The 144,179-nt window shown below is 39.6% G+C and overlaps 2 protein-coding genes across 4 annotated transcripts; one reads left to right on the top strand and one right to left on the bottom strand.

Annotated features, from left to right (window-relative positions):
* Window positions 1-29,933: 29,933 nt before the first annotated feature.
* Window positions 29,934-96,224, bottom strand: LOC121855325. 2 transcript variants are annotated; one of them, XM_042350218.1, is made up of 15 exons: window positions 96,090-96,223; window positions 90,983-91,104; window positions 82,094-82,199; window positions 79,524-79,669; window positions 67,829-68,458; window positions 65,402-65,636; window positions 61,128-61,312; window positions 59,924-60,096; window positions 56,573-57,725; window positions 54,272-54,403; window positions 52,786-52,936; window positions 49,065-49,267; window positions 46,910-47,077; window positions 36,415-36,575; window positions 29,934-32,189 (listed from the first exon to the last, which is right to left on the bottom strand). In XM_042350218.1, the coding sequence occupies exons 2-15, from the start codon at window positions 91,082-91,084 to the stop codon at window positions 30,134-30,136; spliced, it is 5,601 nt and encodes a 1,866-aa protein (XP_042206152.1). In that variant the 5' UTR covers window positions 91,085-91,104; window positions 96,090-96,223; the 3' UTR covers window positions 29,934-30,133. The 2 variants fall into 2 exon arrangements, 1 of the variants encoding a protein (XP_042206152.1); XR_006086772.1 differs by lacking the exon at window positions 29,934-32,189 and adding an exon at window positions 48,505-48,716 and having other exon boundaries at window positions 36,441-36,575; window positions 96,090-96,224.
* Window positions 96,225-115,478: 19,254 nt separating this feature from the next.
* Window positions 115,479-134,797, top strand: LOC121855326. 2 transcript variants are annotated; one of them, XM_042350219.1, is made up of 2 exons: window positions 115,479-115,595; window positions 129,957-134,797. In XM_042350219.1, exon 2 carries the CDS (start codon window positions 130,133-130,135, stop codon window positions 133,925-133,927), a length of 3,795 nt encoding a protein of 1,264 aa, XP_042206153.1. In that variant the 5' UTR covers window positions 115,479-115,595; window positions 129,957-130,132; the 3' UTR covers window positions 133,928-134,797. The 2 variants fall into 2 exon arrangements, with proteins under 2 accessions (XP_042206153.1, XP_042206154.1); XM_042350220.1 differs by lacking the exon at window positions 115,479-115,595 and adding an exon at window positions 128,338-128,379.
* Window positions 134,798-144,179: the final 9,382 nt, after the last annotated feature.

Genomic DNA, 144,179 nt, shown 5'->3' with positions numbered 1-144,179 from the left:
ACGTATCTAACTGACTGACTTAATGCCGAGAAACATAGTTGGTTGCTCATAAAATACAGAAATTGGATTGAAAAAAAAACACTGCAACTTAGTTATGTTCTCTTATCCCACACCGTTAGTGCAAAGGACTGACTCTTAAGAATCGTCGAAATAATTAGATCCACCGCCTCGATTCTCAGACTTTTTAGATATTCTTACTAGCGAAGACATTTAATTAGGGAAGATTATGGTTAAGATTAGGTTATTTTACGCTGGGTTGGGTTGGGTTGGGTTGGAGTTGGGTTGGGTTGGGTTGGGTTGGGTTGAGTTGGGTTGGAGTTGGGTTTGGGTTAGGTTGGGTTAGGTTGGGTTGGGTTAGGTTAGGTTGGGTTGGTTGGGTTGGGGTTGGGTTAAGGTTGGGTTGGGTTGGATTAGAGTAGGTTAGGCTAGCTTAGGTTAATATTAGGGTGATTGATCTTAAGGTGTAGTAAGCTGGAATGATCCTCGGGTGGCTCGAGTAAGACTGTTGGATAAGGCCTCAGATGGTCAGTTTGAGAGAGACCTTAATATAAGGTTCATGAAAAACCCTAAACCGAATCACACTGGGGGAGGAGCGACCACTGAAGGATGAGCAAAAATGGGCACTGTACACTGGAGGATCACACACAGGAGTGTACACTGGAGGATCACACACAGGAGTGTACACTGGAGGATCACACACAGGAGTGTACACTGGAGGATCACACACAGGAGTGTACACTGGAGGATCACACACAGGAATCACACACACAGTGAGGACACACACAGGAGTGTACAGGATCACACAGGAGTGTACACAGGAGGATCACACACAGGAGTGTACACTGGAGGATCACACACAGGAGTGTGGAGATCACACAGGAGGTACACTGGAGGATCACACACAGGAGTGTACACTGAGGATCACACACACAGGAGGATCACACACACACTGGAGGATCACACACAGGAGTGTACATTGGAGGATCACACAGAGGAGGTACACTGGAGGATCACACACAGGAGTGTACTGGAGGATCACAGCACAGCAGTGTACACTGGAGGATCACAGAGGAGTGTACATTGGAGGATCACACACAGGAGTGTACACTGGAGGATCACACACAGGAGTGTACATTGGAGGATCACACAGAGGAGTGTACACTGGAGGATCACACACAGGAGTGTACACTGAGGATCACACACAGCAGTGTACACTGGAGGATCCACAGAGGAGTGTACATTGGAGGATCACACACAGGAGTGTACACTGGAGGATCACACACATGAGTGTACACTGGAGGATCACACAAGAGTACACTGGAGGAGGATCACACACAGGAGTGTACACTGGAGGATCACACAGAGGAGTGTACACTGAGGATCACACACACATAGTGCACTGGAGAGTGTACTAGAGGTCACACACACTGGAGGATCACACACAGGAGAGGTGTACACTGGAGGATCACACACAGGAGTGGTACACTGGAGGATCACACACACAGGAGTGTACACTGGAGGATCATCACAGAGGATCACACACAGTGTACACTGGACTTCACACACAGGAGGTAAGTACACTGGAGGATCACACAGGAGTGTACACTGGAGGATCACACAGAGGAGTGTACACTGAGGATCACACACACAGTGTACACTGGAGGATCACACACACAGGAGTGTACACTGGAGGATCACACACAGTGCAGGTCACACACATGAGTGTACACTGGAGGATCACACACAAGTGTACACTGGAGGCACTGGAGGATCACAGGGATCACACAGACAGTACACGCAGGATCACACACACATAGGGCACACTGGAGGATCACACAGAGGAGTGTACACTGGAGGATCACACACACACATAGGAGTGTACACTGAGGATCACACACAGGAGTGTACACTGGAGGATCACACACATGGGTGTACACTAGAGGATCACACACAGGAGTGTACACTGGAGGATCACACACACAGGGAGTACACTGGAGGATCACACACAGGAGTGTACACTGGAGGATCACACACACAGGAGTGTGGAGGATCACACTGGAGGATCACACACACAGGAGTGTACACTGGAGGATCACACAGGGGGTGTACACTCAGAGGATCCACCCCAGGAGTGTACACTGGAGGATCACACACTGCAGGGTGTACACTGGAGGATCCACACACAGGGAATTGTACACTGGGGTCCCCACAGGAGTGTACACTGGAGGATCACACACAGGAGTGTACACTGGGAGGATCACACACGGGAGTGTACAGGAGGATCACACACAGGAGTGTACACTGGAGGATCACACACAGAATTGTACACTGGAGGATCACACACTGGTGTACACTGGAGATCACACACAGGAGTGTGACACTGGAGGATCACACACAGGGTGGAGGGAGTGTACACTGGAGGATCACACAGGAGTGACACTGGAGGATACACTGGAGGATCACACACTGGGTATGCACTGGAGGATCACACACAGGAGTGTACACTGAGGATCACACATCGGGAGTGTACACTGACAGGAGTGTACACAGGAGTGTACACTGGAGGATCACACACTGGAGTGTACACTGGAGGATCACACACTGGGTGCACTGGGATCACACAGGAGTGCTGGAGGATCACACACAGGAGTGTACACTGGAGGATCACACACAGGAGTACACTGAGGATCACACACAGGAGTGTACTGGAGGGAGTGTACACTGAAGATCACACACAGGTCCCAGTACACTGGAGGATCACACACAGGACACTGGAGGATCACACACAGGAGTGTACACTGGAGGATCACACAGGAGTGTACACTGGAGGAGTGTACACTGGAGGATCACACACAGGAGTGTACACTGGATCACACACAGGAGTGTACACTGGAGGGAGGATCACACACAGGAGTGTACACTGGAGGATCACACACAGGAGTGTACTGGAGATCACACACAGGGTACACTGAGGATCACACACAGAGTACACTGGAGGATCACACAGGAGTGTACACTGAGGATCACACACAGAGTGCCACAGGACACTCCCACAGGAGTGTACACTGGAGGATCACACAGGAGTGTGCACTGGAGGATCACACACTGGAGTGTACACTGGAGGATCACACAGGAGTGTACACTGGAGGATCACACACAGGAGTGTACACTGGAGGATCACACAGGAGTGTACACTGGAGGATCACACAGAGTGTATACTGGAGGATCACACAGAGGAGTGTACACTGAGGATCACAGAGGGGCATTGGAGATCTACTAGATGGGTGAGGAGGATCACAGAGGGGTGTACACTGGAGGAGGGTGCACACTGGAGGACACAGAGGGGTGTACACTGGAGGATCACACAGAGGGTGTACACTGGAGGATCACACAGGAGTGTACACTGGAGGATCACACACAGGAGTGTGTACACTGGAGGAGGATCCACACAGGAGTGTACACTGGGAGGATCACACAGAGTGTATACTGGAGGATCACACAGAGGAGTACACTGGAGGAGGTATCACAGAGAGGGGTGTACATTGAGGATCCACAGATGGGTGTACTGGAGGATCACACAGAGGGGTGTACACTGGAGGATCACAGAGAGGGTGTACACTGGAGGATCACACAGATGGGTGTACACTGGAGGACCACACAGAGGGGTGTACACTGGAGGATCACACAGAGGGGTGTACACTGGAGGAGTGGACATTGGACACAAGACAACCAACAACCCCATATAACAGTGACTCTATAAAACACTTCTAAGAACTAACATACAATCTCCTTGACACGTCCTCCCATCTCCCTCACACCAACACCAACAGCTTCCTTCCTCCTTCCCTCACCGCAATACAGAACGACATAAACAATTTAATTCACACGCACAAGTACCTATTGTTAAACGCATTACATGTCGCCTGAAGATTCCCCCACCCCCTATTCTCCAGATTATTTCATCTTAAGTTTCACCACCATAATAATATTCAGAGGGTTAGGTGAGGTCCGATGATTAGATTAGGTTTGGTTAGGTCGTGTTAGGTATAAGTAATCGTAGGGTTAGATTAGCTTTAGGAGGTTGTAATCTTCAGGTTGTCCACTTATGTACAGCTACCACGAACTGCGTGTGTGTGTGTGTGTGTGTGTAATAATAATAATAATAATAATAATAATAATAATAATAATAATAATAATAATAATAATAAAATAATTACCGGTTTATTGAAAGAGCATAGCAGCCGAAAGGTTGAATATATACAGTTAATAATAATAATAATAATAATAATAATAATAATAATTAACGGTTTATTGAAAGAGCTTGGCAGCCAGAAGGCTGAAAATATACAGTTACATATTTGGGGAATGGGTTTCGATTTACAAATAATATACAAATAACATAAATGATACAAATAAGATATATAATAACTAGATGGGGAAAAACTCAAACTACAGGGCATTTCAACATAGTGACAGTGCAAGAAGTAATATTAACTGGGAGTGAATACACTGGCTTATTACAAGTTATTGATAATTTTTACAATGGTTGGGACTGGGCTGTTCTTATAGCGATCAGTTCGTGCACGTATTGGCTGGATGCGGTTGTGGTGTCGAACAGCAATTCTCGGGCTAGGGATCTCAGGTGGTAGTAGGAGTCGGTGTCGAGGATGGTGCAGAAGCTTCTTACCAAATTTGCAGATGAGGTCGTGGTGGTGGTCAATGAGAGTCGAAAGGGTCAGTATGTTGAGCGCTTCTTGATATGCGGAGTAGGAAGGGGAGAGAATAATCTTGCATGCCCTCTTTTGCACTTTTTCTAGTTGTTTACGTTGTGTGGCATTTAGGGAGGAAGACCAGGTAGGGGAGGCATAGGTGAGCTTGGGAAGTATGAATGTTGAGTAAATACTGAGGAGCTCGGGTGCAGGAACTCCGAGGGACTCGAGTCGGCGGAGGAGGTGGAGACGGAAACTGGAGGATTTGACAACTTCACTGACGTGTGGTTTCCAATTTAGTTTGTTGTCTATGGTGACGCCGAGGAGCTTAGTGGAATCTACAACCTGGAGTGTGTTGGAACCTAAAGTAATGGAAGGGGGTGGGACAACGTCGGAGGAGAGGTTGATGTGCATAACCATGGTCTTGGTATGGTTGATGGTGACGTGGTTGTTGGTGGCCCAGTTTTGGAGACTGTTCAATAAATCCTGAAGGGCGGTATAGTTGGGAGCAGAATTGTTGACGCTGATCCCAATGGTGGAGTCGTCGACATATTTCCAGCGAGCAGGGGTTTATCTTAGGGCATCATTGATAAGCATAAGGAAGCATAGTGGCCCCATCTTGGTGCCTTGGGGGACGCCACAGGTGAGTGACTGAAAGGTGGAGACAGCCCCTAGGAAGCGTACAGCTTGGCGTCGGTCACTGAGGAAGTCTGTAAGCCATGGTATAAGACTTCTTCGAAACCCGAGGTCAATAGCTTTGTTGATGATTAGATTGTGGTCGACTAGATCGAATGCTTTAGTGAAGTCAATGAAGGCGACAGCTACAGATGTTTTTCGTTTCTCGAGATGGCGGTATATCTTGTCGAGAAAGCTGACAAGACAGTGAGTGGTGAAAGAAGTTTTCATATTACCAAATTGCTGAGTGTCTACGGCTCCTGCAATATCAGCATAAGCCCAGTCGAACACAAAACTTTCACAGATTAGGCTGGGTATTGGGGTGATTGCAATAGGTCGTAGCTGATTTAAGGATTGTAGGCTGGTTGACTTGGGCACTGGTGATACATAAGAAGTCTTCCAGTCAGCTGGGCATCTGGCTTGACTGAGAGAAGCATTGATGGTGGAGCAGAGGGGTTTAGCAAGCTCCGGGGAGAACTCCTTGAAGAGTTTCATTGGTAAATCAATGAGGGTGATGGAGCGTTTTAACTTTAGTTTGTCCAGACATTTGCTACTTCAAATTCTTCTACTAAGTCAGTGGGAAAGGTGGCTGGTAGGTAAGCAGGGAGATTGGTTGTGTCAAGCCGGGGGAGCGTCTGGCATATGGTAGTGAAATGGTTATTTGATTGCTCAGCTGCGTCAACATTAGTGAGATGGCTAAGAAAGGGGACGGGGTGTGTCTTATTGTTTAGTCCACAGAGCTCTTTAAGCTTATCATACCATTGACTGATGTTGGTCTGCTTCAGGTGTTGCAATTTGGTTGGGTAGTGAGACTTCTTTGCAGTGCGCATTTGCAGTGTGTGTGTGTGTGTGTGTGTGTGTGTGTGTGTGAACTTACCCGAGCCTCCTGATGAACGATGACCGCGATTTTATTTTACACTTATGTCTTTATTATTGACCACTATGTAATTCAATTCCTAGTGTACGTTTCTAACGGCTGCGGTTAAAACCAAGTATCAAATTTGTTAAAGAAAATAATGTCCATTATCAGTAGTCCTGTAGAGAGTGTACCAGAAGAGTTTACTTCCTTCAGAGCGACTCAGGTTATATACTTCACATCCACAAGTTATTATGTTTTGATAAAAAAAAAGTAATCCATAGCAGGGAGGACCACTGCACGCGGAAGATAGAGCGATTATGTGTATTAAATCCCATTTTCTTTTTCCACCCGAGGGGGGAAACTATAAATTGTGTCGACACCCTGGCCTAAACTGGCCATTATTTGGGTAATTTTTCCAGTATTTCGGTATTACGGTCAGTATTTTTGGTATTGTGTGGCGGCGGTAGCAGCTAAGCGTGGCTGTTTCCCTCAGCTTTTCGGACATTACCATATTTATATATACAGGAGGGGGCCACACAGTACCCGGAGTGTCCTGGCTGCTGTAATGTCAGTCTCGTGTTGTAAATTATCGGCAAGATGATTAAAAGATGAGACAAACAGAGACAGACAAACAATTTGATGGACACTTTCAGAGTCGTGTCAACCTGATGGAAGAAATTATTCCTGTGATGAATTAGATAGAGAATACAAAACACTAAGTGTGTGTGTGTGTGTGTGTGTGTGTGTGTGTGTGTGTGTGTGTGTGTGTGTGTGTGTGTGTGTGTGTGTGTCCCGCGATACACCAAGAGACAACCTACGGAATCATCCAACTTGCGGTTGAGTCTCACAGCCCTCCATCACACAGTAATAACAGGTTCGCCTTCCTTGCACTCCTGTCAAGACTTTTCCTCGCAAACTTGTGCACCAATCACAAACTTAGATGCCCATCTGGACGACTGATTTTCCTGGTCAAGATGAAAATTGTCGACGACTGCTTTTACCGACAAAAAAAATCGACAATTAATGTTACTGGCAGAAATAAAAATCGTTGACGAATAACTTTCAGTCCTGAAGAACTTAGATAGAAATGAGAAAAGCAAATATAGAGATTAATTACACTTTTTTTTGCGGGGCTGCTAAAGTCAGCTCAGAAGTTTAACAATATAATTATTTGGATCCGCTTCGAGGAAAATTCCTTATATACTGTATTATCACAGGTGCGTTGTCCGCCTAGTCAACATACACTGCTAACTTAAATCCCCGACTACAGTGCTGTATTTAACCCTCGTCCACGATGCGTATTTGCAATCCAATGTGTACGTTATTTTTCCGTGTGCGTGCTTTTCCATTATGTAGTTGACTTTTCACGCGCGACAATGTGTGTGTGTGTGTGTGTGTGTGCGTGTGTAGTACGTCAAATTTGTGCGGTTTTCCGCTGGTGTACTTGAGTTTTGTGTGCTTCAGGTTTCCTGCTTCTTGCATTTTTTGTGGTTTAACCATGGTGTACATGATCTTTTTCGTTTTTCATACATTTTCCCCAGTTACTTAAGTCAATTTTGTATTGTTTCCCAGCTAATGTACGTGATTTCTTTCGTGTCCGTAGTTTTTCCTTTGTGAATCAGATTTCTTTTTTTCGTTTGTACTTTTTACAGTATATATGTATATATATATATATATATATATATATATATATATATATATATATATATATATATATATATATATATATATATATATATATATATATATATACCTTTTCTCATGCTACTTTACGTCTATGCTGTGTCTGTGTGTGTATTTTTTTTCCGCAAGTGTACGTGATATATTTCCGCTGAGTTTGGTTTACTCGTTATTTCACGGCCTGCGAACTCCACAACAACCCGGCTCTTTCCAATCTGAGAACCCCTGATGGGATTCCGGCCACCAAAATGAAAGAAATGAAACTTGTTATTGGTGGAAAGTGTGCAATAAACCTGGCAAAAAATATAAAAAAGGCGAAGGAATAAAAACACACCCGAGAAAGATGATGGTAGTGTGAGGAAGGAGAGATGAGTGAGGAAGGAGAGAGGTGAGTGAGGGAGGGAGGGAGGGAGGGAGGGAGGGTAGAGGCTGAGGGATGATTTGTAAGGGAGGGTATACAAGAGGAAATGGGTGAGGGAGAACTGGGGAGTGAGGGAGGGTTAGTGAGGGGGTGGGATGATATGAAGGGGGGCTGAGGGGTGAATTAACGTGTGTGGAAGTGCGCAGTGAGGGAAGACTGAGGGAGGAATGTAAGAGGGCCGAGGAGGTATGAGGGGTTAATTGTGATGAAAGAGTGAAGGAGGGTAGTTAGGGGTGAGTGATGAGAGGGTAAGGGAATAAGGGTGGGAGTAAGGGAGGCTGGGAGTAAGGGAAAACAGGGAGCAATAACGAGTGAACGTGAGGAAGAGTAAGGATATAAATGATGTTGTGAAGGAGAAAGAGAGAGAGGGTGGGAGAGAGAAAGAAAGAAAATAATAATCCACTGGCAAGTTATTCCGTGGTAAGGAAATTAATGAATAGAAACGTTTTATCTATCGATCTATCTATTTATCTACGTGTTTAACTTGTAAGGTATATTTTACTTTCAAACAATGTGTCCCCATACGTACTTCCAAATACCTCAAATCTACTCTACTGAAAAAAAAAACAACCTAGGAATGTATTTTACCTGTGAACGTTTAAGACGCTTTCTCCTTTCACCTGTGGATTAGCCCCCTCCCCCACAGCTCATTTTCCCTGAAGAATAACCACCCTAACGCTAACCTAATATAACCTAGCTTTACTCTACCTAACCTAACCAAACCAAACCTAACCAAACCTAACCTAACCTTTTTTTTAATTACATTACACAACCTAACTTAACCTTTCTTAAAATTACATTACATAACCTAACTTAACCTTTCTTAAAATTACATTACATAACCTAACTTAACCTAACCTATTTTTTTAATTACATTACATAACCTAACCTAACCTGATGTATCCTAACTTCATCTAATCTATCCTAACTTTTCTTAAAATTACATTACATAACCTAACCTAATCTCCCTAATTAGTGTTAGGGTGATAAATCTTTATTTACAGACACAGAAGATGTGTTTTACTTCCGTATATCTTCCGTCAACAGTGTTCGTTCCATTCAAGATCTTTGACTCAAGTTTCAAGTCTTCATTAAGCCCGGGTTCCTCTCCCCATTAAGCTCTTCGTCGACCAGTATTACACTTACTCACTAATGTTATAACGCGTGAAATAATAAGATAAATATACGTATGTCATTGGTGCACACTTAAATAACAAGTTATATTCACTCCACTGGTTGAGAATATCTGAAGACAATCTCCTCGCTGTGAACTGGAAGGAATAAGCAAGCTATCAAACGACAGCAGTGACTTAGTGCTATGAACTATTTAGAGCTAGTCTCAGTATATCATCACAGTCAATAGATTTTAAATAATATGTTTCCATAGTTTGTAGTCCATGTTTTAAAATAATTACATGATATGACGTAGATTTAACATAACGAAACAAATATCAATCATTTACGACGTTGTGCCTCAGCCATCTATCAGGTAAACACACTGGCAGAATTACCTCGAAGCCGGACACTATACACCTTGTTTGTACCGGGAACCTCAAAAGCCCTTCGCTAAATTGTATTCCTTAAAAAATGTTTAGACTTTAGAGTGAATTCAGTGATTGCAGCCTGAGTGGGTTTTTAATATTGTTTGCGGTTTAACTAAGCTAGTTTGATATGTGCACATCTTCAGTTGGGAATATCACTGAACGGATTCTGATGGGTGGTCTCCACTGTGTTCCTTGGGGCACGGTGGCGCTCCAGGCCATTGGATGGCCGATAACACCACTTTAACTTCATGGACTCTTTAGATCAAGAAATTTTCCAGATATAATCGACCAGACTGTGGCAGGGATTATGGTCGGGGGAAAATCGGAGATTGAAGATAATGTTTAAGCACCGGGATATAGAATTATGGTCCCGGATTTTGAATGTTTCATAAGTTTCTTTTTTCACTAACGAGTGACCGGATCATACTTTAGCTACTGCAGAAGCATGGCGGCATTAGTGGCGTTCTACTGTACCTAGATGACAACTATTAACGAAAAAGTCTCAATGTAACAACGCCGCCATTTATGCTACCTCTTGATACAGTAATGCAAACTGATCACTTAAATACTCTATAAAATCGTCAGATAGGGATAGGAGAAAGATATCGCAGGATACTTCAAGAATCCGGGCACATATGAAATGGTTTGTGAAATTCGTTTTGAATAAGGCCAGCCATCGCGTGGTATGGACGATGGCGGGTGGCGGGTAATCCCATTTTTGGCGGGCGTGAGGGGAGAGTGTCATTAGTGTCATGTGACATTGGTAGGGACGGTATTAATGGTCATATCGTTGCCTCCCATACTTATATAGTGCATTCATAAATGTTAATATAAGCTAAATACCTTCCCAATTGTGTATTTTGTTTTACTGTATAATAATGGTGTTCGTGTGCTTCTGATGTTTACATGAAGAATATTCTACAGCCATTTGCTTTTGTTTATTTCAAAGAACGTGTTTAGGAATTTATAAATTCTAACAAAAACGTAATCATTTCGGAAATCTATAAACATACATGTCAACTAAATTATTTTGACATTCATGTCTAAATGGACTAAATTTGCTTTTTAGTACCACATGAAGATTAGGCACCCGGATTTATTTCATCCGATGATAAAACGTCTAATACTATCTGGGAGGGGTAGGTTAAAGTTAGGAATAAGTTTGATTAGATCAGGTTAGGTTACGCAACGGTGTTTAATCATCTGGTGAAATATTTTTTTTAACATTTATGGCTACTAAATGTCTAAGAGCATGAATAACGTTTAACCTCAAACAACTATTTTAACACATAAGAAAAGTGATGCCAACTTTTTTTCTTCAGAATTTCGTAGTCGTATTTAAGTACAAGACGCCTCGAGCTGACATGACGAGGTTCTGCATTAATGTCCATCTTGACGTAGATAATATAAACAATGACCTGATGGCAATGGTCCAGTTCTCGTAGATCATTCATTTTTAGAACTTATGTTTTTTACGGTATTATTCCACTTTTCGTAAACAATTCATTTATAATGTTCTTAGAAATTATAGTTTAGCCAAATTACTAATGCCCTCACTTGTCAGAACACATGGTAAGAATATAAATAGGCTTGCGATACTGAAGGAGGAATCAAATCAGATATTTTTTTCGGGGAGGGGCTGGTGAGCTTACATGAAAATTATCCCCCAGCTTATTTCACCCGATTAAACACCCTGGGAGGGTAGGTTAGGTTAAATTATGTTGGATAGGTTAGGTTAAAATAGGCTGCGTAGGTAAGGTTAAATTATGTTGGATAGGTTAGGTCAAAATAAGTTGCGTAGGTTAGGTTAAATTAGGTTGCGTAGGTTTGGTTAAATTAGGTTGCGTAGGTTTGGTTAAATTAGGTTGCGTAGGTTAGGTTAAATAAGGTTGCGTAGGTTAGGTTAAATTAGGTTGGGTGAGGTTAACGTTAGGGTGAATTAGGTTAGGGCGGGTTAAGGTAGGTTAAGTTAGGTTAGGATATATTAAGGTGTTTAACCATCAGGTGAAATAAGCTAGGGGACTAATCTTCACCTGATCCAAAACACATTTTGATAATGGACACGAGGCGGTTCCAATACATTCTGGTCACTCTTGTCAACCAATTCTGTCAACACAACCCCCCTGCCAGGCCGTCACATACACCTGACGGAGGGGAGGGAAGGTATTGTACCGGATGTGTGGAACTGACAGAATACCTACAACTGAAAAGGACAAATGCCACTCACACCTGTCCACCTAAAATTGACAGAGGCTACCTGAGTGGAACACGGGAACCAGTGGATGGATGGCCAGTCACCAGACCTACTAGTCGCCAGGTCTCATTAATTCGTAAGTCAGCTTTTCACTCCTATCTAGGAACAAAAGAACACATCTAGTTACGGTAAAGTTTCTATATAATTTCGACGCCATTCTCTCAGCCATCTGTGTATCGAAGCTTAAGTGAGCCAGTACGATGCGGTCACTAGGTGTTAAGAGGAAAAAATTTACCTTACAAACTTTTGAGAATCCTCAGCACTGAGACGGCCGAGTTCTGGATACTGATTTCATCTACAGGCTGGTTATAAATTTGTTCGCGGGCAAAACATTTGATTTTGAGAAGTCGAAATAGCTTGAAAAAAAATAAGACTCGAAGCTAAACCTCCTACACTTGTAATGAGACAACATCTCTAATAATATTTTTTTAAATACATAAATAAAATAATCTGATTACAACCTCAACTAAAAATGCTCTTCTAGGAACGATGACCTAGATTCGAAGATCATACTATCTCGAAACCAGAAAAGTATGATGTTTAAAAGTATGCTTTATTAGGATCCTGATACAAACTACAGTACCTAAAAAAATAATACTTTATGGGGACTTGAACTCTGGTGACCTCCATTCAGATTCTCTGGTAATCCTATTCTGAGAACGCTGATTCGCATTCGACCTCTGATTCAGAAGCTCGCCAACCAAGAATGTGCTTGAGCAGAGGGAGGGTGAGAGAGGGCAGGGACGACGTTGTGACAGTTCCATTAGCCTGACCAACACCGCCAGCAGCCTCCTCCTTGTGCTTAGTTTCTATATTCATATTGCTAACAGTTCCAGACTGGAAATCCTTCAACCCCTTTAAACTAATTTGAAAGACAGAGGTTCTTCACTTTAGAGATGATTATCACAATTCAAACATGCGATAATTTAAGCTAAAGCAGAACTGTTTACATATCTCCGATACATACAAGTAAATAAAGTGTAACTGGCGCAGACCATCCTAACACCGTGTCATGATAGTGTTACCTGCTGCCACCGAGACACACTACATGATATAGCAAGGTTCATTATGATTACACGGCTGTGTTATGGTTCATCATACCTCCGAGATATATCAGTGATGGTATGATACTCTGGCTTATAACTTAGCTCATAAATGAAATATATCAGTGGTGAAAAGATAACGTGGTATATCGTGCCTCCGTTGTGGTTCATAACTACTGTATATGAGTACAGAATTCAACAGGGTAGTTAACGATCAATTGGTAGTTTGTTTTTCAGTTTTATATACAGACAGACTCTCCTTGCTCTGGTTTATTCTCATGGACATATATAACTTACTCGTTTAGGAACTTCGATACCCGAGTCACACTCACGCAGTGGAATATTCTAATTACCATATGATGGAATAAGTTTAATCTAATTGATATTTGCGAGTAAAATGATACTAATATTCTCCTCAGTCACACGCACCAACAACCTCGAGGACAGGTTTTAAAATTATTCTATTAATTTCTAAAGACATTATCAAAGGTTATTTATTATTCCAACTTAGTGGAGCTTTATTTAAGCCCTTGATTTTTGCCGCTTTTGAATTAATATTTTGCTCTGGTATTATAATAATAGTTAATAACTCCATAGACCTTTGGCCAGTTTTGTTACTTTATGATTTTTATTGTCCAGAATTAATACAAGAGGAAACCGGAGTACCCGAAGAAAACCTCCGAAGTTTGGCTGGGTTACACTGTATAACAGCCTTGACATCTTTCCTGCACTGGAGACTGAAACCAGGACGAAGTAGTGTGAGATGATCGCGTTGCCGCTGTACCACCAACTGATGGACAATTTTAATGTTTTCATGCCTTTTAAGTGTTTGGTATCCATGTGATCGAGTACTCTAGTATAAATATAGCACGAAACTGAGGGAAGTTGAGTTGCACAATTTAGGCTTAACTGTAAAATAGGATCTTATGTTCAGTTTCTTATAACGTGAAGCTCTAGCTTGGGGATCCTCAAAAATGCCTCAAGAAACCAGCTTACTCCGTGAACCCCGAGAGCCTTTAAGAGATGAAACAACTCAAAAGACTGCTAAACATGTTCAAAGATAAGTTAATAATAAAAGCCTCTCTCAAAGGCTTGACTAACGCATATTTACATGTTGCCAAACTATTAGCAAATAATACGTGAGTACGAAAAATTTTTAATCTCCGTAGGGGAGTCCTGCTTGGAGGCAGGATTATACAATGGGGAGACGACTCTCCTGCATCCAATGTGGCATCCTAACACCACTACACTAACCATTCTTATGGTGTTTACCTTTGAGGTGCTGAGATTGGTCGACCAAAAATATATTGCAAACGTGTATCTTAAAATAAATAAATTAATTAATAGTTCACAGTCCCCAGTAAACAGAACGCACGAACCTTTGAGAATTCTGACTCGGGATATGATATCGGGGGTGTCACCTGAGAAGGATAAGACAGACAGCCAGAGACCACATTCATATTCCAGTGGCATATTGCAGGGTGGATTTTCCCTCCCAAATATCAATAACTGGACGTGAAGCAGTGGAATATGTGTGGCAATATTGTGACCTCTACAAGAATCACATAGATAAGCGAGTGTTATCTAATAATGAGGAATCTTACAACAGTGTCCTTAGGAATCTAAGTTAGAATTCATACTTACAACTTGTCCCAAATGACAATACTGGATTTGTTCGAAAAATTTTGAAATTTTTTATAATTTTATTTGTCAATACTGGCAAGAAACTGCGCACTCAGACTTCAAAACTATTAAAGGCTAACTTAAGCTATTTTAATATATTAGACAATAGAAACCACAAAAGAACGCTTACATAAAGTCCTTAAACTTATTGCCCTAGAAACTGACAAATCCGATAACGCAAGGAAACTATTGTATATACTGTAGTTCGCGACTTCTCCAAGAGACGTGTCTTGTGCGACCCACTAGTCACGGCAGTTTAGAGGAGGCAGTGAAGGTTTCCGAAAATTAAGAGTGGTTTATAGGTAGTAAAGGAGGTTTCCAGGAACTAATATCTTCCAGGAGGTAATAAGAGTTTTCAGAAAATCATATCTTCCAGGAGGTAATAAAGACTTCCTGGAACTAATGTCTTTCATGAGGAAATAAGGGATGTCCAGGTAGCAGCTTTTAGGTTGGAGTGCAGTTTTCCTCAACTATTGGTTTATAAGTGACAGTAGCGGAAATTCCAGTATATACATATATGTATACGGTTTTTTGCGGTATCGGTTATTTTGCAAAATGACCGGCATGCATATTGGTAATTTTTCAAAATAACTTACAAACAGAACAACCGAAACTAACCTATCCTTATGGCAAGGACAGCACGTAGTCCAAAGTAAAAAAAAAAAAAACTGGACCACTTAACTGTGTATCAAGCTACACGAGCCATCGTAACCTGACCTAACATAACCTTATTCAACCATAAGGTGAGGTTAGTTTAAGTTGTCTGTTTGCAAGTTATTTTGCAAAATGACCAATATGCCTGCCAGTCATTTTGCAAAATAACAGATACCGCAAAAAAACGTGTATATATATATATATATATATATATATATATATATATATATATATATATATATATATATATATATATATATATATATCCAAAACAGTATTACGAGAGGAGACATTTAGGCCCACCTTTCGTCCCCCCCCCCCCTCACTGCTCTACCTCTGGTTGCCAGTGGTCAAGATCGTATGTACAGAAACAGTAGCTATCACAAGTGTCGTCAAATTACCACTGGCTGTCTCGCCAGTCTCCGATAATTTCCTGACAATCGGTATCAGTGTACAGATAAACAACATGCAGATCACAGAAACAAACTTGTGCATAGTAGTCTCCTTTAATAGACACTGATTCTTCACAACACTCTTCCCAGGGTAATGTCTTCACAGCTGGGCTCCTCACTTCGACTATAGTATAATCAGCACACTACCAGTGTACAATTCATTAGTCCTTTCACTTTATATTGATCACAACAATTCCACAACACTTGCACAACAATTATCTCCAGTTGTCTTACTAGGCTTGTAGGCTTCTTCTTGACACTGAGCAGAAACGATCGACTGACTCAACTACTGTAGTCTTGACTTGTTTGGAGATTACTGGCCTCTTCGCCTTTCGGCTATTTCGGCCGAAGCTGCTTTTTTTCTGAGTCGTTTTCTTTGGAGCTTTTCCTTTTGTTCTTTTTGCTTTTCAATTTCCATTTTTCTTCTTGGTCATGTTGTGGTATATAATCGTAACAGTCTAAAAACTCTTGATAATTTTAATATTACAAATTCTGGCTTTTTTGGGTTGTTTGTCTTTTCTTCGGTCTTGTTTAATTCTGGCTTCTTTTCTGTGGTCTTGTTCGGGTTTTGATTCTTCTTTTCCTCGGTCTTCACTATAAGGAGAGCCTCCTTGTAGCTCAGTTTTTCCTTGCTTCGCAGCTTAACCACCCTACACACCTCCCTCCGCTTGGGACACTCCCGGGCGGAGGAGTAAGGGCCACCAGAAGCTGCGCATTTCTTGGCGTCCGCCGAGCAGTTGAAGTGCTGGTGTCCGGGTGTCCCGCAACTGCAACAGACCTCCCGAGCTCGACACTTCCCTGCCAGATGGCCATACCTCTAGCATTTGTAGCACCTTGTAGGTCTTCTTTCATACGGTCTAACTGGGATGTTTTCCCATCCCAGCAATACGGTGCTTGGTAGCAGTGTGTGGTGATTAATGGCACGAAGTCATCATCCGTACCTGTCACAAGCGGGGTACCACAGGGCAGTGTATTGGGCCCGCTGTTGTTTGTTTGTTTCATAAATGACATGCCTGACGTTGTACACTCCTCCATACAAATGTTTGCCGATGACGCAAAGTTGTTTCGGGAAATCAAGAACCAAGCTGACTGTGAAGATCTGCAGAAGGACCTCAAAGAATGGTCGAAGAAATGGCTGCTGAGATTCAATGTCACGAAGTGTAAGAGGATGCACCTAGGGCGTACCAACGGTAAGGAGGCGTATAATATGTCCCAACGGGATGAAGAAACTGCACTATTTGAGACAATGTGAGAAGGACCTAGGTGTGTATTTTGACAATGAGCTGAAGTTCTCGGGCCATTGCGAAAAGGAAAATCAGGCAAACAAATTATTGGGTCTTATAAGAAGGTCGTTCAGATATCTAGACGGTCCGTCCCTCGTAACGATCTTCAATAGTAAAGTGCTTCCCCATCTGGAGTACTGTCACCACGTCTGGTCCCCGAGATATGCTCGGGACTGTCAGTTGGTTGAAAATGTTCAAAGGAAGGCCACCAGACTGGTGCCTGCCCTTCGGCACCTCAGCTACCCTGAGAGATTGGAGCGCCTGAACTTGCCTAGTTTATACTACAGACGGGCAAGGGGTGACCTAATAGAGGTGTATAAGCACCTCAAGGGGCACTACTCAGTCTAGTGTCCTTACTTGGAACTGGCGGACGCTCGCCCCACACGGGGGCACAGCTCAAGATTGAAGAAGCCGCAAGTCCGGAAAACTGTGAGGGCAAACTTTTTCGGAGTGAGAGTTGTGAACTCTTGGAACAATCTACCAAGAGTGTTGTGACGGCACCGAGTGTGAGTTCTTTCAAGACAAGACTTGACCAACACTGGAGCGGGTTCAGGTACATTCAGGAGCCGGTGCATGCCCAGTACTTGCTAACAGTGTGTAACAGAGACGTGACCGATCGCCCAAGCGGCTAACGAGCCGATCAGTGGTGAAGAGAATAAAAGTAAAAGTAAAGTGCAGTTACGCTGGTCAGCTCCCGTACTATTGAGAGCTGATCTCCGATCAGCTCGGCCAGTTCTTTTTCAAGGTGTTTATCTCGGTGTGGGAGATGACTCCTAACACCAAGTTATCCTCTGTGTGAGCTTCCACTTATATCTTGATCCCATTAATCTCTGTTATGTTGGCTATTTGCTGGGCCTGTCCCCATTCCGCGAAGGTGACCATAAGGCCACTACTCACTGGTCTGCGGACGGCCCTTGTCACCCCCCGATTCCAAAGGAGCTAAAAAACTTCCTTAGGACATAGAGGTGTAGTTGCTTGGACGAAGGGCATGTGATTGGATTGGATACAGTCTTACGATCATCGCCTGGTCACAGGTCAGCCTCATCGTTAGGTCGGGAGCAGAGAAGATCTTGCCTCGCCGAGGTGCAGTTCTGGCTGTTGTTGTTGTTGTTGAGATTGTCGGACCGCAGTCCGACACGGGCCTTTGCCTATAGGCGGCCCGTTTGGTGGTTCCGGCTGGAGCTCCAGGAGCAGCCAGACCGGATTGGGATTAGAGGTGGTCCCACCTGCAGATTGGAAGGATACTGCAGGTTGCAAGTGTGAGCGGACCCCCGATCAGTGGAAGCTTACCACCAACCCCCACTCTTGGACGTGGTCAGTTTCGGAGTGGCGCGCCCCCCGAACTGGGGTCCGCACTTGCTGGGAGAGGATGCTTTCTAAGCTATCTGGGTGGTGGGTATCGTGTGATGACCCGGAGTAGGTGGTGAATGTGGTCTGTATGGGCCTTTCGGGTTAGAGTGGCCGCTGGTGTTGTGTGTGTTTCTTGGGAGATTTGAGTTCTGTTTCCACAGTTCTGGCAAACCGTTGCCGCTTATATACCTCAGCAGACGTCTCTCGAACATCCTAGCGCCACCCAGAGATGCCTGGATGGTTCTAGAATGTTCTACTCTGACCGAGGCTTGCAATAGTAAATAAAAATAAAAATGATGCAATACATTCTAGAATAATCTTACATGAGTAATACATCAATATATACATGAAAATCTCCCTCAATTTGCCTCGGCATAACAATATCCATATGACATGTACTGTACAGTAAGAAAATCATAAAAATCATTTGTATAATACACAATACGCAAAATAAACCCCCACAAGGACTGTGTTATTCAGTGAAATTTTAATAATCGAATGAATGGTGTGAGTTTCATCATATTGAGTGGCGTAAATGTGTAAGGGTACGAGACGGTGAGGGAGGGCGGGGCGGCCTCTCACAGCTACCAAACCTTACCCACTTAAACCACTCTATGTGATGACAATTATACCAATTATTTGTTTAATACAGTTTCACAGAACAACATATATATTAGGGGTGCAATGTAAAGTTACAAGTTTTATTTTTTATTCATTAAAAATGCAGAATTTATAGCTAAGTAACCTGGGCGCATTTGATGACATTCAATGCATAGGCTCACGGTGTTCTCGTTTCATCAGTAAAGTATCCAAATCAGTACCGTGTAAATCGTCTAAAATAAACAGCTCTGTAAGTGGTTAGAATATCACAGTTCCAAGATACAATTCGGCAGCACTAATTCTTACACATGAGCAATATATGAAGGCTTCGCTGAGTATCGGTAATACAGTAATTCTATAATAATGTATGTACTGAGGACATTCGTACATATTATCTATAATATAGGATGATCCATATTACGCTCGATAGTAAAATTAGTGAAAATTTACATGACAAGTACCGTCATGCTTTTTTATTGATGTTCAGTTGTCAGCTGTCAGTTTAATATTAGAAATACATTTATTTAACCTAGAGAAATCAGAGTACCATAGATGCACTGAAGCATGTGAAATTTTTGAATTGAATTGAATAGAATTGGAACAGTTTATTTAGCCAGAAAAACACAGATACAAAGTGGATAATAATAACGATATTAACATGGCTGAGCCAGTTGAGAACCTGAGCTCTCTTTTAGGCACCTGATATATACTATACATTTATCTCAAGGAAGTATTATGTAACATTTAGTATCATCTGGAATAGTACAATAGCATGATGTTGAAATTAATCAATCGTAATTAATGACTGAATGTGAAAAAGTGCTTGTAAACGCTTATGTTCTGGGTTTCGTTCTATCAGTCAAGGTGGTCTCAGTTGTGCTCCGTGGAGTGATGATGATTCAGATGAGGAAATTCTACTGCCGACACCCAGAGTATCCAAGAAAAAGAGCAACTGGGTACACGAAACGAATGACAAAAAAAAATTGGTGAGTACCATCATCTAGTACAGGAGCTTTTCCTGTGCAAGGACAAATTCAAACAATATTTTAATTATACCACACTCAGTTCATTGACGTTTTGTTGTTAATTGATAATTATATCAAGAAACTGGATACACACTACAGGGAATCCATATCACCTCAAGAAAGGCTGGCAATTTGCCCAGGTAAAAACCGAACATACACGGCTATAAAAACTTTATTAAATCTAGATTGGTATATGTTTTTCATTATGGAAATAATTAAGTAATTACAGTATTAACAAAACATAAAAATGTATGAAACGTTAGTATAACCAGATTTCTTTTTCATTATGAAAATAATTCTCAACATTACACAACCTAATATATAATTATACTAAATCTTTGTGCATATTAAATTTACATGTTTTCATCGTGAATCATTCACTAAATTATATACTGGTACCCAGATATACATTGATACGGCAATATTATTTAACCTAAATTGGTGTAATATATTTGTTCATTATGGATACCATTCATCACATTTTGAGGAACTCTGGATCCCTGTGCAATGTCAAATGATGATCTGAGTCGTTAGATGCAATCACATACAACTGCGCTATAAAGCTGGAAAGGTGCTCCTCCAACTGCCACCAACGCTTGGGAGGAAACGTTCTACTGAGCATGCGCGATCAAAGCTATGCTGAAAAAGTCACTCGTCAGACAATCTGAAGGGATATGGCGGCCCCAGTCACAGAACGCGTGGCTAAGCCGCATAGAAACCCTTAGAAAGATGTTATTTGCAATACAGAACAGCGTGTATACGAGTCAAAGTAATAACTCTGAAATAACTTTTATAAATAGAATGAGTATTTAATAATAATTGGTTCCATCTTAGAAGGATTTAATCTACCAGGAGAGGTTAAAAGAAATTCTTACCTGAAGAAAACTTCAAATCAAGTGCAGCAATTGCCATTTTCGTAAATTTGTTTTTCCATCATGTCTCTCCTTGAAAATAATCTACGTCCGACTGCCACAACCACCCGAACCAATGTAATTTTTGCCAATTCCGTTTGATGTAGCCATTGCAAACGCTTCCAGCGATCGTTATATTACTCGTATATCATTTACTTTTGGTTTTATCCTCTTCACCACTGATCGGCTCGTTAGTTGTTTGGGCGGTTGGTCACGTCCAAGGAAAGTATATAGGAGGAAGCGCGTCTTAAATCTACACACTGTAGATCCCTTAAGTGCGCGCACCTAGTCACTAGATGGCACTGATTAAATGACGGGTAAAGTTGTGTCGGCTGTTTGTTTTCACTTGGCCGCTGGGGCCTGGGCATGATGACTGACATGACAGTGACACAAACATAGAAAGAAGGAAGAGGCTTCACCGGTGTTGTGTGCGGCACAAATAAAAACAATAAAGACCTGAGGTTTCATTATTTCTCAAAGGACAAGAAAGATTAGAATGCGTGACACAAGTTTAAAGCATAATTGAAAAGCAAGCAGAGATGTGAGAAAAGCTCACGAACCAAGGCTCATTTTCAAAAGTACACAATATGGTAATGTTATAGGAGACAGTAAGCACCAGAAGGACTTTATGGAATTGTACCAAATTTTTAGGAGAACTTGTTTGGATGATATTAGGAAGAAATGTTATGACTGCACAGAACCTATTAGAACCTGACCTAACCTTATCTAACCTACCTAACCTTATCTAACCTACCTAACCTTACCTAACCTGTGAAAAAAAGTAAACAAACCCAGCACATACTTTTTACTTTACTTTTATCCTCTTCGCCACTGATCGGCTCGCTAGCCGCCCGGGCGATCGGTCACGTCTCTTTTCCTTTATATTCTTCACCAAAAGGTCGGCTCGCTAGCCGCCCGGGCGATCGGTCACGTCTCTGTCACGCACTGTTGGCAAATACTGGGCATGCACCGGCTCCTGAATGTACCTGAACCCGCTCCAGTGTTGGTCAAGTCTTCTCTTGAAAGAGCTCACACTCGGTGCCGTCACAACACTCTGGTAGATTGTTCCAAGAGTTTACAACCCTCACTCCGAAAAAGTTTGCCCTCACGGTTTTCTGGACTTGCGGCTTCTTCAATCTTGAGCTATGACCCCTTGTGGGGCGAGCGTCCGCCAGCTCCAAGTAAGGACACTCAACTGAGTAGTGCCCCCTGAGATGCTTATAAACCTCAACTAGGTCCCCCCTTGCCCGTCTGTAGTATAAGCTAGGCAAGTTCAGGCGCTCCAATCTCTCAGGGTAGCTGAGGTGCCGAAGTGCAGGCACCAGTTTGGTGGCCCTCCTTTGAACATTTTCAACCAACTGACAGTCCCTAGCATATCTCGGGGACCAGATGGGGTGACAGTACTCCAGATGGGGAAGCACTTCACTCCTGAAGATCGTCACGAGGGACGGACCGTCTAGATATCTGAACGACCATTAGCCCACCCCGGCACAAGTCATTTTTAATGACCCCCATCAAGGTCGGGGGCGAAAATGTAATAATAATAATAATAATAATAATAATAATAATAATAATAATAATAATAATAATAATAATAATAATAATAATAATAATAATAATAATAATAATAAATAACAATTATAATAAAAGAAAATATTAATACTAATAAAATGTATAAATAATAATAATAACAATGAGCCAGTAACATTTTCCTATATGTTTCTGACAATTTTATTTTCATACTGTATTTGGAAATGAGAAATATAACTGGGTTAGGTTACGTAGTTAAATCGAGATTAGTTTTCGTTAGGTTAGGTAAGATTTGGTCGAGTTAATGGCACACATTTCTCTATCACATTCATTATTCAGTATCATCAATAAAACAAATGTGAAAAATGAACAAAATCAATAAGGTCCTTCAGGTGTTAGAATGTACAATAAAGAGCTTAAAAATCCCAATAAAAATAGTCATCTTGACTTAGATTTATTCCCAGCACACTTCAGCTATCAAAATCATGAACATGAATTAACCCAATAATTTAGCAATAAATTAACAAATACGTGTTACAAGTGAATACCTTCATTTATACAATGCTAAATATTTAAATTTTACTGCAGTACACATACCACTCAATATGTCCACTAGTGAGAAATCAGCACCAGGTAGTGATAAATGTTTCACCGAATAATGTAGACATTTATGATTTGGACATCTAACAATACTAACCTTATCTCACACAGCATACTGTTGTATTTGCTTGCCTTTAGCAATTTTGCTTTGCATGACTGCTTTTTGCTTTTGCTACAGTAGTAGTTATTTTCCTCGGCATATTATGCATGAATGCCTTTTTTTTTATTTTGGGTATTTAAGAATGTGTTAGTAATCGTTGTGCACTTATTAGTGTTATGCTTTAATTGTTGCTGCTTCTGGTTGTCATGAGTATGCTTATATTTTGCACGTACAGTATGTCATATTAATTTGGTGATGTTCATTCATATTCTCTGTAAATGGTTCTTACATTTGCTGCCTGAACTGATGAAAAATATGTAACAAGTAAATATAATTGTTTGACAAGAAAGGAGGATAGCTATTCAATTTAATGTAATTAATTACTGTAAAACATGAAGCGCATTTAAGTAAAAGTAAGGTGTTTTGTAGTCTGTAAGACCATTTATAAATATTGAATAAAATACTTATAAAGAACACAATAAAAGTTTCTCTTCAACTAATCCTTCCCTGAATAGAATACCTACGATATATGTAATTATAACGTGTATACAAATCAAATCCAATGGCATGCAATGTTGTGATTGAAGAGGAGAATGACTTGAGACTTCTAGAAATGTGCCTTTGAACATAAGCATAACAAAAAAACATTATTTTTTTCTTGTGACTTTGTTTCTGATCACAAATAGGTTGACCTTAGCAGAACTTGATCATAGGGGGAGGCATCCCCCAGGATCTATGCTCTTGTGTACAATAACAAAGAAATTAATCTAAAGGAAAATTTGGGATCATTGATATATCGCGGTTTTCGCTGAATGTTCATTTTCTATCATAGTATACCCTTAAAGGATAAAGAAAATCGTTCTCCTTGTACTAGATGGCGGACCAATCGGAGGCCTCAAAGTAAAGTATGGGAGACGTGCTTCCTTTAATATACTTTCCTTGGTCGCGTCTTTGTTACGCACCATTGGCTCGTACTGGCTCCAGGATGTACCTGCGATTGGCCAGTGTTGGTCAGGCACCTCGGTTATTCGGTTCAGTTCTGGTGCCCTTATTATAGAATGGATATAAATTCACTGGAGTCGGTGCAGGGAAGAATGACGAAAATGATTCCGGGACTTAGAAACCTTCCATATCAGGATAGTTTAAAGAAACTAAACTAACATTCCCTAGAAAGACGAAGAGTGCGGGGAGATATGATAGAAGTATTAAAGTGGGTGAAAGGAATCAATAAAGGAGATGTAGATAAAGTTCTTATAATTTCCGAGCAGGATAGGACACGTAGCAACGGATTTAAGTTGGATAAGTTTAGGTTTAGGAGGGAGATAGGAAGGAACTGGTTCACAAATAGGGTGGTGGACGAGTGAACAAGCTAAGCAACTTTGTAGTGAGTGCTGGAACGCTGGAAAGTTTTAAAAGGAGGCTAGATAGATTCATGGATGATAGAGAGTGGTAGTAACTCTTGACAGGGGCTGCCATGCATAAGCCAACCGGCCTATTGCAGACTCCTTATTTTCTTATGCTCTTAAGCTGGTTTTAAATGAGCTCGCTCTCTGTGCCGTCACAACACTAACAGATTGTTCTTAAGAGTTGTAAATGGGACTGCCTAGTATGGGCCAATAGGCCCGCTGCAGTTTCCTCCATTCTTATGTTCTTTCGTTCTTTACAATTCTCACTCCTAAAAAGTTTAACCAAGACGAATCAACCAAACCTAACTCAGATAACCTGACTTAAATATGACATTACATCATTAGGTTTGGTTAGGTTAGTTCATGTTATCTTGGATTAATGATCTAATGTAGCAACCGCTGGATGCGTTGTATGACAAAGCATCAAACGCAAAAATGGCGTCGGGTGGACGAACTTAAATTATTTCAAGAAACACGACGGAATACCAAATATACGAATATTGCAATTCCGGCACATACTTTGTGGTTTCCTCGAGGCAGGAAACTGGTCCTCAATAAAAAAAATGAAAATGGGTGATTTAAGAGCTAAAGAAATGCAAGGCAATACCAAAAATTCGGTATTGTTGCATTTTCAGCAGGTTAGGTTAGAAACGAGGATTTCCAACAAAAATCAATGTCAGAAGCGAATAAAACAAAAAAACCATCGGAAAAACACATTGCTCACCTCGATAGCCATGTTCGTTGAAAATGCAAATTTATCAAAAATTCTAAATTATGTACTCACCAGTGGTCAGAAAATGGGAAATAAGACCACCGCAGATCTTGCTCTCCTGCAAGGAGCCTAATTAGTTCTCTATCTTTTCCAGCAAGACACTCCTTAGACAGGTTTCCTTAGTTTCTGTTAATGAAGTGGTGGGTTGGGCAGAAACCCTCATCTTGTTTGTATTTTTGACAGTGACTCAAACGAGTGATGTAGCCAAACATGACCAACCACCTGGAGGTCCGACTAATTACTCAAATGTAGCCGCAATTAAGTCAAATGATGGTCCTACAAGCGTAAATCAGGCTGTGAATCACTTCTCGATTATTATTTGGTGTCATAAAGTCACAAAAAATTGGTAAACTTAATTTAATCTGAGTTAGGCTAGGTTGGGTTAGGTACATGCACTCGATCTATTAACTCAGATTAAATTAAGTTTACCTTTTTTTTTTTGACTTCGTGACACCAAATACCAGTCGAGAAGTGATTGGCAGTCCGATTTATTCTTGTAGGACCATCATTTGACTTCATTGCGGCTACATTTGGGTAATTAGTCGGACCCCCCACCTGGGGCTTACTAGCCTCCAAGGTTGACCACCAATGTTACATTCGTACACTGATGTTTTTCCTCGACTGCTCGCCCACATTGCCAACAAAATCACTTGCAGGCCTTTAGCACGTTATCCGCTTGGGCAATCGGTCAGTGACGGTCACGTCAAAAATCAAGATTACTGTAGTGGATTTCTCCCCTACAAACGCTGTTTGTCGCTGAGTAGCCGACCCCGCGAATTCCCCAGTGTATGCCTCGTGGTCTAGGTCAACCAGCGCCGCCATACATCACGGAGGTCAACTATTAAGCCACGCCTACCTCCGCTATATAAGACCTGACCTCGTGGTTACCTACCTCTCTTCTAGCTACAGCCGCAGCAAGCAACACCACCTTCTCCGCCGCTGCCTGGTGGTCCTCGCTCCCGCCGGCGAGCATGGCGACCCACAAGCTGTCCTCCTCTGAGCACCCTCACCAACCAGCTCTCTCTACTCAACGCTTGTAACCACGCTGCCACTTCCCAGCACCAAGCTGCATTGTACATCCAATACAACATGTATACAGAGAGCACATTGTGAGTTTCCTTTCTCCATCCCATCCTGAGTGTGAACCCAAACATCCCATACCCCACAGTATCACACTAATCAGAGAGTAAACACACGGTTGCATGGAGCGTTCAAAATTAGTGGAGGCATCGGGGAACCACTGCGTTACTGACTGGCTAAGAGCAAGAATTGAATAAGGAAGTGTAACTCCCTCTTATAACCAATATTTTGACAGTTGCCACAGCCAGCGCCAAAGAGCCACAGCGAGACCATGGCGTCACCTGTTGGCCAAGCTAATAACTTTCCAAGGGAAACATTACAGAATGGTAAAGGGTAAATGTAGGATTTCATGTATGCGTTTGCAGCAAGTTTGCTGTATACGTTTGCAGTATGCATTTGTATTAAATTGCCCTGAGAAACAGGACAAAAAATGACGCCTGGTGCAATGAAGTTTCGACGCTATTTTTATGAACAGGATGATTTGCTGTGAAATATCCTGAGTTTGTATGAGATCATGAGTAAGTCAAAGGAAAACGGACAAAGAAACATAATGGTGTATTCATAGATTGCTGCTGAATCAGAACAAATATGGAGCCTTCAGTACTCTGGTAAAAGACCTAAGCTTGGATGAAGAAAATTCAAAGACTATTTTCGTCTGAGCAGACAACAGTTCGCACATGTTCTTTCCCGCACCCTTATCCACTACCTCAGAAGATGCCCCCACACACAACGCTTCCACGACTCCCTGACGGAGACACAATGATCCTCCCCATACTGGCCCGATATTATGTAAATAACATTGATTATGTGTTAAAGGAGTATCCTTCCTTCCTTAGGCTTTAGTAAGCCCCTTTATAATATTTATTAATACTGTATATACTTGTGACACTTGACAGATGCTTCTGGTGTTATTGTACAGGGGTACCTAGTGACAGCACTAGGATCCCGCTTCCTCTATCAAGGAATAAACAATTGAAATTGATGACTAAATGATCATATTGTCAATTCTCAATAGTTTCGAAGTTACAGAACATGTTAGGTTTGGTAGGAATGTGATGAAACCTATATGGGGTGTGAATGAAACCTCCACTGTTGCGTGTGACGTTTATTAACAATAATAATGCCCTATTATTTGTACTGGTATTAACATTTAGAGTAAATGTTCAGAGTTCTGTCCCTCTTGCTCAATGCAGGCTTCAGCCCGTCGCACAGTGGCACACGTTCAGACACCCCAGGAGTGTTGCGAATGTTTGTCACAATGTCCTGCATTCGGTGTCACAATTCTTAACGGTTTGGGACCCCTGTAACATACACCTCGCTTATTATGTGACCCCACAGGCAAAAATCAAGGGGATACATTTACTCCCCATATAAGTTTCATTACATTCCTACCAAACCTGTCATGAGCTGTAACTCCAAAACTATTGAGAATTGACAATTTGGTCATTTAGTCATTCATCTTTATTTATGTTTCAGGAATACACCCCTTGATTTATGAAAGGTATTTGCAGAGCACCCTGTATATATAGTATCGTTTTTGAGTGCCCAGAACTCGATCTGCATTGAAGGGGTTGTAGTGGACGTCTCCCCTACAACTGTGTAGCTGCATTCCAATGCCACAGTATCCTAGCAACCAGCCACCTGCTACGTCTTCCCTAGCAACCACACGAGCGGCCCAGGGGGGGGGGGGGCGTCACCAGATACCACAGTATCCTAGTAACCAGCCACGTCTTCCCTAGCAACGGAGTCAAGAAACCGGCGACTTCCCACGGGTTTACTTCCGGCTGCTGTGTATATAAGCTCTGTCTCTCCATTGAGATTCATTCTGGCCTCGGTTCCTGAACACGCAACACCTCCTCCAAGCAAGCTCCTCGCTGTCCAGCTCTCATTCTACCTGGAGGCCAGCAACAGGCAACATCTCCTCTAACGAAGCTCCTGCACATCTACCTCCTTCAGCACGCTACTCACCGAATGTGTCTACTGAGCAGCTCCTCACCACATGGCATCTCCAGCACCAGACTGTCTTTCATATAACTTATATTATATAAGAAAACCACCACCTTAGAGTTTCCATCCATCCAACCTGAGTGCTAGACAATATAATACCACGAAACCCTACAGGGTCCTTAAAGCTCTAGCCCTTCTCATCACGTAGCATAAGGGTGTTTAATCATCATGCAAAGTAAGTTAGTGAGATTAATCTTCAGATGATCCATCTTTTGTCATAAATGTAGCAAATTTACCTCAATTGCCTTGAGGTGGCCATACTGAGGGAAAGAGGCCAGTGGCCTATGTAGGATTCCTGCATTGTTCTTGATAACTCTGTCAAGGATAATTTTGAAGCCCAGTGCTGTTCTTCATTCTACAACTTGGGCTGGTAGACCTCTCCATAGGTATACCACCTTGTGTGTGTGAAAATTATTTCCTTATATACATTCTGCATAACTTGGCAAGCTTGGCGTTGTGTCCTCTCCTGTTGGAGGCGCAGGACATCACAAAAAAATGTCCCAGGTTTACATTTTCCATCCCTTTCAGGATTTTGAATGTTTCAGTGAGATCTGTCCTATTGTGCCTTGTCTGTAGGGTTGTTAGTTCTAAGGCCCTTAGTCTACTTGGATAATGAAGATAATATAGTTCTGGAATCATCTAGGTTGCCGTGTTGAACCTTTCTTGGGTTTTTGGAGATAGGGTTTTCATGCCTGTATACAGTTATCCAGACTGGGATGTACTTGAGATTTGTACAGTTGAAGGAGCATTTTCCTATCTTTGTATTCAAAGGTATGCTTTATAATTACCGCCACCCCCCCCCAAAAAAAAAAAAAACCACTTGATTTGCTTTACCCCATTTGTTGATTTGTTGTGCCGCCTTCGGTGAATGATCTTTCACAAGGCCTAAATCTTTCTCCTTATCTAGAGTTTCCAGGAAAATGTTAATAACAGAATAATTGTGCTTTAGCTTATTGTATCCTATGTGTCAGGTCTTGCATTTCGCAATTTTAAAGAGCATTTGCCATGCGCAGGCCAACCGGCCTATTGCAGACTCCTTATTTTCTTATGCTCTTATGTACACAGCTCATTCAGGTCTTTCTGCATTGTTGCAACATTATCTTGATTTGCTTTCTTCCCAAATATCTGCATGGCATCTGCAAACTTCACAATGTGGCTTGATATATTTTCATCTCTGCTGTTTAATGTTTTATTTATCTTGACATATGTATGCTGTATTGTTTTCTTGTTTAGTAAACTTGAAGATTTTTCACTTTTTCACATCAATTACTTTATCCGGTGAAAAAGCACTAAGATTACGAAGAAAATAATTTGCTTTATTCAACAAAATTATACACCATTTATAAATTAAAGCACTCCACTCAGTAATTTGTACATGTCAGACAAGCTATATTTCTATCACACAGAAAAGTTTTTAAAATATGAGTCACAACCACAATACAGTAATCCATGTATGGTACCTAACCTTGCTATTCTCCAACAGGTTTCACTGCTGTTATCGAACATCCACAGAACAATAATGAGATGAATTCCATGAGAGATTATGGGTAATATTAATTGGTATATTGAATATATCGCTAAGGGAAAGCAAAGTCTTGGATGCCACTATATAAGTACTAGTGACAGAGAGTAGTTGTTTGTGAATGAACAAGTGAGGCTGTTGAGAAATTAGCTTGGAAAGAACCTCTCCTTGTTCATTCAGAATTTCACTTTCTTGTTGGAGCCAATCAGGAACATTGTTCAGGTCTACAGCTCTTGTAGTTCCCTTGACTGCATCTAACATTGCTTCAGCCATTCTAAGACTGAGTTGTTTTGGTTCTTTATATAAGTTCATTGTGTGAGAGTGAAAAAGGTAAGAGCTAGAATTAAAAAATGACTTGTGTAAGGATGAGAAATCATCAATGTGTTGACCAGAACATATCTTCCAGATTACTCTGAAGGATGACCAATCATTAGTACAAATACTTTGATGAGTGATAATTTTAGCCAATTCTAGTATAGCAAGATTTGGATGAAATAATTCCAAAGTGTGTGACTGTAGATTGAAGTTGTCTGGAATTAAATCCTTTGAGAATGATTGTGTATCAAACCCTTTCTCTAATAGCTTTTCCTTTGACATAGTTTTTGTGTAGTGGTCAGAGTCTGAAAGTGAAAATACTACATAACACACGGAATTTCTTATGTCTGAATCCTCATCTTGAAGGAGTTCAGTGCATACAAAAATCAAATTTTCTTTACAAACTTGGCTAACATCTTGCTCAGAGAACAGCAGTGATTTCATGGAAGCCTTGAGAGCCTTGCTGGCAGCCAGACGGTAATCTTCTGTGGATGTAGGATCAGAGTATGATCTGATGACTCCAGTGAAGGTGGACAGTATATTACACTTCATCTCTCTTCCAGGCCACTGATTGTCATCAAGTTTTCCAAATATATGAGCTATAATAACCAAAGCCAATGATGCAGCTTTGGCTCCATGACATCCCTTCAGTAATGTCAAAAGATTTTCCATACATTTTACTGAAGGTAAAGAATGCAGTTCATCATTTTCTTCTAAAATAGTACATAACAGCTTCATAACTGCTAAAGCAGTCTTATGTATTGAAGGTTTCTGTTCAAGTCTTTGCCACATTAATCTTTCAATCATGCCTATCCAAGAACTGTGATTGTATATTTTGAAGTGATCTGCTAAGTAATCAATACAGAGCTGTTCCTCTAAGTCATGGGTATGTGATAAGTTACTTGTCAATATCTTTACAATTTCACTTTGAGAATTATGGTAAATTTTCCTCATAGTAAGAGTCTGTATGAACTCAGCAGCACCTGGCTGAAATGAATCTATGGGCTTCACATCTGTCCTGATATAATCCACTTGCAGAAAAATAAAGAGTTTCAAAGCAAGGGCAGCAGTGATGAGACATTTATTGTTTGGTTCCAAGAGCCAGTTAACTGAGGTAACAATGTTATTCTTTAGTTCCTGGTCATTTCTGAGATTAGGATATGTTTGTACAAAATTTACTAATGCACATAGACTACCATGAATCAGATTTGTGTTGGCAAGTTTTGGTGGCCTTAACAGCTGAAGTAAATTGCTAATGCATATATGAACCTTTTTAGTTAGTGTTAGTGCAACAAGTGCAAGAGATGCAAGTCTACGGACAGTGTGTACAGGAGAACCCAACAGTGTGTTCGTGACTTGACAAAATTTTTCGAGCGTGTCATTAAGCCCTCTATTCTGTTGTAGCCCAGTTCCAGGTGAAAGTCTTGCCACAAAACTCAGCGCTGGAACTAAACTAGAAGCCACTTTTATGGATAGATGATCTTTTGTAGCTCCAGTTCTATCTTTTGTGGCTGTATTATGTGCAAGTCCGTTATGTACCTCTTTCCCACTTCCACAACCTGAAAGTAACTGAAGGAGAAATTCAGCGAGGGTTGGGTGTCGAGAAAGGAATTCAGGAGCGGTGAGACTATTGAGTGTGGAGGAATCATCACGAACTTTCTTCTGACCCACCATCCTTGGCACCACTGCTCCATACAGTTGCAGAGCTGCATTCCTGAAAATGATAATAAAGGCAAATTTCTTTATAAGCTGAATAAGACTAATATACATACAGTATTCATACATCAATACAGCTCCTTCCCGACTTACGACCACCCGCACTTATGACCTGCCTCAGTCGTACCAAAATTTTGTCAAATTACGTATTTTCGAGTCCTAACGTCAGTACACAAACAAAATTTTCGTTTGTAATTCACTTTAAAATGGCTGGCAAGCTTAAAAGTGAGAGTTTTGTGGTGCTGAGAAGAAAAAGAGACACCCATTTTAGAATTTCTATGTAGTATTTAAGCATTTTCGACTTACAACCATTTCGACTTACGACCTGGATTTGGGTCCCTAACCCCATCGTAAGTCTGGGAGGAGCTGTATATATAGTATGATTAAATTTAAAGGAGAATATAATTTCCCACTGTGTGTTGGCCATGACTTAAATTCTTTAGGCTTCCCCATCTTAATACATGATTCTAAGCTGCTGCATTTGGTGAAACTGTAGCTTCATGGAACTCTTATGCACTACTTCACTTTTCTCTACTACACAGCTCGTTGTCTTCCTACCATCCTAGGCCATTTTACCTTGTTCATCTATAATCATTGTAAAATTCTATTATCCTTCATCTCCACATCCTTACCTTTGCCTTTACTAGTAATCCTGTCACTGATACACTTCACTAATGCACATTCCCTCCCATCCACTGATGCATGTACTATACATAGTACACAAATAGTTCATTTTCACATCCTTAATTCCAAAGCTATCTACTCTATTCCACATGCAAGTGTCACTCCCACACACCGGGATTAGAAAGGGTTATGTCGTCTTTCTATTCTTTACATCTGTTATTACAGTAGTAGGTAGTAAGCAGCTACCAAACAGGGAGGTACTACTGCCTGGGAAGATATTGGAAGCATAATGTGTTGTCTAATGGTAGACCCTGCTGTCATATGGCACCACGAAAATTGTGACCAAGTCCCAGGTTGCTGATCTGACATTCTGCCTCATTTACAGACAATTTCAGGGTCTTTTACACAAAATTGCAGGGTCTCAATTGTTTCTCTTACTATTGACAACACAACATACATACAGTATATTGTTTCTTACTTTTGATCTTTTTTTTAATTTTTGTATTTCTTTAAATGGTTCTTTACTATTATTATTATTATTATTATTATTATTACAGTGTTGTTTTTATTATTACCGTATATACTTGTGTATAGTTCGAGTTTTTAAGATCAAATTTTTAGGCAAAAAATTGGAGGTCGTCCTATACATGCGTAATAGTTTGTTAGGTTGAACCCGTGCATGATGGGAAGGGCGAGGAGCAACTTTTAGCTTCAGACATGAAAAATATTTACCATTTACTGCCAGTAAACAATGGAAACGTAAAATATGTACCAATTAGTAATGAAAAGTTGTGCAGTTCCTTCAGCAAATGAAGCTCACCAACTTACAATTGGCTAAATTACCTTACAACGTGCTTTCAGTAGTCTATGTTGAAGTTCTTAGCACAGGCTACCTTATCATATCATATACGGTATCACAGTTCTCATTGATCTACAAAAAATACCAGAAATAAAAACCTTTTCGATATTTCACACTTAATGTAATACCTGGTAATCTACTTCAACCTCCTATTGTTTACAACGACACATGATGCATCACGCACCACCAGCTGTTGCGTGTATCAGCTAGACGGTACACATGTTTTTCGAATAGTTTTCAGTTAAAAAACTGTTACATCACATGTATATTTTACCTTAACTGTGCCTGAATGAATATATTCTCAGAAATAAATAGTAGTTTTGCTGAAATGTGATGTATTTTAATGTGAAATAGGATAAAATACATGACGAAAACAAAAGATTTTACCTAACCTTCCGATGTTCAAGAGAAGTTACTCGTTTTTTTAATAGTTTTTGTTTAAAATGTTGTTATATTACAATTCATACTGTGCTTGATATAATGCATTCATGGAAATGTAATATTTTTGCTGAAATAACGTACATATTACAGTGGAAAGTGGGATAAAATCGTGACGAAAACAATGACTTTCGCTTTCTTTCGTTCAAAAGATGTTACCGTAATCGCTTTTCAAATGGTTTTCAGTTAAAAAACTGTTGTATTACAATAATATTCTATCTTAATTGACTAGAATAAATACTATGATACCATATTTCTGAATATTTTCATTAAAATCCATCAAAATCATTTTCCTTGTCATCGTCTGCAGCACCAAACAGCTTCTACCAGTCCTCTCCTTGAACAGGGCTAGAGGGTACGTGTTTTTCGAATCGTTTTCAGTTAAAAAACTATTACATCACACGTATATTTCACCTAAACTGTGCCTGAATGAATATATCCTCGGAAATAAATAGTAGTTTTGCTGAAATGTGATGTATTTCAATGTAAAATAGGATAAAATACATGACGAAAACAAAAGACTTTACCTAAGCTTCCGATGTTCTTGAGATGTTACTCGTTTTTTTAATAGTTTTTGGTTAAAATTCTGTTATATTACAATGATATTGTATTCATACTGTGCTTGATATAATGCATTCACGGAAATGTAATATTTTTGCTGAAACTACGTACGTATTACAGTGGAAAGTGGGATAAAATCGTGACGAAAACAATGACTTTCGCTTTCTTTCGTTCAAAAAATGTTACCGTAATCGCTTTTCGAATGGTTTAGTTAAAAAACTGTTGTATTACAATAATATTCCCTCCTAATTGACTTGAGTAAATACTTGAATGGAAATATACAATATTTTTGTTGAAACTACCCGCGTTTCAGTGTAAAGTGTCGTAATAATAAATGGTAAACAATTTGCCTTCGGCACTCGGTGTTTCAGGCACGGCGAGCCTCAGTTTATAGGACGTAGAGTGTTTTTACTGAAGGTTTTGTTGTTCCATTACCCTCAAAAACGTGGGTCGACCTATAAACGAGGAATATCATAAATTAACGATTTCTTGGTCAAAAAATCAGGGTTGACCTATAAACGATGGGGGGTTATAGATGAGTATATACGGTATTATTATTATTATTATTATTACAGTGTTGTATTTATTATTATTATTATTATTTTATTTTAAAATTTGTATCTTTTTATTAAAAAATTTATTTACCATGAATTATTACTATTATTATTACATTTTTGCCCCCTAGGCCCCAATTATTATTATTATTACATTTTCGGCCCCTAGGCCCCGATGTGGGTCAGTGACCTGTGCCTGGGTGGGCTAATCCCCATAAGAAAAAAAAATCATCTTTATCCTAAGCATTGTTCTCTATGCTAGTTCTCCCTTCATTGTGTCATGGTTGCATAATATTGATTCCATGTACAGTCAGCCAAAGATGCATTGACCCCACCCTGGGTCTCGTGCTCGCAATTTTACCTGGCAATACTTGGTACAGGAAGGCTGTATGTAAAGGTGATTGGTGGATCTGTTTTCGGCTGTATCACTGTCAGGATAAATATTAAACAAACCAAAGGTAACATATTTATAATAAACTATTCATTGTTATTTAAGGTCAGGAGAAGATTCCAAATGTTCGTATGATTGTTTAATAATGAAGAAAATTTGATGTGAGAATCTTGTGGCAGCTGTGGTTGTAGTTGAGTTACCAATTCATTAATATAATTTTCTTCATTATTTAAGCAAATATGTGAAAATTTTTAAACTTCTAATGACCTTAAATAACAATGAATACTGTAGTTTATTATCATCAAAATTCTATCTTTGGTTTGTTTAATAATTATCCTGACAGTGATACAGCCGAAAACAAATCCACCAATCACAATCACCTTTACATACAGCCTTACTTTATCAAGTATTGCCAGGTAAAATTGCGAGCACAAGACCCAGGGTGGGGTCGGTGCATCTTTGGCTGACTGTATAAGCCTAACATATTCTACAGTATAAGACACTTAACTCTCTCTCCTTCTCAAAATGTATCCAAGTCTTTCTTACAGCATTTATCTTAACCTTAATTTCTGATACACATTATACAGATAAACAGGAGAAATAAATGAGAGGCAAAAGATGGTAAACTTAGGAGGTACTGCAACAAGTTTAATAGAAGCTAAAAAATATTACAGTATTTCAGATTTATTCCTTTCATTTCACAATAATAGTACATACCATAACATATTATCTTCCAAAATTGGAAGTTCATTTTAATTTTATAAGAGTAGTACACAAGTGTAAATACTGTATTTACCTGAGAGCCCATGACTCACTAGTGAAGGCTTCTAGACACGTGGCAGTAATGGCTGGCATATGGTGAATCATATGATGGGCCAATGGAGCATGGATGACCACAGAGTGCAGAACATGGAGTGCCAAGACTGGAGGCGAGTCCAAGGTACTCTGTTCTGCATACTAAAGACAGAAATTCATCATCAAAATAAATACAACTAAAACATTAATTTGTATTTTTTTTTATTAGCCACAACAAACAGAGCTCAAGTACACTATATGTATAGTGTTTCCACTTTGTGTGTTTCAAATCTCTTTGTATAAATAAAAAGTTCAGAGAGTTTGATTTGATGAAGCATGGCAAATGAATGAAGTGAAAACCAATGTTTTAATTAATTCTTGGGGAAGGAATTGAAAGGTCAAGGTCACAAATCAAGGATAAAGTACATTATGTATGAATATAGGCCTTGTAACTGGTGAATTGAATTTATTGTTTTATGAAACAAACTATAGGCGTTTATTGTAAGGCGTTTTAGATGCACAAAATAGCTAACGTGTTAACTATTCTGTCTGCGCAGACGCTGCTGCTGAGTTGTGTGCATGACACCTTCAGAGGGAAAAGCTAACGACTCAATCAGGTGTTAGCCTTGTGCAGCGCCCAAGCGGCCCAAATAGCTAACAACCAATCAGCTATTTCTCCCACTGAAAATACGCGGATCACAGCCAGTTATGGAGAATATTTTTATTAATATTGAAAAGTTGGGGGCATGCAAGGCAATAAAAAACTGTGATTTAATAATAAAAATAATTCTATATGCGGTAGTATAATGGATAGAACCTAAAACAAAGCGTATGGCGTGAAAGAATTGAAAAGGATTGCACCTAGTTGAACCAGTTTTGGCTCTGCCCATTTTTAAGTGGGCACTGTCCGATTTCATTAGCAGTTGGTGACTTTGGTGTAACAATATTTATAATTACTCAAATATGATTAAACTTTAATATCATTACTCATAAGATACAGGTACACCACCGATTTTCCGGCACACTTGGCTCCAAAGCCTTGTCGAATTATCCGTTTTGCCGGACCAACCGAGGTCAGGTAATAATAATTCAACAATACACCTCTGAACCACTAATTATACACCTCCTGTGTCTCTAAAGCACCATGGACTGCTAGAAACTTAAATTAAACTATGTGATGTTTATAGTACTCAAATTAATCACTATATTACAAGGGTTCCAGCAATGTAATTTATATTCTGCTAATTCTAGTCTGCGACATTTTATAAGATAAAAACTTTTTAAGTCTAAACTGCCTTCACCCTGGCTGTGAGGAAGGGGAGGGGCCGGTTGACGTGTTGAAAGCTGTCAGGAAGGGGAGATAACAAAGTGCTTAGTTATCAAAACAGAAGGAGTTTTAGATTTCCCTTGTAAAATGTCACTGAATTGACTTGGCAGTATATAATTTGCATTGATGTAATTCTTGTAAGATAGTGATTAATTTGAGTATAATCATCACATAGTTTGCACTAGCCATAAAATTTTTAGTAATTACCTTATTACAGGTTTACCCTTAGGACAATTATTTCTTTTACTTTTTTCACAATATATATTTAGGATGGTGTGTGCATGTAAATGAATAAAAATAAATGAAGACAGTTACATATATCTTCCCAAAAATATGAGTTAAAAAACTTGTACACAAATGTACTACACTAGACTAAAATGTCTATCTCTTGTGCAAACTATGTGATGTTTATACTCAAATTAATTAATATCTTACAAGGATTCCAGCAATACAATTTATATTCAGCTACGTCTAGTCAGCTACATTTTATAAGATAAAAACTTTAAGCCTAAAACTAGCTTCACCCAGGCTGGGGTGGAGGGGGGGAAGTTAAGTGCCCCCTCATAATTTTGTCCGGAGTAAAGGAAGTGCCGGACCATCAGTTCTCGGATAATCGGTGGTGTACCTGTACTTTAAATAAAGATGAACAAGTTGATTACAGTTCTGTAAGTGCAAAAATTAAGACTTAAACGATCTGAAATTTGTCGTATTTCGTGTGTAAAAATGTGAACACCTAGCCGCGAGAGACAGTAGAGTGGTTTCAGAGTTCGGGAGAAATTACCTTTACAACTGGCCCGAATTTTTTGTTATATTCTTATTTATTGTTGACTGATGGACTTTTTTTTCCTTTTTTTGTCTTTCTTTCCATAATTTTCTATATAGTTTCTTCACTATTTATTTCCTTATTGTATCCAAATAACATTTCTCCTAATTCTATTGCTTTCTGAAGACTGTGGTGTACAACAGTTATTTCCAAGACGCGGTACAATGTCGTATTTTTTAATGACAGTCCGGGAAAGCTAACGTGTTAGTTATTCCGTGCATCTTAAAATGCCTTACAATAAACGCCTTACTTACTGTATATGTGGTGAAAATCAAGAATAACCCTTTACCTCTGAGGGAATACCACAAAATAATGTCCTGACATACAGTTGGAAAAGAAGTGCAGTATCACATACAGTACGTCTAATTGTGTATACCCTGTATTATTTTTGTTCCCCAGTTTGGGGAAATATGATGCAAACCACCCCAAATCTAACAGGGTTAATGTCAGAGATATGAACAACAATCCTTTAAGTATCTTACAAGTGAGAGAATTAATTATGATGAAATGTAACAAGTTGGTTGGATGTTTGTCCAAGAAAAAATAATTTGTTTAATTTTGGAAAACTAATGTCAGTGTTACAGTAATGATCAAATTTCCAAATATAGTACCTGTACTGTATTGTACTGTAAGCTGGTATTCATGCTGTGATGAGAAAATTTTTAGTTATTGAAACTTCTTGGTGAAATATATAGTTTAATTTTGTTCCATGTATATTATCTGTGCAGTACTGTACAGTATATGAATAAAAAATATCTTGCATGTACAGGGTATGTAGAAGTTATATACAGTACAGTACAGTACAGTACTGTGGTGAATGCATCATTCTAAGTACAGTATCCATTTACAGTGATATTCCCATTAGCCGGAACAATTGGTGCAGAGCACTTCCGGGAATGAGAGATTTCCGGGTAACGAGACGACTCTCTCAAACCCAGAAAAAGTCCTCCCCTCACCAAAAATTTTCCGGGTACACTAGTACCTCAACATTTGCGAAGGACAGGTTCCTGGAACACCCACGAATGTAAAATTTCAAGAAAAAATTTCTTTAATATCCTATCTTTACATTAGTGTACTGTACCATAAATTAGGGACAAAAAAAGAAAAAAGAAAAACTTTATTTAAGCCCTCTAAATACAACACAGGTGTGTACAGTTACTATATACTATATGTGTTAATCAAAATAAATTAAATGAGAAGGAAGTACAGTAAATGTGGGAAATCAACTGGTTTGCAGTAATGGTTAAGCGTCATCTGCTGTCTGCCTCACACGGCCTGTACAGGTACCACCAGCACTTCATAAAGACTCACAACTGTATAACGAATAACCTTTGGGTCAACTGGCACATTTTTCTGACTCATATCCTCAATCCATACACTATATTATATGCCTTCTCCATCTTCTCCATACCTTTATCACATATCTGATGTGTAACTTTAGCACTGTGTGGTACAGTATGAGGAACACTACTTCTAATTTCCTTGCCTATCATCTTTATGGAACGAACAGCTGAGTCACTCACTTCAAATGGACAGCCAACCACTGATGCATGCATGCCACTATCAAGTTTATCTAACACTTAAATTTTCTGTGTCAGAGTCATGACTTTCTGCACTCTCTTTGCACCAAATACACTACCACTATGGGAGCCAAGACAGTTATAATTAGTATTAGAATTGCTCTCAGATGAGACTGGCGAGAGAGAACAGCTGCGAGGGATGCAGCATGACACCATGATGTGACATCATGGTACATGCCCACGGTTTTTAAAATAAGCACCTTACCTTTTTATGTTATTTTAATAGATAAAAATCTCTGAGGCTCATTTCATGGATACCGGTAGTCAAATTTGCAGGAGTTGAACTAGCATATGTTCAGGGACTGGTGTACACTGGACCCTTGCTTTATGCACATTCACTACAGGTATATGCGAATTCGCACTTATGCAGCGACCCTATTTGTACCCACAATTCATTTTATGTGGAAAAGATCCCTATTATGCATTCTGCAGAATATTTTGCATACTAGTTTTATATTATCTTTATTTCTAAGCCACATTAGAGTATTTTAATGGTTTTCTACAACTTTTATAGCATTAATGCCTCACGAATGATTGTGAAACATCGCACAGTGTGTGGGTGTGTCCACTGCGCTGTATCTGACATCACAGGACGCGGCTGGAGTGGTCAGTCAGCCACTCCACACACTTTCACTTTCCACACAAACACCAATGCTCTTCATATGTCTTGGTTTATAGATTTATATTATATTTTATAATTTTATATCATATTATCTTTATTTCTAACCCACATTAGAGTACTGTATATTGTAATGATTTTTCCACAACTTTTATAGCATTACTGTTGACTTTAAGTAGTTGTGGAACATATCCTAATTTTCCCCATAAGATTAAGCATTCACTATATGCAGATTCCCATTATGCTGTGCTGTTGCAGAATACGACCATAGCATAAAGTGAGGGTCAGGTGTACTGGAAAAAGTTTCTAGGAATTTTCCAGAAATTGTGCATTATTTCATCCTTCGAATTTGCTCACAGACCCGGAGAAACAATGAGGAAATTTTGTGGAATTTTCTCGAAATTTCCAGAATGATGCATTATTTAATTCTTGGAATTCACTCCCAGACCTGGGAAAAAATTGGAGAGAGTTTCCAGAATTTTTCTCAGAATTTTCAGAAAATACTCCTGATTTTCATTCTCAATTTTTTTTCCAGACCCGAAAAAACAGAAAAACAAAAATGGAGAGATTCCAGAATTTTACAGAGAATGATCCTGATTTTCAACTTTGGAAAATTGTCCCCAAACCCGGAATTGAAAGAAATTTTCCAGAACAATTCTGAGCAAATTTCAATTCTGGTTATTGGAGAGTTTTCATTTATTCTGAATTATCAGTATACTGTACTGTACAGTAAGATCTCATATTTCGCACGATTTCATTTCGCGAGCACTACCTAATGTAACCAAGCCTTATTATTTGGCGTAAAATATCGTGAGTTTTGCGAGATCCAGCTAGCTAAACACGAGATCCAGCGAGCTAAACACGAGATCCAGCTAGCTAAACACGAGATCCAGCTAGCTAAACACGAGATCCAGCCAGCTGAACGCGACATCCAGCCAGCTGAATGCTGGCCACCATCTTGAATGATGTCACAGCCCTCATACCAGTTACAGTCATTTCTGCTACAAAGCGTGTTTTGTCAATGCGAATTGGTTGTAACGCGATTGATGAATAGGGGAACGCTGTTTGTAAAATGCAAACTTTTGCATACAAATGTTGGCTATAACGTGATTCCATCCTCAATGTTTTGATTCCATCTTCAACGTCTTAAGCGTGGTGCGGGGTTATGCAATGTTTACAGTTCACGTTCGACATCACATGTTCAATTGATTCGTGTCTTTTGTTTGTGAAGTGTTTTTTGAGAGGTACTCTGTAAATTTTTATTTTTTTTCCATAAATACTGTATGAAAAGAATAAGTAAAAAGAATGTTTCGCAGTGAGGACTAATAACGGTTTACACCAGCGTTCTCTGTTTACATCATGTGATCAGTTGAATCGCGCGGTTTCTGTCGATTGCTCCGTGATTTTCGCTGTTTTCTTCAATTTTGTTGTGTTAGCGATGAATATGGAAAGACAAGGTAAGAAAAATGTTTCCAAGAAGCGTTCTGATGATAGAATTGCTGGTGGTGAACGTAAAAGAGGTTTACAAGAATGCAACTATCGCATTGTAGCCCGCGCCATCCTAGCGACCGCCCAGGCTGTTATTGTGTGCTTCTTTGGGTGGTGCTACCACCTGTCGAGTCAAAATAATGGCCTCTACCTCTACTGGAGGTCCTACTGGTGCTGGTAGGGCTGGGACAGACCCACCTAAGTGGCCAAATAAGGAAAAGGAGAAGCTGGACTATCATAACGAAATGAAGTTTACCAAGTACTCAATGTAGGATAAGCAGCGTGTGATTAAATTACTTGAGGAAGGCCTACAAACTAGTTTCCGGAAAGCACAATCAGGTCAATAAAGGCAGAATTTGTATCATTTGGAAGTTATAAATGGGAAAATCAAAGGTTGATGTAGAGTGGCCAGTCTATATTGTTATTTTTCCCATTAGTTTATGCATTTGCATTTGGCGAATTTGAATTTGGCGCAATTATTTCAGTCTATATTACTCGCGAAATACAAGATCTTACTGTATTTAACTTTACAAGAGATCCAGTAGTTATGCAAATTAGAAAATGCTAAAATTCTACATTATTATTTAATATGTACTCACACAGGGTAGTACAGTACAGTCGGCCTTTCACATACGCGGGTTTAGCATTCACGGATTCGCAAATACACGGATTGCCCCGCCAGAGGAATATTCTGTACATTGAAGTAATTGAAGTACATTCAAATTGCCACGGGCAATCGAACACGTGACACCAACACACACACGCATAGCTCTCCTCTCTTCAGTCAGTCTCTACTAAAACCACACTTGTGTTGACATCAGCATTGTAGTTGCAAAACATATACATTTCCATGAATGTATTATATCAAGCACAGTATGAATAGAATACTAATATAAGTATTTAACCGAAAACTACTAAAAAACGAGTAACATCTCTGAACATCGGAAGGTTAGGTAAAGTCTCTTGTTTGATCATGTATTTTATCCTAATTTACATTGAATACATCACATTTCAGCAAAAGTACTATTTATTTCTGAGAATATGGAAATGAAATATTTTGCTGAAATGACGACGTATTATGTGGGTGACGAAAGTAATACTGCTTTCGCTCAAAAGATGTTACCGTAATCGCTGGAATGGTTTCAGTTAAAACTGTTGTATTACAATAATATTCTATCCTAATTCACTTGTGATGCAACAGTTTTTAACTGAAAACCATTTGAAAAAGCGATAACGGACTAAAGAAAAGCGACGTTTTCGCCGATTTTGTCCCACATTCCACTGTTTACGCCATTTCAGCAAAAATATTTCATTTCTGTGAATGTAGTATATCAAGCACGTATGAATATAATATCATTGTACATAGAACTCAAAACGCGATAATTGTGTTCTTGTAAAATATCGTGTATAGAAAATCGCGAATAGAAATAACAGGGCTTATGGAGAAAATAGGTTAGGTGCAGATTACTCGAAATCGAAAAAATTTAGTAGTTAGCCTAACACAAAGGATAGCACAGTCTAAATAAATGTTACATTCATATCTAATAATGAAATCATAAGTAAATGTAACACTTTACCTTGAAAATATGAATGTAACTTGATGGGGAGAAGGGTGATTTTGAGGTTGATAACATCGAGTCAAGTGTTATATCCTTTCTTTACGATCATCACCGAATTTATCACCAGAACGCTTTTGGAGATATTCTTCTTTACCATATTCACAATTAATACCACAAAATTGGAGAAATAGTAAGCAAATCGTTTATAGCAATAAGCATTCGCTGTTATACAAATATCGCTCCTAATTCATAAACGCGTTAGAGGAAATTAGCGTATCAAAACACGCTATAGCAGAACTCACTGTAATATAACAGTATTTTAACCTAAAAAACTATAAAACGAAAAACATCTCTTGAACATCGGAAGCTTAGGTAAAGTCTTTTGTTTTCGTCATGTATTTCATCCTATTTTACATTGAAATACATCAAGCCAGCAAAATTACTATTTATTTCCAAGAATTTATTCATTCAGGCACAGTTTAGGTAAAATATAATGTGATGTAACATTTTTTAATTGAAAACGATTCAAAAACACGCACTTCTAGCCCTGTTCAAGGAGAGGACTGGGAGAAGTTGTTTGGTGCTGCCGATGGCAAGGAAAATGATTTGGATGGATTTTAATAAAATATTCAGAAATATGGTATCAGTATTTATTCAAGTCAATTAGGATAGAATATTATTGTAATACAACAGTAGACGATGTGGAGGAGGCGGAGGGATAGAGCGGAGGATGATCGCGGAACAGGACGAGTGGAGATGCCAGCCAATACATTACGGGTGTATTAATTGTTTTTATAGCTATTTTTATTTTAATGTTAAATACTGTACATTACGCTTTCAACAAAACTACCATTTATTTCTGAGAACATGGAAATGTAATATTTTTGAGGAAATGATGTACGATATAGGAAAGATGATAATGATTTCGCTGCTCAAAAGATGTTACCGTAATCGCCGAATGGTTTTGCAGGGATTATACAATGATAGGATAGAATATTAATACAGTACGAAAGTCAACAGTTTTTAACTGAAAACCATTCAAAGCGGACATGTAAAATATTTTGAACAACGAAAGAAAAGCGAAATTCGCATGATTTTAACCCACTCCACTATAATATGTAATGTCTTTCCAGCAAAAATATTACATTTCCATATTTATTTCGAGAATATATTCATTCAGTCACAGTTAAGGTAAAATATACTTGTGATAGCATTAGTCTAAATAAATGTTATATCTATATAATGAAATCATAAGTAAATGTAACACTTTACCTTGAAAAAATATGAATGTAACTTGATGGGGGAGAAGGGTGATTTTGAGGTTGATAACATCGAAAGCCATGTTATATCCTTTTACGAACTCACCAATTCTATCACCAGAACGCTTCTTGAGATATTCTTCTATATACCACAATTAATACCACAAAATTGGAGAAATAGTAAGCAAAATCGCGTTATAGCAAACAAGCATTCATATACAAATATCGCTCCTAATTCATAAATCGCGTTAGAGGAAATTGCTATCAAAACACGTTATAGCAGAACTCACTGTAATATAACAGTATTTAACCTAAACTATTAAAAAACGAAGTAACATCTCTTGAACATCGGAAGCTTAGTAAAGTCTTTTTGTTTCGTTATGTATTTCATCCTATTTTACATTGAAATACATCACGCTTCAGCAAAATTACTATTTATTTCAAGAATTTATTCATTCAGGCACAGTTTAGGTAAAATATACTAGATAAACATTTTTAATTGAAAACGATTCAAAACACGCACTTTCTAGCCCTGTTCAAGGAGAGGACTGGGAGAAGTTGTTGGTGCTGCCGATGGCAAGGAAAATGATTTGGATGGATTTTAATGAAAATATTCAGAAATATGGTATCGTAGTATTTATTCAAGTCAATTAGATAGAATATTATTGTAATACAACAGTAGTGACGATGTGGGAGGAGGCGGAGGGATAGAGCGGAGGAGGTGATCATGGAACAGGGACGAGTGGAGATGCCAGCCAATACATTACGGTGTATTAATTGTTTTATAGCTATTTTTGCATTTTATGTTAAATACTGACATTACGCTTCAACAAAACTACCATTTATTTCTGAGAACATGGAAATGTAATATGCTGAAATGATGTAATGATAGTGGAAAGACGAAGCAATGACTTTCGCTTTCGCTCAAAAGATGTTACCGTAATCGCCAATGGTTTTCAGTTGTGATTATAAGGCTAATGATAGGATAGAATATTATTGTAATACAGTGAGTACAACAGTTTTTAACTGAAAACCATTCAAAAGCTTATTACGGTAAATATTTGAACAACGAAGAAAGCGAAAGTCTTTCGCGATTTTAACCCACTCCCACTATAATATGTACGCTCTTTCCAGCAAAAATATTACATTTCCATATTTATTCTTGGAGAATATTCATTCAGTCACAGTTAAGGTAAAATATACTTGTGATGTAATATTTTAATGAAAATCCAGTATCGTAGTTTTCTTGTTTCAAATTTAATTAACAAAGATTGATGTTTCAAATGTAATGAACAAAAATTTATGTCCAGTATCTATAAATTAACTTAATAAATGATACTTTGTTTTACATTGTCCTGTGCTACCATACCATGGATTTGGCTACTTTGGGCTCGAGAAGAGATCTGCCCTGAACTTAAAACTTAATAATTCCAGCTGGTGATGTGTTGGTGCATCGCTTCATTGTTTACTGGTAGTTACTGGTAAATATTTTCAACCTAACTAAACTATTACCCATTTAGAGGTTGACCCCAATTTTGCCAAATAATTTGGTCTTAAAAACTCGAACTACACACAGGTATATACGTAAATAAGGACATGGGGGGCCAGATTTTTAGGGGGAGCAATAGCAATACTTATATCAAATTCACGGTATCCTGTTACCTAACCCCCCGCGAATGTTAAGGGCCGACTGTACAGTGTATACAATAAATGGTAAACATTAATGCAATTTGTCCATGGATAGCCGACAAAGCTGTCAGATGCTTATTTCCAATCAACAGTAGAGCCCAACTGAATATTGTATATAAATTAATGTGATACTGATGTGAGTAACAACTACCCTCTGTCTGAGTGATTTTTAAAAGTTTGGTGATTGTGTTATTGATGAGGGAAGCATTAGTTGGTGGTGCAGCACCACAAGCAACCTGTATCATCATAGCCATCCCTGCTGCTTCACGAGTTACTGAGGTCTGAGCACCAACCTCCAGCTGATCCAAGATTTCTTCAACCTGCACACAGAAATGTCCATATTGGTGGGTTGTTTGAAGTGGTGGAGTAAATCAGAAATAAATATCTTAGAACTACATTGTGAAAGAACACCACAACAGAGCACATCAGTGATTGCTGTAAAATTCATGAATGACACTAAATGAAGAGAAAGACTGTGTTTCTCACAATTCTGGCCACCTGAGTTATATTGGGAAGAGGTAACAAAAGGATGATGTATATATAAAAGTTATTCCCTTGTAAATACAATGATTATAGTATATTTCAGCACAAGAAATTCTACAGTTTGCTCACATTTATGCCAGAGGCAGTGTTTCTAGAAGAAGCTGGTAAGCAAGATCAGTAAAAACAACAAAAGGTTTCCAAAGCAAAATCCATCTTTTGATGATAATTCTGTACTGTATTAAGTTTTCATTCATACAATAATTACTAAACTGATAATGAAATAATATAAATTTTATAGAATGAACATTATAAATTAATATACTTTACTGTATTCATTAATACATTCTACTGTTTTCTGCATAGGGAGTGGGTAACATTAGAGAATTACATACTGTACATGGTCCATCATCAAAGTTTTACAGCCACTTTCCTTGCTTGCAATGGGTTAGTTTATAACAATTGAGTTGATGACCCCCATTAATTCATTTTAAGGGTTGCTATCACATCCTGATCCAATTGATTGAATTAAGGAAGTTGTATTGAGTGGCATAAACATGATTTGAATATTATGGTGGAAATTATTTGTGTAAGATGACCTGGGGGATTATCAAGATGTACGAGTAAGGCCTTCTTGAAGCTGAGGTTAGAGTCACAGTAGTAGTGCTCCACCTCCAAATAAAAACAGTTCACGGTTTCAAAGCTCTTATTGGCTCAACAGTGAACAAGTACGGAATGATGGCTAAGACCTTTTAAAGCCCAGGGATTCAGAGAATGATACACAAGTAATGGCCTCCATTTTGGTAGCATCCTAGAGACATTTTCCCATGGAGCCTTTTGTATGGGGAAGATGAAAAATGAAGTGTACAGCTACATATAGGTAAACCTCAGCTTGCTACATACAAATATGGTTCCTGTGAAGCTGGTATAAATGGCAGCAACCAATATTTTCTTGTTGACAGTAAGTCAGTAGCAAGGAAAATGTGAGATTTTCAAGCATGGAACTCATGTGTATGGCTGATCAGTATGACTCAAGATTAATATCTAGTGTATTGTGTGGCTCATGGAATAGAATCCATCTAACTACCTGAGTTCAACTGAGTATGTTGTTTATATATCAATTTACATCAAACAAAGTACATTTAAACTAAAATTGTGTATCCAAAAAGAAAAAGAACTGGAGAACAATTATTAATAACAGATAGAAGTAGACTTTATATAAGATATAATTTAAGGATTATGAGAAACTAAACAAGTATAACCACACCTGTCTATATACAAGCTGGCCAATATTAGAGTTGGTAGTAAGTAGAACATAACACAGTTGGTTGTATGCACTTCGAGCAGCCTCCATTGCTCCTTTGTGACGTAGCCTGTTAATACACGAACAACAACACAACGCAAAAGTTTCTCAATTACAGTCTCACTGAGACAATCTAACCAGCGTGACAAACACATGCTGGACACCATACAGCAGGTCTGAAAACGAAACACAAAAAGCAGTGAAATCAGTTCACAAATTATATTCAGAATACTGTATCTGAAACTAGATTCAAACACTGGAAAAAGCAGCACATAATACACTAAACTTCAATTCAGCCAAACATAAGGCCCATACGAGTCTGAACTCACAGATCATTTCACAAAAATAAATTCTGTTAAATACAGAACCCAACTGACATATTTTCTCCCCATCTCTTACCATTCAACTTTTGGCCACAAATACTGTACAATATACACAATCCAATAAATATGTTTATCAAAGTATTTACTGTTTTATTTTTGGAAAATTGAGACAGGATAAAATTAAAGATAAATATAAATAACCTTCATAGTTTGCCAGCAACACGCTAAAACTAGCTGGTGGTCCCCAGAGATGGCATTATCCTCATCATCAGCTTCTTCATCTCTCTCTTCTATGTCTTCTCCACATTCACTGTGGTAAAATTCAGCAGGTGCAGTGCTTCCCCCACACTCTTTGATGATGAGCTCCACAGAATCTCCCATCTCAGCAAATGATGGAGCAACAGCTGGGAGCATATGTTGACATTTAGTTTGGTTACAGTAAAAAAAAAAATTAACCCATTAAACCCTTCTGCACGATGCCAACCCCCAGGTATAATGGTTTAGTCCAATGATTAAAATAGCTTAACCCCTTTAGTACAGTATGACAACTTTGCCTTGAATACAATGTCTTCACTTTTTGAATACTCAGAGACTCAAGGAATATATATATATATGGGAATTAGAATGAGGGAGGAGAAGGGAGAAGAGAAGGCATTGGGGTGGAAGAGAAGTCACCCCATGGCGCCATTTCACCCATAAAATTTTAGCTCTCTTGGTGTAATTCAAGATTATTTTCTTTAAATCAACACTGCACTGCATTATATATTGTCAATATGTAAAATATATTTCAAAATGACCAATAATTTGCATGGAAACACAGAAAAAGCGTTTAGTTGAAGAGAGTCTCACAAGATGTTACCTCCAGTGAAAACAGAGAAAGACTAACTCCTGTTTGCTGTGTTAAGAGGCTGGATGCACGCATTAAACTAGTCACTTTTACTCAATTATGTTCAATAATTGTTAAAATGACTAAAAAATTGAATATTAAACTTTTAAAATTATTGAATAGTATAAACTTCTTCATATTTGCTAAAATGGTAAGGAATTTAAGCCCTAGAACCGATAAATATTATGACTGATATTAAAGCTGGTTGCCCGGTCAGTGTACGAAAACATGTTGAGGAAGGTTCGTAAGAACCTTGTAACCAATTTTTTTTTTAAGAACTGATGAAGATCCTTATGGAAGGCAGTTCGTTAATCGAAATTACGTAACCGAGGTGTTCAAACGAGGGCTACTGTATATATATATATATATATATATATATATATATATATATATATATATATATATATATATATATATATACACTATATATATAATCAACACCTCAACCCGCCAGGATTCAACCCACGGCCCACAAGCCTATGATCAGACCGGGAACGCTAACCGGACCACCAGGATACTAAAAGCAGTCCTAGACTTTGTTATATTTCACACAAAGCCTGTTCAACGAGCTTATGCGCATGAACTCCTAATGGGGACCACCAGATCACGAGGGTGGTCAGAGTAACGTTTACCAAATCCGCTCAAACACGAGGATCCATATATATTTCATTAGCCCAATAAAGCACGCGGACTTCTACATACAATCAACACCTCAACCCGCCAGGATTCAACCCACGGCCCACAAGCCTATGACTGTGACCGGGAGGCACGCTAACCGCTGGACCACCAGGATACTAAAAGCAGTCCTAGACTTTGTTATATTTCACACAAAGCCTGTTCAACGAGCTTATGGCGCATGAACCTCTAATATATATATATATATATATATATATATATATATATATATATATATATATATATATATATATATATATATATATATATATATATATATATATATATATATATATATATATATATATATATATATATATATATATATATATATATATATATATATATATATATATATATATATATATATATATATATATATATATATATATATATATATATATATATATATATATATATATATATATATATATATATATATATATATATATATATATATATATATACAGTGACCCGTTTACTTGAACACCTGGTTACGTAATTTGATTAACGAACTGCCTTCCATAAGGATCTTCAATGGGTTATGAAAAAATTAGCTTGAACTTCTTGAACCGACCTCAACATGTTTTTGCTTGCACTGACCGGGCAACCAGCTTTAGTATCAGTCCGCCAATACATTAATCGGTTCTGAGGCTTAAATTCCTTACTATTTTGTAAATATCAAGTTTATACTATTCAATAATTTTAAAAGTTTAATATTCAATTTTTAGTCATTTTAACAATTATTGAACAATTGAAAGTAAAGTGACTAGTTTAATCTGCATCCAGCCTCTTAACACAGCAAACAGGCGTCAGTCTCTCTCTGTTTTCACTGGAGGTAACATCTTGCTTGAGACTCTCTTCAACTAAATGCTTTTGTCTGTGTTTCCAAGCAAATTATTGGTCATTTTGAAATATATTTTATATATTGACAATATATAATGCAGTGCAGCATTGATTTAAAGAAAATAATCTTGAATTAAACCAGAGAGCTAAATTTTATGGGTGAAAACATCATCATCATCATCATCCAGGAGCCTTCTACATACACCTCAAAGTAAGTGAACTTTTCTACCATTTTGTTGAATTTAGGAAATTTTCGGTGAGCTGGAACCAATACCAAAAACCCATTGAAACAATGGTTTCGGTTAACGAACGTTTAGGTTAACGAACGACCTTCTGGAAGCGGGATTGAGTTCGATTGACAGAACCACTATATATATACATACATACATACATACATACAATACATACATACATACATACATACATACATACATACATACATACATACATACATACATACATACATACATACATACATACACATACATACATACACATACATACATACATACATACATACATACATACATACATACATACATACATACATATATATATATATATATATATATATATATATATATATATATATATATATATATATATATGCAAGTAAATACTGTATGAGTCTTGTGATCTAGGTATATGCTGATAACCACAAGGAAAAAGAAAACACAGAAGTTCCCAAAGCTTAAGTGTAATTCACATCTTCAGGGGTGAGTACAGACTAGAAGATAATACAAATCAAGGTGTATATATACAGAGGAGGGTGAGACCAGGTCCACAATGGTCAGGTATTAGGTAATGACCCTACTAATCTTTAAATAGCACACAACGGTTGGTGGTCAGGTCAGATGGTCAAGTGACCCGGCCTTCTCACCCTGATCACAAATCTTCTTAATTACAAATTGTCCAGCTTGTACATGCCGTTACTCAAATTCATGTTGAATGCTTCGGTATGTTTAATAAGACTAGATTCTATGATGTTCCTACTATCAATTGAATTACATGGTAATATTGAGGAGGCATTATCCCAGTCAATGCAATGCTTGTTATCCCTCAAATGAACACAATTGGTTGCATTTATAAAGTTCCTTTACAGGAATGTAATATGTTTTACTTAGGCCAGACAGGTAAAGATCTTGCAACTAGAATTAAACAACACAAATACAGTGTTAGGACAGGCCAGGAATCCAATGCTCTGTTTGTTCATTTGAGGGATAACAAAGGTGTGAAATTATATATATATATATATATATATATATATATATATATATATTATTTTCTCTTTATTCATAAATGTTTCTTACAGTTATGATGTAGACACACAGGTCTGTCTCATTTCTTAGCATTCAGCAGCTTGTGGGTAACATGAAACCCTAACCCCCATTTTCATTTTCACTATAAGTCCAACTGGTTTACTATCAGTGGGGTTTGTAGCAATAAAGCCCTGTGAATTGGTTGGGATCAGCTGTAATAAAATTTTGTTATAAGGGAAAATATACATCTTCTTACCTGAGCCATTTTGTGAGGCACAGGCCAGTTTGGATAACATAAATTCTACCATCTTCACCATCAGACTTGCTAGCTTGTGAACAAAGTCCTGCACATCTTCAGGCAACAAGGGTGCAACATGTGCTTCTTCGAACACACATCGACCTAAAGCCTTGAATTAGAATAGGAAGGCTTAAAATGTTATGTGACATATATTATGGAAAGATATAAAATTTTAATCAATCAACAATGGAATGTGACTTATTGCAAATATCTTATAAACTAAAACTGGTTACTATGCGGTTCTAAAGTTATCTCCAACTGAGAAGAGTTTTCAGGAAGATTGAAAGTAAAAGTGAGTTCTGGAGGTCTGACATCCAGCTAGGAGCTGTGTAGATACAGCACAATGAACAATATGCCTCAGCACACAAGGAGAATGATTGAAATTGACTTCACTTCCATAACTGCAGAATTAGGTACCCATTCACAACTGGGTGAAATAGGTGCATTCTCGGTGTGAAACAGCGATCAAAGGACAAGAGGCAATTGCTGTAATCCAATTGGCCATCACAGCTCATTATGTTATGTCACCAAATCAATTGAATTAATAAAGTGATAGACCAGAGATAGGTTATGGATGGCATTACAGATGTTGTATATACCGTAAATGTACAATGAAAGACAAAAGTCATGTCGTGGAATTTGATGAAAACATATGCCAAAGAGCTACACTTTTGGTGCACTCTGCCTTCTGGTAGGGGGCTCTCATAATGTTTCATGAGTTATATTTAAATTTCGGACAAAACCGCGACACGACTTTTGTCTTTGATTGTACATTAATAGCATGATTTTTATTAAATGTACATCTTAGTGAATTCTTCACTGTGGATAAAAACTTACCAGCATTAATCACAAAGTACTGAGTCTGATTCATACAGGAATGTAGGTGTGATGAGTCTTGTTTCTTGTCAGATACCCTACCACTATTATCAAAATACAGTAATGAATATTACATGTACAGTATATTAATCCAGTTTGTTTCTTACAGGTTTAGAATTTTTGACATGCAGTACCCTCAGAACAATACACAAGGAGGTAGCATGGCCAGTACTGCACTCGATCACCTTCAGTTTTCTAACTGTAAAGTTAAGTACAGTACTGTATCCATTTACAGCTGGATGGACTGAAAATGCCCAAGACATAAACTAGCAATCCTTAGGACAGGGGATAAGTGTTATACAAGAATGAATGGCTGCCAGCACATAATGAAACTCAGAATTGGCTCTTTGTTGGGACCACCATACAAAGTAGTGAGAGAAGGCTAGCAAGAGTGAAAAAAAACCCTGGCATTGACATTTCCATTTGTCTTATATTCCACCTCACCTTTAGCCACCTTGTGTATGGAGTTTGCTCTGAGCTGAATAAAATCATCCGGTGTTAGCCAAACGAAATATCAAAAGTGGCATCCCCATGGTGAATGGGTTAATCTTCACCCAACACAACTTACCAACAAGGAACCATGAATAGGGGTTCTTCTGGCAGCTTCTAGAAGATTATTCTGTGCCATCTTAAACTGACCCTCCACACAGTCAAATAAGAAACTGATCAAGCTGTGTGACTCACTGCTCCTTTCCATATTCTGGAGGTAAATGAAAAAGATGATTACATTAAGTCCCCGTTGAACAAAAGGGTTAGGTTCCACTAAAATGCTTTCGTTAGGTGATTTATGTTCATCGAAACAATTTTTCCCATATAAACTAATGCAATAAGGGGGTATGTGTTCCTGCACTAAGCTCTGTGATAGATTAATATACTGGACTAAGCTCTGTGACAAAATAATTGCAACACATCAAAATACTGAAGATAAAAACAATAAAATATGTTAAACATAAAGGTACATAAACAGAGTTGTCAATTGTTGTTTGTGGGAACATTAATTCATTCACTCTAGTAAGGAGACAATGATTCTTATTATGTTATCGCAGGAAAATGCATGGTTTATATGATTTGTTTATCAAGACTACATACAAGATATCCATTTCCCCCATATGTACGCCTGGCTGCGCCTGGCAACGGGAGCGGGAAAAGGAGTGAGTGACCCTCAGTTGAGCGTTACCTGCAGTTGTAACTCTCATTACTCCCTGCCATATTTCACTGGATTTACAGTTATTATCAGTGTTTACTGATAGAATAGTGCTTAATAGTGATTAATCATGGCACTGTAGCTAGGTTAGACTCATCATTGTAAACTCCAAACTAATGGGCCAAGCTGTGAGTTGTTAGCTGGCTCAATGAGGGAGTAGGGTGCCGAGTGTAGCAGGGGGGGGGGGGCATTGCCAGGGAGATGGAGGAGGTACCTCCCAGTTCATGTCTGTTACTATGGTGAAGCAGGGAGTGTCTGCAAATGGCGACTGTGTTAAACTTTCATTTGGCTTTTATTTACTGGTTTAGCAATACAGTAATTTTTGTTCTACAATATTGCATCATGAATGACAGTCATAGTAAAATGAGAGAGAGGCAGAGTGTCGGTGAGATGCAGTGGGTGGAACGGAGGAAGGAAGGTGGTAGGTGGTGAGGAGGTGATGCGACAGTCGGTTTAAACGGTAACACTGGCTGCAGGACTGCCAGACAATTGAACAGATGATGTCTACCAACAAAATTAAGTGTAAGTGAAAATGAACAACGTTGTATTCTTTCTATATTACGTTACATAAATTTTAAATTAAGGATTGAAAATAACAAATTAACAATGTATAGTATTGTACAATATTGTACCACAGTAATATCTCCGTTAACCGGAACAATTGGTGCAGAGCACTTCCAGGAATGAGAGATTTACGGGTAACGACACGAATCTCTCAAAGCCGGATAAAATCCCTCGTCCCAAAATTTTTCGTGGGTAACGGAAAAATGTTCTTGGAAGCTTCAGAAATTGCTCATTATATCATCTCTCGAACCCGGAAAAATATCCCTCATCCCTGGAATTTTCCGGGTTACGGAAAAATGTTCTCGGAAGTTCCAGAAATTGACAATTACATCATCTCTCGAACCCGGAAAAATATCCCTCATCCCCGGAATTTTCCGGGTATTGGGAAAATTTTCTCGTAATTTTCCGGAAAATGTGTCCCTTGGAAAATCGTTCCCAAAGTCGGAATTTTCCTGAAAATTCGGGCTTTGGGAACAATTTTCCGAGAAAATTTCAATTCTGGCTATCGGAAAGTTATGGGTTTGAGGGATTCCGGCTAATGAATATATTACTGTATCATGAATGAATATCATAGTAGAATGAGTGAGACAGGCAGTGCCAATGAGAGAGGCAGAGTGTCGGTGAGATGCAGTGGGTGGGAGGAAGGTGACATTATGATTTAGGTGGTGATAATAGAGGTAGTGGTGATGATGGCGGTGATCGTGGAGCTGGTGGTGAGGAAGCAGAAAGGTGAAGGTGACTTACCTTTCGTAATAGTAGAACAATCTTTCATTAATCAGCACATAGGTAGTAAAAACTTGCTTTCGCTATAGTGTGGATTCGTTCAAAGGATTAACGTTCAATGGGGACTTACTGTACAGTAATTAGACAAAAGTTACATATACATTTCTAGTCTCCGCTTCTGCTGCAACGATTCTCAAAATTTTCTTAAATTCTACTGTAGTACTCTGTTGCTAATCTTTCCTTTGGTTGAATCTTTGCAAATGTCCTGTACAAAAGCAATTCAGTTTCTATCAATTTTATCAATTTTTCTCAATGATATTCATAGTTATATGTTACATATGGACTTACACTTACAAAATTTAACAGCAAGTTGTTTACCTTTAGAAGAGTAGAGATGTCATGACCACCATTGTAGTAAGATGATGATACCACCTTCACCAAGGTTGCTCCACTCTCAGCATCACTAGCCTTAGGGGAGTTACAAAGTGTCAGACCTCGCTGCAGCCACTCTTCTGCCTTGTAGTAGCATACAGCATTCTTAGATGACTCCATAATCTTTAAAATGTTCTCTGCTTCATCTCTAATGTTATTCATTTCATCCAAACAGGAACAGAGTAGCATTTCCAGAGTCCAAGGTAAGGACAGGTCTGTGATAGGTTGACTTTCCTCATCACAGACTTCTTTACTATTGGTGAGATTAATATATGCACACACTGTCATGTACCTTGGAGGTACTGAATATGTCATAAAAGTTTTCTTTTCATAAAATGCTAAAAGGGTTTCCTTGTAGAGCAGAAGGGAGAGTATCCTTCGCTGGTAGTTACCATCTGGTGCTAAGTTACTGTGAAACAACTTTATAAACCATACCAGAAGTTCAGTGTTGGTCTGAAGAACAGGATTGGCTTTAAGATTTCTAACAAATTCTGAAGAATAATCTTTTGAATTTAAAACTCTGAAAGACAACTTTTTTAGTTCAGTAGCAGAGGCATCACGTAACCTGGCCACTAGAGCCTTGTAGCATTTTATCATACCTTGTCTGAAAGGTGCTGAATCAATGTTCATGTTATACTTGAAAAACCATTTTAGGTAAGATGATTCTTCAAGTGAGACAGGTTCTGAGGCCTTCCGGGTATGGCAGAGAAAAGACAGAGCTTCTCCTCGTACTGTCTCATCCAAGTGGCTAAGCGCTGGCTTGAGGTATGATAGTACACAAAGATTAATCACTTGTTTCTTTATATAATATTCATTTTCAACACTCACAGAAGAACTACTTCCCTTGATTTCACTGTAAGCATTTAATGAACTAAATGATTTCTGCACATGCAAATTACTTAATTCTTCATGATCAAGAGCTGTATCATGTTCCTTTAAACTTAAAGAACCAAGGGAGCGAGCAACCCTTAAAATTGCCATTCGTGCCACCCATCCACCAGTAGTGTCTTCACAGCCACTGAGGAGCTCAAGATATATCCTTGGATACTGTCGCAGTGTTGGTGGTAACCATAATGACCTCACATTCTGCTGGGTCAGCCTGTAAATAACAAAATCACATGAACAAAAGTCAAGTATGTGACCACTAGCTATGAAATAATCTACAGTGCATACACTACAGTACATTATGTACTATGGTGTTTTCAACTGGCATCACTCACTACAATTAGAGTAACATCTGTAAATTCTGCCCTACTCTTGTCTTGCTAGGACATGTGTCTCCTTCCTCATTTCTTCTTTACTGTACAGTATTATATTTTATGTTCCTTTGCAGCTACTGTATTTCCATGATTCTCATTTATATTATATTTGCAAGGATTTTTTTGTTCTCATTCCAGTGTTTTCTAGCATTCTACTTTATAGCCATTTATTGTGAATAATACATTGGGGAATCTCTCACAAAATGCTTTCTCTGCACATTTTTCTACTATAGTTTCTATATAATATGCAAATAATTTATCAAGACTACAATTATTAAAGTTTTTTTGAACAATGTGAATATGGATTCCTACATTCAAATTAGCCTACAAGATACATTTATTGAAAAACTAAACTCCTTAGGAATGTAAAGAATAAGTGATGCCTTCGAAATATCAAACGAGCAGATGGTTCAACATCATCACAAACCGTAAATTTGATAAACAAAAGTGCATCTTTTGATTTTGCCAGAAATATAAGTCAACAGAGACTCTCCCTTCATTCACTCCAACTGCTGTGATCTCCCCATAAACTACTTGATACCATGTTCTCCCTTCATTAACACAAACTGCTGCTTCCAGGATGAAAATTTCCCTACCTCCTAATTGTCTTTCAATTTCTCAACAACTACCTTTCTCATTCCTACACTCTTTTGACCAAGCGCTTGTTGCAGTTTCTGGTTACCCGTGGAACTGCTAATTAGAGATGAACAAGAAGCAACATTCATAAATGTTTATGAATTAAGTTTTGAAACCCAAATGGTCTTTTCTCCATTTATTAAGAAAATAAACTATTGCACAATAACTGGAATATCACAGTAATTAAAACTATAAGCTGTGAGCGTTAATAATGGACGAAGCTTGGGTATAGTATCTAGCTTCTTAGAGCACACGTCTCAGTGGTTCCGAGACGGAAGTTGAACTGGTGATAGTCGGCTACTTAACCCTTAAGCCCCAGGTTAGGGTGTTGCTGGCAGTAACACCCCCCCCCCCGGATAAATAAAGAAAAAATCAACTTAAAAAAAAAAGTGGCGGGAATAGGTGGACGTTCCGGAACGTCACCCGGGGCGGGCTGGTCTGGAATGTCACCCGGGGCCTAAGGGTTAATTAATGACTCTGTGGTCAAGGTATGAGGGCACAGTGGGAATACACTGTCCCATGTCCAGTTGATGACTACTCACGGCTCATAGGAAAGTTACCGTGGGTGATGTAATTATATAAACTTAATGTATGTAACCCACATTTCTATAGGTATTCCTGTCTGTTAGACAGGGGTTAATACACTCATTTCCTGTCACTCAATATGTCCATAAAATCCCCCCCAAAATTTTACTTCTTATTACAGTATCTGCAACCATTTTACCCCACATACTGGTCTCAAGTACATCTTTCTGTTGGTTTTAATCTGCCCCTTCCTCTTGCATTCAGAGTTCCTTAGCCATAGCCTATAAAACAATGTCAACTCGGTGATTCCCCAGTAGCCCCTCATCTCACCTCCTTTGATTCATATCTTAATCAATAAATTTCTCAATATACAATAACATATTCTTTCCCTCTGTTCCTTTGTGCACTAAGCATCTGAAACAACACACTTCTTCTGATCTATCTCTATTCAATGTAACATTCTTTCTTAGCAATTCAATACCACACCGTATAAGCTTCTTACATTTTAAAAAACACTAATGGCAAAGATATGGAAACAAGTTTCTTTATAAATAAGGTGATCTTTAATACGATCCCACTACAGTTGAAAAGGTTTAACACTACACAGCTTTGTTTCCAGTGTAATCATAAGCAGACGTAGTGAATGGGCTCAGTTCTAACACTCTTGTTGGGCACTCCAGTACATTAAGTCTTTGTGCTCAATTCCTAAAGCTTCCTCCAACATGGAGTGTCTGACTGGATAACAACAATGGCGATAAATATTTTGACTGAATGAGGGTAACAGAAATATTTTGTGACATGTAATAAGGTTAGGTTAGCAATGAGTTATGTTTATAATTTTTGCCCCCTTAAACCTTACAGTATAAATTGCTCTAACCTGTCATCACTGTGCAGGGCTTCACACACAATGGTGAAGAAATATTCAGACCACAGGCATGAAGTCAGCCCCTCTACCATGATCTTGTACACCTTTGTACCAGCAGGAGCCAGGTGGTTTACACTTAAAGATGTCATTAATCCAGTTGGTAATCTTGGGCAAAGCATAACTGCCTGAAGAGAGTACAGTAAAATGGCAATGAATCCCTTACCCAGTCACCTCCTTTTCCAAACTTCCTAAACTTTCCCAAAACATGGTATTTTTCATTTCAACTCTTATTAAGTACAGGAGGCCCCCCCAAGTTCACGGTCCTCTATCATTTGAGGATGACACCGTGGATGTACCCAAGAATGTCTATGGGTAGTTTTAAAGTTGCCGGCATTTTCGTGGCTGGGACAGGGAGCCATTCGTTTAACTGTATTGTAAACATGTGTACGTGTGTAGACACATACAAATAAATAACAATTGCAAAATCCTCTCACAAATAATGAGAAAAAATTTATTAAAAATGAAACCGTCTAACCCTCAAGTCCGTGCTTCATTACTTTATTAATAGAGCACGGACTTGAGGGTAGACTGTCACATTTTAAATAAATTTGTTTCTGACTATTTGTAAGAGCATTTTTCCATTATTAACTATTTGTATGTGTTTTGTGCACACACACACACACACTACAGGTAAAAGAAATAATTGTTCTAAGGGCAAACACACAAAGGGAATATACACTTCTTTGTACACAAGTAAAAATGTAACCCCCCCCCCCTACCCCTGGTACGCAAATGTTATTCGCGGATTTGGCGATTCGCAGCCATTTTGAGAACCTAACCCCCGCAAATTTGGGGGGCCCCCTGTATTACAAATTTATACATCTGCAGTAACATATCATTCATATAGATTGTATCCCTACTATCTCTCACTGCACCTCTTACAGGCATTGAAAGGCTCTGATTTTGGTATGCCTGGCAGAGGAGCATTTCACAGGGTCTCATACAGATACTTACTAGTGCTACAAAATGTTTTTTAAATTTTTGGCACTTTTAATAAAGTGCTTGATCAACTAAGTGATGGAAAGTGTGAGCTGATCTGAACAAGCACTAAAAATAAATTTGTTAGGTATGGCTAAAGACTGTGAGAAAGGCAAGAAGAAGGAATTACAAAGGAACGACACTAATATTAATGTGTAGCTGACAAATGATAACTTACTTTTTGAGCCCCAATATAGGATACTGCAAGAGCAAGAGGTGGGTAAGTACTCTTTGACGTCCAGGCATCAGAAGATGAAAGTGACATGACCATAGAACTAGCCACGCTCTTTGCCTGGTCTGGAGCATCATCTTCATGTAGTTCTAGCAGCTCAACCATGCAGACATATACAACATCACTAACTCCTGATTTTATTAAAATAAAAATGACAAACATTATAATATATATATATATATATATATATATATATATATATATATATATATATATATATATATATATATATATATATATATATATATATATATATATATATGGATTTACATGAAATATATATATACATATATACTATATGCAAGTAAATCACTGTAGGTGGGCGTGATCTAGGTATATGCTGATAACCACAAGGAAAGAAGAAAACACGAAGTTCCCAAGCGCTTTCGTGTAATTCACATCTTCAGGAGTGGGTACAGACTGTACCCACCCCTGAAGATGTGAATTACACGAAAGCGCTTGGGAACTTCGTGTTTTCTTCTTTCCTTGTGGTTATAAGCATATATATATATACATATATATATAGTAGTACCCCGATTTACGCGGTCAATTGAACCCACAGGGTACCGCGGAAAGTGAAAACTGCGTAAAGTGAACAACAGAACATATGGGATTAATTCCAATAGAGACTGGCCTGAACCCCAAACTCCACTTTTTCCGACACAATACCTATGTTGTAGTAAAAATAACATCTAAATTTTATGATGGTATGCTCACACAATTAATATTTAAGAGAAATACAGTCGCCAGGTTAATGTCCATTCAAATAATGGACTCAAATCCCCCCCTCTTCCCAGCTCACTAACTCCTACCCCTCTGATTAATGTTTGGGTGAAAACTCTAGATTTTAACGTTTAGTAATAAATAATACCTCAGACTAAAGTTAGGATAATATAATTGACATTTCTGGATTCCTTGCAGGTCAGGGAATACAGTTGTACCCCACTTAACGCGGTCAATAAAACCCAGAGACTAAAGTTAGGATAATATAATTGACATTTCTGGATTCCTTGCAGGTCAGGGAATACAGTTGTACCCCACTTAACGCGGTCAATAAAACCCAGAGGGTACCATGTTAAGTGAAAACCGCGCTAAGTGAACAACAGAACATATGGGATTAATTCCAATAGAAACCGGCCCATCCCCAAACCCCACTTTTTCCGACACAATACCTATGTTCTAGTAAAAATAACATCTTAATTTTATGATGGTACATGCACACAATTAATACTTAAGAGAAATAGAGAAATACAGTCGCCAAGTTAATGTCCATTCGAATAATGGACTCAACTCCCTCCCCCTCTTCTCACACAACACTGCTGGCTCTTCCCTCTCTGAGAAATTTTGGGGGGAAAACCACTAAATTTTAATAAATAATACCTCAAACTAAAGTTAGGATAATGCAATTGACATTGCTGGATTCCATGTAAGACCAGGAATATTTTGAATACAAATGTCATATATTTTGCACAAAAAATAACATATTTACTCAGAGTAAACTTTATATCTAAAATTTGTATGTCTAATGCAAAATCTATGATGTTTATATTCAAAATGATCACCAAATTGTAAGAATTCCAGCAATGTAAATTATATTCTGGCCAGGTAATTTTAATGAATTTTATGAGCTAAAACAAATATCTTCAGTTAATAAAAAAAAAAAATATTCTTCACAGGGTAACAGATGGTCGGTCGGTCCCTCCCTCCCCCCTACCCCCCACCAACCGTCCCACCAGATGTGCGGGAAAACCAGAATATTTACCTTTTTAGTAATAAATAATACCTCAAACTAAAGTTAGGATAATATAATTGACATTGCTGGATTCCTTGTAAGACCAGGAATATTTTGAATACAAATGTCGTATATTTTGCACAAAAAATAACATATTTACTCAGAATAAACTTTATATCTAAAATTTGTATGTCTAATGCAAAATCTATGATGTTTATATTCAAAATGATCATCATATTGTAAGAATTCCAGCAATGTAAATTATATTCTGGCTGGGTAATTTGCATGAATTTTATGAGCTAAAACAGGCAGTCAGGCAGGGTGGCGGGTGGTGGGTGGGGCGAATCTAAAAATAGCTCTCGAGCCGGACACTCACCGCGTATACGTGGAAAAAAACGTGAAAGTTCAGCTCTGGCGAGGCACCGCGTATACGGTAAAACGCGCTAAGTGAAACCGCGTCAGGCGGGGTAATACTGTATTTTGAATGTAAACTTCATATATTTTGCACAAAAGATAAAATATTTGCTTTGTGTAAACCAAATTATTACTTTAGATCTAAAATTTGTATGTCAAATGCAAAATCCATGATGTTTATATTCAAAATGATCATCATATTGTAAGAATTCCAGCAATGTAAATTATATTCTGGCCGGGTAATTTGTATGAATTTTATGAGCTAAAACATACCGTATATCTTCAGTAAATAAACAAAGAAATATTCTTCAAGGACACTATCAGTCAATCAAAATACTCCGCCCTAGCTGGGTTGGTCCCTCCCTCCCTCCCTCCCTACCAGAGTAGCGATTGGGAGAAAATAGTATATTTACATTTTTAGTAATAAATAATAACTCAGACTAAAGTTGGAATAATATAATTGACATTTCTGGATTCCTTGCAGGTCAGGGAATATTTTGAATGTAAACTTCATATATTCTGCACAAAAGATAAAATATTTGCTTTGTGTAAACCAAATTATTACATTAGATCTAAAATTTGTACGTCTAATGCAAAATCCATGATGTTTTTATTCAAAATGATCATCATATTGTAAGAATTCCAGCAATGTAAATTATATTCTGGCCGGGTAATTTGCATGAATTTTATGAGCTAAATAAAAAAATAAAATAAAAAATTATACTTCACTGTGTATATGAGTAGATGCACCGCGGAAAGTGAAAGTCTGGTTCTGGCAAGGTACCGAGTAAATGAGAAATCGCGGAAAGTGAAACCGTGTAAAGCGTGAAACCGTGTAAAGCGAGGTAATACTGTATATATATATATATACACGCTGTAGTGATATCCCTGTTAGCCGGAGCAATTGGTGCTGAGCACTTCCGAGAATGAGAGATTTCCAGGTAACGAGACGACTCTCTCAAAGCCGGAAAAAATTCCTCATCCCCGGAATTTTCCGGGTACCTAATGGAAAATGTTCTCTTAAGTTCCAGATATTGTCCAACACATCATCTCTTGAACCCAGAAAAATATCCCTCATCCCCAGAATTTTCAAGGTAACAGAAAATTTTTCTCAGAATTTCCAGAAGATGCAGCTGATTTTCATCTCTTAAACCCGGAAACACTCTCCCATCCCCGAAATTTTCCGGGTATCGGGAAAATTTGCCCCTCGTAAAATCATTCCCAAAGCCAGAATTTTCCAGAAAATTCCGGCGTTGGGAACGATTTTCTGAGAAAATTTCAATTCCGACTATCGTAGAGTTCCGGGTTTGAGGGATTCCGGCTAACGGAAATATTAGCTGTCGAGGAGTGCTTGGCAACACTCCTTTCCACTCTATCTCTCTAATCACCCACACCTTTCTGCTTTCTCACTCCATTTTTTAAAATGTTATGTAATGTAATGTTGAAGGGATACAACTTTGCTCATTTAAACTTATACTTATCACAATCTCCCTAAAAATACTTAGGTTTTATGTTTGTTCAAGACATCTTCAGGTCATGAGACTCACTAATCCCCACCCAAAAAGGGCGACCTGACATTCCTCAGGAGGTCAGTAATATGAGACCACTAATCCCTCACCCTACCTCCACCTGACATTGAGGACAGGTCCCCCCCCAGAAAATACTTTAACTTTCATCTTTATTCAAGACATTTTCAGAAAATTCTCTCGATTTTCAACCTCGGAAAATTTATTCCTAAAGCCGTAAATTTTTGGAAAATTCCAGCTTTGGGAATGATTTTCTAAGCAAATTTCAATTCCGGCTATCAGAGATTTCCGGGTTTGAGGGATTCCGGCTAACGGAGATATTACTGTGTGTGTGTGTGTGTGTGTAGTACAGTACAGTATATAACAATACTATTGTGATTTTAAAATTGTTAAAGAAACCAGATAAAATATCTTCATCATCAATAAAGTGTTAAGCCTACTTGAAGTTGTAAATAGGCAATACAGTACTTATCAAAATATAAATCAGAGGTGATGAGTAAATAAAAATATAAAACAACGAACTGGTACAGTAGTCTCATTATTCATACCCTTTGAGGGATTCTCCCAATTAGAATTCAACAGATGAAACACAGTATCCTGATTGGACAGAGTAGTAAATATCCATTTTCCAGATGGTAGATTTTTTTTATAGTGATACAGATTATAATCATTACACCCTTCAGACACTGAACACTCTTGGAAATGTTGTGTTAGCACTTCATCATAGTCTTTCCGCATCCTGTTGCCCAACTCCCTCACGCAAGTCAGCCACAAACGCAGCACCTGACAAAATCAAGGATTGAGATATAAAATCCAATTCTATGGCCAACAAGACAACAATTGACCTATGTATGACCAAACATCACAAAGCAGGCAAAGGCTGTCAGTGCCTAAGATGCATGTAAACTCCAGATAAGCTATCAAAACAGATATTGTTTTCCTACAAATAAAACACCTATAACCTTTATCATTTCGTTGAAACAACACCAAATCTGGATTTCAATCTAGTTTCAGCTGTTGTCTATATAATCAATGAAGCACTAGATCAGGAATTATTCTAACTCTCAGGTTTACCCACCATAAACCTCAGCATGACTAAATGGGATTTCACACCCCAGCCCTCAATTCCCTTCTAGTTCATGAATTTTTTCTAGGGTGGAGGGTGATAATATACATCTCTTGTTCATGTCCTCAGCATAAAAAAGAAAATTTTGTTCATCAACCTACAGTTTATGTCCTACGACAGTTCACATAAGACCTATGACATTTAAACCAGCTTAAGATAAGGAGTCATAATTGGGAAAAATGTTCTGAATGCATTGCAAATTAGCAAAAATCCCTCCCCATGAGTGCAAACTTCATTCTTATGGCTAAAAAGGTTTTGAACAATTAAGTACAGTACAGTATGTATACTGTCGGATGTATCCTTCAATCCCTGATCTGAAGAAATTCTTGACTTTGAGTGTAACATGATCTACCCTTAAACATACCCAGACCCTCTGGCAAAGGCAGCTTCTGCCATGTGATTGAACAGCATGGAACTCACAGATCACTTTCAAGTACAGTACGTGTACAGTCACAAACAAAAGTCCTGCCGCCTCTCCTGCTGCTCCACGATCCCTGAGATTCAGACTTGTGAACCTGAAGTATTAGACACAGGTGCATTATTCTGTCAATGGTTGATTTGGGTTCATGAGTCTGAATTTCGGGGTTCGTGGAGCAGCAAAAGAGGCGACAGGACTTTTGTTCATGACTGTTTGTACCTGTAAATCATAAAATAAAAAAAACTCATATGCAACCACTAATTAGTTTGACAATCTTTTTAACTCTGTAGACCAGGAGCAGTGCCTTCTGAAGGGCAATGTATTACCTTCGTACAAAAGATCATTACCCTTAATTATCTCAATAAATTATGTAAATTAGATTTGAACAAACCAATATGTATTCTTTTTTACACCTCTCCTGTAATTATGACTTAAAAAATTGCCAAAAATAATAATGTGATTGAAGCAACATTCTACTTCACATTAACAATCTAGGTAAAAAATAAATCCTTAAATATCTACTAAATATCTATGAAAGTCTTTTTAGATATATTATTTTTCATTCAACTACACATTACTGCTGCTACAGGTTGACAATCCCTTATCCGAAATCCTTGGGACCAGATGCATTTTGGATTTCGGAATTTTTCGGATTTCGGAATGGTTATTTTTTTTTTTTTTTTTTATACAGTGATCAGCCCACCCGGGCACAGGTCACTGACCCATATTGGGGCATAGGAGGTGAAAATATAATAATATTATATAATAATAGTAATAATAATAATAATAATTATTCATAGGTTTAGGTCGTGTTTCTCACTTTTGATCTGTTTTTCATTCTTGTATTTCTTTATTATTATTATTATTATTATTATTATTATTACCTGTATTATTATTATTATTTTATTATAGTATTATTGTTATTATTTTTATTATAATTAATTGTATTATTATTATTTTATTATTATTATTGTTATCATTATTATTTTATTTTAGTTATTTTTATTATAAATTATATTTACTATGAATAATAATTATTATTATTATTATTATTATTATTATTATTATTATTATTATAATTATTATTAAATTTTCGCCCCCCAGGCCCCGATGTGGGTCAGTGACCTGTGCCCGGGTGGGCTAATCACTGTTTAAAAAAAAAAAAAAAAAAAATCGGTTTTCAGAGGTTTTCGTAATTTCAAATAAGGGGTTGTCAACCTGTACTCCCACCGATACTTATTCCCATGACATTTTCAGGAGATTCACTATATAAAAAAAGATAAAAAAAATTTTTTTTAGTTATGCTCCACTTACTCAGTAATTGTGTATATATATTTATTATTGAAGAAGTTTTAATATACCCGTAGTATAAACCAACCTATTTTGTCAACTAGGGGTATCTCTTCCCTTATGAGTGAGTTTCTTCCTTACCTGAAAAGCCTGAAATGTATAACTGGTAGCACCTTTACACAGCTTTCTGATGACTATGTAAATCTCATATAAGAAAATGCCTCCAACTTCACCAACATTGCTGTCTTGTGGGTGAGGTTGTTTATCACACTGCCTTGAGCTTGGGTTGTAATCCAAATAAGAGTCATTACCATGCTCTTTCCCTGGTGCTGATTGTAATTTCAAGAATATATCACTCCAGTTTCCATAATTATATATCCATTGCACATCTGAATTGAAAAGACCATGAAGCAGCAATGCAACTGGGTATGCTGGTTTAATATCTCCAAGCCTCTCTCTCAAGGGTTTATCACCTTTTTTAAAAGACTCTAATACCCCTTCGACTGAACATTCAGAATGTTTTCCAGTATCATTCAACTGCAATTCATGGAGGGTTGATAACATATGCAGAAATTCAACTTCAAAATTCTCTGTTTTTAGACAAGAAACAGTGAGACAGAGGGATGTTGCAGTTATCAAAGCACAATCAGATGGTAATTTTTCACTTGTCAAGGCAACAAATAATGATAAATAAATTCTTTCTAACAGCGGTGTTACTTCAGTCTGCAGAGACACTTGAGGAATAACATACTGCAGAATGCTGTACAAAGCCTGAAAAAAAAAATTAAGGATTTTTCACAGCAGAAATATAAAAAATTATTGAAAAACAGACAGACAGGCAGACAGACAGAGGGAGGGGAGGGAGGGAGGAGGAGGGAGGGAGGGAGGGAGGGAGGAGGGAGGGAGGGAGGAGGGGGGAGGGAGGGAGGGAGGGGAGGGAGGGAGGGAGGGGGAGGGAGGAGGAGGAGGGGAGGGGAGGGAGGGAGGGAGGGAGGAGGGAGGGAGAGAGGGGAGGGAGGGAGGGAGTAGGGGAGGGAGGAGGTAGGTAGGTAGGTAGGTAGGTAGGTAGGTAGGTAGGTAGGTAGGTAGGTAGGTAGGTAGGTAGGTAGGTAGGTAGGTAGGTAGGTAGGTAGGTAGGTAGGTAGGTAGGTAGGTAGACAAACAAACAAGAAAGACAGATTGACAGATAGTTAAATACTTATTCATTATAGATCATCATAAAAGTTTACATTGATTCAACATGTATAATGGTATACAGTATAGGCAATGTAGGTATAAAATGCTGTACAGTATAATTGTACATGACAGTGCAGGTACACAAACTATGTGCCAATACAGTGTAGGTATACTATAAACAATGTACAGTCTAAGAAACAATTATTTTCCCAGCCTAGCCAATGAACCGAGTAGTATACTAAATGTGCAACCACGAGTACATCAGGACAGTAGGTATGCCTAACTATACCCTTTCCACGCTAACTTGGCCCATAAGCCACACCCCTCGTTTATAGCTACAAATAGCTGATTGGTTCCTCTGAGCATTTTACCTCCCCTCGGACACGCGTACTGTATTTATATCGACCTTTTATGATAAACATTTAAAATTTTCTAACAACCTCTTTGAAGAGCTAATGCCTTGAAATCATTTACATTTTGATAGTCCAGATATTTAACATTATTTTAGAGAATAACAGGTCTGCTTACCAATTATGAACACATTTAGTTTGAATAATCTATGAACCAATCAGCTATTAGTATAGAAGAGGGGTGTGGCTTATGGGTCAGGTTGGCATGGAAATACTATAGATACAAGCTTTCAGTTGTTCAACGAATGATGGTTCTACCTTATATGGAAAACCTTGAATCATGATGATTCATATTTAAAACCCTGCTTAGTTTATGATCTGATTCCATTTGCATCGTTATTTCATTTGATTACGATGAAAAATAGAGAATAAAAAATGAAATAAAATTACATTTTCACATATAAATAATAACTAATATACTGTACAGTAATGTACAAATACTAAGCATAAAAGAAAGCCTTGCACACAAACATTTCCAGGTTGCCAGTCTGGTGATGTCACTAACAGAAACAGTGGGGTGCTGGTGGTAGAGCGGTACCGCTCTTGCCTCACAAGCAAGATGTCACGGGTTCGATTCCCGGCCCGGCGGAAGTTGTTTGGACACTCTTCCTAGCCCCCTTGGTCCCTGTTCACCTAGCAGTAAGTAGGTACCTGTTGTAAATTGAAAAGTTGCAAATTCGTATTCAAGTAAAATTGTTGGAGCTTCCAATAACTTAATGACATAAAAACCATTGACTCTTCAGGCTTCTACTCCCTTAACTCATGAGACATAAAGGCAAGCAAGAACTTAGCATGCTTCCCTGTTGGGCACTGTGAACGCTTCTGCGCTTCACCTTGCACAGGAGGTAGGGGGTTCCCCCCCCCCCCCAAAAAAAACCCAGTTGCTGCTTGGCGGGCTTTTCTTTTCCACATATTTGAACCAAATCAGGATAAAAACTTTCTCAGGTATTTTACTGCATTTTTGCACCCCTATTCAACATGAACAAGAGAGCAAGTGATGGTAGTGCTGGTTCAAAAGCTAAGAGAGAGAACTGACAATTTAGGCACTTTGTCATCATTTGAGTAAAAACTCAACAACATTGGCTATGTCAATATGTCATTATGTTTTCAGCTTTACCACTATTGGTGGGTATAATTTTTGTTTTACCTTCGTAAGCATTAATTAAAATGTATATGTACATTAATAAACAGTTACAGCCAGGGTCTTATATTCTTCAGTTTCAAATGGAGAATTATCGGCAATATCGATATTGATACTTATACTGTTTAATGAGCAGTATATATGTTTGTTGACGATAGTGATATTGATACTTAAACGGTTTATTGACAGAGCATTATATATGCCCTGCAAGAGGATATCAAACAACAAAAGAGAGGAAGACGATTAAGCGCCTGCCCTCTGACTTGGCTTGTAATGAAATTTAGAGAGGTAATGTTCATATGATACAAATATACATTCGATTATCTAGTAAACAAAACCACTGGTATCTGAAACCATGCCGTAAGTAAGACCTGTATCAATAATGAATTGGATTTAATCTGTTAGAACGGTCTGATGGAACAGCGCTGCTAGAATTACACATCTCATTTCCATACAGCCAAAAGGTAATGGTTGAGGTCATGTGATCTTTGGTCTTTGCCTAGTTTGCAAGGGTGATATGAGCTTGATCTAGTTTTAAGACTTCATCAGTGTACAGGTAGAAGAGGTAGAAGGTATATGATCGTTGGAGCTACTCACAAAACAACTTATATACTCAACTAAAGCAAGTGTACCTCAAGTGTCAGAACCACAAACCCCAAGGCACAACAGAAGTGTGCGCTTGTACCAACCCCCAAGGCACAGCAGTAGTGTGCACTTGTACCAACCCCCAAGGCACAGCAGTAGTGTGCACTTGTACCAACCCCAAAGACACAGCAGAAGTGCGCTTTTACCAACTCCCAAGGCACAGCAGAAGTGTGCGCTTGTACCAAACCCCAAGGCACAGCAGAAGTGTGCGGGTGTACCAACTCCCAAGGCACAGCAGAACTGTGCGCTTGTATCAGTCCCCCAGACACATCAGTGCACTTGCTGTTATTGCCAAACCAGCCCCCAGGCACATCAGTGTGCGCTTGCTTGCTATTGCCAGGACCAGCTGAACTGTGCCCATGCACCACCACAAATCACAAACAACCTCACCCAACCGGACGAAATGGCGGACATAGAAAACAATGAGTGGCCACAAGAAATTGATCTAGATGTGGAAAACGATGAACAACCACTACTAGCTGGCCCCACAATGGAAGAGTAAGATGAACTGGAAAGTGTACCATCTGTCAGCAATAGGCACGACTCACCCCAACCAGGAACTAGCCAAAACCCAGAAACCAGAGACCATTGGAGGAATGCACTGATGGAAGGTCTGGAAAGCTACATTGAAGAGTTCATCTCCAAAACAAGTATAGTCAAACTTGTAGCTACAAGGAAGGGTAATGGCCCTGTCAAGAAGACCCAACAGAGCAAATTTGAGGCAGATGCACGGCCTCATTGGGGAGGAGGATCAACCGGTAAGGGAAAAGAGGAGCCATGGAAGAAACCAAGGTGATACGACCACACCCAAGAAAGAGGCTACTATTGGCAAAATGAGGTTATACCCATCACAGTCTGCAGATATAAAGAGTAAGGAACCATGGAAGGTGCTGGACAGGGTTATGTCAGCCTTGCACTCCTGAGACATACGCCTTCCTACCTTGAAAGGGAAAAGCCGTCGCGAGTATTTGAGCTTTATGCGTTGCTTCAATGATGCTGTAGACAAGATCCAGATGTCTGATCCTGAAAAAATGCACATCCTGCAGCAGGCTTGTTCCTAAGAAATTCAAGACCACTTATACTCACATACAGTAGTACTGTAGAAAACGGCTATCAACGGGCTCTAAAAACACTGCGGATATGATTTGGTGGAGAAGATGCCTTTATTCGTGAACAGATTCAGGACCTGATGTTGACCCCTTCAGTGCGTACTAATAACAGGGAGGGACTTCAATGCCTAGCAGACAGGCTGAATGTATGTATCTGTAACTTAGAGCCCTACAGTGCACTGTGGCAAATTGACAATCTATTGGGGAAATAGTTGCTGGTTGAAAAGTTACCCAGTCACTTGCGAGAGAAATACCCAAGCAAATGGAGGAGTTTCAAGCTCAAGGAGAAAAAGGAACCAGGGTTAGAATATCTCTGGGTTTTCATACAGAAGGCCACTAGAAATGCAAGAGAGGCATACATAGAAACAAGGGGAGCCAGAGACAGACAATGTGCCGCAATAATGCTAGCAGGCATGCTGTAGGGCTGGCTGTCACGGGCGCAGAGCGCAAGGCTTGCTCGCTCTGCTCAGAAGATCATAACTTAAATCATTGCCACAAGTTTCATACTATGGCAGTATCTGAAAGAAACCCGAACTGTGCAACGATTGCGCTACTGCTTCCCGTGTCTCAGAAAGGGACACCAGGCCAATGCGTTGTCATGGGTTGCGTTAGGCTTACCCACGCAACCAACTCCAAAGTTTGTTTTACCAGAGATAAGACGCCCGGCGAGGCATAACTGGGACATGTATTTTTCAATTAGTGTATGTTAGCCAGCCTTTAGGGGGGTGGGCAGTGAAACAGTGTTGTACTGTTCATCGCTTCACACCCAAAAACCTCATTTTAAGTAGTATCCCCTGAGCCATGGGTTAGTTAAGATGTCGTCTCCATCCTCTCCCTCCAGAAAGGGGGCGGGACACCACACCACACAGAGTCCTCCACCGCCACTCTGTCCTGTGAACCGTCGTCGACACGAGACTAAGCGTGTTAACCTAGGTTGTTATCCCCGTGGAAATATCACGTGTGGATGCCTGGTTGCGACAAGAGCAATCCAGGCTGGCCTATCAAACCTACAGTAAATGGTTAATTAATTCACGCTTACAGAGTTCTCCTGCATGACACCCGTCTACAGTGACCGTGATCGACACAAGACTAAGTGTGTTAACCTAGGTTTGTTATCCCCATGGAAATATCACGTGTGGAAGCCTGGTTGCGACAAAAGCAATCCAGGCTGGTCTATTGCACCTAAATGGTTAATTCAAGTAACGCTCACCAGTTCTCCTTGCCGCGATAACCGTCTACAGTGACTGTCAGTGACGCGAGACAATGTGTGGTAACCCAAGAGTACTTTTTGTTACTATGGCCGTGGAAAGAAGTTCTTGTGATGAAGCCTGGTTGTAACAAAGCAATCCAGGCTGGCAGTAAATGTATCACTTGAAGAATTAAGGCTCTGTTAAGTCACACCCACAGTAGAGTAATCACATGTGTCACCAAGTTGGAAATTCCCTGTTTTAGAAGATTAATTTTATTACAGCGTGAACGTGAGTGAATCATATATCCATGCAAATTGTAAATCATTGTATGGAAGCTTGACAAATAAATGTAAGTGCAATTATCTGCCTGTATCTGTGATCCTATCTTATTATTACTAAAGGTAATGACTGATTGGTTATGACAAAGTATAACCAATAACTTAGATGGATGTTGAAAATTAAATGAATTCATTAAATCATCATTTATCAAGTATAAATCATGGAATGTCAAGTGGTGGAGTGAACTTCTACGTAGATACGCCATAATCTCCTGTAAGTAACCAGTGTGAAGGTATCGAACTCTACGGTAAGAAATAAGAAATACGACATATTATTATCTTTATATAATATAATCCACTCCTACTACCACTGATACACCCAAAAACATGACAGCGTATCTGGCGGGATACTCACCGTGTGACATTGATGGGTGTTCTGAGTTACACTCCAGATGGTTACAACTTTCTCGCAAGTCCATGCAAAGAGAAAGGTATGAATATAGACGCCAGAGCCAAGAAACAGATAAGAATAAGTCTTGTGACCGTGATGAACGGCCTAGGGACACATTTGACTACTCAATCAAGAGGAATCACCTCAGCAAGAGAGAAAGGTCGGAACCTACACAACAAGATGATTGGCATGAACGAAGCGACAAAAGGTCATGAGGTTATGAAGATGGTGGCTGACGTGAGAAACCATACTGGGAATCTGGAGAGTCAACCAAGAGGGAAAAGGCAGGACCCAGTCAAAGACTAAAGAAGAGCAAGGTGGCTCTTCCATTATCGAAGGTGGAGGTAAAGGGGCCGAACTCGAGGCGCGCGACAAGAACAAATGCGCTCCTGGACTCCGGCAGTAATCGGGCCTTCTGTGCGAAGAGTCTAGTGCAGCGATTGAAGACGTATGGAAAACCACTGTCACTCTTTATTGACACTCTTACCCATGAAGAACAACGACACACATTGGAGATAGACTTGGAAGTCAAAGGCAAGCAAGTGCGAAGGTAATTGACCGCTTGCCCCTTCACTGGGAGACTCAGTAGCGTCCACTATGGATGCAATGGATTGGGAACATCTTCGAGAAATCATACCACCTGTGTCTGATGTTCAAGACATTGAACTACTAATAGGGCAGGACAGTCCAAGAGCCTCGATTCCATTAGATTGCCGGACAGAACGAGATGGAGCACCATTTGCAGTGAAGACTCAACTCAGATGGACTGTAAATGGTCCAATGGCCCATGAAAATGTTACTACTCTTGCTGTCATGGGCTCACCACTGACTCTCCCTCCTGCTGAGACATGTCTAGAGGCACAAGTAAGGCGCTTTTGGGAGGAGATGACCTTTCAAAAAACTATAATTGATGCGCCAGTGTCGCTGGAGGACAAAAGAGTCGTCCAACTCTGGTCATCGACAGGTGCGATGATAAATGGACACTACCAGTTTCCCATTCCATTCCTGCGAGAACCACCTAACCTACCGGACAACAAATCACTTGTTGTCAGGCATCTGAATAGCCTGAGAAATGACTCTTAAGAAATGCAGAACTGAAACTAAGACATGTTGCAGAAATTTAACATTTGATCACTAAGGGCTTCATGGAGAAGGTGCCAAATGGGGAACTAACAGCAAATCCTGGAAGAACTTGGCATCTGCCTCATCAACCAGTACTAAATCCAAATAAACCAGAGAAAACTCGTATTGTTTTCGATTGTACTGGAACATTTGCCAACGTGTCACTAAACAACGAGGTACTTCAAGGACCAGACTTCAACAACAAATTCTTTGGAGTCCTCATAAGATTTTGTCGGGAGCCGATTGCGCTGATGGCTGATATTGAAGCCATATTTCATCAGGTCAAGGTGCACCCTGAACACAGGGATGCCCTAAGATTCCTCTGGTGGGAAAATAGAAGCCTGCCGGGACCCCCAACTGCCTACCGAATGACAGTGCATATCTTTGGAGGGGTGTGGAGTCCATCTTGTGCTACTTATGCATTGCAGAGAACTTTCCAGGATTATGTTTCAGAATTCCCCGTAGCGACCACCAGAGCTAGAGAGAGCTTTTACGTGGATGACTTGCTTGTGTCTGTTACTGATACTGAGGAAGTAATCTCCATGGCACACCAGCTGCAAGTACTCTTGCTAAGAGAGGGATTCAAGCTTACAAAATGGATAAGGAGTTCTCAGCACAATCCCCATGGGAAAGCGGCACACCGGTATCAAGGAAGTGGACTTCACCTATGACAATTTGCCCACAGAGAGAGCCCTGGGAGTGATGTGGAATTTGGAAATGGACCAGTTTGCTGCAAAGGCAAAAGTCCAAATCTAGCCTATGACAAAAAGGGGGCTTCTAAGCATTGTAAGCTCTGTCTATGACCCACTGGGTTTCATCTGTCCTTTCACAATCAAGGCAAAGATCATCTTCCAGAACGAGTGCAGGAGACAAGAAAATTGGGACGTACCTCTTCTTGACCACAACCTAGTCTTGTGGCAGTGTTGGTTGTCGGACCTGAAACTGCTGCAGGACTTCCAGATTCCACGCTGCTATACATAAGTTGGTCTGAGCCGCACTGCTTCTGCTCAGTTGCATCACTTCTGCGACTCTTCACAATCAGCTTATGCAGTTGTCACCTACCTGAAGACTGTAGACCAGGAAGGAAGACTCGACTGTTCCTTTGTGTGTGGCAGTGGCAGAGCCGACTAGCACCTTTAAAGCAACAAACAATACCACGGCAAGAACTTTGTGCTGCCGTACTGGCAGCGCATGCTGACACAACAGTGCGGCATGAACTCAGTGTACCACTGGTGGACGATAGTGTTGAAGTATATTGGTAATGCTGAGAAACACTTCCACACCTTTATTGCAAACAGAGTGTCGTCTTTCAGAGAAGTCACGGACATGAGGCAATGGAGACATGTCAGCTCAGAGCAGAGCCCAGCAGATGATGTAACACGAGGAGTAACCGCTTCTCAGATGCTGGAGGATTGTCGTTGGATCCAGGGTCCAAGGTTTATAATGGTACCTCCTGAGTATTGGCCAAAGGCACCGCAGGTTGACATGGAGCTCGAGGGCGATCCTGAAGTGAAAGGGGATGTGACTTCACTGACCTCCATAGTAGACAGGACCAAAGAACCCTTGCAGTGCCTGTGGGAAAAGTACTCTTCTTGGCTCTAGCTTCAAAGGAGTAGCAGCTTGGATCCGGAGGGTTACGTGCTCAAAGATAAAACACCAACAGCACACATCACCGTGTTAAGTGTGTCATAGTTACGCCAAGCCAAGACAGCAATTTTTAGAGTGATACAGAGAGAGCGGTACCAACAAGAAATGGGGCTCATTGCAAAGATAAGATTTACAAGGCATGCACTGTCTGCCGTCGCAACAACCGGGTGTCCATGCATCAAAGAGAAGCCGTGCTGCCAGCACATCAGACCTGCCCAGGAAAGCCTTTGCCTTCACAGGATTGGATTGTTTTGGTCTGTTCCAGACCAAACAAGGGCGCAAGACAGCCAAGCGCTATGGGTGTCTGTTCACATGCTTGACAACCCGTGCAGTCCATCTCTTGATGCCGACGCTCTCATCAATGCAATCACCCGTTTCATGGCACACCGAGGTACTCCTGAACGCATCCGCTCAGATAATGGCACAAACATGGTTGGGGCCTGCAAAGAACTCAGGGCAGCTGCTCGCATCTGGATGGCAGACAAGCACATACAGCAACATCTGAAGAAGGAGGTGGAGTGGGTGTTCAATCCCCCTGCAGCATCTCATATGGGAGGTATATGGGAAAGACAAATCCGTACAGTGCGTAAGGTGCTTCGGGCAATCGTCGGGTCTCAAGTGGCTGACGATGAGCGACTACAGACATTATTCAGTGAGGCAGAAGTGATCGTCAACAGCCGCCCAATAACTGCAGTGTCAACTGATGCCAAGTACTTGGAGGCCTTGACTCCATTATATATGATTGGACGTGACTCTGCTCCAGTCCCTCCTCTCAGCGGATGCCCGCTGCCCTTATGATTATTATTTTTTTTTTTTACACATTCTGTAGGTAGGATTTTGTGTGTATGAAACCGAAAAAAAGGAAATTGAAAAAATTATGTATATCTACCCAAAATTAGGAGAGAGCATGGGGATGTGGCTACAGTAATGAGTTTAATTTGGTAACAATGCCACCAGCAATGTAAACAGATGCAAAGTGGCATATATAGTGAGCGAGGTTCTGATCTTCATGTAGCAACATAAAGATAAGAATCTACGGGTACGGTAAGCAAGCCCTGGATATAGGAGCTTACTGGAAAGGTTAGCCTACTGTGAGCATGTACTGGATAGCTATCATTCATCATAAATGACCCATGGTAATGCATGAATTTTAACCCCTCAAAAATAGTGTATGTATAGAGTTCACCCCTACTTTTTGCATAATAATTTGATCATAAAAACTCAAACTGTACTCAAGTATATACGGTAATACTCTACAGTAGTTGTCAAATATAGACACATACTGTATTGGCAATAATGAATGATCATTGGAAGAAGTAAGTATTTATGTGAATCAATGGTGAAACTGACTACCCTTTCCAAGGTTCCACAGGTCTGCCAACTGTTTACAAGGTACACAGATGTGTGTGTCAGATGGCTTTACTTTTCCGCGATGTATTCACCAAAACTTGGTACAATAGTTGTTTCTTAGACTGTACCTAGATAGTGTAGTATATAAATAATATACCAAGACAATAAGGGTATACAATCAATGATAATCAGTAAGTCAATTTGACCAAGGATAGCCAAAAAAAAGCCATCTGATACTTATTTCCAGTAGGGTCACATCTCCCACTACAGAGCACATAGGGTGTACTCTAATCCAATATATAACATCTGTTCCTACTGACACGGTTAATTAAAGACAAAGATACAATTCTGGTGACTTTTTCATGTCAACCAGGTACGATTAACTGGTGAGAAAAGAGAGAGACAAAGAGCGAAGATATGTTTGTGTGTGTGTGTGTGTGTGTGTAAAAGTGATGGAGAAAGGGAGGAAGCACACGAGTCAGAGGAATATTTTGATAGAGTAATCTAAGCCCATGGGCCAAGATCATGTTGGCTACCTCTTGGGAGAATGTCTACATGATACAGTAAAAGAGATGGATAATGTACCATCAGGGAAAAAAAAAAAAAACAGCCCACAACTATGAAGGCATTCCGAATAAAATAAAATACTCGGAAACAGGAAGATTTTATATGACGTGCAGTAAATTCCTACCAAGTTCAATGCCATTTTTTTTTCTCCAATAAGTTTAGAGACACTGTATTACTGCCACAATTGTTGAATATGAATTCTTTATGATATTAAGTGTGCAACAAAAAAGAATGCTTCATTAATGTATTAAAATGATCTGTAAGAAAGTAAGAGAGAAACCAATTATAAAACAATGACAAGTGTCATTCAACTCTCAACAAAGTGTTTAAGTGTAAACTGGAAAGAGAACTCTGATGAATTTTGCAATTATAAACTAAAAATCACAATAAACTTTGTTTCAGAAAATAGAAACAAGAGCAAATCTCTTGCAAGACTTACTCAGGTAGTCGAGGTGTACACAATTATGAATATGAAAAACTTCCTATTACAATTCCCCCCCCCCAAAAAAAAAATACAGTAATAATAATAAATAATTAAAAATTCAAAAATAAAATTAAAATAAATTAGTATTACTTTAAGCTCAAGGTGGATAAAATATATTACTACAGTATATTAATATGAATGATATCAACTGTTAACAAGGTAACTATACAGGGCTGAGTCTTACTATTCCTAAACTAGTTCTTTAAACAACATTGTTCATAACAATCAAGAAGCTGTATACTCACTTCTAACTTATTTCAACTTACTTTAACAGCAACATGGAACTGAGAGTGTTTCCTATGTTGATCAATGAGGTGGGTCTGTAGTCTTGTTGAACACACAACAAGAATCTCTTCCAAACACTCCCCCAAGCTCTCACGTAGTGCTGAGCAGCCATCACACACCAGGTTCACTGATGAAGATAATAAGATACTTGTACAGTATATAAATATTTTCACGGGATTATTTTCAGTTATCCCTAAAGATAATACACTTCAAAAGCTAACTCAAGGACAGCAACTGATCAAAAACTATTACAAGTGTCTACTGTATAACATATACCTGTAGAATTACCTATTAATTTTATATTTTTCCATCTCATACAAGGATCAAAACACTTCCAAATATTGGATGGAGGGTTTACTGATCTCTGTACAAGAGCTCTTATCAAGTACAGTACCTATTCACAGTAGGGTGAACTGATGGTGCCCTGGAAACCCTGAAATATTGTGTGTGGACTGGTTAGAAGATGCAAGTTAATCATTTTAGGAATAAACAAATTTAGAGATGAATTTTGGCACAGAGCTATAGCTTGAACTACATACCATTAACAATATACCTGTACAGTATACAGTACATAAGGGTATATTGTGTGTGTGTATATATATATATATAATGTATATATATGTATATATATATATGTATGTATATATATATATATGTATACAGTATAATTTCCCGCCTAACGCTGCTTCACTTAACGCTTATATCATATAAAAGGCCCAGAGCTGAACTTTCACTTAACACGGATTTTTTCCACATATACGCTGTGAGTGTCCGGCTCGAGACGCTTGTTTTAGATTTGCCCCACCCGCCACCCTGCCTGACTGCCTGTTTTAGCTCATAAAATTCATACAAATTACCCGGCCAGAATATAATTTACATTGCTGGAATTCTTATAATTTGGTGATCATTTTGAATATAAACATCATATATTTTGCATTAGACATACAAATTTTAGATAAAAAATTTTCTCAGGTAACTATGTTATCTTTTGTGCAAAATATATGACATTTATATTCAAAATATTCCTGGTCTTACAAGGAATCCAGCAATGTCAATTATATTATCCTAACTTTAGTTTGAGGTATTATTTATTAAAATTTAGTGGTTATCCCACACATCTCCTTGGGACGGTTGGTGGGGGGTGGGGGGGAGGGAGGGACCGACCGACCGACCGACCATCTGTTACCCAGTGAAGAATTTTTTTTTTTTTTATTAACTGAAGATATTTGTTTTAGCTCATAAAATTCATACAAATTACCCGGTCAGAATATAATTTACATTGCTGGAATTCTTATAATTTGGTGATCATTTTGAATATAAACATCATATTTTTTGCATTAAACATACAAATTTTAGATAAAATTTTTCTCTAGGTAACTATGTTATTTTTTGTGCAAAATATATGACATTTATATTCAAAATATTCCTGGTCCTACAAGGAATCCAGCAATGTCAATTGTATTATCCTAACTTTAGTTTGAGGTATTATTTATTAAAATTTAGTGGTTTTCCCCCAAAAATTTCTCTGAGAGGGAAGAGCCAGTGAGTGTAGTGTGAGAAGAGGGGGAGGGAGTTGAGTCCATTATTTGAATGGACATTAACTTGGCGACTGTATTTCTCTATTTCTCTTAAATATTAATTGTGTGCATGTACCATCATAAAATTAAGATGTTATTTTTACCGGCTGAACATATAGTTATAGCCTTCAAAAAGTGTGATTTGGGGGTCGGGCCGGCTTTGCTGGAATTAATCCCATATGTTCTGTTGTTCATTTAACGCGATTTCTACTTAACCCGGACCGTTCAATTGACTGCTGCTATGGGCACAACTGTGTATATATATATATATATATATATATATATATATATATATATATATATATATATATATATATATATATTTATATTTATATTTATATATATATATATATATATATATATATATATATATATATATATATATATATATATATATATATATATATATATATATATATATGCTAAAGTTAGACTCCCCATTTCACACTTCAGCTTTTATTTTTTTTTTCCCAAATGACACACACATTTTCTATACCGAAACGTTTCCAGTTAATGTAGTCTCCATGTATAATTAGAAAATTATGGGGGCCCCATGTGCATTCAGCTGACTACATTAAAGGTAAGTGCTCAGTCACACTGTATCCATTCCTCATTATTTATAACTTTCACTGTACTGTATCCATTCCTCATTATTTATTACTTTTACTGTACTGTATTTCATTGTAGATTTTTTATTAAAAAAAAAAAATTGATTTTTTTTTATATCTATGTTGGACTTACGACCATTCGGAATTACGACCTGGATTTGGGTCCCTAACCCCGTCGTAAGTCAGGGAGCACCTGTATATGTGTATATGTATATGTATATATATATATGTATATGTATACGTATATATATATATATATATATATATATATATATATATATATATATATATATATATATATATATATATATATATATATATATATATATATATACTGTATATATTTAAAACTCTTGTATAGTTTACCAGTTGTTAGAGCTACAAGGGGATCCTCTGCCAGGAGCTTCTTGACCTTCTGGACAATGTCAGCTTGTAGTAGCTTCTTAACATCTGGCAACAACTCCTCAATTTCCTGAGATTTTGCACAGCATTAATAATTAATCAATTAACACACAGGATCACATCTTGTTGATTATGTTAATGTACAGTCCCTAAAAAAGTAATGTTAGATCTTCCATAGCTACAATTTTAAATGCTAGACGAAATGCTTTGATATGATCCCCAGTGCATCTTAATCATAAATTGATATGCCTTTTCACCATATCAGCAACAGCTAGAAATGTGGATAGGATTGGGGAAAGGAGTTATCCCTGTATGGCATACAAGGATACTTCAATACAACAAGAACTCCATTAAACTATATTAATGTATGCATCATTAGAAAACGTGTTGTCTAATGGTAGACCCTGCTGCTATATGGCATCACAAAAATTGTGACCAAGTCCCAGGTTGCTGATCTGTCTTTCTGCCTAATTTGCACACAATTGCAGGGTCTCAATTGTTTCTCTTATGTTGACAACACAACTTACATATACGTACAGTATTATTTCTCACTATTGATTTTTTGTCATTTTTGTATTTCTCTATAGTTCTTTGTTATTATTATGACAGTGTGATTATCATTATTGTTACCAGTATCAATACTGTATTATTTAATTTTTAATTGTGTATTTTTATTATAAATTCTATTTACTATGAATTATTATTATTATTATTATTATTAATACTATTATTATTATTATTACATCCCCCCCCCAACCCCGATGTGGGTCAGTGACCTGTGCCTGGGTGGGCTAATCCCTGTAAAAAAATTATATAAATAAATAAATAAAATAAAATACTCATTCATGCTCAAAGGTCACAGATGTAGAATGACCAACCATTCAGAAACAGGTCGAGTAACTACATGAAGTACATAATAGTACGCAGTATACTGTGTATATATATATACAGTATATATATATATATATATATATATATATATATATATATATATATATATATAAATATATATATATATATATATATATATATATATATATATATATATATATATATATATATATATATATATATATATATATATATATATATATATATATATATATATATATACATATACAGTAGTACCCCAATTTACGCGGTCAATTGAAGCAACAGGGTACCGCGGAAAGTGAAAACCGCGTAAAGTGAACAACAGAACATATAGAATTAATTCCAATAGAGACTGGCCGTGAACCGCTAATGGGGACTACCCGTGATAAGCTCGTTGAACAGGCTTTGTGTGAAATATAACAAGAGTCTAGGACTGCTTTTAGTATCCTGGTGGTCCAGCTGTTAGCGTTCCCCAGTCACAATCATGGGCTCATGGGCCGTGGGTTCGAATCCTGGCGGGTTGAGGTGTTGATTATATATATATGTATATTAGGGGGCAGGGAAAAAACACTTTTATTTGAGTTGCAGGCTGCACTTTTCAGGCATCGTTTGTATGGCTGTAACAAACACCTGTGCAAAATTTCATGCCATTTCATGCATACTTACCCTGCCGCATCGCGAACGACTTTTTGTCAACTTTTAGTGTATACCAAAAATTAAGTGTCATTTAATGTTTTCCAGGATAATGATAAATTTTACATGGGTGACATCGATTTAATTCACATGTTATTTTACAGGTACACCGTATAGAAAATCATTACAAGTTCATATTGAAATTCTTTTTTGTGCGGAACCTTGGCATCATTTTCCTAGACAATAATCTTTGCCTAATATATCCATCTCTCGATTCGTATCCCGTCACTTCAGTGCAAGCTTCAGTCATCACTTTTATGCCTCTCTCGACCGCCTGAGTGCTGTTTGGCCACTTGGGCACCACTAATGGTGTCTCAAGAATGTCATTAACCTGTAGATTTGACAGAGAAGCAATGTAAGGAGGCTCAGTCTTGAGTTCATTCCTCCAGTTAATCATGGAATGATAGTTTTTTGCTTGCCACTTTAGTTTCGGAGTCACCACCTTTCTCATGTTGACTACAGGAGGCACATCCTCATTCCCATCTCCATCTTTACCCTCCTCATCAGTATAGTTTAACAAATTCTCGTCAACAGCAGCATCAGAATCTTCCTCCTCCTCTTCAGATCTGCCAGTGCATTCTTCCTTTTGCTGATTCTCCTCTCTAATTTTTCTTATCATTGAGACAGCTTTTTCTCTAACAGTCATGTCCTCATCTGCACACATACCAAGAAGAAGTTGATCTGTGTGGGCGAAGTATGCATTTCTCTGGACAGCCTTCTTCACTATCGTCTCCTCCTCACTATTCAGGTGTTTCATATATAGCAGGGACTGGAATACGTTCCTTGAGCCGTGTGTTACGTAAGGGTGTATCTTGATGTAAAACCACATTGGAGCACTGAACTTTATTATTGTAATGACAATTCTTTTCAACTCATGGCTGGGTCTTGATGTTGCTACATACAGCCTGAGGATTCTACTCCATAAGGTGTTCCACCTTGACACACAGGGAGGACCTGGCTCAATAGCAGCCAAGTCATCTTCAACAACACCTGTGATAACTCCTTTACAAATCCTATACAGGTATTTCTGATCCCAGGACAGATCTTTCTCCACTTCATCATTAAACACAGGGAAATCAGGGAAACTGACTGGCTGGAAGGCGACAACTGGAAGCTCAGACAAAGACTCCTTGATCTGCTTTCCAATGGGACCACGCCAATGCTCAGGACCACTTGGTTTACCATCATAGTGATAAAAAACTGCGCGGAAAGGCAGCTCATTTCCGTGAAGCTGACATATGAAATAATGGAGTGGGTGACCAAGTAACATTTCAAGATGATGAATGACTCCATTTTCTGATCCTACATTTACATTGGTTCCATCACAACCAACACACACAATGGGCTGCTGGGTTAGATTTTTCTCCACCAGAAACTCGTGAATAGTTTTGGCAATTTGCTTTCCGTGTCCAGTCTTGGGAGTCACATGTGTGAGATATTCATTGCCAGGCTCAACCATGATGACATAATGATTTTTCACCATCATCCTCGAACTCCATTTCTCGGTCTTCTCATTCTTTATCATCACACGAGTGGCGGTCTTCTTACCATCAAAATAGAGTGACGTCAAATTATCTAAACTAGCCATCTCAATTTCTTGCCTCTTAAATCGGTATTTTTGTCTCGCATCCCGCAGCTTATGTGGTCCAATAACCTGACTCTTGTCATCCTTTGTGATAATGCCATAGTCAGTTAAGGTGGCAGTAGCAATGGCAGCTCCAGCATAATCACTAATCAAGTATCTGTCACAAGCGGCAGCCAACTTACCCAAGTGCGCCAACTTACCCAGGTCTCCCCTACATTACAGTACAGTAACACAACATTGAGAAATGAAATGAGAAAAGGCTGATAATCAATAAAGACATAGCACCATACTCATCTGCAACAAGACAACTTAAATGAAATAAGAGATATGAAAAAAAAGTTGATAAACACTGAACAGAACATTGGACCGCCACAGCGGCTGTTTGGCTAGTACTGTAGGTAAATTTAAAAATTTCAGTAGAAAATGCGGCAGACTAAACCTCGACATATCAGCTTCAAATTTGGCATGGAGTCTTAGATATGTATAAGGAACAATGCCTGAAGAGTGCAGCTTTGAGCAAAATTTCACTGCCCCCTACTGTACAGTATCAAACTTATTTTTGCTTTTTACATTGTAATGTTCACCAAACAATGAATGATTATGTTAAACTAAATACATTACTGTTATACTAATGGTTTTCTATCCACTCCCCATACAATAATCATTCAATGCATGCATTATATATAATTTCTGGGGCTTTGATTACTGTAATTCAAATACTGTACTGTACACCTGTATTTACTGAGTCATTGTAATAGGTAAAAAATATCTAATGGCTGTAGTTTTGTACAGTAAGCCCTTAATTTCCATGGTGGTTACACTCCTGCAGAACAACATTAATATCAATTCTGTGGGAAATAAAAGTTCACTTCTTAAAGGAAAAATGGAAAATGATGCAAGCACTGAATTCCCCCTCCCCAGCCTAGAAACCTAACAATAAAAACCATCAAGGATAAACAACAACTCTGATTAAATACAAAAGAATATTTTACCACTTTGTTTCCTCTCTGTATCCGAGATAGGTTTAACAGATTCTGGAACTTATTCAAAACCCAATGTAGCAACTACATTACTATATTAATGGTGCTGGTGGAAAATCTAAGATGAACAGTTACACAAACACATTGTACTGTTGCCTGTGATGGGTGTGTTTACAAGCATTGACAACAACTGGTTCACATCATATTTATTACAGCATGTACACTGTACTTCTTCATTTTTCATTCCAGGAGCCAAATGTTTTTTTCATAATCTACTACAGTACAGTAAACAGGAATACACAATACAGGTTGACAATCCCTTATCCGAAATCCTCGGGGCCAGAGGCATTTCAGATTTTGGAATTTTTCGGTTTTCAGAATGGTTAATTTTTTTTTTTATTAGCCTACCCGGGCACAAGTCACTGATCCACATTGGGGCCTGGGTGGCGAAACTATAATAAAAATTATAATAATAATAACAATTCATAGGTCTAGGTCATGTTTCTCACTTTTGATCTTTTTTTTCATTCTTGTATTTCTTTATTATTATTATTATTATTATTTTATATTACAGTATTATTGTTATTATTATTATTGTGAATTTTATTATTATATGTTGTTATTATCATTATTATTGTTATCATTATTATTTTATTTTGGTGTATTTTTTATTAAAATTTTTATTTACTATGAATAATTATTATAATTATTATTACTATTACATTTTCGCCCCCCAGGCCCCGATGTGGGTCAGTGATCTATGCCCGGGTGGGCTAATCCCTGTTTAAAAAAAAAATAAATAAATTTAAAAAAAATCGTTTTTTTGAGATTTTCGGTTTTTGAAATTTCGGATAAAGGGTTGTCAGCCTGTACTCCGATTATTGCATAGGAAGTGTTCCTAAAAACCATTGTAAATAAGACATTTGTGAATACCATTGCAATTTTCCCCCTCAGAATTAATGTAAGTAATGGGGGCATGAATTCCTAGCCGGCAACTTTCACCACATTTTCCAATATATACTCCTCATTATCCGAGGCTATTAGGTCGTGTGCTATGTAGTACTAGTAAATATGAGGAATAAATAAAAATTATAATAATACAGGTAAATAAAATAATTAAACTAAATTATAAAAATACTGGTTACTGCATTGCCAGTTGGTAATAGTTTCACTACATGCAGGACACGAGAGACTGGAACGGCTGAGATCCCCAACACTGCTCCCTCCTCCCCTTCCACGATCCGTTGGGTAACTGCCTTGCACACAGTAAATGTTTATTCCCTCTATGTTTTTGACCTAATGATAATTTTTTGGGGGACACATTCTGTATGAATAATTGCATGTGTATGTAACAGAGTAAGAAAAATTAATAAAATTACAGCCCACGGCTTGACCTGGTAGGGCGTGGCTGAGACCCCAGACACTGCAACCCCCTTCCCCTCCATAGATTTGAACACTTAACTCCTGCAGACGTATGAAATATTTATTCTCGCTTATCATTTGACTTTATGATAATCGATACCTTTCTTTTCTTTCTTTTTGTTTGTACATTCTGCATGAACGATTGTTAATGCATGTAACAGAGTAAAATTAATAAAATGATGTATATCTTATCAAAAATATGAGTTGAAAAATAACAATAACACAGCTTAGCCTGGTAGGGGGAGAGGTAGAGGGATGCTACAGGAACAGTCTAACTTGGCGACATACCAATTCCACACATACGTTCACTTCACACACATACACACCCGTGCTCTTCGTATTTCTTATTTTATAGCAACTTATTTTTTTATATACAGATACAGTCTCGTTCAAGATTCTTTGAATGCTGCTGGAGACAGCTGGCAACTCAAGGCCATTTGTTTACTATAGTATACAGTATAGTATAATATAATACGAAACATCAAAGCCCAACCATTAAATTAAGCAACGGGTAAGTAAGTAACCAATCACCGATCACTTTTACATTTATTCATAATTTTTACTACGTACTGTAGTAAACAAATGGCCTTGAGTTGCCAGATGTCTCCAGCAGTGTTCGAAGAATCTTGAACGAGACTATACTCTCCATATACAGGTAATGCAATACCAGAAAAACAATTCAAAAGAACTCTGTCTGTGAGCGAGCAAGTGGGTGGGTGGGTGGGTGTGTGTGTGTGTGTGTGTGTGTAATAATAATAATAATAATTAATGGTTTATTGAGAAAATTCTGCAGCCTGAAGGCTGAAAATATACACTGGACAAAAATTACTTATTACATACAAAGACATGGGGTAGGTGGGTCGTTAAACAAAAGCTTTCATTAATGAAAGAAGAAGGAACATGAATTGGGCATACCAAATTATTATAGTTTACAGTTGATGGCCTGGGCAGGTCATTGAGACACAAGGTGGTGTGGTGTTCACGTGGTGCAGTAACTCGTCCTCGGGTGTTAATATGAAGGACCACACATGGTCATGGAGACATCAGGTGATGTGGTGTTCACGTGGTATAGTGACTCGTCCTCAGGTGTTGATATGAAGGACCTATTGTGGTCATGGGGACACCGGGTGGTGTGGTATTCACGTGGTATAGTGGCTCGTCCTCGGTTGTTGATATGAAGGACCTCAAGTGGTTATTGAGACACTGTGTGGTGTGGTGTCACAGTACCTCACTCTCTGTTAGGTGATGTTGTGTTATCTCGTAGTCAGGTGGAAAGCCAGCCTGCTGTTGTTTCCAGGGTGGACAGATTAACACCGTCTGGTCAGAGGATGGTTCCCAGGGGCGCTTATCTGAGTGGTGGGTCACGGCTCTCACTAGTACTGTTTAGTGCTAAATTCACTGGCTTAAACACTGTTCATTACTGTTCAACACTGATCTAACTTCTTTCCGAAGTGAAATTGCCACTTTCGACTACTGTATGTTGATATCCAGGTGGTGAGGATGGGTCGGGGTGAGGGACTTAAGGAATGGGCCGACATGGCCAAGGGGAGCTGCTGCTCAGCAGGAGCAGCGCCTGAAAAATGTGTGTGTGTGTGTGTGTGTGTGTGTGTGTGTGTGTGTGTGCGTGCGCGCACACGCGACATTTCTAAACGAGCGTAAACATTTAAACTAGCATTTACCATAGCTGTATGAAGAATTCTAGAATGCTCGGCTTGTTTTTTCAAACCAGTTTGGAATTACAGTACAGTACAGGTACAGGCGTGGGGTGAGCATCCCCTACGTGTGCTCTGTGTGAATGGTCCCATTGAGCTTCATTACAGTAATTTCTAAATCATGCAGATCCTCAAGTATGGAAAACACATGTTCGTGTGAAGCAGGTCTTACAGCAGAATATGACAGCTGTGGCTAGCAAGCAGTTTGAAATATTACTGTAAGGTATCGTAATTTTTCATATGTGAATATTGAATAGGGGTGTTACATTATCAATTGAGGATAAGCAGGGTTGTAAATAGAATGTTACAGTATTCCATGTACAGGTAACCTATACACTGTACTGTCCAGTATTGTAGTGGGGTATGCTATAACGAATCTAATTGGTTCTAGAACCTCGTTCGTTATAGCATTTGTTCGTTATAGGATTAATCCGTTCCAGGCCCCCAACTACAACCACTTAACACTGAAAAATTTCTGTGGAAATTGTAAAAAATACGGTACTTTATCTTACCTTAGTGTTGTTAGCATGCAGGACAGGAGGCAGAGGAGGAGGGGGGAGGAGAGAATTATGGAGAAGAGGTGGAAGGAGAGGAGTCATCCTTCCTAGCCCTCTTTGGTGACTGTCTTACAGGCACTTTGTCTGTTTATTTATAATTTCTTTCTTAGTTTCAAGGGTTATTAGCTTTCTCACTCGCTTTTGACGATTCATTGTTATAATTGCACACTTGTATAACAAAATAGTTATAAAAATAACACGAATTTCCACATCAAAAGACGAAATTTCAACAAGTTCAGTGGTGCACTGACTACACAATGAACCAATATGGCGCCTGACGCTCTTGCTGTGAGCCGCGGTACAACAATATTCATGCCCCAGACGAAATAGTCCCGTATTCATCCGCGTTCATCGTAGGAGTTGCGTTCGTTATAGCATTCTCAATTTTATAGGTAAAACCGTTCGTTATAGGAATATTCGTAGTAGAATCCGTTCATTATAACATACCCCACTGTACTTTATTTAAACAATTTATTTTTTTCTTAGATATCATTCATGGTAAAATACCAGAATACTTTCAATAGCAATTAAATTACTGTACTGTACAGTACTATATTCTTCATACATAATGCCCAGTATCACCTTAAGTAGGCCCATAAAAAAGCAGGTTCATCACAGTGTGAATATGATTCATTTTAACAGGTGGGAGTGTGGTGGTAAAGGAAACACAAGAGGATGATGGGAATTTTTCTCTTATCCTTACAGTCTTCCCCTGAGGAAGGATGTAAGGTTAAGAGAAAATTTCCCAATGTCTGCTTGTGTTTCCTTTGTTCTTACACTCATCACAGTACTACTGTATTATAATAAAATAATGTAGCAAATGTAAAGGCCAAAGTCATTTAGAAATTACTGCACTCATCTAAAAAGTAACCAAACCTACCTGTTACAAAACATCATTAATTTAAATAACACATTTTCGTTTTTCTTTAGAACTAGAACTTTATCTGTACCTGTACAGTACAGTACTATCTTTTTTTCAGCTTTTTGCAAATGAGTACCAGTACTTATGTAATATTTTTGGCTTCTCTTACCTTGTTAATACCACGAACAATCTTCTGGTCCACTGCTGTGACAAATAAGTGACCTGTGATTTGCTGAACTATTTCATCCATGGTGTCAAGGTGTCCACTCATCCATTAATATCCTCAAAAGTCTGTGAATAGTATACTGTAAATCTAATTTCATTCTGTTTTAGTTTTTTTAATCATAAGTTAATTCATATTTATCTGAAGTGAAGTCAATATTGTGGCTAAGATATTTCACTTAAATCTAATTAATGAAGTTATTATTTTTCCTAATCACACATGATACTGTAGAGTACTGTACAGTATTTAACACAAGCATTAATTTGATCTACTATATATACAAGTATATGTTTCAAACTTTTCCCCAGCCCTTACTAAAGAAGAATGGTCACCCCTATTTAAAAAACATTAAATTGTATTGTACAATGAAACTTACAACTTAAATGAGGTTTAAGCAGTATGACAAATATGAAAAGCCTGTTAATGTGATATGAGAGTCAGTCAGAGATTACTGGTAACTCTTAAGAACTTGCTGACAACTAAGAACAAATTTCTCTTAATTAGAAGTTCATTTTTTATTCCACGCCAGACGACCTAAATAATCCTGCCACTCTTTTCACAGAAACTGAGAGACAATTTTCTATTCCAACAAGTTAAAGATCTGACTCAATACAGGTGGGAGCAAATACCCAAATCTCTGACCCCATCATAACTCACAAAAAGGGTATGGTGGCCAAGCTGCAATACCTAGCCCTGTTGGCACCAGTCACATCGTAAAGTTGTCCTTCAGATTTAACTGTTACATATACTTGGTTCATGACGAAACCAGTTCCAGGTTCAAATATGACAAAGAAAATTACGACAGGATGGGAGAGGAGATGAGGCGTATACTATACACTGGCCTGACTCACTAAGAAATAAGAACGCAGACACTACGATGAATATCACAGCCAGTAAAGCTAACCATTTAATTAATAAATATATACCAAAGATCAAACCCAGTGCCTCCAGGAATACAAGGAGGCTGCTGCACATGAACCATGCAGTAGTCGACATAGCTAAAAAGAAAACTCAGGATTTTGAGACGTCGGTTAGGACAAATGATGAGCAGGACAGGAGGATGTATGCCAAATCCACGAACCAAGCAAAGTCAGGAGTGTAGAAGGGCTGAAAAAGAGTTCCAGAGACAGAATGCAAATGAGGTCAAGTCAAACTCAAAAAGCTTATTACCGCTACGCAAATTTGAAATTAAAAACGCGAGTAGGACATATCGAACCTGAGGCTTGAAGATGGTAGTTATGCAGATTCTGACCAGGATAAGGCAGAGGTACTGTACAAATTCTTTTCATCAGCGTTCACAAGAGAGGATTCTAACAATCTTCCTACATTTGAGGAAAGACGGTCTGATACAGTGCTGATCCACATTGTGTTCTCAGAAGAGGGTATAAGAAATAAACTGTCAAAGCTAAAGATTCACATGAGGCCCGGCCCAGATATGGTACACCCCAGAGTGTTAAGAGAACTGTGTAACAAACTTGTGGAGCTCCTTAAAATCCTGTTCTGCAAATACAGTACCTGGAAGAGCAAAATGTCCCCGATGACTGGAAAATGGCTTATGTGAGTCCTATATTCAAGAAGGGGGATTATCGCTCCACAAATAATTGTAGACCAGTGAGCCTGACCAGCATAGTGTGTAAAGTATTAACATCATAAGAGATGCCATAATGAAACATCTACGGTACTACAAAACAACCTTGTAAAGGACTGCCAACATGGTTTTATGCCGGGACGCTCCTGCTAAACACAATTACCCAAGGTCCTGGATGTTTGGACTCAAATTCTAGAACAAGACGGAAATATTGACAATGATATCTCCGTTAGCCGGAACAATTGGTGCAGAGCACTTCCAGGAATGGGAGATTTCCAGCTAACAATATTACTCTCTCAAAGCCGGAAAAAAAAGCCCTCATCCCCAGAAATTTTCAGGAACTGAGAAAATTTTCTCGTTAGTTCTAGAAATTGCGCATTACATCGTCTCTTGAACCAGGAAAGAAATCCCCCCATCCCCGGAATTTTCCATGTGTTGTACCAGTAATTTTTTCTCTGAATTTTCGGAAATTCTGCCCGATTTTCATCTCTCAAACCCCGGAAAAACTCCCCAACCCCACATTTTCCCTCTACTTCAAAGCCCTGCCCATTTTGAACAACCAATGTTATTGGCAATTGGTGAGGTCTTGTCTAAGATGTCAGTTAAAATACTAGAAAAATGTAAATTTGTCCCAGATGCATAATAAAGTTTTTTCTTCTCTTTCTTCCTAAATAAACCGATGGTAACTCGCGTTTTATGATTGTTTGATTTAAGCGTTTTTGGAATACAGTAACATGATTGTTCAATTCATACCAAAAGTTAATTTACGTGCACCTATTTTTTAAATAACGCGCTCAAGACAGTTTAAATTTGCCACGCATATTTGCCTGGTTGCCCGGTGAGGTGCTTGTAAGTCATATCAACATCAACAATTTTAATACTATTGTTAATAATAATAATTATTATATTAATGTAATAATAACGATTATTACTACTAATGATGAAGATATGATGATAATGAAGTATTCTGTACAACAACTGTGACGACGTCCAGCAAGCTTCCCGCATATTGCTTTCTCAGTTCACACCAGCACTACTTTTTCTCTGTGCTCTCATGTGCATTGTGTGTTTATCACGTACCTTTTTAGTGTTAAATGCTGTTTCCCCCATTGAGGATGTCTGGAAAACGTCCAGCTGCTTCCTCTGGGGTGCCTAAGGCTAAAAAGGCACAAAAAGCCTAAGGCTAATAAGGCACAAAAAACAATCTCAATGGACGTGAACTTAAATGTGATCACCCGCCTTCAGAGAGGAGAGCATGTGTCGGTGGTTGGCCGCGTGCTTCGTTTAAGTGAGAGCACTGTTTGTACCCTGTACGGTATATGATGGTTCCCCTAACCTGTACCATTTACATGTATAGTCGCTCCTCAACTTACAACTGGGTTCCGTCCCGACGACCAGGTCGTAAATCGAATTGGTCGTAAGTCGAAAAGGAGAAAATAAAACATAATTCTAAAATGGGTGTCTCTTTTTCTTCTCAGCACCATGAGAACTCTCACTTTTACTCTTGCCAGCCATTTTCAAGTGAATTACAAACGAAAATTTTGTCATTACACAGCGCAATCACTAACGTCGGGACTCAAAAATACGTAATGTGAAAAATATTTTATACGACCATGGCCGTTGTATGTCCGGGTTGTCGTAAGTCGAGTATGTCGTAAGTCGAGGAGTTACTGTATTCTTATGGGAAAATTATGTTTAATTTACGCGTTTTTGAATTGAGCGGTGGTTTTCAAGAACGTAACCCCCGCATAAAAGGAGAGGCGGGTGTATATGAATTTCCATGCTCGACCTAAAACGAAACTTTACCAAAAGATAAGGTTAGGTTAGATTAGGGTTAATATTCTTCAATTGGCTATCTGCAGGTTTCCAATTTTCAATATTACAGACACAATGACTAGAAAAAACAAATTATACGACTTCATATCATTTATTGTGCAAATCAATATTAACGGAGTACTGTATCTCACAAATTTCTACGCATATTTTGTATCTAGCATGTTGCCATAGTCAATTGTCTCATCCTTTCCTCCTCCTCTTTGCAACTTAACCTTCTAGTATTGTGTCATGTGACTTGGCTGGCCAATCATTTTAACCAGCCTTCCACTGCGCAATTTAAAATTTTGAAGGCTTATGATGGATGTGATAAGTGCTCTCTCCCATATCTAATTGTTATTCAGCGAGTTTGTGAAAACGACAGTGAAGCAATAACAATATTACAAGATCAAGGTGTCTTACCAACATCAACACTGTGTTCTAAGTGTGGAAATTGTTTAGTTTTAAGAAAAGACAGAAATTACCCACCACTTCCTTCTCCAGATCGCCCAGCTGTATCCTCCACCACAGTAGCACAAGTAAGCTCAAAAAGACTAGGCTAGGTTGTATATAGTGTGGGTTGGGTTAGATTAGGTTAGGTTACGGTTTTTGGTCATTTTTCATGAATCACCCATCTCCTTTTTTCACAGGTTAGGTTAGGGCGTGGCCTGTTAGGTTAGGTAAGGTTTGGTTAGTGCGTAGACCTAGTTTAGTTTTAACCTTGTTTCCCATATTTTTTTTTTCGAGCAAAAAAAAATATTTTTCATGTGAAAAAAAAAGGATATGGGTAGTAAACGAAAAATTAACATTTTTTTATTTTGGTGTTCTACGGTGTGTTTTACTCAAACCTGACTGCCATTTTTATGCAAATTAGCGGTTTCTGTTACAAATGAAAAATTTTCATTTTTTTGCAAAAAATGCTAATTTGCACAAGAAATAAAGGTCAGATTCGTGTAAAACACACACACACAAAAAAATTAACACATATGTGTATGAAAACCTGAGGATAGCCAATAGACAAATATTTACCTACGTTAGGTTAGGTTAAATCGCATAAAACAGAAGATCATCCAAGTGGAAATTGTTCAAGTGGATTGTAATCACACTCGATGCTGTCACAACACTTTCTGGCAGATTGTTCCAAGAGTTTAACTACAATTCTCACTCCGAAAAAGTTTGCCCTGACAATTTTCCTAACTTGTGGCTGGTTCAGACTTGAGCTGTGACCCCTAATGGGCCTTGGCACAATAGGGCAGATTTCATTCAAACTTTCAAAATTCTGAAAGGGATGGAAACGTGAACCCAAGCAACAAGAGGGGACATTACTAATTTACCACAAGCTCGCCAAGTTATCACGTAAAATGAATACGGAAATACTTCTTCACACAATGGGTGGAGTGCAAGCACAAGCTGTGGAATCAAGAACAGTACTAGGATTCAAAATAGCACTTGACAAAATTATCAAGAACAATGGCCTGAACTTGCCTAGCTTATATTACAGACGGGCAAGGGGTGACCTAATTGAGGTGTATAAGCATCTCAAGGGGCACTACTCAGTCCTCCTTCGACATGCCACTTTTAGTTTGGACTGTTTGGGTGGTCATCGGGCAAATAAGAGACTGTAAATGTAATCTTCCACACTAGTTTTCTTACCATCACGTGTGAAGGTTCAGGAATGTTATTGTTTACGTCGCTTACTAAATTGTCATCGGTTAGGCCAAAAGGATTGAGATTTGAGACTATTATAGTCTCTGAATCCTTGGTTGGGTCGAACCGAACTGCTACTGTTATTCATTTATTTATTTTTATCCCTGTCACCGAGAAAAAGGGGACTTTTTTAGTTTAACAAATTTATTGGCAGAGCTTGTAGTACAGTTTGCCTATTCTGAGTAATTCAGTCAGGTCTTGACACTGAGGGTGGTATCACTTCTCACTGTCACGCAGGACGGAGGTTCACACACAAAGAAATACATCATATTCATTAACAACTATAAATGTATAGAGGTCAGATTCATATGGGTAATGTCACTGTTCACTGCCATGCAGGACAGAGGTTCGTACACAAAGAGCTGCATCATATTCATTGACAGTACATATACATATATGTAAACACACACATATACATACATATACATATATACATACACATAAACATGTACATGTACATATACATGCACACACGCACACATACATACATGTACGTCGGTCAGATTCATGTGGGTAATGTCACTTTCCACTGCCATACAGGACAGAGGTTCGTACACAAAGAATGCATCAAATTCATTGACACTATATATAGGTCAGATTCATGCGGGTAATGCCACTGTTCACTGCCACGCAGGACAGAGATTCGTACACAAAGAAGGAAATACATCACATTCACCAGCAGCATATATAGGGTACGAAACTACTGGGAAAGATTGCGCCGGGTTGCAATAGAATTAAAATTGTCTTTTTATTTCTGAAAAAATTTATAAATGAGCGTATTTATTAAAAAAATCGAAAATATATAAGGATTTCTGCCTCTATGCATCTGCATTGTCCACTGTTAACACAGGTGGAAACCAGAGTACCCAAAGAAAGCCCAGGCTGGGGATCGAACCTTGCTTGAATTTGTGGGGCACGAGATATTTGGTTCACATTCAGGATGGGATGGAGAAAGGAAACTCACAATGTGCTCTCCGTATACATATTGTATTGGATGTACAGTGCAGCTTGGTGCTGGGAAGTGGCAGCGTGGTTACAAGCGTGATGTACAGAGAGCTGGTTGGTGAGGATGCTCAGAGAAGGACCAGCTTGTGGGTCGCCATGCTCGCCGGCGGGAGCGAGGGCCGCCAGGCAGGAGGAGGTGTTGCTTGCTCGTTGGTGTAGGTAGAAGAAGAGAGTGGTCGGATGGATGGATGGATGAAGTAAAGTATGAAGAAATCTTGATGCAGGTGCGTAGATTGGTGGTGCGGGAACTGGACTTGAAGAATAATGGTGGAATTTGGAGGGACTTGAGGTTGGTGGATAATGCAGAAGAAAAGCGAGGAAATTGGAAAATAGTAGTAGAATGCTAGGTCTTGGGGCTCAACCCAAGTGCTTCTGTTATCTCATGTTTGTGTTTAAGCTAAATTTCGTCTTAGGTGTTATATTTATGTCAGGTGTTTGTATGTTTAGCAACTATTGCAATTTTATGCCTTTCATTTTCGTGTGTTATGTCCTAGCCAATGGTGAGGAGTCTAGGGCAGGTACTTGTGTTTCTGCCAAGAACATCCTATCTTTTTATGATCTAATGTTGTAAGTGGTTTGGCTGCCAAGGTTGTCACTGGGGTAACCTTGCATCTTTTAGTAGAGTGGAGTTGGTGTGGGTTCTAGGGCTCTTGTTTTACTTTTAGGGAACCACGAGTGTTCTCTTCTTCCGTCTTCTGTCTCTTCCATCCATTCTTTGATTGGTCCTGGTCACTAGCGTAGCTAGGGGGGGGCGGTCCGCCCCGGGCGGCACTTTTGGGGGGCGGCACTTTTGGGTCTGCTCATCACCCATATCTGCAGCTACTGGAGATGTTAATCCATCCCTTTGTATCGGCGTCGACCCAAAAAGAAGAAACATACGTTTGGTGAAGGATCACGAGATGCTGAATTGCCATACGACATTGAATTGAGGAGAGAAATGTTTTCTTCGCTGGACAGAGTGATCCAAGAAATAACTTTGAGATTTCAACAGCTTCATGAACTTGCTGAGAAATATGCCTTCCTTACCCCATTGAATCTTTTGGATGATAAATATGAGTGTCAAATAGATCACGATCACGACGACATTGATAAAGAGGAGTTCCTCGTTGAGAGAAAAAGACTTCAGCATTTTGTTGCTGTTGCTGCTATAACTATTAAAGACAGAATACAGACGTGGAAAGAAGGCCCCCTTGAACTTTTGCAGTTTATTCAAAAGTATAACCTTGGGAACTCGGTTCCAAATATAGTAATAATGCTGAGGATTTTCCTCACAATTGCTGTTAGTGTTGCTACCTGTGAGAGGAGTTTTTCGAAACTAAAACTGATCAAGAATTACTTAAGATCTACTATGAGCACCTTGCGGTTGAGAAATCTTGCCATACTGTCTATAGAGCGACAATTGACAGATGAAATAGTTTTTGACAATGTCATTGAAGAATTTGCCAACAAAAAAACAAGAAAAGTTACTTTGTAGAAAGTTGTAGTTTTCATTTCAGAAATAAAGATGGTCCTAATTTTTTACACTTTTTTACTTTTTTCCCTATCCTATATGTCGTTTTTGCTTTTTGTTTAACTGTTACTTATAAAGTTTAAGTATGTTTGGGGTGTATTTAAAGCATACTATATTTGAGTATGTGAAGGTACAGTAATATTATAATGGTACACAAACTATTTAATATATATATATATATATATATATATATATATATATATATATATATATATATATATATATATATATATATATATATATATATATATATATAGAGTGAGTCACTGTGCAATATGTATTTTTTGTGGGTAACTTGGGCCCGGGCGGCACACACACTAGCTACGCCACTGCCTCCGTGATGTAAGGCGGCGTTGGTTGACCTAGACCACGAGGCATACACTGGGGAATTTGCGGGGTCGGCTACTCAGCGACAAAAGCGTTTGTAGGGGAGGGATCCACTACAGTGTTACTTGAAGACTGACTGTAGATAGAAAGAGAGGTAAGTCACCACGAGGTCAGGTCTTTTATAGCAGAAGTAGGCGTGGCTTAATAGCTGACCTCCGTGATGTAAGGCGGCGCTGGTTGACTTAGACCACGAGGCATACACTGGGGAATTCGCGGGGTCGGCTAGCCAGCGACAAACAGTGTTTGTAGGGGAGGAATCCACTACAAACTCAACAGAGAAAGGTTAGCAAGGTAACGCTCTACATACAAGTAGGCTTCTTTTAATGTACTGTACATCTCTATACAATCTGTACAGTTCTGAAAAAAATAGAGTTCTAATAAAAATAGTGAGCTGTTCTAAAATACAGGTCTCGTCCCCGAGTTATGCTAGGGACTGTCAACTGATTGAAAATGTCCAAAGGAGGGCTACCAGACTGGTGCAAGCACTGTGGCACCTCAGCTACCCTGAGAGATTAGAGCGCTTTAAATTTCCTAGCTGATACTACAGACGGGCAAGGGGAGACCTAATTGAGGTGGATAAGCATCTCAAGGGCACTAAGTCGAGTGCCCATTCCTGGAGCTGGCGGACGCTCGCCTCGCAAGGAGTCACAGCTCAAGGTTGAAGAAGCCTCAAGCCCAGAAAACTGTGAGGGATAACTTTTTCGGAATAAGAGTTGTGAACTCTTGGAACAATCTGCCAGAGAGTGTTGTGACGGCACCGAGTGTGAGCTCTTTCAAGGCTAGATTTGAAAAGCACTGGAGTAAGTTAGGCTAGGGCTAGGGTCGTTGCCGGTCGGGTTGTATTGCGTCTCTTTAACAAAGCGTGTTCGGCATTCGGGCCTTCATTGTTGAGAGGCAGAAATTGGACTTCCACTTCCACTTATACACCTCTATCAGGTCGCCCCTCGCTCTACGTCTCTCGAGGGAGTGCAAATTAAGGTGCTTTAACCTGTCTCTATACTCAAGGTTCCTAATGCCCGGGATTAGTCTTGTCATTCTCCTCTGAATTCTTTCCAATGATTCTATATCCATTCTATAATACGGTGACCAGAACTGAACTGCGTAATCCAGGTGTGGTCTCACAAGAGCCACAAGAGGAAGATACAGTTTTAGGATGACCTCGCTAGTCTTGTAACTAACACTCCTTTGTATGAACCCAAGTACTTTATTAGCCTTGTTACGAGCAAAACACATTGTTTACTTGGCTTAAGGTTCCTACTTATCATTACTCCTAAATCTCTCTCGCAGTCGGATTTCTCTATGGCATCGTTGTTCATCTGGTATCTGGTTTCCCTGTTTACATCTCCTATACTGAGTACTTTACATTTGTCCACGTTGAATTTCATCTGCCATTTTTCAGACCATTCGAAATATTTGTTTAGATCTTCCTGTAGTTTTGCTGAGTCCTCGTCAGATTTAATAACACGTCCTATTTTAGTGTCATCAGCAAATTTACTTATGTTGCTGTCTATGCCGATATCTATGTCGTTTATGTATATAATAAATAATAATGGTCCAAGTACTGAGCCTTGGGGAACTCCACTTGTGACGTTGCTCCAATGGGACTTAGTGCCGTTAATGCTCACTCGCTGTTTCCTGTCCTGTAACCACGCCCTAATCCATTTACTTTTTACTTTTATCCTCTTCGCCACTGATCGGCTTGTTAGCCGCTTGGGCGATCGGTCACGTCTCTTTTCCTTTATATTCTTCATCAAAAGGTCGGCTCGCTAGCCGCCCGGGCGATCGGTCACGTCTCTGTCACGCACTGTTGGCAAATACTGGGCATGCACCGGCTCCTGAATGTACCTGAACCCGCTCCAGTGTTGGTCAAGTCTTCTCTTGAAAGAGCTCATACTCGGTGCCGTCACAACACTCTCTGGTAGATTGTTCCAAGAGTTTACAACCCTCACTCCGAAAAAGTTTGCCCTCACGGTTTTCTGGACTTGCGGCTTCTTCAATCTTGAGCTGTGACCCCTTGTGGGGCGAGCGTCCGCCAGCTCCAAGTAAGGACACTCAACTGAGTAGTGCCCCCTGAGATGCTTATAAACCTCAACTAGGTCCCCCCTTGCCCGTCTGTAGTATAAGCTAGGCAAGTTCAGGCGCTCCAATCTCTCAGGGTAGCTGAGGTGCCGAAGTGCAGGCACCAGTTTGGTGGCCCTCCTTTGAACATTTTCAACCAACTGACAGTCCCTAGCATATCTCGGGGACCAGATGGGGTGACAGTACTCCAGATGGGGAAGCACTTCACTCCTGAAGATCGTCACGAGGGACGGACCGTCTAGATATCTGAACGACCTTCTTATAAGACCCAATAATTTATTTGCCTGATTTACCTTCTTCTCACAATGGCCCGAGAACTTCAGCTCATTGTCAACATACACACCTAGGTCCTTCTCACACACAGTCTCAACTAGTACATTTTCTTCATCCCGTTGGGACATATGGTACGCCTCCTTACCGTTGGTACGCCCCAGGTGCATCCTCTTACACTTCGTGACATTGAATCTCGGCAGCCATTCCTTCGACCATTCCTGGAGCCCGGATGTTACCTTTGATGCCATGAGCTTTTACCTTTCTAATTAGTCTTTCGTGGGGGACTCTGTCGAGGGCTTTGCTAAAGTCGAGATATACCACATCATAATTGTGCCCCTCGTCCACCGATTCGAAAACCGATGAAAAGAATGTTAATAGATTAGTTAGACAAGAACGTCCGCTTGTGAAGCCATGCTGGGAATCATTGATCAATCGGTGCTTCTCCAGGTGATTTCGAATAGAGTTTGAAATGATTGCTTCCAGTAATTTGCCTACTATTGATGTTAGACTGATTGGGCGATAGTTAGAGGATAGTGATCTATCCCCCTTCTTGAAAATCGGTATTACATTCGCTATCCTCCAGGATTCTGGTACTACACCTATTTTTAAGGACATGTTAAACAACTTAGCTAAGGGCATACTAAGCTCTTCCTTACATTCCTTTAATACTCTGGCAAATATCTCATGCAGTCTTTATCTATAACGTATATGAATACACGCACGCATGTACAGCACAGCTGAGCTATATTAGGCAAGAGAAGGCTCTTCTCAGGTGATGACGAAATCAGTATAGCAGAGGAAGCTCATACGTCACCAACAGACGTTGAGACGTATGTACGTCATCTCACATCCTGTTGAAAGAGACTAAAGACTAATAACACTTGTTAGCGATAAAAATGTACTCTTATTTTTTCACCCTCTGTTGCTACGATTACAAATAATAATAATAATAATAATGTCAGTAGTAAAACAGTATTCTTATCACTGACGAAAGTGTAGTAGTAGTATCGACGAGCTAATATCAACATATTAATGATTAAAATTAAACTACCCATTATAAATAATTCTCGTCAAAATTAATTTATTTTCTTTGTGGATTTATACAGAAATGTATCTTCTGTGTTGATAAGCTGGCTCCCTGTTGCTACTTCAAGGAAAGGACGGAATTTGAATGATTTATTAACCAGAGAAAGGTGGAAAAATATATCGTGCGTATTCTTTTTTTATAATCGTAAAGCAAATTAAGACTATGTTCTCATTTGACTTGGGTTTTCCTCAGCTGAAATTCATAGTTAATTTCTCTTATGCCATACTCACAGAATAGTTATTTATTATGCCTCTTCACGTAATTATCTGCTCTTTCGTTTGTCTGAACTCTCAAGAGATGAAGTTATCATACTCTTGGGGGTTTAACCATGATACTCAAGAGGTAAATCCTTCATAATCAAGAAGTACGTATATCCTTCAGAGTCAAGAGATTAAATCACTATACTGTACTTAAAAAGTTAAATCATCGCAGTGGGTTTACGATGTTTTGATCCATTTAATAAATTTTGTGTTTACTTCCTCACACATCCTTTAAACGTTGACTCTTCCTCTGTGACATTTTACACCATTGCACCATTGTTTTATTTATATATATATATATATATATATATATATATATATATATATATATATATATATATATATATATATATATATCTGTGATGATACAATCCCTTATTGTGCAATTCGTTTTCTGCAGTAGATGTGAGGGCAAACCTTTTTGGAGTGAGAATTGTGAACTTTTGGAACAATCTGCCAGAGAGTGTTGTGACAGAACTGGGTGTAAGCTTTTTCAAGACCAGACTTGACCAACACTGGAGCAGGTTCAAATACATTCAGGAGCCAGTATATGCCCAGTACTTGCCAACAGTGCGTAGCAAAGACGTAACCGACCGCCCAAGTGGCTAACGAGTCGATCAGTGGCAAAAAGGAAAAGTAAAATTAAAGTTTTTTATGTATGTTTTGGATTATGTTATCTTATATCGAGGGGTTTACAGTACTTGTAAAATTTACATTAAAGTTCATAATGTGAGGATATTGCCCCACCTATATCGAGTGCGAATTAAATTGTTACGAATTTATCTTGAATATATTTTATAATCACCTTGCTTTTCTTGTTTTGTTTCGGGTAGGCAGTAGATAGATAGGTAGATAACCTCAACTGTGCGGCCTATTGATTTTTTTTTATTCTGTACAGTATACTGTATGTCAGCTCCCACAGCATAACTGACAACTCATTGCTAGATTCACTGAGCCTTATTGCCAACACCAGAACAAGACTTATACAGTGGCGAGCTTAGAGCTACAGAAACACTGAAGTATAAGTTTCTTTTGCAGAATGAATATGTGTCAGCGAACACAAGAGCAGGACCAAAGGTGAACTATATAGGCTTATTACTTGGCGAAGGAACAAACGAGGTCCGGTAGCGAATATTACAACACCAGTCTTCCCTAGAATTAGTACAGAAAATTATCAAAGCTAACTTTTTTTAGAGTAAGGGTTATGAGTTGTGACCAGAATTAATGTGCAGTAAATAATAATCAGCAACAATTATACCATTTAATACAGCACTGCATAATAAATACCCCAAGAATGCCGCATGCAGTATACAATATACACAGTATTCCTTCTAAGTGTACATAAGAAAATATTCGGCGTGATGACCTCTTATAATATGCCATGCGGCCCAAAGTGTGCTACTTAAGGTGCTGTAGGGAGTAAAACACTAACAGCTGCATATTATTGCGTAGTAGGTAACTGCCAAACAGGGAGGTACTACCGCCTGGGAAGATATTGGAAGCATAATGTGCTGTTTAATGGTAGTGTAGTGGATCCCTCCCCTACAAACGCTGTTTGTCGTTGAGTAGCCGACCCTCTTTGAATTCCCCAGCCTGCGCCTCGTGGTCTGGGTCGGCAACCAGCGCCGCCTAACATAACTGAGTTCAACTATCAAACCACGCCTACCTCCACTATATAAGACCTCACCTCGTGGTGACCTTTCTCTTTCTACCTACAGCCACCAGCAAGCAACACCTCCTCCTCCGCTCCTGCCTGGTGGCCCTCGCTCCCGCCGGCGACCATGGCGACCCACAAGCTGTGTGTTCTCCTCTGAGCACCCTCACCAACCAGCTCTCTCTGCTCAACGCTTGTAACCATGCTGCCTTCCCAGCACCAAGCTGCATAGTACATCCAATACAATATGTATACAGAGAGCACATTGTGAGTTTCCTTTCTCCATCCCATCCTGAGTGTGAACCAATATCTCATAACCCCACAAATGGTGACCCCCGGAGAATCGCACTCACACAGGATGGAGGAGAAACTGATTACTCTCCCAGTCTTCAATCACAACATTGAAGACTGAGTTATCCACACAGAGGCAGCTCTCATCGGCTCTACAGCTACTGTCTCTACACCGCAGGTTAGACACCCTAGAGCAGCTCTGCTACTCTAAGCAGACAGCCGCTCCTCTTCCTGCCCCAAGCACCACGTCCTACCGACCCCAACACACCCGTCCTGCCTCAGACACCGCCCCCGGCCCAGCAGTACCCCCTGCTACTGTCTTGGACCCTCCTCCGCTCCCGCCTGGTGGCCCTCGCTCCCGCCGGCGACCATGGCGACCCACAAGCTGGTCCTCCTCTGAGCACCCTCACCAACCAGCTCTCTCTACTCCACGCTTATAACCATGCTGCCTTCCCAGCACCAAGCTGCATTGTCCATCCAATACAACATGTTTACAGAGAGCACATTGTGAGTTTCCTTTCTCCATCCCATCCTGAGTGTGAACCAAACAACCCATACCCTACAGTAGATCCTGCTGCCATATGGTGTAGTGTAATGTATGTGGCGCAGTAGTCAAAGTTCTTTCTTATGTGTCAATTTTCTGTTTCTTAGGACCACATACACACGTACATAAAGGAGGTCTCGCATTCAGGATGGAGGTGAGAAAGGAAACTCACAAGAGCGTTTTCTTTACATATATTGAATGCAGTGCAGTAAGATGCTGAGAAATTGCTGTGTTGTAGAGGAGCTTGTTGAGAGGAGGTCTTGTCGGTTTGGGAGCTTAGAGTAGAATGACCTTGATTTTTTTTTTTTTTTTTTTTTAGGAATATTACCTTAAGCTAAAATGCTGGTCCGCCCACTGTTGGGATAAAACACCAGCATCTTTTTAGTTTACTGTACATCTCCACCACTAGCGTGGGGGTTGATGCTCGGTAAGAAACTGCAGAGTTTCTTGAGAGTGGTTGGTGGTTAGTCTTTTGGCAACCTTCTCTGCTGTGATAGGGGGTTGTATGTTTCTCCTCGCTAATTGTGTTCCAGGGCACTCTACGAGGTAGTGCTGCAGTGAGTTTTCTGCACCGCTGTCGCAGGTCTTGCACATGCGCTGCTCTGCTGGTACTTGAACAATGATTTCCCATATGCATGGGTATCCCAGTCTCAGTCGGTGGAAGATGGCTTCTTCCCTTCTTGTTATATCCTTCATGAGTGGTGGTCTCTCATAATTCGTGACCAGATAGTGCCACCTGGCCGATCGTGATACTGGTGTTAATCTTCTGTGTTTGTTTATTTTCCACAGGGCAGTTCGTGTTATTGTGGTCTTTATTTGCTCCTGGCTGGGCGGGATGTTCATCTCAATGTTTCACTGTCCTAACGCAGCATTGGCAGCAGCATCAGCTCGTTCATTCCCTGGGATTCCGATATGACTGGGCACCCAGTTAATGATAATTTGCCGATCTTGTAGTTTTAACCCTTGCAGTAGGCCAACAACGGATGTTATGAGATGAATGTTGTCTCTAGGGTCTCTGCATTGTAGTGCTTCAATAGCATCGTGAGTCAGTGTGTATTACAACGCCTTGTTGACTGTTTATGGAGGCGTGTCTTAGGGCTCCAAGTATGGCAGCTAGCTCAACTTGCAAAGTGGTGTTAGAGCCTTCATGTTTCTCTCTGGTACCTTTTGGAGCTCATGTGGGTTAGAGTCTGCCTTTCTTGTCCCAGTTTGTAGAATGTTGATGACTGCTGGCGGGGACTCCCGCGGTGCTGGGGTGCTGTAGTCTGGACTCATTGTATCAGGTCCTTTTCTGAGGGTTGTGTCTTTCAATTCCAGTCTATTTACAGCGTCAGCTGCGCACTATAGCCAGGTTTTCTTGTTAAAGACATCTCTGTTAAGGTTCAGTGCTCGTAAAAGTCCGTTCTTGATGTCACTTTCCCGAGCCCTGGTAATCAGTTTTGTTGCAAAGCACGTTGTTAATCGTTCTGTCCTGGTTTGGAGAGATGTGAGACCTGTCTCCTAGTGTAAGTTTTCAAATTTTGCCACATTCGTGCCTTGACAATGACTCTCATAGCGTTATTCTGGGCAACCTCCAGTTTCTCCCACTGCCAGTCAGACAGTGTGTTAACAGCCGGTGTCTCATAGTCTGTTAATGATCGAATGGCGTGTATATATAGCGTTCTTAGGACTACATGTACATCCCCAGCACCCACCTTGGGGTCCTGTCGTGGCTCTCATCTTGTTGACTCTCTTGTCCATTCGGTCTCTTAGATAGTTTATCTCTTTGTCAAATTTGAGGCCTTTGTCAATCCAGATGCCCAGGTATTTGTATACATTGACCCATTGTAGGGCAATACCTTGTATTTGCAGTTGTGTCACCGGCTCATTTTGTCCAATCCTCATGGATTTCTATTTTGTGATTGATATCTTGAGCCCGAGACTCATACATTCTTCACTGATGAGGTCTAGTGCTCTTTGGACTTTGCTGATCTGGCTTCTGCAATTTACTATCAGTGCTAAGTCATCAGCGTAGCATAACAGTTTAGTGCAGTGCTGACACCTTTGGTGAATCCAAAGATATTGTGGTGAAGTGGTCCAGTTTTCCAGAGGAGTCGTTTAAGGACCATCCTTTTGGCGGTTTTGCCGATGTATGCTGTTAGTGATATTGGTCTGAAGTTCTGGGGATCATTGGGTTTGGGAATAGGAACAATGTTTGCCCTTTTCCAAGCTGACGGGAGTTTGCCTGCTGACCATGATGCGTTGATAACTGTTAGAAGAGCAAGTTCACCAGCAAGTCCTGCATTACTGAGCAATGAATAGGTTATATACCATCACTGCCAGGGGCGGTGCCTTTGCTTGTTTTCTTTTTCCTTCTGATATCTTCTATGGTAAACAGACAGTCTGTAGTGTGAGTTTGTTCAATTGCATGTCTGACCATTTCTTATCTCTCCAGTTGTTTTTGCTGTAGATGAAGTCTTATTAAGTCTTATTTCAGGAGGTAGTTGAGCTGATGACGAGCGTTCTGCAAAGTGTTCTGCTAAGCGAGTTGCTTCCTGTAGTGGCTGGGGATGGGCTGGAGCTCTGGGCAGTTTTCGTGTTGCTATCCTGAGTTTTCTCCAGAGTTCACTCAGGCTGGTGTGTGCATTAATGGTTGCACACCACTCGAGCCATTTGTCTTCCCTAATTTTCTGAGTAATTTGACGAGCATGTTGGACAGCAGCTCTCAAGAGTTTCACTCCCTCAGGGGAAGGGTACTGTCGGAGATGTCTTCTGAATGTGTTGATTCTGTTCTCTGACCTCGTCATTGTAGAACCAGTAGTCTTTGTGGAGTCTATTTGTAGGATTTGTTTTTGGTATTGCTTCCTCTGCTGCATGTAGTATGGCATCAGTAAGATCCTGGTTTAGTTGGTCAATGCCTTCTGCTGGTTCGCAGTTCGAATACCATTTTTGAAGTTCATCTTGATATAATTTCCAATTTGCTTTCTTGGTATTCCATCTGGGTAGCGGGCGTGAGGAGAGGAGGGAGCAGCTCCATTCTCAAAGTAGTTGTCGTTGCAAAGTGGTCACTGGTCAGTTCAGCATCTACCTCCCACTGAGTTATTGAAACGAGCTCCGTGGATATGAATGTGAGGTCTAGTGTTCCTCCCAGTATTAATGAGCACTATTTCTGGAACATCTTTCAGCAGTTCCACTATGTGGTGACCATCCTGGTTCATTGTTGTGGTCGGATTGATCGTTGGATGGTTGGCATTAAAGTCCCCAGCAATGAACACAAGTTCCTGTGTTGCTTGTGTCAGTAGTTCACCGGCTTCTAGTCGTTTTGGTGGCTGTTTATAGATGTTGTATACTACAAGACTGTCGTTTGCCAAGTGTATCCGAACAGCTTGTGCCTCTACTCATCTCCACAGTGAACTGGTTCTACTTCTGAACTGGGGATGGTCGCCTTGACGAGAATCATGCTGCCATGGGAGTTGGACCCTTTTGGTACAGAGTACTGTTGGTATCCAGGCAAGCGGAATTGTTGATCTTTGGACATCAGGGTTTCTTGCAGAATGAAGACAGCAATATTTTTAGCTTTGGCTACTGCTTGTACAGTATGCCGTTTGTTGGACAGGCCTTGTACATTCCACTGTGTTATCTTGAGATGACAAGGAGGTCACTGTGTTATTTTGAGAGGACAAGGAGGTGGGGCTATTCTATCATTATCTCCTCGTCGCTGGTGCTGTAGTTGCTCTCGTCGTTCATGGTTGAGTCGCTCTCCTCCTCGTACGTTAAGAATGGTGTGCTCATTGGTGGCTGTTTCTCGGGCACCTGCTCCAAGGGGGTAGCAGGAGGTAGAATCCCGCTTGTTTTTGGAGGTTTCTCGATTTTTTTTCTGCTCTCTTCAGGGTGTTGTCGCTCTTGCCTGTGATAGTGTGTTTGCTGACGGTCTGTGCTTGTTGTTTTGTTCCTTCTTGTCTGAGATCTGACTCAAGGCGTCGTCTGTTCCACTTGTAGTTGTGGAGTTTTGGGGGTCTGGTCTTCCTGCATATTTTCTGTGAGCTGTGTCATAACTGCATTTATTATATTTGTGGTGCTGGTATCTTGTTTCTTTATTATTGTAAAGACAGTCACTATCATAATGATGATCATCTGTTTTATTTGTTCTTCTGTGAATGCCACTTGTAGATTGGCAGGCGGGGGGGTATTCAGTTGGGTGGTCGCCTGAGGGGGTTGTAGTGCCCCAGGCAATATGGTGTTCTCCACCATTACTTCAGTGTTCTGTGCTTTTACTGCTGTACAGCTCTGATTTTGTCCTGGTGACTTCAATTTTATCCTGTAGCCTGGTGGAGGAGAGCAGGGAAGGAATCCTCTGACATTTGGGGTGGAGTGGGTGTTTGGTTGACTGTTTTCTGTTGCTGTTGACCCCACACCAATGTGCTCTGGGGTGCTTCTGTTGAGTTTTGTGGTTGAATCTTGGCCATTGCAACTTCCATCCGCTCTCTCCTCTCTGGGTATGATGTGCTCCAAGCGTGATGTTTCTTTCCACAATTTGGGCACTTCGCTGTCGTGATGGTTCCGTCCTTGTGTTTTTGAATACACATTTATGTCTTGTGGCTTAGGCTGCAGAAGCCACATCTCACTTTTTTGTGGCACCTGGATTGGTGATGTCCAAATTTCTGACATTTGTAGCATCGTAGTGGTTCTGGGACAAAAGGGCGCAGCTTGTAAGTTCCCCAGTTGCCTAGGTCTACCTCCTCTGGGACTGTCCACTTGATGTCCACTAGCACTTGCCTTGTCTGTGCTTTGTCCTGACTCGTAACACAACGCTTTGCCTTGGTCACTTTTGGATGTTTTATAATAACTTCTACAGGTAGTTCCAGAGGATATCGTAGTCGGACCATTCTGGTTGTTTTCTCCTCGGGGTCTACAATAATGGTATTATCTTGACCGTCTTCCCGTTGAGATTGGTGACCTCGCTGAGGATCTTGGCTGTGTTGTGGTCTTGGGGGAGAGTAACAGGTCTCCAACTAGATTGGGCTTCATACTGAACTTGATATTCTTGTATTCTAGTTCCAGTGCTACCTCTACCTCGTTGAATTCTGTTTATTTTACTAGTTGAACGGAGGGGATTAACGGGGGTTCGTACACAACATATAATAGACTATGATATTTTTTTATTACCCAACAAGTAAAATGGGCACTTCCACTATGTCAATCGTTGGGAGGGTTCAGGATCACCCCACTACTACCGTGTACGCAACCAGCACTTACTTTTACATGATGAGTGGATAGCATACCGTCGATGGACCGGGCTGATACCTCGTTGCACTTAGTGGTGGACTTCTTCGATGCAGCTGGTGAGATGATGAGTGGCATTGGGGACGAATGTTGCTGGCCTCTTCACGGTTATAATAATAATCATGCCTGGAAGGTGAGTACAGTCTGTACTCACCCCTGAAGATGTGAATTACACGAAAGCGCTTGGGAACTTCGTGTTTTCTTCTTTCCTTGTGGTTATGAGCATATATATATATATATATATATATATATATATATATATATATATATATATATATATATATATATATATATATATATATATATATATATATATATATATATATATATATATATATACATATTTATTTATTTTTTTATTTTATTTTTTTTTTAATTCGCAAGTACTATGAATAATCCCATGCACTAGACAATAACTATAAAACAATAAAGTTAATATTTTTTACAACTTACTGCATCCAACCAATATAACGGCCAAGACGTCACCTGCACGCAGTGTTGCCACTTCGTGGGATTCTCCCTCAAATTTTTGTGAGAAATGGAGTACGTGGGAGGTGTTGTGGGAGGACGCGCGGTCTTGATAATAATCTGTGTATATTTTTATGTGAATTTTCAAGCAATGGTAAATAAATCATTTCAACACAAGAACTACTTAGCATGTATCGCAATCTTATGCAAATAGTTGTAGAGAATCGATCCCTGTCCAAGTGTTCACAAGACTCTAGTGAACCTCCCTAACTTGAAGTTTATGGATCATCTGATTTCACTCTGTGCTATTCAGTTTGGCTATGATTTCAGTACTACAGCTGCGAATTGCCTTCTGAATAAAGCGCAGATAACATATGTCAAAGAGCGATGTATGAAGTTCGTTGTAGAATTGCTCAAAGAAGTCCAATTGCGTCTTCCTGAGAACAATGAAACATTGCTTATGATAAAACAGCTGCACCCAACCATTGCAACTTCTCAGTGCAAAGAACAAATTGCATCTATAGCTTCCAAATATCAATTCACATTTACAGATATGGATGAACTCGAGAATGAGTGGAATACATTGGGGTTTGAAGAGTGTCCAAAGTCATGTTTTAGCAGTACAGTGTCATTCTGCGCTGAAGTGAATGATAAGACACTCAGTTGGACAAAAGTCCTTTCCTAATATATCTCCCTTAGCTTTAGCTTTGCTCTCACTCCCATTTTCAAATATGTCAGTGGAAAGAATATTTTCCCAAATGAATGTTGTGCATTCCAAACTAAGAAATCGCATTAATGTGAGGTCAGTTGAAGCAATTTTAAAATTCGATATGGACTAAGGCTGGAGTCAAGGACATGCGTTTCCTTCATTCCTAGTGATGAAATGCAGAAAAATTTTGGGATACAGGATCCTCCAACAAATGAAGATGGAGGCGAGCCAGAGGATGTTGTAGTGGATTCCTCCCTTACAAACGCTTGTCGCTGTGTAGCCGACCCCGCGAATTCCCCAGTGTATGCCTCGAGGTCCAGGTCAACCAGCGCCGCCTTACATGACGAAGGTCAACTATTAAGCCACGCCTACCTCCGCTATATAAGACCTGACCTCGTGGTGACCTACCTCTTTCAGCCGAAATAAATACAACAAGAGGCCCAATAACTATTGGAACTTCATATCTAACATTCAGAAGGCCAATATTCCCTACAGGGGACATCTTAAAACTAATGAGGCAAAACAATCCAGCATACTTCATAGGAGACCTTAATGCTAAACACACAACCTTAGGACACAATATTAGAAACCCAGGAGGAAAAATCCTCCATGCTCTCATCGAACACGGGACAATAACACACCTCGGGCCCGACTTTGCAACTTACGCATGAGCCGGTAACTCTGGGAAACCAGACATTGTTTTAACCAATAGGCATCACCATCTAAAAGCTGGACCCACAACAACCAGTGATCATCTACCCATAATAGCAACGCTATCCACATCCCCGATACAAATTCCATCAATCCCAAGATTTTCAATCAATAGAGAAAATTGGGAAAAATTTAAATCGGATCTTAGCAACAACGAACCAACACTACTACACAACAAAGACACAACAGAGATTGACATAACACTGGATACATGGTACAATGAAGTAATAACAGCAATGAAAAACAACATACCGTACATTACCACACGCACAATTAACATATGAAGAGAAAATGATCCAAACTAGATTCACCAATCTATATGAATACACAAAAACACACGGGTGGAGCAATGACAACAGAATATTATACAGGAATCTAAAAGAAGAACCGAAAGAATACCCTCCGATACCTCTGAACACAATCGCAAGAACAAATCAACTTAAATTTCAAGCAGTGCAAAATATAGCCCTCAGAAGAGCGGCAAAACACCAACCACCATACACACAAACAGCACAAGACATACACACAGAACACGGCATAGACCCACTCAACACCAGAATACACACCCAAGCAAATGCCATATGGGAACAATCCAGCAAGAACAGGATCCCATACTAAACCAACTAATTGAGGGAAACAACAACACATCGCACAGATGGTGGCCTAGAAGCATAAAAAATGATAACGAAGAACCAGAGCCTCTATATACAAACTAAAAACGAACCAAAAGATGGGCACAACTCTCCAGTCACACAAAGACCTGGAGGGACCCCACAAATAAACAAAGACCTAAATAGTTCACAAACACCCACAATAAAAAAACTAAAAACGAAAAAGATGGGGATCATCCCTCCAGTGCCACAAGGACCTGGAGGGGATCCCCCCCCTATCATAATATGCCCCAAGGAAACATCAAATAGAACAACTTAGCTTAGCTTGGCTGAGACCGGCCTTCCTTAACCGCATGAGTCCTCTAATGCAGCACTGTTGACGGATGACAAAAAACCCCGTCTCTATTTCCCACTTCTGAACTTTACCTTGTACTGTACCCTCAGAGCAAATGCTCTCTTCTCTCCGTATCACCGACCGACCGACCTACCTCTTTCTACCTACAGCCAGTCTTCAAGTAACACCACCTCCACCACTCCTGCCTGGCGGCCCTCGCTCCCGCCGGCGAGCATGACGACCCACAAGCTGGTCCTCCTCTGAGCACCCTCACCAACCAGCCCTCCCTACTCACGCTTGTAACCACGCTGCCTTCCCAGCACCAAGCTGCACTTTACATCCAATACAATATGTATACAGAGAGCACATTGTGAGTCACCTTTCTCCATCCCATAATGAGTGTGAACAAACATCTCGTACCCCACACTGTGTTAGTTGCCATAGAATCCCAAAAGATACACGTACACAACAGACTTATCATCTCTGCAACCTATTATGTGATGTAAATTATGAGGCTAAAAATTCTAGCTGATAATAAGTGAAAGAATCACACTTCGTAATTAACTTTTATTTTGAATGTGAATTCAGTCTTGGTAACAAGTTTTTGTTGAAAAAACTTTTATTTCATCCATAGTGAATACTTTTGTTTGAAATGTAAGATAATTTTAATTGTTTTATTTCATGAAATTGTTTAAGCAAAAGAAACGCATTCAGTGTTTTTTTAACTTGAAATCCTATTTTCTTGCATAAAAGAACTGTTGTACAGACATGTAGTTTGAAAGTTTAATTATTTTTATTTTACATTACTACACAATAAACATAAAACAATTATGTTCCATTATTCATAAGCATCCCAGTGTTTTGTGTGAAGCATCGCAAGATCTGTGTGAGAAATGAGGTAAATTTGTGGGAAGTTAATCCCTGAGAAGTGGCAACACTGCTAGGGAAAGCCCCGAGGCCCCTGACTTCTAGTATTGCAAGATAAGTTTACACGAATGGGAAGACAGTTTAAGCTAGGTTCCTCTTAAATGAAATCGCCCCCCTCCCCCATTAATAATTATAATCTGTAGTTTGTCCTTCATGAGCTGGTAATCCCTGTAGTTGAAGTCGCGGTTTTCCTCCTCAGCTACTCTTCCGATTTTCAAAGAGAGTATTCCACCTTAGTGAGTTGTAGTCGATGGCCGCAATTAGTTTCTCCCCAACTTGGACCTCGGCCACCATGGCCTCCTCAGTCAAGTCCAAATGTAGATAGAATGTTGTCTCCCCTTCTGAGATTCGTCACGTGACGTGGTAACTCTGGAATGCCTTTTGAGGTGTGAGTATCACATCCCGAATAATTTTATTTTCTTGGCCGTTCGTACGTACGCCCACGCCCACATTCCTACTTAAAAGGGGAACGATCAGGACCAAACTCCTCATAGACGTCGAAACAGGCGGGAGGGGAAGGAAACGCTATGATTTTCTGTAGTCATTAACCACAGTAAAAAGAAGTAAGGAATGTTTAAAAAGTCTGATCTCACACTTACAAAGTATTTTCTTGAGCCTAAAATTTTGTATAATAGACATGGGCAAATTCAGAGACCAATTGTACACGTAAGAGTACGAATATTGACATGCACGAACACTTGAACTGTTGATGTTTAAACTGGTAGACAATTGTACGCGTGCACACATACAGTTTTTTTTACAGTTAACAAATTTATTGGCAAAGCTTCGAGTACAGTTTGCCTATTCTGGACCTATAACTTTTTTTTTTACAGTTAATAAATTTATTGGCAAAGCTTCGAGTACAGTTTGCCTATTCTGGGCCAGCACAACACAAACTGCACACATACACTGTCCACATTAATCGAGATACGCTCTATTCATGATAGGCATTAAGCTAATACACACGCACACACATACACGAGACATGCGAACACATACAATCCGTGTATAAACCTGTATATTCATGCACACACGGACACACTGAAATCACAATAATCGACGGCTACACGCTCACACCCACAAGGATATGCGTTTAGAGGACAGAACGTTTCGAAGGTAAAATTCTAGCCCTTAGGCTTAATGTAATGTTGAGTAGTCTCGCAACTCGCTCCCAACTGCCACACACCCCCAGCCACAGTCCACAGTCCACACGGTGTGTCTGAGTAGCAGTTGCCAGTTGCTAATCTGTCGTAGTGTGACTCGGATGTACGATGGAAAATATCTCTATACTTTATATGGGTTCCTTTTAAGATTGTGTGGAATTACCTATATTCATTAAGGTAAGACATTAATTTATTTTCAATATGATATTAGAACCTGTTCATATCTGATGGAAAATCTGTATTTAAAAAAAAAGTGTAGCATACGTATTACGTGGCTTTTTAACCGTTGTGCGTCTCGTCTGCTTCGCCACAATATAGTATTTACATGTTGAATTTTACACCTTGACAGCGCACTCCTGAGTAATGTATCCGTTATATATCTCTAGGTAGAATTAAAATAATTGTAGACATGAAAGAAGTTGGTGACGGCTTAAAAACTGGGACGTAGACGTAGCCGAAATGGCGGTTTATGTCATGAGAATATATATTGTATACCCAGTATACTATGCAAATTGACAAGCCCTTGTAGGCAAACATGAAACATATCATAAAATAATGAAAACTAACTTACAATATGACGTAAGGGATAAACAAATAAAACATCACGTACTTTATGGTAGTCTCTCAAGTTTACTAATCGTACGGGTATTTGTTTCGCCAGTACGGCAGTAAATGTTAACAATGAACCATATCTTGCTTCTCGAATATTAACAAGGAAAATTCCCCCCAAATCCCAGTAACAAGCTTGGTGTTAGGGAATTCCCCTTTCGGGACCTCGGGAAATTATTCACGTGGCTTCAACACCCACACTTTCTCTCCTCGTACACCACCACAAGTTTATATCGTTAAAGTATATACACTGTACATGAACAATGTGGCTAAACAGAGTACCTACATAGTGTTGATAAACGATGTCACGTAGTGTTGATGTACTTAGTGTAGACAAAGTGCATAGACAGTGAAGCTACATACAAACAATAACATAGTACAGGTATACAGTACAAAGAATGTACGTACATAGCGCAGGTATACATTGTTAAAACAGGAGGTAGAATGAATAGTCCAATATTACTTCAGAATTTCTTAATGTTACTGTAAATGAGCTTAAACTAATAGGGACCACTTTTTTAAGTTGTAGGTCTGCTCTTAGGTGGCTGGCGTTGGGTTTGATACACATGGTCAAGGTGGTGTAACCCTGAGTTGGCTATAAAGGTGACTCAGGGAGTTTCATCAACTTAATCATGTGTGTGTTATGAGAGCTGGACCTGATTAATTATATAAATGAGGTGCAAAAAGTCCAGGTAAGGACACTCGTTCGACTGAAGCACACTAACGGTAAATTAGCATTAGTAGGAACTTAGCCGGCCACGGTAAAATATCTTCTGCGCTCTTTATTTTCGTGTTTTTAGGCAGTGGTTTCCGAGCATTTAGTAACAGTTTACTGAATTCAGCACTGGAGTACCGGTAGTGCCCAAAGACTTTTCCAACCGACCCCAAAGTTTCACAGAAGGCTTGAAACTTCCCTCTTGGTAAAGGTAGGGTGTCGGGCTAACCCAACATGGAACATGAAATGTAAAATGTTTGTGCGTGTAGGGTAAAATATAATTAGAAAAAAATATTTACATGTTCAGGTACTTGTATAACTATACATTTGACATCTTTTTTGTTTTTATAATAATCCTATTACTATGATTTAAATGTGTGCTCATTTTAACTTACGCTCCATTTTTTTAACGGGATTAGCCCACCCGGGCACAAGTCAAAGGACCCACATCAGAACCTGGGGGGGGGGGATATAAATAATAATAATAATAATAGTTAATAAAAATAAAAATATAAAAACAATGATGAAATAATAATAATAATAATAATAATAATAATAATAATAATAATAATAATAATAAAGAACTATAAATAAAAAAAAATCAATAGTGAGAAACGATGTATGCATGTTGTGTTGTCAATAGTGAGAGAAACAATCGAGACCTTGTAATTGTGTGTAAATGAGACAGAAAGTCAGATCAGCAACCTGGGACTCGGTCACAATTTTTGTGATGCCATATGGCAGCAGGGTCTACCATTAGATAACACATTATGCTTCCAATATCTTTCCAGGCGGTAGTACCTCCCTGTTTGATAGCTGCTGACTACATACTACTTTGCCTGTCCTCTTAAAGGCGTTTATTACGCCTAAGTGCCATCATCATGTCTGATAGTTGGCATGACATCAGTCTTCTACTCTTAAACGTTTTCAGCTCTCTGGGAGATCACAGCTTTTAATTTTATTCATCCATCAGTCTCTGCCTTCACCTGGACCGCCTACCCTCAATTTTGCCTATTAATATTTCTACAATTATCCCCCCATTCTTAAATATATGGGCAAAATATCTTCTCTACCTTATTCTCTAAATATAATTTTTTGTTTTTGTTTATATGAATCTTAGTACCCACTTCAATATGGGAAGAAATCTACCCTGTACTTCCTACTGCATCGGTAAAACATACACCAGTAGGTCATTTCTACCATCGTTGCAATGCAACTTAACCCTCTTACTACAGGGACGCCGATTTTAATATTTTATTTGGCTAACGGCAGACGATTTTATTCAGCAGAGGGGGGGGGGGGGTTCAACGTACACAAGTGGTTAAGTCGACTTTCTCCCTAAGATTGTGTGAGTGCAAATCAGTAACATTCAACCAGGAGGTGTGGTGGTTGGGAGGGTGTTGTCCAGCATGGCAGCGTTTGGTACACCAAGGCTGCAGTTCGCAAATTAGACACAGGGTTAAAATTGTGTATTCGAATATTTGTGATATGGATTTGTGGCATGTGACTGATAACTACGGTAGTCTCCCCGAAGCTTTTATAAAGCAACCCGGGAACTGAAGACTGTAATGTACCAGCACAACACGACGAGGAAACTTCAGGTTGGTAACACGTGGGTCTGAGGCGGTAAATCCCCGGCTAGTAAGAGTATTGTAAGTGTTTTGGTTAGGGTAGGTCAAAATTAATGATACGTCACGTTGCGTTTGGTTTGGTTAAGGTAGTGTTACATATGTGGTGAAGATTTAATTTCATTTAAGGTAAATTTTCATCATATTCAATGTCAAAAGTTCATTTACAGTTCATATGCATTACAATTTAGGTTGATGTGTTATTACAGACTGCCACCTGTTTGCTAATTTACGTCTAGGCTAAGGTTGGTAGGTAGAAAGATTGGTAGATAGACAAACAGATGGATTTTTATTAAGTAAGAATCGCCAAACAAGTTCACAAAGTTAACATCTATGAACAGAGGGATAGTGGCACCCAACCCTCAGAAACTGGTCAACTGCAGCCGATTGAACATTTCCTTCAGTGACAACCACAACAGCGCTGTGGAAGGGTGGAGAAATCCGGAATGTCACCAGGGACACGCAATAATAATAATTGATATTCAGTCAGCTTGACTAAGGATAGCTGACAATGCCACGATAGGCTTGCTTCATGTGCCTCTATGGACTTCAGAGTGAAGTTTGGTGATTCAATCCCAAAAGAACGTTAATTGTGAAAAAGACCAAATTTGCATTTTCACTTTTTTTTCTCTAAGTGATGTACGCCGGATGTTTACCACGTAGCTTTTGGTAGAATGATAAGCTCGTCATGTCCTGTCTTCAAGTCAGTTGTGGTGAGGCTGTCTTAGGCTTAACTGCCCCGTGTCCTCGGCTATACAGGCACTCAGCATTGTGGTAGAAGCGGTACCGCTCGTGCCTCGCAAGCAAGATGTCTGGGGTTCGATTTCCGGGCCGGCGGAAGTTGTTTGGACACTCTTCCTAGCCCCCTTGGTCCCTGTTCACCTAGCAGTAAAGTAGATACCTGTTGTAAATCGAAAGGTTGCGAATTCGTATTCAGGGAAAGTTGTTGGCGTTTCTAAACTTGGAACTAACACAATCAGTGGTGACCCGAGGATCACACACCCAACGCAGACAAAACCAAATACGTGCGCTATGCGCTAACCAAATAAACGCAGTCGTGTAAAGCCACGGCACTATCTCTCCCACTACAATTGCCTTCCTAACCTCCTGCTCCTTCCTGTCATCTTACCCGCTCTGCCTTTCGCTACCAACAACTTTTGGAGCTTCTAAACTTGGAACATGATCCAGAAAGTTTTAAAGCTAGTAGTATTGCCATACGTCCGTATTTTCCCGGACATGTCCTCCATTTAGGTGTCGAAATCTTCATCCGGAAGTAATTTTTAAAATTCTTCAAAAGTCCGGAATTTTAGCTTCCATTATTTTCTCCACGGAAAAACAAAACAAAACATGAAACTGTAATGACGAGAGAGAGAGAGAGTGGGGTCAGCTGATAAGTCACGTGTACGCTGTACGGTGTTGTCAACTTAGCTGCTAGCAGTTTTTGGGCTGGCATGTAGTGCCATGTACTACTGCTTTTCCTTGCTCTTAAGCCACGCGCATTATTATTATTATTTTTTGTATTTTGTGCTATTACAGCCATAAATGAAATGTTGAAAGTATACCATTTTTCTTATGGCTTTTTTTTACACTGTAGCATTTGTTTTTCTTGTCCTGCATTTAAGGCATTTTAGCAATTTTCAACCATAATCTTGATGTGCATGGGCACATCAAGTCACACACACACAGTGGGGGAAGAAGACTGCAGCTAAGCAAATGAAGATATTCAGCCTTAAGCAAAGGTATTTATTTTTAAGATTTCTATTCCATGTATGTTGTATATTAGCCTACATTAAAGGCACAATGCAATACAGTATACATACATACATACATATATATATATATATATATATATATATATATATATATATATATAATCATAGACCTCACCAGTCAGGACTCGAACCCTGGACCTAATGCATGGGACCAGGGAACACTACCGACCATACCACAAGAGCACTAAAAGCAGTTCTAGACTATGTGATATTTCACACAAAGCCTGTTCATCGAGCTGATGGCGCCGTGAACCTCTCATTGGGAACTGCCCGTGCTGCTTATGTGGATGTCAGTAGCATTTTACCGAATCCAGCTGGTATGAAACGCGAGGTACCATGTATACTTCATTTTTAGTCCATATAACACGCGGACTTTGAACATCATGCATTAGGTTGTGGGGTTCAAGATGTTTGGTTCACACTCAGGATGGGATGGAGAAAGGAAACTCACAATGTGCTCTCTATATACATGTTGTATTGGATGTACAATGCAGCTTGGTGCTGGGAATGCAGCATGGTTACAAGCGTGATGTAGAGAGAGCTGGTTGGTGAGGACGCTCAGAGAAGGACAGCTTGTGGGTCGCCATGCTCGCCAGCGGGAGAGAGGACCGCCAGGCAGGCGGAGGAGCGAGGACCGCCAGGCAGGCGGAGGTGTTGCTGGCTGGTTGGTGTAGGTAGAAAGAGAGACAGATCACCACGAGGTCAGGTCTTAAATAGCGGGGGTAGGCGTGGCTTAGCAGTTGACCCCCGCTCCGTGGTGTATGGCGGCGCTGGTTGACCTAGACCACGAGGCATACACTGGGGAATTGGTGGGGTCGGCTAGGCAGCGACAAACAGCGTTTGTAGGGGAGAATTCCACTACAATACTCCCCCTTCCCTCCAGGCTGTGTAGGAGACTTGTTGTCTGCAGGGTTGCATAGCACATGTGAGGCAGAACGGGCGGTGCGTGCCTCATGTGAGACAACGGCGATGGCGTGGATGAGCCGGTCGCTGGGGACAACTGTCTAGATACACAATATCTGTGGGAGTAGAGAGGGAGAATAAGGGTGTGTGGAGGCGATGAATGTTGTGCTTCCCTCACGGCAGGTACAGAGTCGTCAGATGCGCCTGCTGGGGTGTGTGGGCCTGGGTCAGGAGCAGGGGCTGCGTCAGCAGAAGCGGATGAGGGCTCGTGACAGCAGCTGGGTCCACGACAGCAGCAGGGTGCAGGACATTAGCAGGGAGTACCTGAGGGAGAAAAGAGGGGTGTGTGGGTCCGCACTCAGGAACAGAGGCCGCATCAGGGGCGGCAGGGGTTACTGCTGGGCCGGGGTCGGCGTCTGAGGCAGGACGGGTGTGCTGGGGTCGGTAGGACGTGGTGCTTGGGGGCAGGAAAAGGAGCTGGTGTCTGCTAGGAGAAACAGTGCTGCTCTAGGGTGTCTAACCTGTGGTGTAGAGACAGTAGTTGTAGAGTCGATGAGAGCTGCTTCTGTGTGGATAAGCCAGTCTTCCATGTTGCTTGAAGACTGGGAGCGTGATCAGTTTCTCCTCCATCCTGTGTGAGTGCGAATCTCCGGGAGTCACCATTTGTGGGGTATGAGATTGTTTGGTTCACACTCAGGATGGGATGGAGAAAGGAAACTCACAATGTGCTCTCTATATACATGTTGTATTGGATGTACAATGCAGCTTGGTGCTGGGAAGGCAGCATGGTTACAAGCGTGATGTAGAGAGAGCTGGTTGGTGAGGACGCTCAGAGAAGGACAGCTTGTGGGTCGCCATGCTCGCCAGCGGGAGAGAGTACCGCCAGGCAGGCGGAGGAGGAGCGAAGGCCGCCAGGCAGGCGGAGGAGCGAGGACCGCCAGGCAGGCGGAGATGTTGCTGGCTGGTTGGTGTAGGTAGAAAGAGAGACAGATCACCACGAGGTCAGGTCTTAAATAGCGGGGGTAGGCGTGGCTTAGCAGTTGACCCCCGCTCCGTGGTGTATGGCGGCGCTGGTTGACCTAGACCACGAGGCATACACTGGGGAATTGGTGGGGTCGGCTAGGCAGCGACAAACAGCGTTTGTAGGGGAGAATTCCACTACAAGGTCCAGGGTTCGAGTCCTGGCTGGTGAGGTCGTTGATTATATATATATATATATATATATATATATATATATATATATATATATATATATATATATATATATATATATATATATATATATATATATATATATATATATATATATATATATATATATATATATATATATATATATATATATATATATATATATATATATATATATATATATATATATATATATTATATTTATACCTGTATATTTATATATTTATTTATTTTTTTATTTTTTTATTAATGTTTTGCAAATATGCAAAATTAATTGTCACGGCTGCTTCAAGGTTACATAGCGCCAAAGTGTGTTGGGGGTGGGGGGGGAGGGGAGGATGTCTTCTGGAGCGTCCTGTTTTTTTAATGTTCAGATATGGCAACCCCAAGCTAGTGTGTGTACACTTGAAGAGGCTGCACAATACTGTCAGCCAGAGGCATCCCGATACTTTAAATAAGGGTGAACAAGTTGATTACATTTCTGTAGGTGCAAAAATTCAGACAAACAAACCCGAAATTCGTCGTATTTCGTGTATGAATATGCGAACACCTAGCCGCGAGACAGTAGTGGGGGCTTCTGAGTCCTGGAGAAATTGCCTTTACAAATGGCCCAATTTTTTGTGTTATTCTTATTTATTGTTGACTGATTGCCTTTTTTTCCTTTTTTGTCTTTCTTTCCATAATTTTCAGTATATTTTCTTCACTACAGTATTTATTTCTGTATTGTATCCAAATAACGGTAAATTTGCATTGTCACACCATTCACTTTTATCGAGTAAAAAATATATTTTTCTAGTGCATTTGTGTGTGTTTAGACCGAATATGACCTTCATTTTTGGCAGAAATTAGCCGGGTTTTTTTTGCTATTTTTTTTCGTTTGACGTTTTCCGAAAAAAAGTGGTTAAGCGACTTAAAAATACACACAAAAAACACTAGAAAAACAAAAACCTAACCTAACCTAACCTAACTTAACTGACTCTCACCATATGATGGAATCACCTAATTTTATTGCTTTCTGAAGACTGTTGGACAACAGTTATTCCCAAGACGCGGCACAATGTCCTATTTTTTAATGACAGTCTTGGAAGCTAACACGTTAGCTATTCCGTGCATCTACAAAAAATACCTTAAATTAGGTTAGATTAGTCAGGATATTTAAATATAGGGATTACCGAAGCTAAAGTTTTACCGATAGGGCTCTTTCTATGCCATTTTCTAAGAGAAATTTTCACAGGTTAGACATGTTTTTACACTATAATGAGTTTTAATGGCATGCTACATACGGTAAATTTCTTAAACACCATTTGTTATTTGTACTGACCAAAATAAGATGACAGGTTGGTTATTACTTATTAAGAATGTAGGCAAAACAAGTTACAGGAAAAAAAAAAGACAATAAATGTTACTTGTTGCCACTAAACAAAGTCGAAAATGAAACTGTGTGTTTCTGATGGTTTTTGATGTTATGAACGAATTTGGCCTTCATTTCGGGCACAAATTAATAGTTTATGAGATTTGCTATAAAATTCAAGGTAAAAAGGTGATAAAACACACAAAAAACCATCGGAAACAGTTTTGAGTCAAACCTAACCTAACCGGAGGTCTCCACAATCGTTTGATGTTCTGAGTGTGTACAGCCATGTTCGAACTTACATAATAAAATGTTAAATATCTCGCTTATATGTAAATAACACCAGAAATGCCATTAAAAAATAGTGTCTTAGAATTTTCAAAATTACCGATTACAGCTATAATATTCACTAGATTCGTTTAGTGGCAACAAATGAAAGGTAAATTTTCATACACAATAAAATGTTAAATATCTCGCTTATACATGGTATGTATGCTGTAGGTCATAAGGGGAAGAGTCAAGAGAAGGGAAAACTTTTCAAGGAAATTTATCACCTGAAAATAACAAATTACATTATTCAGTTCTATTAGGGTGCTCATTTTTTTTAATATTATACATAGGAGCGACAGCAAAACAAATTTAATGGGGTACCGGTGCCCAGTACGTATGCATGTTTTTTTTTTACTCCCTGAGCTGTTGATTAGGTCTATCATTGTTTCGTTATCAGAACCATGCATAATGCCATTACTGTACAAGTTTTATATCATTCAGTCTTACAAATACAGTAGGCATGAATAATATTTGGATTATGCCTCCCAAGTAATTTTTGAGCTGTCCAAAGTCACCCCAAGTTGAAGACTTTCATATTTCTAATATTCTTCACTAGTTATATTATCTGTACTCTCTGTACTGTGGTACACTCTTGCCAGAGAAAGTTTTGCAACATTTGAAATTTTTGGAAAAGAATGGGTTTTGATTATTGACTTCTAATAATTACTTACACTTTAACCTATCAAATGATACTTCCATGGGAAAACTACATAGTTTGGGCAACATTTGATACCAAGTAAACTCTGCTTACTGTAACTGTCTATGAGCTGTCACCTCTTCAACTTTTTTCCGAAATTCGTCATCACTCCATGTCCAGCCCTGGTTGTAATGTGTATTTTAATGTGCTGTGTAGCAATGTAATGCATTATGGGGCATTGTAATGTGTTGCAGGGTTTTGTCATGAATGAGCTCTCATTATCCATGAACAACTACGTTGGACTGGCCATGTTACCCGCATGGATGACAGTAGACTGCCAAAGCAGCTACTTTACAGTCATCTAATGAATAGTAAACTTAATGCTGGCGGGCATCTGAAAAGGTATAAGGATAGCCTTAAATCTGAAAAGTGCCAAATCAACCTCCTCACCTGGGAGACGATTACTCCACGCCGTAACGCTTGGAGGATCACCACACGAGAAGGTGTCAATACTTTCGAATTAGCCTGACTGCAAACTGAGGCAGACAAGCACCAACGCCGGAAAGACACTGCCGCCGCCCCTCCCGCACTAGATAGAGCCATCCACATGTGCAACATCTGTGAACGACTCTGTCGGTCCCGTATTGGCCTCTTTAGTCACCTTAAATTTCACCAACCTAGATGACATCCTTAACTCATATCATTGTATCATAGCTGGATGATCGTTATACTCGATTCCGAGTGACAGCAAAGTAGTGTCATGAGTGATGATTTTACTTTATGAACTTCTGTCTGTCTCATCTGTCATGGGTTTTATGGTATTATGGTGTGGCATTTTCATGTGTTGTTATGTGATGTAATAGACTACCATTTGTGGTAAGATTTTCATGTACAGTGCATAAATTAATTTTCCTTTTATATGTGGTGCACAATATTTCTCCATTCTCTACCATCTTGGTCAATGTTTTCTTATTACTTAAACTTTACTTTATCCCCTTCACCACCAATCACCGCTGTAAGGGCTGTAACGAGCGGGATGGTTGTCTGCCGCTTGTTTGCGGCCCCATTAGGGGGGCAGACAGAGGTGAGAAGGTCGCTGCTACCTCATCGCACACCAGACATGATCCAGCCTTCACCACAGCTGTTACTTCACCCCACTTTTCGATTCCAACTCTGGTTGTGTATTCATCTGAGGTTCCTGGGGCTCGTGGGCTGATTTCCCAGACCTTCACTATTTGGTTGTCAACTCCTGTCACCTACTCCAGTTACTGCTGCGGCTGCTACGTGATTGCCACTTCCTCCACGCCCTATCCACCATCTATGCCTTGGCCTCTCTCCTGTGTGGTAAGACATCGTCCACCAACACCGGCGCCAAGTGAGGAAGCTGCCCTGGACCTTCCTGCTGAGTGCAAATCACCACGGGACCAGAACATTGCACCGTGCTGATTAGAAGGAAGATTCATCTGCAGCCGTAGGAAATATCTGTACTTTGATGTATTGATTATTTTCTTTTAAATAATTGTTTAACTCCAGTGCTGTTTATTTAATATTTGTGCGAGTAGTGTCAGAGTTAAATTATTGTGATTATTTTTGTAGTAAAGAGATGTCTATCTCTAATGATTGTTTGTTACCCCTTGGAAACCCATGGTTCTTGACTTTCCTTTTTATAAGATCCTGATTAGGTTGGCAAGGGATTTATATCCCAAAGGCCAGGCCTTTACAACCGCCAATTGGCTTGTTGGCAAGTGCTGGGCATATACTTCTCACAAGGTATTTCTTCCTTTGTGTAATATGATGTGTCCACTGCCACTTCAGTTCCTTTGACTTTCCAGTAATTTCCCATATTTTGTTGTGGGAAATCATGTACAGTATTGTAATTTCCTTTCTCTTTGTCTCAACATGCAATGCCTAACATACTATCTTTCCCTCCATCATTGTGTACTGCACTTAATTTTTGGGGGGATCACTTGAAAATTAGATAACACAGCTTTGTCACCTGGGATGGTTAGATTGGTTTAGCATGAAGGTGAGTAATATTTAAGTGAAATAAGTTGGAGCGTCTGATCTGTCGGTGATCCAATTTTGTATCATTTTTGTTTGATCGTCACATCTCCTGTAGTGGATTCCTCCCCTACAAACGCGGTTTGTCGCTGACTAGCCGACCCCGCGAATTCCCCAGTGTATGTCTCGTGGTCTAGGACAGCAACCAACACCGCCTTATATGACTGAGATCAACTATTAAGCCAATCCTACCTCCGCTATATAAGACCTCACCTTGTGGTGACCTATCTCTTTCTACCTACAGCCACCAGCAAGCAACACCTCCTCCTCCGCTCCTGCCTGGCGGCTCCCGCTCCAGCCGGCGACCATGGCGACCCACAAGCTGGTCCTCCTCTGAGCACCCTCACCAACCAGCTCTCTCTACTCAACGCTTGTAACCATGCTGCCTTCCCAGCACCAAGCTGCATTGTACATCCAATACAATATGTATACAGATAGCACATTGTGAGTTTCCTTTCTCCATCCCATCCTGAGTGTGAACCAATACCTCGTACCCCACAAATGGTGACCCCCGGAGATTCGCACTCACACAGGATGGAGGAGAAATACCTCGTACCCCACAAATGGTGAACCCCGGAGATTTGCACTCACACAGGATGGAGGAGAAACCAATCACTCTCCCAGTCTTCAAGCAACATGGAAGACTGGCTTATCCATACAGAGGAAGCTCTCATCGGCTCTGCAGCTACTGTCAAGACACCGCAGGTAAGACACCCTAGAGCAGCTCTGCTACTCTAAGCAGACACCAGCTTCTCTTCCTGCCCCAATCACCACGTTACCGACCCCAGCACACCCGTCCTGCCTCAGACGCCGTCCCCGGCCCAGCAGTACCCCCTGCCACTGTCCTGGACTCTCCTCCTGACTTGGACCCTCCTCCAGTCCTGCCTGGCAGCCCCTGCTCCCGACGCGGCCCATGCGCCTGAGGCAGCCCCACACACACCCTTTTTTTTTTCTCTCCCTCAGGTACTCCCTGCTGCTGTCCTGCACCCTGCTGCTGTCATGGACCCTGCTGCTGTCATGCACCCTGCTGCTGTAATGGACCCTCTTCCTGATGCAGCCCCTGCTCCTGACCCAGAGCCACTCACCCCAGCAGGCACATCTGAGGACTCTGTACCTGCCACGAGAGAAGCACAACATTCATTGCCTCCACAACCCTCCTTCTCCCTCTCTTCTCCCACAGATCTCGTGTATCTAGACAAAGTTGTCTCCCCTATCGGCCAGCTCATCCACGCCCTCGCCGTTATGTCTCACGTGTAGCATACAACCCAGCCGACAACATGTCTCCTGCACCTCCCGTTCTGCCTCATATGTGGGATGCAACCCTGCAGACAACAAGTCTCCTACACCGCCTGGAGGGAAGGGGGAGTATTGATTGTAGTGGATTCCTCCCCTACAAACGCTGTTTGTCGCTGACTAGCCGACCCCTAGAATTTCCCAGTGTATGCCTCGTGGTCTAGGCCAGCAACCAGCGCCGCCTTACATGACTGAGATCAACTATTAAGCCATGCCTACCCCCGCTATATAAGACCTCACCTTGTGGTGACCTATCTCTTTCTACCTACAGCCACCAGCAAGCAACACCTCCTCCTCCGCTCCTGCCTGGCGGCTCCCGCTCCAGCCGGCGACCATGGCGACCCACAAGCTGGTCCTCCTCTGAGCACCCTCACCAACCAGCTCTCTCTACTCAACTCTTGTAACCATGCTGCCTTCCCAGCATTAAGCTGCATTGTACATCCAATACAATATGTATACAGAGAGCACATTGTGAGTTTCCTTTCTCCATCCCATCCTGAGTGTGAACCAATACCTCGTACCCCACACTCCCATGCTTTTTAATGAAGTACAGTACAGCACTTTTTATTCTTGTTATTTATCATTTCACCACTCATCAGCTTACCAGCCATTCAGGTGGTTGGTTGATTTGTTCTCCCAATCATCCCGACTCTTCCTTTGATTTTGTTTTACTGCTATTTATATGTAACACCAGCTACCCTGAATATGTATACTGTATTGTACATACAGTATTCATTATTCCTAACTTCTTCAAGGAATAAATTTTTGCCTTCAGTTGAACAAGACTTTGCAAACCTGTTGAACATTAGTTTACTTTTATCCTCTTTACCATTGATCGGCTCGTTAGCCGCTTGGGCGATCGGTTACGTCTCTGCTTTCCTATGTTTTATTCACTTATACTGTAGTATTTGTGTTTGTAATTCTGTCAAATTTTCTGCAAATAATATGATTTCATCAGTAAAATTAAAGTGATTTCAGTACTCATCATTATCATTGTTTAATGGCCTTTTTCCATGCTTGGGTGGGTTAACTGCAGTTTCATGATACCAGCTCTCCATGTTGTATGGTCTCTTGCAGTCTTACTTGTGAGGTTCATTCTTATAATGTCATTTTTACTTAATCTCTCTACCCAATCATTCTTGGCCTGCCTTTGACTCCTTCCTTTCAAATTTAGAGTTATGCACCTCTTGACCCTGTTGGTCTCATCTATTATCTCCATATGCCAAGTCATTTCAGCATACAGTGTACATTTATGTAAAAATTTGCCATTACAGTACTGTACTCTCAATACCCAGCCACCCTCTTACCTCTGAACAGGGTTTCCTGTCTTTCAGTGTCATGTTGCACATCAACCTCACCATTCTCATTTCAGCTCACTCAAGCTTGCATATGCTCATCCTCTTTAACTGCCAATATTTCACTGTCATACTTCATGCTTTGCATGATATTTCTATAAATCTTTCCTTTTATTGCTGCCATCGATAAAGGCAGGAACTCCCTAAACTTCCTCCAGTCACTTTTAGTTCTTGCAACTGAGCAGGCTTCAGCACCCACCTTCAGCAATGATAATTTTACCAGGGAGCAGAACTTATTGATACAGTCCAGATCTTTGTTACATACTTGTAGGGTATACCGGTATATGCAGTACATTACAGCTATATATTACACTACTGTACAGTAATGATATATTTGTTACATACCTGTACTGTATATTGTACCTGTATACTGTATGGTATACTGTATTATATTATGTAATACTTTCTTTTTTATTGTATGATAACAAAGTGGATTTTTTACACTCAAACTTTCTTTGTGGCTTTTTCTGAGGGAATAATATTCAGGTGTTTCTGTTGGATCTTTGTTAGTTGCAACAGTAGTGCCAGTGTTGAACTTCTCAGTTCTTTCTATACCTCTTTGGACATTCTAGATATCCTCAGGATTAATAAATTACAGTTTATTTACCTCATTGTGTTGGTTTAAACATGTTTATCATAGGACTAAGATTAAATTAAATGTACACTTTTAGTAATATTGTACTCTTTCCACAGAAATGCTCATGTTGTTTGACTCCGGATGAGGTGGTACTAACTGTTGACCCCGTCCTTCATCATACTCAACCACTCACCCACTCCTAGCATCCCATAGACCTTTCAAGCCTCATCCCAGCAAATACAGTGTGATCTCTTCACGTCCATCCCAAAAGCATTGTAAGAGAAAAGCAAACATGTTTCTTTTACCTGCAGCAGGTCCATCACCACAAACACTAGAACGATGCAAATTTGTCTGCAACTTAGTAAAGAAGACCTTTTCGGTGTCTTACGAACACCTGTCTTTGTTGAATGGCAGAAGCATCGAGGACTTCTGTTTCCAAGAAAATGCTGCAAGATATATCATAAGTGTATTTAACACCAACGATAAAGAGTTGATAATGTCAGGGGTAACCCCAGAAAAAATGGACATAAAACTTTTGTATAAGTTATTACGGTATGTGTGTGGCTTGGCTCCACGGGAAAACCCCATTTGGAGTAACAAATCTGGCGCTCTAGAGTTTCTCATTTACTTTGCTTACTCAGAGACAAGGGCACTGAAAGAAGCTGCTGCCTGCACAGAACAAAATATCAATCAGCGACTTGACAATTTACAAGAATATCTAGGACAGATTCTTGACATAGTTATGGAGAGGAAAGAGGTAAACCTTGATAACATTAAAAGTGAGGTACTGAAACAACATACTGAAAGTACAATAGGCCACAGTATAATAGTATCCTGCTCCACGGATATTTCTTATATGTACAACATATTAACCCAGCATTTAGTCCATAGAGTGTTTGTATTGGTATATAAACAACTCAGTGACCTTAATGGAAAAAATGTTTGTGACTACATCAGGAAAAATAGTAAAATACGTAGGCCAATGGTATTCTTTACTCCTGAGGAAAAAGTATTATTAGAAGATTCCAGTATCCAACCAGAGAAATTATCCATTTGCCTATTACACAAACTCCTTCCTCGTGTGTGTGGTCTCTTGAACCATAGTGAGTGGGCCACATCCCCAGATACTATAGAGTTCTACCTTCACTGTATTAAGCAAGAAAATGATAATGTAGGAATGTTAGATGGTCAGTCATCTCAGAACCATTCTCACCAATTGTATAGAAATGTGGAAAAGATTTTGTACTTGCTTGGGATAAAAATAAACAAAACAAAATATGACTTACTGAGAGAGATGCCAGATGAGCCAAGTGATATGGATGATGCCTTTTTGTCTCCCATTGCTCAAGAAAACCAAAATGATCAACATTCCTTCTCTCACACAAACCTGCAGCCTGGAACTTCCTCTGATACAACCCCACTGATTGAATCTCCTCCCAAGAAAAATCGACTGTCTTCACCTCAGTTACCTAGTGAGAAGGCACCTGTTAGAACACTAACATCAGAGGATGTTAATATTTTACACTTGTTTAAAGCACTATGTACTGGAAGTTCAGCAGCAAATACCATGATTATAGTTTATGAGGCTCTTAATGGTGATATCAATAAGGTTGAGCATAAGATTAAAAAGAAACATTTCACTGTTGTTGAGCTAAGCCAGTTACAGGGAGATCTTAGTCGAACAGACATTACCTTACTGTACAAACTTGTAAGGTTTGCATGTGACTTGGCACCACCAAATGACCCTATTTGGACCACTCAGGGGGACAATCTTGAATACTATCTTGCCTCTGTCAAAAAAATGAGGAATGAGCTGGCTCATGACATTACATCCCTAACAAATGAAGAGCTGAGAAAAAAAATTGAGAATCTAATAAGTCTGTTAGAAAATATCTTGATTAAAACCGGTATAAAATCGAATAGAAATTTGCAGGATAAAATTCAAGAAATGAAAGATGAATTACAACCACTTTCAAACCCGCCACAAGATCTACCAGACATAAACAATTATTACAAGAAGATGAAGGAACTTAAAGAAGAGTTGGAAAGTCAGATTGTACAAGCTGCTGATAAAGAACTGCACAAACAATATGAACAGCCTCACTTTAAAAACATTTCTCCTATTACTTGGTGTTACGTCAATGAACATAAATATCTAACTATAGACAAGCTGTTTACAGATTTAGAAATTACAAATGATATGCATGATAAAACTAATAATGCAAATTCCTGTGGAGATGCATTGCTTTCTGTGTTACCTCAAGAGAATGAAGGTATAGGATCCAGGATTATAATTGTTAAGGGTGTTGCAGGGGTAGGAAAAACATCCCTGTGTAAATATCTTGTTCATCTCTGGTGTGCCGGTCAAAAACATAACAATCTGAAAGGTATTGATTTACTCATTTACATACAGTGTAGATATGTAAACACATCTTCTATATCAACATACTTGAAAAATAACTTGCCAAATACATTTAAGTATATTAATAAGGATGATATCATTCCTCTGCTGCAAGAACCAAGAGTGCTATTCTTAGTGGATGGATATGATGAAGCTCGCAGCGAAGCCAAGGACCTTGTGGCAGATATCCTTAAATCCTTTCCAGTATGTAGAATGATCATAACTTCAAGACCACAGTGGGTGCCAAAACTACAATCTAAAATCCATGAAACTACTTCACATTGCATGGTGTTCAATGTTAAAGGATTTAAAAAAGAGAAACGTGACCAGTTTGTTCAAAAGCTTTTCACTGTTATGCCAGGAACTAGTAAACAGCAGAGGGAGCTGTGCAACCAATTCTTCGTTTATCTTAATGAGCTGAAAGAACAGTTTGAAGCATTTGTAAAACTGCCTCTGACACTGGCACTCATGGCTCTGCTGTTTATAGACGACTCTGTTAGTGCAATGGAGGCACAGACAATTTCACAGCTCTACCGAAAACTCACAGATTTTATGCTGAAGAGGCTTGCTTCTCAACTGAACACATCTCAAGATAAGATTCGCGAGTGGATGTTAGCCCTGGAAGAAATAGCATGGATTAATCTAAAAAATAATCAGCACCATCTTAGTAACAGAGATGTAATTAAACTCAAGAGGAAAGGACAAAAACTTAATGTTGATGGTGCAAAGGCAATTTCTTCACTTTTGAATTGTGAGACCCAAACTAGCTTAACAGACTACTCTGAGGTCTGGACATTTACTCACAACTGTCAACAGGAATTTTTTGCAGCTGAGTCTATTGTTGATGATATGATAATGAATGATAAATCATTGAAGGATATTTTAGGATTTCATGGTCATGATAGTGAAGATAAAAAGCTGCAGAGATTAATTCAAGTAATAGAGTTCATAGCAGGTTTACTGTCTTTCGAAAAGGAAATAACGAGGGAAATTGCAAAAGAAATTATTGACATATCCTTGGTGCATGCCCCTTGGTCCTATACTTCAGTAAAAAGAATAGCTCATGACCTGTTTTTGGAGAATCCAGACCTGAAAGACATCCTAACGAACAGCTTTATAGGACAAGAGCTGATGGAATTCCTTGATGGGTATGACCCTCAAAGTGTAATATGGATTATAGAGAACACATCCATAGGTATTCCTTCTAGAGTCCGCTTGAGGAACACTATTACCACTGTACTCCAGATGGGGCCTTTATTAAAATTACTGGTTGATAAAACTTGTCTCCCTAATGTGATAATTGTCTTGGATCATGCTGGAGGTGTAAGTAAGGCTATAAACTTTATAAAAGGCCTTAATGAGTTGCCAGTAACATTCACTCTACTAACATGGAATTCCAACTCGCTCAGTGAACTCATTAACACTTGGCCTTGGTCACAGCCTCTGCATTTGTCCTTCCCTGTTTCTGTTTTCCCCCTTCTCTGGTGGGAATTAGTCATCTGTTTAGTGAAAAGTGGTCTAACACCCATTAGCATTGTGTACAGTAGCAGCAACTGTCGCTGCCGTACGCTGGTGGAGGAAGGAACAAGAATGTTGGGCACAATTTGCAAGACTGATATTTCACTGCATACTGGTGATATCATCATTTCTGTTGAAGATGGTGATAATAGTGTTGACAGAACATAAGTAATTGCCAAGTTTCTTACTAGTTGCTAAAATGTGATAACCATTTTTTTTTTTTATATACTGTACAGTACAATATACTGTACAAGTATTTATATAGTACTGTACAGTAGTTACATACTGGCTATACTGTACTGTATACGTGTACAGAACCTGTATATATGTATTTAAAAAAAATATTTTACACAGTACCACCTGTAATCCCAGTGTCAATCTTGTGATTATCTAATGTTAATTAATATGTCATTTAAAAGATGTGTTTAGAAATTTCTTAGAAAGTCAACATGGATAAGTATCCTATGTACCTGAACAGTATAAATATTCCAATTTAAATTTATGTGATGTAGGATAATTGATCTTTGGGAGAGTTAGGTCATGATTATTTTTGAAGACAAAATGATAATGAAATGTTGCCTGTAACACAATGCTCTCAGAACCCTGGAGTATGTTAAACACATTATAGGTCTTATTGTGATGCTTGATTGTACAGTATACAGGTACTGTATTGTTATTCTTCTGTATGGTATACTGTATTAATGTCAAAAACTGTTCCTTGATTCATTTACACATTATATTGTATATGTATTAAAAATGCTGTTCTTATAATTCAAAGTACAGTACAGTACTGTATATTATCATGAAGACATTGTTGCATGATTTATATGTACAGCACATTAATAACAGAAGCATTGTATTGTTTAGGTTGAATCAAAGTTGGTTCTGTCACTTTGGATAGGTTTGGGTAGATTTGACTTTTACTATTGCTTACTTTACTTTTTACTTTTAGCCTCTTTGCCACTGATCGGCTAGTTAGCCGCTTGGGCGGTCAGTCATGTCTCTGTTATGCATTGTTGGCAAGTACTGGGCATGCACTGGCTCCTGAATGTATCTGAACCCACTCCAGTGTTGGTCAAGTTTGGTCTTGAAAGAGCTCACACTCGGTGCCATCACAACACTCTTTGACAGGTTGTACCAAGAGTTTACAATTCTCACTCCAAAAAAGTTTGCCCGAACAGTTTTCCGGATTTGTGGCTTCTTCAATGTTGAGCTGTGACCCTTTATGGGGCAGGTGTCCATCAACTCCAGGTATTGACACTCAACTCAGTAGTGCCCTCAGAGATGCTTATACTCCTCAATTAGGTCACCCCTTGCCCACTGTAGTATAAGTGAGGCAGTTGCAGGTATTCTAATCTTTCTGGATAGCCGAAGTGCAGGCACCAGTCTGGTGGCTTTCCTTTGGACATTTTCAATCAACTGACAGTATCTAGCATATCTCGGGAACCAGACGGGGTGACATTACTCAAAGTGGGGAAGCAACTCGCTCTTGAAGATCGTTACATTGGTATGGACCGTTTAGATATCTAAACAACCTTCTTATAAGACCTACTAGTTTAGTTATTTGATTCACTTTCTTCTCACAATGGCTCGAGAACTTCAGTTCATTGTCAACGTCAACATCAACATCCAGGTCCTTTTCGCATCGTATTTATTAACGCAGATTCATTATCCTGTTCAGACATGTGATATGCCTCCTTACCATTGATATGACCTGAATCTTAGCCGACATTTCTTTGACCATCTTGAAGCTCACAGAGATCTTTCTATAGCTCTTCACAGTCTGTTTTGTTCTTAATTTTCCTGAATCACTTGGCATCATCTGCAAACATTTTTATGGAGAGTGTATAGCTTCTGAGATGTGATTTATGAAACAGACAAACAATAATTGGTCCAAGACACTGCCCTGTAGTACCCTGCTTGTCACGGATACACATGACGATTTCGTAACATTAATCGCCACATACTAGTACTTGCGATCATGCAGAAAGTCTCTGATTCATGCTAGGACACTTCCCATGCTAGTTTGTATGCAGTTAAGTACAGCACGTGCATGTAAAACGGGAAAACATCAGAAGATGAAATGCAAATTGATATAAAAAAAGAGGGTGATGCACAATAATTAGTATAAGTTTTAATGCAGCTTAAGAAATTACATTGCAATATGAAGAATGCCATTAAGTTCAAACAATGCTTTGGTCTTTAAAAATGGCAACACAAATATAATAAAAAAACCTACATACCAAATAACCTTAGAATTCAGTGTGCTTTGTTCACATTGCCTCTATGGATGCACCAGGACAAGCGGCTCGTAGGTGGAGGGGGAGGGGGGGGGGCACTGGCTTCTGTAAAGTATCAGTAAGGCAACAGGGGTAAATTATATTTAAAGACTTGTGAAAGAGAATAAATGAATGAATTACAATGTAAAAAGAGGAAATGTGCCTGTGTTTATTTCCAAAGAAGTTGAATATTACTGTACAGTACAGTTGTACCCCGCTTTACGCGGTCAATTGAACCCACAGGGTACCGCGTTAAGTGAAAACCGCGTTAAGTGAATAACAGAACATGTGGGATTAATTCCAATAGAGACTGGCCCGACCCCCAAACTCCATTTTTTGACGACACACAACTATGTTGTAGTAAAAATTTTATCTTAACTTTATGATGGTATGAACAAACAAGTAATATAGAAGAGGTTAGGTTAGGAAAAATAAAGGTTAAGTTAGGAAAAATAAAGGTTAGGTTAGGAAAACTAAAAGTTAGGTGTAACACTTACGTTAGTAGAAGAGACGGGTCGGCATACGGGGATGGAGGCGGAGGGGAGGGAGGGAGGAGGGAGAGATGAGGCAGGTGGCAGGCGGGAGTGGGTGGCGGGTGGGGTGAATCTAAAAATAGCGTCTCAAGCCGGACACTCTGCGCGTATATGGGTAGATGAACCGCGTTAAGTGAAAGTTCGGTTCTGGCGAGGCACCGCGTATATGAGAAATCGCGTTAAGTGAAACCGCGTAAAGCGGGGTACAACTGTACTGTACAGTAAAATTCAACTTCTTTGGAAATAAACACAGGCACATTTCCTCTTTTTACATTGTATTCATTCATTCATTCTCTTTCACAAGCCTTTAAATATAATTTACCCCTGTTGCCTTACTGATACTTTACAGAAGCCAGTGCCCCCCCCCCTCCCCCTCCACCTACGAGCTGCTTGTCCTGGTGCCACTGAGCCATTCAGTGCCTCCCACATGAGAAAGCTTGGTATGATACTAGCCATAAATATATACAGTAGTACAATATATATAAATGTTGTACAATACATAATACCTCCTTTCCTCACACAGCCAAACTGTGGAATGCTCTGCCTTCTTCTGTGTTTCCATACTCTTACAATCTGTCTCACTTCAAAAAGCTGGTTTTCCGGCATGTTCTTGGTGTATATTAATATAATCTTTTTCTTTTCAATTTTAATTTCTTTTTACTATTATTTTTTTGCCCCTTAGGCCCCGTTGTGGGTCAATGTCCTGTGCCCGGGTGGGCTATTCCCCTTGAAAAAAAAAAGCACACTGTCTGTCCTAAATATTTTAAATATATCTTGACAATAGGAATGTACAAGAATGCTAAACTACATTCAAATTAAATATCTAGAGAGAAAAAGATAAAGTTGCAGGACGGGTAAACCAAGATGGCACCATTTCTCCGCATGTTATTGGATGAAGTTTTTAAATTACAAGGTTTGGAGGAAATGTTAAGTATCACTGTTTGCCAATTTTATTGTAAGATATGGGTCAGACCAAAAAGAGTTGTGAATGCTCTACAAGAATCAAGCAAAGCTAGTTGAAGGTTAGGATAGAAATTGGCTTTCAAAGGAAACATTTTTCTACATGTTACAAATTTCCAGCATTTAGAGGTAGTCAAATAAAACTTGAAATGTTTTATTTACTGCTTTCACATTGGAAAGTAAACAGGTGCATTATTTAATTCCTCCACTAAATATAAGAGGAATTTTTAGAGTATCCATGTTTAGAACAGCTCTCATCAATAAATAGAAATGAAGGCAACATGTTCCTTGTCCAAAATAAAAAATATTTAACTACAGCAATGCATCCTGCCAGTGTTTATACAGTACAGTACTGCACAGTAGTATACAGTATGGATAAAAACATTACAACTAATTATAGAATAGATACAGAAACTCTTAAGCTATTCCATGATGGATATGAAAAGCTGTAACACACACAGGAAGTAAAAAAAAAATAATGGGTTTGATTACAGACATGTATGAAGCAATGTTGTGAAGACTAAGGGAGGATGTCAGTGAGCTGACCAATCTGGAAGTAGAATGACTAACAAGATTAGAAAACTCCCAGATAATCAGTACAGTACAGTTGTTCAAAAGAAGTGCTGTACAGGACTTTCTTCTATTCTGTCCAAAGTAATATTCACATACATACTTCACACATTTAATTCATAGATCAATGAACTCCAAAGGTGGACTGATGCAGAAGTTCTTGACCTATTAGACAGAGTTTGACATCAGTCTTACAAAGCTGCAGTCCTTTGTCCTTTCCTCCTTAGTCCCTTTAATTTTGTCTACAGTATTATATTTGATCACAGAGTAAGTGTAGTTCTTGATGGTCTTTTTCCTGATTGTCACACTTATCAGTTCTGGAGGTCCTCAGGGTTTATTCCTACTTCTTCTACACTCATATGATATAGTGCTGTCGAATTCCCATCTTTTCTACACCTGGGTTCTCATTTTGTCTGCCCCCATTATGTCTACTCTCAAAATGCCTGTATCACATTCCAGAATGTTTACTATCAATTAATGATCACTGAAAGTTACTACCTCCAGATTATCAAGTGATCCCTTAACCTCAATATACCTGAATAACTTAACCCAACCTACTCTTGCCTATCCTATCCTCAGCCCTACTTTTATGCACAAACTAAATGCTGTATGTATTATGTAAAAAATATATATATACCCCCGTACAGTATATATACAGTACAAGGATACTGTAAAATTAATGGAGTAGACATAATGGAAATCGCCATTCAGAGAATAGACATACTGTCCGGTGGGGCTATTGTGCCATAAGAAGGGTGTTTGGGCCACCTGCCTAAAAGTTCTCATTATATGAGTACATAGTTGTAAAAATATATACCCCTGTACCTGTAATATTGTTTAAAAATATACCCATTTGAAATTTATTTACTGATCAATATTTTAATTATCCCTAAATTTCAACATATTCCATGATTATTGTGACTACGTACTCATTTACATGAACATTTTTATTTTACAGTATTTACATAAATTGTTTGTAGACAGGGGCAGATCCAGGAATATCAAAGGGGGGTCCAAGAAGTTGTGGGTGGGGTAACATTGCAAGCACAGTGAGACCACCTAACTGGGGTGTTTTGAAATCTGTCTAATACAGTGTATGGGCATTGTTAAGGTGTACATTGTACATAATGGAGATATAGACTGTACATAGAAAGTGCAGGTATACAGTGTACTGTATACTGTACAGACATTAAAGGTATAGTACAGGGGCAGATCCAGGAATATCAAAAGGGGGGTCCAATAAGTTGTGGGTGGGGGAACATGGCGAGTGCAGTGAGCCCACCCAGCTAGTGTTTTTTGGGGGGGAAGGAGGGGGGGTGGAAGACCCCCAGCCCCCGATTTTTTTTTAATTTCGCCAAAATCATGGGCATTTTGAAACCATGTGCACTTGATATTAGGAGATATTCTGATGTCAATAGTAATTACTTTTGACTACACAAAAATGCTTGAGTACAATACTACATTAAAGAAAAAGTAATGGAATTTTCAGATGAAAAGAGGTGTCCAGACCCCCAGGACCCCCCTGGATCTGCCCTTGTATAGTGTACATTACGACTATTGGCAGCTCGTGGGCTGAATCCAACCCTTGAATAATTTTTAATTGGCCCTTTGATTGATTCAGAGCAATTACAAAAAAAAAACCAGGTGCTACTATAGCGTGCAGTCTACAAAGGAATGTTAGTCTAACCAAATCTGACCCGATCTAACCTAACCTAACCTAAATATCTTTTAGACCACACTCTGTAGTAGCACCAAAATTATATTATCTCTCTTTTCTTGTCCCAGTTACCTGTACAAATCTCACATATGAATAGCATAAAAACAAACAATTGTTCCTACCTAACTGGTCAGCATCTCCATCAGTGTCAACCCATGCTCTTGACTACGACTAGTTATGAGCCTAACTTTGCTGCTCTTGTAAGATCCAAGAAGTATAATTTTTCCATTTAGAGGAGAAATATATCAAAGGCTTAGAGATGTGTGGCCTATTAGCTGATAAGCTGGTACTTGTTACACATGCAGAATTAAAGACGAAGAAATATGAGAATAGATATATGTCAGTGAATTGCAAATGTAGCCAAACCACATTGTTTTCATTTTTGCACTTAATGTAGCCAATTGTATCGTTATGTATGTTTCAATGCATGAATTCTGTACAAAACAGTTGAATAAAAGTACTTAAAACAGAATTTAAGCTGTTTATTGTTGCTTTTTATGTGTTAAGTGCTTACTTAGATCAGAAATTCAAGTAAAATTGTATGGCCCCTCTGTCAATTTCATAATCTGGCCCCTATCGTAAAGTACTGTAGTTGAATAGCCCTGGTGTACATAGACAGTGCTGGTATACACTGTACATAGACAATAAAATGTTTAGATATATATTGTGGGGTCCAGACAAAAGCTCCATTCAGTTAAAATGAAAAGTTTTTGTTTATCTATTATTAAAAAATTTAATTTACACATACAGATATATATTACATATTAATACCTGTACTGTATTGTATGTATATTATGTATGTTGTATGTATACCTTGTATGTACAGTACCCTACTTATATACAGTACGTTACTTCTCTAGTCAGTAGCGTGTGGCAATGCCCGTTTCATGTCACCACACGCTTAGATAATGTGCCTGGCGACATCTGGAAGCTGCTAATGTACCACTTAACATGTCGCCTGAGAGGTCAGGGAGAGGTCAGTTGGCCCATAAAGAGTGTAAGGGACTACCTGTGCTTGTAAGCGCACTCCTGTATATTTCCGTTGAATACAACCTACAAAACTCTACAGGTATTTATGTTCGCTCCTGTAGTTAGAACTAAGTACCCCGAACATCTCCATGTATATCTGTGTGAAATATGTGGATGATTTTATTTTAAAATGCATTTGATTATCCTCAGTTAAAATGCAGAATGGGTTAGGTGGTGCTACTATTGTATGTAGTCAACCCAGCTGGAGCTACAATAGTATGGGTCTATATCTACTAAGCTGGGGTTGTATCTACTGGGATATTTACACTAACATCCAATAACTTAACCTAACCTAACCCAGGTTAGGTTAAGATAGGTTTGGTTAAGTTAGGTTAGGTTTGGTTTAGATATATTAGATTAAATTAGGTTAGGTTAGGTTGGGTTAATAGACACTACATTGTAAATGTCCTGCTAGACCAACTCCTGCTCGGTAGACTGCATACTATAGTAGTACCGGTTAAGTATTGCAGTCTTATGATACTGTATAATATATTTAATATTTTACATGTCATTGAAGTGTTCATAAACTGTAAATAATAATAATAAAAACAAAATGAATGAAAAACATCTTATTATTTGTCCTAGGGTTTTCTTCATGTGCCCACTGCATGTTAGTTATGTTCGTAGATAAAGAAAAAAAAATTACTGATAATTAAAAAAAAGTTGTCTCTTTTTAAAATACTTACTACTGTAAAATGATAAGAACATGTCAAAAAATGAATGGGTTAGTATTTAGTAGTTGCCAACACCTACTTACATAAGGACATATGAATGGAGGAAACTGCAGCGGGCCTATTGGCCCATACTGGGCAGTCCCATTTACACCCAACCCCCTATTGCTCATATATCCATCCAACCTATGTTTGAAGCTATCCAGTGTATTTGAGTTAATGATGATATTTGGAACTTGTTCCACTCATCCACTACTCTATTTCCAAACCTATGTTTACATATTTTGCGCCTAAATCTAAATTTGTCTAATTTAAAACCATTGTTACGAGTTTGCTCCTGGTTGGATAGTTTGAGTACCTTTGTAATGTCCCCTTTGTTTAGCCCTGACTTCCATTTATACACCTCCATCATATCGCCCCTCACTCAACGTCTCTCGAGGGAGTGCAAATTAAGATGCTTTAACCTGCCTCTGTACTCGAGGTTCCCAATGCCCAGGATTAGTCTTGTCATTCTCCTCTGAATTCTTTCTGAGGATTCTATTTCTATATCCATTCTGTAATACGGTGACCAGAATTGAACTGCGTAATCCCAGTGAGGTCTCACAAGCACAAGATAAAGTTTTAGGTTGACCTCACTAGTCTTGTAACTAATACTCCTTTGTATGAATCCAAGTACTTTATTAACCTTGTTCCGAGCAAATACACATTGTTTACTTGGCTTGAGATTCCTACCTACCATTACTCCTGAATCTTTTTTACAGTAGGATTTCTCTATAACATTGTTGTTCATCAGGTATCTGGTTTCCGGGTTTACATCTCCTAAACTGAGTACAGTACTTTACATTTGTCCACATTGAATTTTATCTTCCATTTTTCAGACCATTCAAAAAAATTATTTAGATCTTCCTGTGGTTTTGCGGAGTCCTCGTCAGATCCTGCAGATCCTGCGGGCGAAATTGATTGACAACAGTTATAAAAACGCCGGATTTTCATTGTTATATTATAGTGGACACTGTTGCAGTTTGTAGAAATATGTTAAAATTTTTCTTTTTTCTTTTAAATAAACACTACTTAACATTTGTGGTTATGAAGAACAGACCTAAACAAACAAACCTACCTAACTTTACCTAACTTCCTCGGTACATAAAACAGAAAATTTAGGAATTTCTGGACGTGAGATGATACGGCCTCATCGGCGTTATGCAGCCCGGCGGGTTAGTCATATATACTGTATTAGCCTTTTTCGAGTATTTTAACCAATAAAATTACCAACAATATTATTTGTCCCAAGTGGGCAATGAACGAAATCGAACAACTTCTAGTGTTAGCCATCTCCTCCAGTATTACACTACTTTGCAGTTTACTAGCCGTTTGGGTGGTTTTTATAAGGTCACAGGTGTTGGTGGAAGTGACGTCTCTCAATATTGTGCCATGGGTTCAATGCCCGGCCAGGTGTCCCCTGGGTCAGATAGGCGAAAGGCGTTATCCAGTGTGACTCCAAGTCACCCTACCGAGCCACAGGTTTTCTCTGGGTACTCTGGTTTCCTGCTATGCTAACACTGGACAATAACTGCCATAATAAAACAGACTTAGTGGAAATTTGGCTGTGATGGCTAAGTTCCTACTGTAGTGGATTCCTCCCCTACAAACGCCGTTTGTCGGTGACTAGCCGATCCTCGAATTCCCCATTGTATGTCTCGTGGTCTAGGTCGGCAACCAACGCCGCCTAACAATGACTGAGGTCAACTATTAAGCCACGCCTACCTCCGCTATATAAGATCTCACCTCGTGGTGACCTACCCCTCTTTCTACCTTCAGCCACCAGCAAGCAACACCTCCTCCTCCTCCGCTCCTGCCTGGTGGCCCTCGCTCCCGGCGGCGACCATGCTGCCCTACAAGCTGTCTGTCCTCTGAGCACCCTCACCAACCAGCTCTCTCTACATCACACTTGGACTCACGCTGCCACCCCCCCCCAGCACCAAGCTGCATTGTACATCCAATACAATATGTATACAGAGAGCACATTGTGAGTTTCCTTTCTCCATCCCATCCTGAGTGTCAACCAACAACTCTTACCCCACAAATGGTGACCCCCGGAGATTCGCACTCACACAGGATGGAGGAGAAACTGATCACTCTCCCAGTCTTCAAGCAACATGGAAGACTGGCTTATCCACACAGAGGCAGCTCTCATCGGCTCTACAGCTACTGTCTCTACACCGCAGGTTCGACACCCTAGAGCAGCTCTGCTTCTCTAAGCAGACACCAGATTCTCTTCCTGCCCCAAGCACCACGTCCTACCGACCCCAACACACCGTCCTGCCTCAGACGCCGCCCCTGGCCCAGCAGTACCCCCTGCCACTGTCCTGGACCCTCCTCCTGACGCGGACCCTCCTCCGCTCCTGCCTGGCAGCCCCTGCTCCCGACGCGGCCCATGCGCCTGAGCGGCCCCACACACCTTTTTTTTTCTCCCTCAGGTTCTCCCTGCTACTGTCCTGCACCCTGCTGCTGTCGTGGACCCTGCTGCTGTCATGCACCCTGCTGCTGTCATGGACCCTCTTCCTGATGCAGCCCCTGCTCCTGACCCAAACCCACACACCCTAGCAGGCGAATCTGAGGACTCTGTACCTGCCGCGAGGGAAGCACAACTTTCATTGCCTC

Source organism: Homarus americanus, unplaced genomic scaffold, assembly GCF_018991925.1.
Source record: "Homarus americanus isolate GMGI-L3 unplaced genomic scaffold, GMGI_Hamer_2.0 scaffold32133, whole genome shotgun sequence".
Classification (NCBI taxonomy): Eukaryota; Metazoa; Arthropoda; class Malacostraca; order Decapoda; family Nephropidae; genus Homarus; species Homarus americanus.
The sequence above is the reverse complement of the archived record's forward strand: the minus strand, read 5'-3'. Positions and strand labels throughout refer to the sequence as shown.

What these genes read in the sequence shown, in the direction of transcription:
- LOC121855325 (XM_042350218.1), bottom strand. Translation starts at nt 91,084, where the DNA reads ATGAGTGGACACCTTGACACCATGGATGAAATAGTTCAGCAAATCACA. An exon ending in CCTATATTGGGGCTCAAAAA is followed by an intron (nt 60,097 to 61,127) that starts GTAAGTTATCAT and finishes TACTCTCTTCAG; the next exon opens with GCAGTTATGCTTTGCCCAAG. An exon ending in ACATCTCTACTCTTCTAAAG is followed by an intron (nt 54,404 to 56,572) that starts GTAAACAACTTG and finishes ATTTACCTCCAG; the next exon opens with AATATGGAAAGGAGCAGTGA.
- LOC121855326 (XM_042350219.1), top strand. Translation starts at nt 130,133, where the DNA reads ATGTTTCTTTTACCTGCAGCAGGTCCATCACCACAAACACTAGAACGA.